Raw genomic sequence first — 120,707 nt, 5'->3', positions numbered from 1 at the left:
CTGAATAAAGGGAAAAAGGCCTTTCTTGAACATTGGGTGAGACAATCTTACTAATTTGCTTGAGAACCAGTTCGGATTTAAGTATAACCTTTGTATGACTGAAGCTTTTAGTGATAGGTCTAATGCTTTAATATTTAATAATTTCTGTCCTCCGAATTCACATTCATTATATAAATATGCTCTTTTAATTTTGTCTGGCTTGCCGTTCCAAATAAAATTTAATATTTTTTTCTCATATAATAAAAAAAAACTGTTCGCTAGGCGTAGGCAAGACCATAAGCAAATAGGTAAACTGGGATAATACTAAAGAGTTAATCAGGGTGATTTTTCCACAAATTGACAGGTATTTTCCTTTCCATGGTAGTAAGATCTTATCTATTTTTGCTATCTTTCTATTAAAATTTATTGAAGTGAGATCATTTATTTCCTTTGGGATATGTATTCCGAGTATATCCACATCACCATCAGACCATTTTATTGGTAAACTACATGGTAATGTAAAAATTGTATTTTTTAGTGATCCAATACGTAATATAGTACATTTGTCATAATTTGGTTGTAATCCAGAGAGGTTAGAAAATGTATCTAGATCCTCTATGAGGCTGTGGAGGGATTCTAGTTGTGGATTTAAAAGAAAACATGAATCATCAGCGTACAATGACACCTTTGTTTTTAAGGCCTGTATTTCTAATCCTCTGATATTATTATTGGATCTGATTTTAATAGCTAACATCTCGATGGCCACAATAAATAGATATGCCGATAGTGGACAACCTTGTTTCACTCCTCTTGACAGTTTAAAACTTTCTGAGAAATAGCCATTATTTACTATTTTACACCTAGGGTTACTATACATGATTTTGACCCATTTTATAAGAGATTCTCCAAAATTGAAATGCTCCAGGCATTTATATATAAACCCCAGTCGAACTTTATCAAATGCCTTTTCGAAGTCTGCTATGAATAGTGTCTTTTATACTGATAACAAGTTCAAACAGGTGCCATTAATACAGGTAACGAGTGGAGGACAGAGGAGCCTCTTAAAGAAGAAGTTACAGGTCTGTGAGAGCCAGAAATCTTGCTTGTTTGTAGGTGACCAAATACTTATTTCCACCATAATTTGCAAATAATTTCATAAAAAATCCTACAATGTGATTTTCTGGATTTTTTTTCTCATTTTGTCTGTCATAGTTGACGTGTACCTATGATGAAAATTACAGGCCTCTCTCATCTTTTTAAGTGGGAGAACTTGCACAATTGGTGGCTGACTAAATACTTTTTTCCCCCACTGTATTACATCATTTATGCAGCAGCATACAATACATTTTTGGACTCACCATGTTGTGCTGTGCCCACTTGAACAGGAAGGTGGTGCGACAGTCCTTCATGGGCAAATTTTGTCATCAAACTTTGTCATCAATCTGGCATTCTCTGCATTTATGGTGCTTTCAAGATAACTGGGAACAATGGAGAGAAATAAAACAGGTAGAATCATGATGATGTCAGTGATCTTCAGGTCGGAACTCTAAAAAGAGGCCCGTGTTTCCGACTTGCAATTCCGAGTTGGATGACCATTCAAAATGTATTTTCCCAGTCGGAGATAGTTTTGTTCCGAGTTCCCAGTTGTCGTGAACTCACTGAAGTCAGATTTCCCAGTTCCGAGGTTCCAGTTGTTTTGAGCAGGGCAGAAGTCATGCTGGATTGACAAAATGGCCAATGTTGAATGTTTATCCTTTTAAGCTTGGAAAAGAGACCCTTAAACCCAGACTTGGGACCACACACCCACTCCACAGAATATCAGGCTAATGATTGCTTTGCAATGTTTGCAGTTAGCCACTGATTCCTTCCAAACCACTCATTGTTGAATTTGTTATTTCCAACTTGTTGTGTAATGTTTATGTCCAATGACGATGAGCAAAAAATCAAATCAAATCAAATGTATTTGTCACATGCACCGAAAACAACAGGTGTAGACCTTACTGTGAAATGCTTACTTACAAGCCCTTAACCAACAATGCAGTTTTAAGAAAATAGAGTTAAGAAAATCTTTACTAAATAAACTAAAGTAAAAAATATATACAGGGGGTACCGGTACTGAGTCAATGTGCGGGGGTACAGGTTAGTCAAGGTAATTTGTACATGTAGGTAGGGGTAAAGTGACTATGCATAGATAATAAACAGCGAGTAGCAGCTTGCAAATAGTCCGGGTGGCCATTTGATTAATTGTACAGCAGTCTTATGGCTTGGAGGTAGAAGCTGTTAAGGAGCCTTTTGGACCTAGACTTGGCGCTCCGGTACCGCTTGCCGTGCGGTAGCAGAGGGAACAGTCTATGACTTGGGTAACTGGAGTCTTTGACAATTTTCTGGGCCTCCTCTGACACCACCTAGTATATAGGTCCTGGATGGCAGGAAGCTAGGCCCCAGTGATGTACTGGGCTGTACGCACTACCCTCTGTAGGGCCTTGCGGTCGGATGCTGAACAGTTACCATACCAGGCGGTGATGCAACCGGTCAGGATGATAATTAAAAACAGCTAAACGTTAGCATTAGTGCTAACAAGACATTCCACATTGCACTATGGCCCTCAGCAAGTATGGATTTTGAAGACAGTAAATTCAATCTGTACATTCCTTTATGTATGCACCTGCCAATTTAAACTCTGCCACTGACCGACTGCATTATATAGCCTAGAAGATATCTATCGAGATACTGTATCTGTCTCTCCCATATTGTACATCAATCCACTGTACATTTTACATTTGTTTATTCATAATTTTTACTATGTTTTTGCTTATAGCTGTATTCATTCACTTTAGAGGATCTGGGGACCCATGCCAAATCTTTTCAGTCTCCTGAGGGGGAAAAGGCGTTGTCGTGCCCTCATCACGACTGTCTTGGTGTGTTTGGACCATGATAGTTTGTTGGTGATGTGGACACCAAGGAACTTGAAACTCTCAACCCGCTCCATTACAGCCCCGTCAATGTGAATGGGGGCGTGTTCGGCCCTCCTTTTCCTGTAGTCCATGATCATCTCCTTTGTCTTGCTCACGTTGAAGGAGAGGTTGTTGTCCTGGCACCACACTGCCAGGTCTCTGACCTCATCCCTATAGGCTGTCTCATCGTTGTCGGTGATCAGGCCTACGATCGTTGTGTCGTCAACAAACTTAATGATGGTGTTGGAGTCGTGCTTGGCCACGCAGTCGTGGGTGAACAGGGAGTACAGGAGGGGACTGAGCACGCACCCCTGAGGGGCCCCCATGTTGAGGATCAGCGTGGCAGATGTGTTGTTGCCTACCCTTACCACCTGGGGGCGGCCCGTCAGGAAGTCCAGGATCCAGTTGCAGAGGGAGGTGTTCAGTCCCAGGGTCCTTAGCTTAGTGATGAGCTTTGTGGGCACTATGGTGTTGAACGCTGAGCTGTAGTCAATGAACAGCATTCTCACATAGGTGTTCCTTTTATCCTGGTGGGAAAGGTCAGGAGTGGGTGTAGGGTTTCCGGGATGATGGTGTTGATGTGAGCCATGACCAGCATTTCAAATCACTTCATGGCTACCGACGTGAGTGCTACAGGGCGGTAGTCATTTAGGCAGGTTACCTTCGCTTTCTTGGGCACAGGGACTATGGTGGTCTGCTTGAAACATGTAGGTATTACAGACTCGGTCAGGGAGAGGTTGAAAATGTCAGTGAAGACACTTGCAACTTGGTCCGAGCATGCTCTGAGTACACGTCCTGGTAATCCGACTGGCTACGCGGCCTTGTGAATGTTGACCTGTTTAAAGGTTTTGCTCACATCGGCTACGGAGAGCGTGATTACACAGTCATCCGGACCATCTGGTGCTCTCATGCATGCTTCAGTGTTGGTTTGCCTCGAAGCGGGCATAAAAGGCATTTAGCCCATATGGTATGCTCGCGTCATTGGGCAGCTCGCGGCTGGGTTTCCCTTTGTAGTCCGTAAAGGTTTGCAAGCCCTGCCACATCTGACGAGCATCAGAGCCACTGTAGTAGGATTAAATCTTAGTCATGTATTGACGCTTTGCCTGTTTGATGGTTCGTCTGAGGGCATAGTGGGATTTCTTATAATCGTCCGGATTAGTGTCCCGCTCCTTGAAAGCGGCAGCTCTAGCCTTTAGCTCGGTGCGGATGTTGCCTGTAATCCATGGCTTGGTTGGAAATGTACGTACAGTCACTGTGAGGACGACTTCATCGACGCACTTATTGATGAAGCCGGTGACTGAGGTGGAATACTCCTCAGTGCCATTGGATGAATCCCGGAACATATTCCAGTCTGTGCTAGCAGTCCTGTAGCGTAGCATCCACGTCATCTGACCACTTCCGTATTGAGCGAGTCACTGGTACTTCCTGCTTTAGTTTTTGCTTGTAAGCAGGAATCAGGAGGATATAATTATTGTCAGAATTTCCAAATGGAGGGAGAGGGAGAGCTTTGTAAGCGTCTCTGTGTGTGGAGTAAAGGTGGTCTAGAGTTTTTCTTCCTCTGCTTGCACATGTGACATGCTGGTAGAAATGAGGTCAAACGGATTTAAGTTTGCCTGCATTAAGGTCCCGGCCACTAGGAGCGCCACTTCTGGATGAGCATTTTCTTGTTTGCTTATGGCCTTATACAGCTCGTTGAGTGCGGTCTTAGTGCCAGCGTCGGTTTGTGGTTGTAAACAGACGGCCATGAAAAATATAGATGAAAACTCTCTTGGTAGATAGTGTGGTCTACAGCTTATCATGAGGTACTCTACCTCAGGCGAGCAAAACCTTGAAACCACCTTAATATTAGACATTGCACACCAGCTGTTATTGACAAATAGACACACACCCCCACCCCTCGTCTTACTGGACGTAGCTGTTCTGTCCTGACAATTAACAGGAAAACCCAGCCAACTGTATATTATCCGTGTCGTCGTTCAGCCACGACTCTGTGAAACATAACATATTACAGTTTTTAATGTCCCGTTGGTAGGATAGTCTCAAACGGAGCTCATCCAGTTTATTCTCCAGTGATTGCAAGTTGGCCAATAGACGGATGGTAGAGGCGGGTTACCCACTCGCCGACAAATTCTCACAAGGCACCCTGATCTCCGCCCCCTCTATTTCCTTCTTTTCTTCATGCGAATTACAGGAATTTGGGCCTTGTCTGGGAGCAACATTATATCCTTCGCGTCTGACTCATTAAAGACAAAAATCTTTGTCCAGTTCGAGGTGAGTAATCGCTGTTCTGAAATCCAGAAGCTATTTTCGGTCATAAGTGACGGTAGCATCAACATTATGTACAAAATAAGTTACAAACAATGCAAAAAAAACACACAAAATAGCACAATTGTTTAGGAGCTCGTAAAACGGCAGCCATCCCCTCGGTGCCGTTCTTTTATCTCAGATACGTTTTATCTATAATTTCTCTTTATTATTTATCTTCATATGACAAGGATTGAAAAGGATTTGCCAGTAGATTTTCGACTTGATTCATGATGATGACTGCTAGCTTGCTAGCTAAGATTTTGAAAGTACGATGTTGACATGATTAGTCCAATCAAAGCTACTGTAGATATGTGATTTGACGTAATTTTATCTGTGGCCAATGACCTTGAGCCTTCTTGGATGGGCACTTCTAATGTAACTCTATGGCAGCACCCAAGGAGCTTGAATTTTCGAGCTCAAACCTTAGATTTTGCGGTGACGTAGTGTCCCCATGAGTGACAGAACACTAAGCCAATCACAGCGCAACTAGAGAACATTAACAACCCCTACACATTTTCCGCTGGCTGCCCCACCACCACAGAAAGCACTGAGGTACGCTGAAACACCTGCATTTTGGAGCTGCCTTACTCAAGAAAGCAAAAAAGAGACCATGTATTTTTATTTTATTTTACATTGTTTGCAAACTGATATGTGACACATTAATGCCAAAATAACATGCATAATGTTATTATTATATTTTTTTAGCTCAACAGGTGGGGCTCAAAACAGGTGGGGCTCTGCCTCACCTGCCCTGAATGATGGGTCGCCACTGCATGTAAGAATGAACTATAGCCATTGAATTCTACCATGCTTTAAATGGAAATAATGCACGCTTTAGAATGCCCTTCAAGCCAATGAGAAACATGTATTGAACAATGCCATGGTATAAAATATTTTAAAGTGACTTTTTTATTTTTCTCTCTGGCTGGCAGTTACCGGTACGTTATTGGCACATTTAAATAGTTGAATACAAAATTATGGTAAATGAGGATGGCAATGAGACAAAGCATGAAGTCATTTATTTCCGATAGGTATTCGATTTATTGTGCTATTATTGTTATTTTCTCATTTACAAAAAAGTGCACTAAAATACATTCCAGTTAACATTCCAAGTACTGAACCCATTGTAAACACCTGATGCTTTACAAATAATTTACAGTGTAAAATCTCTTCATATCAAGTCTGCTCTAGAAATCTGAACTAAACTGGATATAAAGTAGTAATACATCTTGCATAATCTGTGTGTTTTACCTGACTGGGGCTTAGTGATTATGGCAGCTGTTGGAGAGAGAGAGAACTCAATGTTGTACTAACAAACTAAATAATGATACACTATATATACAAAAGTATGTGGACAACCCTTCAAATTAGTGGATTCGGCTACTTCAGCCACACCCGTTGCTGACAGGTGTATAAAATTGAGCACACAGCCATGCAATCTCCATAGACAAACATTGGCAGTAGGATGGACTTACTGAAGAGCTCAGTGACTTTCAACATGGCACCGTCATAGGATGCCACCTTTCCAACAAGTCAGTTCATCATATTTCTGCCCTGCTAGAGCTGCTCCGGTCAACTGTAAGTACTGTGGAAACATGTAGGCCACACAAGCTCACACCATGTGCTGAAGCACACCTCTGGAAGCAACGTCAGCACAATAACTGTTTGTCGGGAGCTTCATGAAACGAGCAGGTGTCCACATACCTTTGGTCATGTAGTGTATCTTAATCCTAAATCATTTTATCTGGTTATTGGCATAACATATGTTCCTTGAGTAATTTGTGGTATCTATCTATCTATCTATCTATCTATCTAGTACAATACAGTATCTATCTATCAAGCTATGCTAATTAAAATGTATGTTCATTTCAAAAGAAATACAACAAATCACAAGTTTTGTTTTACAGTAAGAGTCAAGGGCCTGGCCATGTGAAGAACAAATAGTGGTTAAAGAACTCTGTTTGGGGCAGAGAAATTCAGTGGCAGTACAGTACAGTACAGTTTTTGTCAGGTTACCAGCATGTTTAGTTTTAAGTGTGGTAGAAAAAAAAGAAAAAACATGTTTAGAAACAAACATTAGAAAAGTGCAGCAAGCATTTTGTGAGCAGTTTTACTTCCAAGTAACAATATAAATTGGAGTTTGGGTCATTTAGTCAGCTGTGAACATTAGAGTTGTGTGTATTTATAGTATGACATATAATCAGTAGTGTAAAAGGCAATGGCAAGAGTTAAACATAAACTAAGCAAAAACACAGAGTGACCCACAACTATCAACTACAACCTATCTATCAATCAGTAGTATACAATCAGAACATATCTATCTTGTTGGCTGCTGCTGGCTAAGGAGATGAATTTCCAAAGGAATCAAGTCAAAGGCTCTGGAGTCTATGTTCAGATAGTTCTGAAAATGTTCACAAATCTGAGGAAGTCATGTCATGAGGCAAATTAACAACTGGCATGAAGCAGAATATGGAAGACCACAGTGCTTTTTCTAATTCTCATAAGGAACACACAAAGCGTTAAGCGTTCCAAAATACATTAATAGATAATATTAATATTAGCTAATAAGGTACACATTTCTCCCTATAAGGCACAGTGATACACAGTCAGGTCAAAACCAAAATACTGCCATGTTGAAAAGTTACAGAAAAGGCGCAAATAGTTCCTTAGGGCATATGAAGTCCGTTTCAAAACGTGATACTGTTGGCATTAGCTTGTTGTACTTGACGACTTAGTAGAAAAATAGAAGAAAAGCATTTGCAATTCCACTTAGCAGTAAAGAAATGGATATGAGTCTCAGGTGACCAAAGACCAGAGAAGGGGCTCCACTAAAAGGAACGGACCATGTCATCATACAGTGACAGAATATACAAAAAGAAAAAGACTTCAGAAGGCAAAAAGAGTTTAAGACTTCCCAGAGAGAGTGTTGGAAGATGTGTCAGGCCATTCTTCGATCGGACTGATCTCAATAGGGTCGAACTGGGGGAAGACCACGAAACACAGCCTCTGTGCCACGTAGGTCGCTGACTCTGTGAGAAAACAGGGCCCACATTTAGCATCACAACAAAGTGTCTGACCAGACCACTAAAGTAGGATTCCTTTTAAATGCCATGTATCTGGGTCTACTGAAATAAATAATGGTTTGATACTTGTCATATACAGTATATAGGGTTTAGGGAGGTTGGATACTATTAAATACATGTGGTTGAATTTAAATTCAGAAATGCAGATATTTTTTGGGCAAAGAGAGTTTATTAAGACAAACATGTATTTGCAGGTTTGAAGAGGAGGACACCCACCGATGAAGTCATAGATACACTTTGGCTTGGCTTTCCAGTGCACCCCCAGGAAGTAGACTGGTACACCAGTGAGCATGATGACCAGCCCGACACCACACACCACTGGCTCAGAATACAGACTGAAGCCCAGCAACAGGGCCCAGAACATCAGGTAGGTGATAGGGACAAGCAGGTTTACCTGATCAGGGATGAGAACAGATTCGTTTTTATAATGGAGAGAGTGTCACGTGCCGCTCATCTTTCAATGAATCACCTGGTGAGGAGGACAGAGGAAAGACCTGCTTCTACTCTGAAGTTTTCAACAGTAGATGAGAACAGGATCACTGTATTGCTGTAGTTTGCTCTTATTTGTCAATTACTGTGTCAATCATTTATCTCTAATGCAAACTAGCACAAACTGACATCCTCCTATATAAAAACAGTTCTACACTTTACAGAAATGTCAGAGAGGGGGACATGATTGAACCATGCCTGGAGTAATAATACCTTAATTGGTCTGTATAGTTTGGGCTTCTTCCATCGGTAGTAGAGCAGGCCTGCGATGGTGACTCCATAGGAGAGGTAGTTGATGAAGGACACATAGTTGATCAGGTTGTGCGTCTCTCCTATACACAGGATTACAATGGTGGCAGTACACTGCAAGACAAAGAGAGATCGAGAGAGAGATCGAGAGAGAGAGAGAGAGAGAGAGAGAGAGAGAGAGAGAGAGAGAGAGAGACAGAGACAGAGACAGAGACAGAGACAGAGACAGAGACAGAGACAGAGACGAGAGGTGAGGACAACTGTTAAGTACCTGATTGAGGTATAGAACACAGAGCAAGCCTACCGCAGACAGTGGTTAAGGGCTGTAACAGCTGCATTGAGTTGGCCACTGAGTGTGTACTAGAAATAGTAGAATAGAATAGTAGAATATACGTTTTAGTTTCTTACACAGCAGAGGAGAGCTGGGATAGGGGTGCAGTTCTTAAAGTGGATCATAGCCAGCAAGCTGGGTAGATGTCCCTCTCTGGCCCCAGAGAAACACAATCTAGAAAGACACATAAAAACATAGACGGTGTATAGACCCATGTACAATCATTTAACTAACTTAATAAACATTCATGCACCTCCGTTTCCAGGGATGTGCCTCAATCCAAAGGCAGCATTCTTGTGGATTGAGACACAGCCTAGAGGACATTTTTCCCAGGGTTGACCCCTCAACTCTATTCCACATCAGGTAACTGATGCAAGCAGTAAGTAGAATCAGAATTTAAAATAAAATAAAAATACACCTTATGGAACAGCGAGGACTGTGAAGCAACACAAACATAGACACATGCCACTCCAGTCACCCAAGTCATAGACTGTTCTCTCTGCTACTGCACGGCAAGCGGTACTGGAGCGCCAAGTCTAGGTCCAAAAGGCTCCTTGAAAAAGAAAAGGAGAGCCGCACACTCTAGGAGCTCAGATGCAATAATTTAATAACCTTATAACCAAAGTTTCGACAGACAAGCTGTCTTCATCAGGCTCCTTAACAGCTTCTACCGCCAAGCCATAAGACTGCTGAACAATTAATGAAATGGCCACCCGGATTATTTACATTGACCCCCCCCCGCACATTGACTCGGTACCGGTACCCCCTGTATATAGCCTCGTTATTGTGTTACTTTTTATTACATTTTTTACTTTAGTTTATTTAGTAAAGATTTTCTTAACTCTACTTCTTGAACTGCATTGTTGGTTAAGGACTTGTAAGTAAGCATTTCACGGTAAGGTCTACACCTTATTTGTCATGCATAATAACATTTGATTTGATTTGATTTGCATACACACGCGATAACATACACACTATACACACACGTACACATGGATTTTGTGTTGTAGATATGTGGTAGTGGAGTAGGGGCCTGAGGGCACACACTTAGTGTGTTGTGAAATCTGTTATGAATATATTGTAATTTTTGTTATTTGTATAACAGCCTTAATTTTGCTGGACCCCAGGAAGAGTACCTGCTCCCTTTACAGCAGCTAATGGGGATCCATAATAAATACAAATACCTTGAGGAGGTGAAGAGGTAGCCGTTGATGCCTCCGAACGTGGACAAGGCTACAGAGATGGGCATAATGACAGAGAACATCCCCAGGAGCTTCTCTCCAAATGTCTGCAGCAGAACAAGTTTTACATTTAGGACAAAAAACAAGCCTTGGATAACTCGATGTATAGCAAGTATTTTTCATAAATTATTAAAGGGCATCTCTATGTGAACATGTTGAACATTCAGTAAGTCAATACATCAAATAATGACACTATTAAAGGACAGTACTCCAGGCAGTTTTTGTCATGTCTCAAAGCAAAGTGAACAGCGTTACTCACGACGGCCACAGCGTTGGATGAGAGCAGCTCCTCGGGTGACATGGCGGAGAAGTAGGCGATGTTGGTGAGCGTGTACACAAAGGTCACCAATGGGATGGAGATGTAAATGGCACGAGGTAGGTTCCTGATGAGGTCATCCACAAAGTACATAAACTACTGATGAGGTAATCCACATGGTACAAAAACTACTGATGAGTTCATCCACAAGGTACATAAACTACTGATGAGGTAATCCACATGGTACAAAAACTACTGACGAGGTCATCCACAAGGTACATAAACTACTGATGAGGTAATCCACATGGTACAAAAACTACTGACGAGGTCATCCACAAGGTACATAAACTACTGATGAGGTCATCCACATGGTACAAAAACTACTGATGAGTTCATCCACAAGTTACATAAACTACTGATGAGGTAATCCACACGGTACAAAAACTACTGATGAGGACATCCACAAGGTACACAAACTACTGATGAGGTAATCCACATGTCCAAAAACTACTGATGAGGTCATCCACGAGGTACACAAACTACTGATGAGGTATTCCACACAGTATACAAACCATGCAATCAACACACAGTCTCATAAATCATGCATTGTTGGGGAAATAAGAAGGCAGCTGATGTGAAATACACACTATATATACAAAAGTATGTGGACAAATTAGTGGATTCGGCTAGTTCAGCCACACCCGTTTCTACCCTGCTAGAGCTGCCCCAGTCAACTGTAAATGCTGTTAGGAGCAACAACGGCTCAGCTGCAAAGTGGTAGGCCACACAAGCTCACAGAACGGGACTGCCGAGTGCTGAAGCGTATAGCACGTAAAAATCATCTGTCCTCAGTTGTAACACTCGCTACCGAGTTCCAAACTGCTTCTGGAAGCAACGTCAGCACAATAAATGTTCGTCCATGGCCGAGCAGCCGCAAACAAGCCTAAGATCACCATACGCAATGCCAAACATCGGCTGGAGTGGTGTAAAGCTCGCCGCCATTGGACTTTCTTCCATCTTTACTAACGACATGCCACTTTGAGTAAAGCCAGTGTGTCTATGTATGCGGATGACTCAACACTATACACGTCAGCTACTACAGCAACTGAAATAACTGCAACACTTAACAAAGAGTTGCAGTCAGTTTTGGAATGGGTGGCAAGGAATAAGTTAGTCCTGAATATTTCCAAAACTAAAAGCATTGTATTTGGGTCAAATCATTCACTGAACCCTAAACCTCAACTACATCTCGTAATGAATAATGTGGAAATTGAGCAAGTTGAGGAGACTAAACTGCTTGGAGTAACCCTGGATTGTAGACTATCATGGTCAAAGCAAATTGATACAACAGTAGCTAAGATGGGGAGAAGTATGTCCATAATTAAGCGCTGCTCTGCCTTCTTAACAACACTATCAACAAGGCAGGTCCTACAGGCCCTAGTTTTGTCGCACCTAGACTAGTGTGGTAGAGTAGTGTAGTCAGGTGCCACAGGGAGGGACTTGGGAAAATTGCAGTTAGCTCAGAACAGGGCAGCACGGCTGGCCCTTAAAAGTACACGGAGAGCTAACATTAATGACATTCACGTCAGTCTCTCCTGGCTCAGAGTGGAAGAGAGATTGACTTCATCACTGCTTGTTTTTGTAAGAGGTGTTGACAAGCTGAATGTACTGAGCTGTCTGTTTAAACTACTATCACACAGCTCGGAAACCCATGCATACCCCACAAGTCATGCCACCAGAGGTCTCTTCACAGTCCCCAAGTCCAGAACAGACTATGGGAGGCACACAGTACTACATAGAGCCATGACTACATGGAACTCTATTCCACATCAGGTAACTGATGCAAGCAGTAGAATCAGATTTTTAAAAAACAGGTAAAAATACACCTTATGGAACAACGGGGACTATGAAGAGACACACTCAAGGGTATAGACACATGCATACGCACACATTGTGATATTGTTGTATGGTGGTATTAAACATTTTGTATTGTAGATAGGTAGTGGTGTAATAATGTCATATGATGTACTGTTTTATATTTTGTTTTATATGTAATGTAAGTGCTTTAATATGTTTGGACCCCAGGAAGAGTAGCTGCTGCCTTGGCTTTCCTGTTTCGGCATGACAATGCCCCAGTGCACAAAGCAAGGTCCATACAGAAATGGTTTGTCGGGGTCGGTGTGGAAGAACTTGACTGGTCTGCACAGAGCCCTGACCTCAACCCCATCAAACACCTTTCGGATGAATTGGAATGCCGACTGCGAGCCAGGCATAATCGCCCAACATCAGTGCCCGAGCTCACTAATGCTCTTGTGGCTGAATGGAAGCAAGTCCCAGCAACAATGTTCCAACATCTAGTGGAAAGCCTTCCCAGAAGAGTGGAGGCTGTTATAGGCCCAACTCCATATTAATGCCCATGATTTTGGAATGAGATGTTCGACGAGCAGGTGTCCACATACTTTTGGTAATGTAGTGTACTTTACATTGTGTATATAAAAAAATCTAACTCTTTATATAAACATTTTTTTGCACTATATCACTTACATTTCTTATCAATATTTTCATTGATATACCACCACAAGATCACAACATACAACTGTGCATCACTCTACAATGCTTGCTTTCATGCCGGACTGGTTATACAGTACACAGCATTGGATGGATAATTGCAAATAGAATAGAATAGAATGCAAAGTAAAATAATGTTTGGTGAACCAGAAGCTCACCGTCGTGGTTCAACCACTTCTTCTGTGACATAGTTCAGGAAGTTCCATCCACTGAAGGCAAAAGAGGCCTGGAGGAAAGCCAGAGCGATCTGCCCAACTGAGGGCATCCTGCTGAACTCAAAAGCCACCTGAGGCGTCAGTCCCTCATAGTTACCTGAAGGGGTACAAATGCACCATCAATGTCTTGGGGGGATGTTTTAGGGAAATAGCATGATGGCCTCTTTGATCAATAAAAACGTGTAAATATCACAAACGTGCTAGGTCCTATTGGTTTGTTGAAGGTGCTATTAACCTTCGGCACCTGGATCATGTTCAGTAGGCACATAATGGAAGAAAGCAGTCCGAAACTGGGAGTTATTATCTGAATTTGCTAAATAAGAAACCCTAATTTTCGTTTTCAGTCGCAAAATGTCTTGCTACAGTGTGTGCTAATGAAAATTATTCTAGAGAGAAGGTGAGTGTGTTTTTCTCACCCTTGCAGATCTGCACCAGGCCGACCACTATGATGAGACCCAGGGCTGCCAGCTTCCCCACCGTGAAAACATCCTGGATCCTGGTTGCCAGACGCACACTGGAGCAGTTCACCCAGGTCAGGAACACTGCAGACACACACACACACACACACACACACACAATACTTTAAGCGTTTCTTTGAGAAAACAAAATACTATTTAAACCCTATTTAAATAAGGTAGCCTAAGCAAGTTATTTACAATGATTTGTCAGAAGTGATGTTTGCCCTCACATAGGGGAGCTCTTGCCCAATCGGAATGTGGCATTAGGGATGCCAGCCAAGCCGTGAGGTGCACAGTAATGTGACATGTTCTCTTATCCAGTCAGTCAGGGCTCACGCCTGGGCACATGGTGTTGGTAGTGTGGCAGTGGCCTGGCAGTTTCCATGGCAGGCCGGAATGTGGGAAATGGTAAGGCAAAGGGGTGGGCACATTGTTTCACCTCATCCATCACTGTCATTGGCTTGCCTCTCTCTCTCTCATGGTGGCCTGGCTCTCACAGACAAAGGGGAGCTGTCAAGGCCACCAAAACAAACTGCTTCCGATGCAACAGAACAAAACCCAGAAAGGACAGGTGGGCAGGTCCCTGAAGAGGCTGAGAGAAAGCTCACGTTTTCTCCAGATCATTGGCATCCAGTTCCCCAACAAACAAGTGTGAGGGATCAGTGGAAGTACAGTGCAGGTACTCCTAAGCTTGGTGCCAAGTAATTAGTAATACTAACATGTCCACATGGTCAATAGATTGAGGGATGCAACCCAGTAAAAAGCAACACACAAATCACAGGTGACAAAATTGGCTCTAACTTCAACAAATGGGACACTGTACTTGACATTGAAACGGAGGCCTAGGTTCAATCAGATCAAGCGTTAACCAGCAAAAGCAGACACCTGCATAGCGGTTGCGATCATTGTCATGAAGCCACACCCAACCCGCTCGCGTTAGAAGTTCAGAACGAGAAAGTGTATATAGAAATTATTATTAAACTAAATAATGAGGATTTCTATCATCCTAATGGAGGTGTAGATTACATCGCACATTCAAGTGTACGAACTTGTAAACAAGGCTGGATGGGATTTCTGTTAATGTGACTCCGTGCAGCCAATGGCAATGTCCGCTTTAGGTATAATGCCAGGAGCCGCTTGTGGATTTGACAGCTCTAATGCAGTTCCACCTCCGACTGCCAAAACAACTGCTATGCCGATGTCTGCTAAAGCTGATCTGATTGAATAGAGCCCTAAGTACAAGTTCCCTCAGGTTTACAAAACTGGCTGCAGTGATGTCATTCTGATGTCTTTATGGCATGACGGTCAGCTTGGTTGTAAAATGATGTTTTTAGATGTCTTTTAAGCGACCAGAAAAATAAGTCTATAACCAGATAGAAATCAAATATTCTGGAAAAAGAACTGAAAACTAATTAAGAACCAGAAAATGAGGTCACCCTGACATCCCATGGCATATTTTGCCCACAAGGATGGTTTGTCCATTGGGATGTTTTTATACATCCTTCAGAAACGGTACACTTCATCAGTCTTTGTTTCCCTAACTTTACTGCCCACTCCTTCCTCCGGTCTCTCCCTTCCATTTTCTATTTGACACACCATGCATTTTTTTTATATTCCTGTCTCCAACTGTGAAAGGCTTCGAGGCAATGGTTATGTAAGAGATATTTTACTCTGTTGTACCAGAAACTTCCCATAAAAAACATTAGCAACAGTCATTAAAATTGTTAAAAGTTTAAAAGAACAATTTTAATAAATGCAACAATTGGACAATGGATGAAGATACTACTCCAAACATTTAGAATTGTTATAATCCGATACTGACTGAATTATAGCACATAAACATTTTACTGGTGTCACGATAGTCAGGGTAAGGAGTAGACCAAGGCGCAGCGTGATGAACAAACATGACTTTAATTAGTTAAAGCACGAAACAAAACAAGAAACGACTCGTGACGTCCACGGTATCAATGACCGAACACGGAACAAAAACCCACAACCACAAAGGGAAAACATACAGTTTAAATATGGCTCCCAATCAGAGACAACCAGCCAACAGCTGACACTCGTTGCCTCTGATTGGGAGTCACTCAGGCAAACATAGAATACAACAAACTAGAATGAACACCAACATAGAAATACACACATAGAAATGAACACACCCTGGCTCAACATAATGAGTCCCAGAGCCAGGGTGTGACAGTACCCCCCCCTAAAGGCGCGGACTGCGACCGCGCCTCAACTAAACAAACCAGGGGAGGGCTGGGCGGGCATACCTCCTCGGCGGCGGTTCTGGCTCCGGCCTTGACCACCACCCTCCAATACACCCCCCATAGTACCCCTGGTCCAGTCTGGCACCGCCGGCTGGAGCAGGACTGGACTTAACAGGAGCGATCCTTACCAGGCTGTCGACTCGCACCCCTGGCTTGGTGCGTGGAGGAGGAACGGGCCTTACCAGGCTGACGACGCGCACCCCTGGCTTGATGCGTGGAGGAGGAACGGGCCTTACCAGGCTGACTTCTCGCACCCCTGGCTTAGTGCGAGTGGCAGGAACAGGCCGGACCGGGCTGGCGACGCGCACCGTAGGTTTGGTGCGAGTGGCATGAACAGGCCGGGTCGGGCTGGCGACGCGCACCGTAGACTTGGTGCGGGTGGCAGGAACAGGCCGGGTCGGGCTGGCGACGCGCACCGTAGACTTGGTGCGGGTGGCAGGAACAGGCCGGACCGGGCTGTCGACGCACACCGTAGGCTTGGTGCGTGGAGCAGGGACAGGCCGGACTGGGCTGGCGACGCACACCGTAGGCTTGGTGCGGGTGGCAGGAACAGGCCGGACCGGGCTGTCGACGCACACCGTAGGCTTGGTGTGTGGAGCAGGGACAGGCCGGACTGGGCTGGCGACGCACACCGTAGGCTTGGTGCGTGGAGCAGGGACAGGCCGGACTGGGCTGGCGACGCACACCGTAGGCTTGGTGCGGGTGGCAGGAACAGGCCGGGCTGGGCTGTCGACGCACACCGTAGGCTTGGTGCGTGGAGCAGGGACAGGCCGGACTGGGCTGGCGACGCACACCGTAGGCTTGGTGCGTGGAGCAGGGACAGGCCGGGCTGGGCTGGCGACGCACACCGTAGGCTTGGTGCGTGGAGCAGGGACAGGCCGGGCTGGGCTGGCGACGCACACCGTAGGCTTGGTGCGTGGAGCAGGGACAGGCCGAACCGGGCTGTGGAGACGGATAGGAGGCCTGGAGTGAAGAGCGGCCACCACCCGTCCTGGCTGAATGCCTACCCTCACACACTCTGTGTGAGGCATCCGCACAGGACGTACAGGGCGGTGAACCCCTGGCCTGGTGGCCTTCTGGATCCGCCCCCTTTTCTCCTCCGTCAGCCCCGTCGTCCATGCCGTGTGCCCCCCCCTAAAAATTTTCTGGGGTTGCCTCACGACCGTCCGACGACGACCCTGATCACGCCGTTGCTCCTCTCTCCGTCGCCTCTCCACTGTCTCACTCCATGGCCGGCGATCCATCCCGGCCAGGATTTCCCCCCAAGTCCAGGACCCTTTACCGTCCAATATCTCCTCCCATGTCCAGGCTGCCTGCTCCTGGACACGCTGCTCCTCTTTCGCCAGGACCTTTCCCGGCGCTTCCTCCCATGTCCACCCCAAGGGCTGCCCCTGGACACGCTGCTTGGTCGTTGCATGGTGGGTTTTTCTGTCACAATCGTCAGGGTAAGGAGTAGACCAAGGCGCAGCGTGATGAACAAACATGACTTTAATTAGTTAAAGCACGAAACAAAACAAGAAACGACTCGTGACGTCCACGGTATCAATGACCGAACACGGAACAAAAACCCACAACCACAAAGGGAAAACATACAGTTTAAATATGGCTCCCAATCAGAGACAACCAGCCAACAGCTGACACTCGTTGCCTCTGATTGGGAGTCACTCAGGCAAACATAGAATACAACAAACTAGAATGAACACCAACATAGAAATACACACATAGAAATGAACACACCCTGGCTCAACATAATGAGTCCCAGAGCCAGGGTGTGACAACTGGCACAGAAAAATAATGAATTCAGGTATTCAACTTATTGTAACATTTTACTTATTTCTTCTGACAATGCAGTCATATATACATTTTCTTATTGTATCAGGTATTTAAAAAAAATATTTTGTGTTAAAATAAATACAATTATATGTGCGTAATTTGAATAAATACACTGCATATAGTAAAACATTAACATAAAGGGGTGGAACAGGGCAGCAACCACCAAACACTTGCTCTGTCTACCATACCTGCACTCACCTGTGTGGTCTAGACTGCCTTATTAATTGTTGTTGTTGTCACGTCCTTGCATATTTCAACAAGTGTGTCAATAGCAGGATATCCTCGGATTAACAATCAACACCCTTGGCTCTAAATTACACCTATTTTAACATCCTTTACATTGTTTGGGAGATCAGACATAATATCACTAATCAGAGTGCCCATTTTCGGAAGTTGCTTTCATTTCAGTGCATCTAATTTGTAAACATTTCAACTGTATTAAATTACTTTTTTCAATTCCACAAAAAATGAACACCATCAAATTAAAGTTATCTTTCTTCTCCTTCTAGTGATGGAAGTGGCCAGACGGTGCGTTAAATCCCAGACGAAGCTTTAGCGTTCTTATAGATTCAAAGGAAAGACAATGCATTCCATTGAGCCCATTTCAGCCATCACCGGGGTGTGTTCGACAGGTCATTTGACAGGTCGTAACGTTAACGGGAAAAAATGACAGGCGCAAGCAAGAGTATGAAAGAGTCGCAGGAGTAAAATGAAAGCAATCAATCCAGCGCGATTTAAGTGACAAGTGGATTTTGCACCCCTCTAACACAGGAAAAAGATGGCTGAAAAATACAGATTCTCAGGTGGGCGGGGCATGCACGTTGCAAAAAAAATATTTAGCACACACACACACTCATGCACGCACTCACACACACATATGCACGCACACAGTAGATCTTTTTGGGGTTACCTTAATTTCCTTTACATAAGTGAGTTCAGGCACAGGAACACGGTACTTACATAGACAGACTGTTGACAGCAAGCGTGTGGCCAAGTAGGGAGGGACACAGTCGGGGAAGACAGGCTGTAGGACATAGTTAGAGAAGGTGAGGGCGATGACAGCCAGGGTAGTGGGGTACATGATGAGCACCGCACTCCACAGGAGGAGGAACCTGGGATGGGAGAGAAACAGTCAAATATGTCATTGCTTTGATCCAACTTTGTGTTTTTTATTAGCTATTTTTTATTTATTTTTATCGCATAAACTGAACAGTCAATTGAATATTCAACCAACCCTTCTGACCCCCAATACCAAGCAAATCCAACCTTGTGTTGTTTCATAATAAGCTTACACACTATACACATTGGATGAGTGGTACCTACCCAACAAGGCCTCCGAATATTTCTGTGACGTAGGAGTAGTCCCCCCCTGACTTGGGGATGGTGACCCCCAGCTCAGCATAGCAGAGAGAGCCCAGGGCAGCTATGCAGCCCCCTAGTACCCACACAATCAGTGCTAGACCCACTGAACCCGAATGCTCTAGAACCCCCTTAGGAGATATGAAGATTCCAGAACCAATTATGTTCCCTGTGGAGAGGGAGAAGGTATTACTAAAATACACACACACACACACACACACACACACACACACACACACACACACACACACACACACACACAAAGCAAGCAATGGAATATACTTGACAAAAATAACCTCTCTGATGATCATTACAAGTTAACACATCAGAAATAGAACAATCATACTGTTGATGTGAGGGAACAGAGCTTTGGGCAGCAGATCAAACAGTCACATAGTAGGAAGTGCTCCCATTTAACCCAAGAGGCTTCAACATCAACCACACGCATTGTTGAAGTAATACAATGATCTGGGTTCCAATATGGCTGTATCAGAAATGGCACCCTGTTGAAAAGTAGTGGCATTATGGAATAGGGTGTAATTTCAGATGCAGATCAAGTGTATCCCGACCAACACATTCAGGGTAGTAGCACAGCAGAAGGCAGCCAAGTGGCACAGACCTCAATTACATAACTGGACATAAATTATTTACTCTTAACTGTCGAGCTCAGTCAAGAGTCGCCTGCGAGAATTAAATTCAACTCATTTATTTCATTATTTCTAGACTGTACCGGCTTTCCCTTTGGTTTGTGACCCTGTCAGAAATGCTAAGACTGGGAGTAAAGCCTGGTCTCATAGAATAGACGTAACATAGTGAAAGTAAATGCAGGACACTAAAATGAGTATGATATTCTACGTTTGGTATGTACATAAGACAGAAGGTTACTTAAGGGAAAAACTAAAGGAGGGTGGTTGGCCGGGTGTATAATGCGAACATCTAGCAACCCAAAGGTTGCATGGTCGAATCTCATCTCGGACAACTTTAGCATTTTAGCTAATTAGCAACTTTGCAACTACTTACTACTTTTAGCTACTTTGCAACTACTTAGCATGTAAGCTAACCCTTCCCCTAACCTTAAACCTAACCTTAACCCCTAGCTTAGTTAACATTAACCACCTAGCTAACGTTAGTGTTAGCCACCAAGCCAATGTTAGCCACAACAGATTGAAATTCGTAACATTTCATATGTTTTGCAAATTCGTAACATATTGTACGAATTGCAATTCATAACATATCATACAAATTGTAATTTGTAACATTTCATACAAAATGGATAAGGGATGGATTGAAATGAACAGAATGGGTACCCGGAGGGTCATGCTTTTTCAATTTCAGTCAAGGTGAGGGTTTAGTCTTTTTTTTTATCTAGTCCAGGGGAGGGTCATGTCATTTGTAATGGATGAAATTTCAATATTTCAATTAATGGCTTATTAGGCTACATATCGATGTGTGCCCGATGCCGCCTCATCTCTGATTCTCAGCTGGGCGCGCATAAATAGCCTTCAAGTGCGCCTAAAGACTATTTAGTGTGGTCTCAATCAAATTATCCATAGACTATAGGCTATAGGCTACAAAGTGCATGCTCGGAGAAGCACGGAGCAAAGTTATATTTCTAAGATAGCTGCTGGGACGGTGTAAATAAAACTAGGCTGCATTACACACGGCAATGGATATTCCAACCTTGAGCCCCGCCCGCTCTGCTCTTGCTTATCAAAAACGTTTTTGTGTGATGCCTAACCAATGGCTGTGCTGTGTAGGCCTACAGTGGCAGTTCAGGAGGAGAGTCAAAGGCTTCTTCCGATTTTTGTTGTTGTTGATTAGGCCTAGTCCAAATAATTAACTATCTTGTGTGCGGACTAGCCTATAGCCTATGGTCGACTTTGATAGCTTGCTACTACTATAATTGATTTAATTAAAAACAATATGTTTATTGCCCATGATGTATTTATCAGAGTTATTACCGCAAGGCGCTACAGATGGTAGTGCATAAGGCCCAGTACATCACTAGGGCAAGCGTCCTGCCATCCAGGACCTCTATACCAGGCAGTGTCAGAAGAAGGACCTATAAATTGGACTCCATCCACCCAAATCTTAGACTGTTCTCTATGCTACTGCACGGTAAGCGATACCAGAGCGCCAAGTCTAGGTCCAAAAGGCTCCTGAACAGCTTCAACCCCCAATCCATAAGACTGCTAAACAGTTAACCAAATGGCTACCCGGACTATTTGCATTGACCCCCTTTTTTACACCTCTACTCCTCGCTGTTTGTTATCTATGCATAGTCACTTTACCCCTACCTACATGTTTATATTACCTCAATTACCTCGACTAACCTGTACCCCCACACATTGACTCAGTACTGGTACCCCATCTATATAGCCTTATTATTGTTATTTTATTGTGTTACTTGTTTAGTATTTGTATTATTTTTTTATTTTATTTTTCATATATATACAGTGGGGGAAAAAAGTATTTAGTCAGCCACCAATTGTGCAAGTTCTCCCACTTAAAAAGATGAGCGAGGCCTGTAATTTTCATCATAGGTACACGTCAACTATGACAGACAAAATGAGAGAAAACAATCCAGAAAATCACATTGTAGGATTTTTAATGAATTTATTTGCAAATTATGGTGGAAAATAAGTATTTGGTCAATAACAAAAGTTTCTCAATACTTTGTTATATACCCTTTGTTGGCAATGACACAGGTCAAACATTTTCTGTAAGTCTTCACAAGGTTTTCACACACTGTTGCTGGTATTTTGGCCCACTCCTCCATGCAGATCTCCTCTAGAGCAGTGATGTTTTGGGGCTGTCGCTGGGCAACACAGACTTTCAACTCCCTCCAAAGATTTTCTATGGGGTTGAGATCTGGAGACTGGCTAGGCCACTCCAGGACCTTGAAATGCTTCTTACGAAGCCACTCCTTCGTTGCCCGGGCGGTGTGTTTGGGATCATTGTCATGCTGAAAGACCCAGCCACGTTTCATCTTCAATGCCCTTGCTGATGGAAGGAGGTTTTCACTCAAAATCTCACGATACATGGCCCCATTCATTCTTTCCTTTACACGGATCAGTCGTCCTGGTCCCTTTGCAGAAAAACAGCCCCAAAGCATGATGTTTCCACCCCCATGCTTCACAGTAGGTATGGTGTTCTTTGGATGCAACTCAGCATTCTTTGTCCTCCAAACACGACGAGTTGAGTTTTTACCAAAAAGTTCTATTTTGGTTTCATATGACATTCTCCCAATCCTCTTCTGGATCATCCAAATGCACTCTAGCAAACTTCAGACGGGCCTGGACATGTACTGGCTTAAGCAGGGGGACACGTCTGGCACTGCAGGATTTGAGTCCCTGGCGGCGTAGTGTGTTACTGATAGTAGGCTTTGTTACTTTGGTCCCAGCTCTCTGCAGGTCATTCACTAGGTCCCCCCGTGTGGTTCTGGGATTTTTGCTCACCATTCTTGTGATCATTTTGACCCCACGGGGTGAGATCTTGCGTGGAGCCCCAGATCGAAGGAGATTATCAGTGGTCTTGTATGTCTTCCATTTCCTAATAATTGCTCCCACAGTTGATTTCTTCAAACCAAGCTGCTTACCTATTGCAGATTCAGTCTTCCCAGCCTGGTGCAGGTCTACAATTTTGTTTCTGGTGTCCTTTGACAGCTCTTTGGTCTTGGCCATAGTGGAGTTTGGAGTGTGACTGTTTGAGGTTGTGGACAGGTGTCTTTTATACTGATAACAAGTTCAAACAGGTGCCATTAATACAGGTAACGAGTGGAGGACAGAGGAGCCTCTTAAAGAAGAAGTTACAGGTCTGTGAGAGCCAGAAATCTTGCTTGTTTGTAGGTGACCAAATACTTATTTTCCACCATAATTTGCAAATAAATTCATTAAAAATCCTACAATGTGATTTTCTGGATTTTCTTTCTCAATTTGTCTGTCATAGTTGACGTGTACCTATGATGAAAATTACAGGCCTCTCTCCTCTTTTTAATTGGGAGAACTTGCACAATTGGTGGCTGACTAAATACTTTGATACACTGCCGATTTTGCAGGTTTTCCTACTTACAAAGCATGTAGAGATCTGTAATTGTTATCATAGGTACACTTCAACTGTGAGAGACGGAATCTAAAACAAAAATCCAGAAAATCACATTGTATGATTTTTAAGTAATTAATTTGCATTTTATTGCATGACATAAGTATTTGATACTTCAGAAAAGCAGAACTTAATATTTGGTACAGAAACCTTTGTTTGCAATTACAGAGATCATACGTTTCCTGTAGGTCTTGACAAGGTTTGCACACACTGCAGCAGGGATTTTGGCCCACTCCTCCATACAGACCTTCTCCAGATCCTTCAGGTTTCGGGGCTGTCGCTGGGCAATACAGACTTTCAGCTCCCTCCAAAGATTTTCTATTGGGTTCAGGTCTGGAGACTGGCTAGGCCACTCCAGGACCTTGAGATGCTTCTTACGGAGCCACTCCTTAGTTGCCCTGGCTGTGTGTTTCGGGTCGTTGTCATGCTGGAAGACCCAGCCACGACCCATCTTCAATGCTCTTACTGAGGGAAAGAGGTTGTTGGCCAAGATCTCGCAATACATGGCCCCATCCATCCTCCCCTCAATACAGTGCAGTCGTCCTGTCCCCTTTGCAGAAAAGCATCCCCAAAGAATGATGTTTCCACCTCCATGCTTCACGGTTGGGATGGTGTTCTTGGGGTTGTACTCATCCTTCTTCTTCCTCCAAACACGGCGAGTGGAGTTTAGACCAAAAAGCTCTATTTTTGTCTCATCAGACCACATGACCTTCTCCCATTCCTCCTCTGGATCATCCAGATGGTCATTGGCAAACTTCAGACGGGCCTGGACATGCGCTGGCTTGAGCAGGGGGACCTTGCGTGCGCTGCAGGATTTTAATCCATGACGGCGTAGTGTGTTACTAATGGTTTTCTTTGAGACTGTGGTCCCAGCTCTCTTCAGGTCATTGACCAGGTCCTGCCGTGTAGTTCTGGGCTGATCCCTCACCTTCCTCATGATCATTGATGCCCCACGAGGTGAGATCTTGCATGGAGCCCCAGACCGAGGGTGATTGACCGTCATCTTGAACTTCTTCCATTTTCTAATAATTGCGCCAACAGTTGTTGCCTTCTCACCAAGCTGCTTGCCTGTAGCCCATCCCAGCCTTGTGCAGGTCTACAATTTTATCCCTGATGTCCTTACACAGCTCTCTGGTCTTGGCCATTGTGGAGAGGTTGGAGTCTGTTTGATTGAGTGTGTGGACAGGTGTCTTTTATACAGGTAACGAGTTCAAACAGGTGCAGTTAATACAGGTAATGAGTGGAGAACAGGAGGGCTTCTTAAAGAAAAACTAACAGGTCTGTGAGAGCCGGAATTCTTACTGGTTGGTAGGTGATCAAATACTTATGTCATGCAATAAAATGCAAATTAATTACTTAAAAATCATACAATGTGATTTTCTGGATTTTGTAAGTAGGAAAACCTGCAAAATCGGCAGTGTATCAAATACTTTTCTCCCCACTGTATATATTAATATATTCGTACTTACTGTTTTTAAAACTCTGCATTGTTGGTTAAGGGCTTGTTAGTAAGCATTTCACGGTAAGGTCTACACCTGCTGTATTCTTCGCATGTGACAAATAACATATTGACCTCACAATAAGGAAGATTCAAGTAACTTATATTGTGGTGCTGAAACTTGAAGCAGCAGCCGCGGCACAATCAGTCGGAAATGGAGAGCTCATGGTGCTGAAAGTAGGCAAATTCGAGTAGGCATAATTAATTTAAACCGTCTTTATTTTAATTAGACTTTACTAACAACAATAGGGCTTTGTGTTGGAGCCTATTTCTTCCTTTTTACGAAATAAGAGGTAGGCCTACCTGTTTGACAGACGAAATTAGGCTATAGGTTGCTATATCCATAGATTTGTCGGTCAATTCATCCACTCACCATGCACTCTTTAAATAGCCTACTTCCGTGTAAGTGAAGGGCTGCTAAGTTAAAACCAAGACTCGAATTGAGGGGGTATACCATATGCTGCATTTAGACGAGGGACGCAAAAAACGGGACATAGCGGGACAAGACAAAGAAATATGGTGACTGCAAAAGCAAGCCTGCACGACCGTATGCGTTGCTATGGGGATTTCAGTACACAAACAGTGCAAATCAACATCTGGTAGAAAACAACGCTACTGAAAACGGCAAAAGTTGAAATATTTGTCCCATCTACCGTGGCGGCTGAAGGCATTCACCGCCAGACTCAACGGCATTTACTGACCTACTCTCATCAAAAACAATGACATCCGGTTTGCCATCTACCTCCTGCCATCTAAACGCAGCAATAGGGTTACATTTTATTAAAGAAAATGGCAAAAAGTATAGGCCTAGCCCTTGTTAGCTTTTGAAGAAAATAAAAACAGATCCGATTATATAAAGTGACATAACAGCGCTTTGGTCCATGATGCTTTATGCTAGACACAAGCTGTAAAATACCCAGGAAAGACGTGACTTCGATGAATATGGGGATATCATTGTTCAGTTTGTTTGACATTCATAGGCTGAGCTACAACCTTCTATAGCCGAGGAGACAAAACAATAACTTTGCTTGGGAAATACAGTGCATTAGGAAAGTATTCAGACCCGTTTTTCCACATTTTGTTACGTTACAGCCTTATTCTAAAATTGATTAAATTAATGTTTTTCCTCATCAATCTACACACAATACCCCATAATGACAAAGCAAAAACAGGGTTTAAGAAATGTTAGCAAATGTATTAAAAATAAAAAACAGAAATACCTTATTTACATAAGTATTCAGACCCTTTGCTATGAGACTCGAAATTGAGCTCAGGTGCATCCTGTTTCCATTGATCATCCTTGAGATGTTTTTACAACTTGATTGGCGTCCACCTGTGGTAAATTTAATTGATTGGACATGATTTGGAAAGGCACACAACTGTCTATATAAGGTCCCACAGTTGACAGTGCATGTCTGAGCAAAAACCAAGCCATGAGGTCGAAGGAATTGTCTGTAGAGCTCCGAGACAGGATTGTGTCGAGGCACAGATCCGGGAAAGGATATCAAAATATTTCTGCAGCATTGAAGGTCCCCAAGAACACAGTGGCCTCCATCATTGTTAAATGGAAGAAGTTTGGAACCACCAAGACTCTTCCTAGAGCTGGCTGCCCGGCCAAACTGAGCAATCGGGGGAGAAGGGCCTTGGTCAGGGAGGTGACCAAGAACCCGATGGTCACTCTGATAAAGCTCCAGAGTTCCTCTGTGGAGATGGGGGAACCTTCCAGAAGGACAACCATCTCTGCAGCACTCCACCAATCAGGCCTTTATGGTAGAGTGGCCAGACGGAAGCCAATCCTCAGTAAAAGGCACATGACAGCTCACTTGGAGTTTGCCAAAAGGCACCTAAAGGACTCAGACCATGAGAAACAAGATTCTCTGGTATGATGAAATCAAGATTGAACTATTTTGCTTGAATGCCAAGCGTCACGCCTGGAGGAAACCTGTGACCATCCCTACGGTGAAGCATGGTGGTAGCAGCATCCTGCTGTGGGGATGTTTTTCAGCGGCAGGTTCTGGGAGACTAGTCAGGATCGTGGGAGAGATGAACGGAGCAAAGTACAGAGAGATCCTTGATAAAAACCTGCTCCAGAGTGCTCAGGACCTCAGACTGGGGCGAAGGTTCACCTTCCAACAGGACAACAACCCTAAGCACACAACCAAGACAACGCAGGAGTGGCTTCAGAACAAGTCTGAATGTCCTTGAGTGGCCCAGGTAGAGCCCGAACTTGAACCCGATCGAACATCTCTGGAGAGACCTGAAAATAGCTGTTCAGTGACGCTCCCCATTCAACCTGACAGAGCTTGAGAGGATCTGCAAAGATTAATGGGAGAAACTCCCCAAATACAGGTGTTCCAAGCTTGTAGCATCATACCCAAGAAGACTCTAGGCTGTAATCGCAAAGGTGCTTCAACAAAGTACTGAGTAAAGGGTCTGAATACTTATGTAAATGTCATATTTCCGTTTTTTATTATGAATTAATTTGCAAAAAAATCTAAAAACCTGTTTTTGCTTCGTCATTATGGGGTATTGTGTGTAGATTGATGAGGGGGAAAAAAACAATTTAATCCAGTTTAGAATAAAGCTGTAACGTAACAAAATGTGGAAAAAGTCAAGAGGTCTGAATACTTTCCGAATGCACTGTAATCTAATTCTGTCAATATCAATTGAATAAGCTAGCCACTTTCTGTACAATAGAACATGTTTACACCCAGACAGCTTTTTGGGAAACACTTGTGACCTTCTCTCTCATTGGGTTAAGCCACAGAAGAAGAGTAGTCAGCAGTTAAAGCTTACATTTTTCTGCATTGGTAGGGCTACTCTGTCTGGGGTGGAAAGGTCGGCCTAACTTTTGAAAGTACCATGCTCAGATTCCTAATGACGTCTCAGATGTAGTTATTTGCAAACAGGGACAGTTTAGTTGCAAACAAGACACACTGATTTGGCCTTGGAGAAATATGATAAGATTAACACATAGGCCTATCTCTCTGTCCATTTTTTGCCTGTAATTTCAATAATTTGTGTGGTATTAAAAAATATTCTGCTAATATGTAAAATTACGTAGAATTGCATGACATTTTTATAAAAGGCAATTTTTTCTCTGACCTGCACATACGACGACAGATTCATGCAATCCTTTTACTATAAAGGAGATCTCTCTACCCCTACTCTTGTCCACGGTGGTCTGTGAATCAAAATTATTGCGTTGCTATGTAATGCTTACAGGACAAAGAACAGTTTCTAAAAATCCATATCTAAGGCTCTGGTCTGTCCAAGAAGTGAGGGTAAACATGTTCTCTGCTATCCACTTTGTTTTAATTATTATTTTGGGGATAGGGGAGGGTCACTAGTTTTTTTTTCAAGGGTTCAGGATTTAGGTTAAATATGTTTTGCTGAAGGGAGGGCCGTCCATTTTCATTTCAGAGAGGTCCGATTTTCTCCATGTAACCCTTATTATAAATAACGTTCACTCCGTAATGGACATCCACAAATTAATACATACCATACCAAACTTAACATATCATACTAATTGAAATGGGTCGGTTTTACATTTACTATGTTACGTCTACCCCTGAGTCCAGGTTGGGGAGTAAGATGTATAACTTTGAAACAACAGGGTGGATGCTAGCATGGACTTCCTGGTCTGGATTGCTCAACTTCAATTGCTCAATCACAGTTGATAGTCTGTACTCAGTCTCTCTTCCACACACACAAGGAGACAGGAGACTGATTCAAAGGGATTTTTCACTTTTTGCTCCTGTTTGAGGTCTTAATTCAGGACTGATCTTGATCAAAAACTGCACTAATGTAACTAACCAAAAGCCACAAGAGTAGGTCGGAGAGTAAATGTAATTGAAAAACATCAATGTCAGTAGAAATGGCATAAAGAGCATAGGCCTATTATTATTAATAATCATTTTACAGTAACTCTGAAACTCTTTTTAACAGTCAAGTCAGAACATATGTAATAAATGCAACAGCGCATATTGAAAGCTTCAGGATTTTCATCAGCAGGTTGGGGGCCCCTGACTATCAAAACCATGCATCTTCCAGACTGTATAGTGGCATTTACCCTACTGTAGGTGTAACTTGGGCCTATATCTTCATTTGCACCCTTCAACAAGTGAATTAGATTTATTAAAGCGGCCCCTGCCATTTCCTCTGCTTCAGCAGACAATTTTCTTCTGCTTGACAACCAATGTCCTACTAATTCATATATTTTGGCTACGTAAGCATTGAGGTAGACATTTAATGCACATCTATTTCTCATGTAGTCGCACTCGCGTCATATAGGACCATCTTCTTATCATGACAGGTGAGAAGATGGGCCTATTTCTAACCATTACAAATATAGGATACTGACTTTAATGACACATAATCCATAATTGGAAAACTAATTTTCAATTCAGCAAGGGCAAATTGTCTGTAAATGGCAAACTTACATCAAAGTTATTTTATTAAATAAAGCAATGACCAAACACCCCCATGTAATAGATTCTAAAATGCAATACACTTTTACCAACCTTACCTATGATTATTGTACAGGCGCTTAAAAGTCCTATTTCTTTTTTCAGAGTCACTCTATCAGGGATTTCGTCACGTTTGTTGTTCCCATCTTTCAAGATCTTCAGTGCAGCTGACGGCTCTTGCCGTGAGCAGATACTTATTTTCCGCTTTTCTCCATCCATGTCTGCGACCACATCAAAGGCTTTCTCGAATTCCTCACTTGAACTCACACACCGTATTGATGCACACTGAAAAGGGTGCGCATGCGCAACAATCCGTCGCTGTCCAGCGTAGAATGCTAACTACCCCACTCTCGTGCCATCAACTACTTGAGCGTCGCTGGACTTTTTCACTAAACCTCACTCGGAGATCCCATCGAACTTCGAAGTCCATCTTTTTACCAAATGTTCTGTTTCCATACCGACGGTAATAGCTGAGGCTTGCGTGCATCAGAGTTTGGTGCACCCTCCTACTTGAGTAAACCCCCATCTTGAACACAACTGTGTCTGCATAATCTCGACTGCTCAGTGTTCAGGCCCCCATTTCAGAGTACACTTAATCTTCTCAAATATTATTGATAGAGAATTTTAAGGTATTTCATCTTGTGAATTGTAACCAGACTGTCAAATAAAAACAAAAACATGTTAAATACATTTATAAAATAGTGACCACAGTAAACATAAGTGAACTCCATTATGGAATATACTAAATTATTGACCAGCTAATCAATATTTCAAAGGGGGTGAAAGAGCAAATGCAAGGATTAATTGAACTATCTTCGATCCATCAAAGCTACATTTATCAAGCATGCACACCATGTACTGTAGGCCTATATCTACTACAATACATGGGACAATTGATCTCACTACATATTCGTCGCCAAACCCACTGGCTCCAGGTCATCTTTAATCACTGCTAGGCAAATCTCTGCCTTATCTTAGCTCATTGGTCACCATAGCAACACCCACCCATAGTATGCGCTCCAGCAGGTATATCTCACTGGTCATCCCCAAAGCCAACACCTCCTTTGGCCGCCATTCCTTCCAGTTCTCTGCTGCTAATGACTGGAACGAACTGCAAAAATCTCTGAAGCTGGAGACTCTTATCTCCCTCACTAACTTTAAGCATCAGTTGTCAGAGCAGCTTACCGATCACTGCAGCTGTACACAGCCCATCTGTAATTAGCCCACCCAACTACCTCATCCCCATATTGTTATTTATTTTGCTCATTTGCACCCTAGTATTTCTATTTGCACATCTATCACTCCAGTGTTAATACTAAATTGTAATTATTTTGCACTATGGCCTATTTATTGCCTTACCTCCATAACTTACTACATTCGCACACACTGTATATATATTTTCTGTTGTATTTTTGACTTTATGTTTTGTTTTACCCCATATGTAACTCTGTGTTGTTGTTGTCTTTATCGCACTGCTTTGCTTTATCTTGGCCAGGTCGTAATTGTAAATGTGAACTTGTTCTCAACTGGCTTACCTGGTTAAATAAAGGTGATGTGACGAGGTGGTGTTGAAGGAGTCAGGCGCAGGAGAGTAATCACAGAATAACAGGCTTTAATCTGCAAAATACAGGTTTTACGCAGAAATTCGTCAAACACACTCCAGGGCACAAAACAGGCACACTGGAAAATACAAGGCACACAGGAAAACTGCTGTCGATACAAAATACACAAGCTCCACCGAGCTTCACTAACCTCCACAACAAACAATCACCCACATAGACAAGGAAGCAGAGGGAACACTTATACAATGACTAATGAGGGAATAAGGACCAGGTGTGTGTGATTGAAGACAAATGGAGTGATGATAAATGGATCGGCAGTAGTTAGTAAGCCGGTGACGCCGAACGCCGAAACCTGCCCGAAATAGGAGGGGAGGCAGCCTCGGCGGAAGTCGTGACAGTACCCCCCCCCCCCCCACTTGACGCGCGGCTCCAGCAGCGCCCCGGCCTCGGGGACGGCCAGGAGGATGCGGAGCAGGGCGAGCCGGATGGCGACGGTGGAAATCCCGTAACATGGAGGGATCGAGGATATCCCTCACCGGGACCTAGCACCGTTCCTCCGGACCGTACCCCTCCCACTCCACGAGGTACTGAAGGCCCCCAACCCGACGCCTCGAATCCAGGATGGAACGGACAGAGTACGCCGGGGCCCCCCTCAATGTCCAGAGGAGGTGGAGGGACCTCCCGCACCTCAGACTCCTGGAGTGGACCAGCTACCACCGGCCTGAGGAGAGACACATGAAACGAGGGGTTAATACGGTAATCAGGGGGAAGTAATAACTTATAAGTGACCACGTTGACTCTCCTCAGGACTTTGAACGGCCCCACAAACCGCGGGCTCAGCTTCCAGCAGGGAAGATAGGGGAAGATCAGTTAGAAAATCAACACTTAGGTGAGACCATGGTCGTTGTGGAACTGGTAAAGGTTGTAACTTACCAGCTGGGAGGTGCCTAGGTGCCTTACTCTGGGCGCACACTGAGCAGGAGGAGACATACACCCTCACGTCCATAGCCAAGGTAGGCCACCAGTATTTTCCAGTCAGACAGCACACTGTACGACCGATACCTGGGTGACGTGTGTGCCCAGTAGATCAGACGATCACGGATAAGAGCAGGCACGTACTGTAGCCCATCTGGACACTGAGGTGGAGAGGGATCCGTGCGTAATGCCTGCTCTATATCCGCGTCCATCGCCCATACTACTGGCGCCACAATGCAGGAGGCCGGCAGTATGGGGGTGTTGTCGCTGGGCCTCTCCTCTGTGTCATACAGCCGGGACAGTGCGTCTGCCTTCACGTTCTTCGTACCCGGGATGTATGATAGAGTGAAATCAAACCGGGTGAAAAATAGGGCCCACCTGGCCTGGCGAGGATTCAGCCTCCTCGCTGCCCGGATGGACTCCAGGTTACGGTGGTCCGTCCAGACGAGGAAAGGGTGTTTTGCCCCCTCAAGCCAATGCCTCCACATGGTCAAGGCTCGGACAACAGCCAACAGCTCACGATCACCAACGCTGTAGTTCTGCTCTGCCGGGCTGAGCTTCTTCGAGAAGAATGCACAGGGGCGGAGCTTGGGTGGCGTGCCCGAGCATTGAGACAGGACAGCTCCTATCCCAACCTCGGACGCATCCACCTCCACTACAAACGGTAGTGATGAATTGGGGTGGGCCAGTACTGGGGCTGAGGTGAACAGACCCCACAGTTTGCTGAAGGCCAGGTCAGCCTCAGCAGACCAGCGGAGCCGGGACGGCCCACCCTTCAACAGGGAGGTAATGGGAGCTGCGACCTTGCCAAAGCCCCGGATAAACCTCAGATAGTAGTTGGCAAAGCCAAGGAAGCGCTGCACCTCCTTAACCGTGGTTGGAGTTGGTCAATTACGCACGGCTGAAATGCGATCTCCCTCCATCTCCACACCTGAGGTGGAAATGCGGTATCCAAGGAAGGAGACGGACTGCTGGAAAAACATACACTTCTCTACCTTAGCATAAAGGTCATTTTCCAACAGTCGGGCCAGCACCTTGCGTACCAGGGACACATGCTCGGCGTGCGTAGCGGAATACACCAGGATGTCATCGATGTAGACCACTACACCGCGACCAAGCATGTCCCGAAACACCTCGTTCACAAAGGACTGGAAAACTGAGGGAGCATTCATCAAACCATAGGGCATCACCAGGTATTCATAATGCCCCGTGGTTGTGCTGAATGCTGTCTTCCACTTATCTCCCTCTCGGATACGCACCAGGTTGTACGCACTCCTGAGATCTAATTTGGTGAAGAAGCACGCCCCATGCATTGATTTAATCACTGAAAGAATGAGAGGGAGAGGATAACTAAATCTTATTATCTCCCTGTTCAGTAGTCGATAATCAATGCACGGGCGCAGACCTCCGTCCTTCTTCTTCTCAAAGAAGAAACTCGAGGAGGCGGGTGAAGTGGAGGGACGTATATACCCCTGGCGCAGGGACTCAGTGACATATGTTTCCATAGTCACCGTTTCAGCCTGTGACAGGGGGTATATACAGTGAGGGGAAAAAGTATTTGATCCCCTGCTGATTTTGTACGTTTGCCCATTGACAAAGACATGATCAGTCTATAATTTTAATGGTAGGTTTATTTGAACAGTGAGAGACAGAATAACAACAACAAAAATCCAGAAAAACGCATGTCAAAAATGTTATAAATTGATTTTTTCATTTTAATGAGGGAAATAAGTATTTGACCCCCTCTCAATCAGAAAGATTTCTGGCTCCCAGGTGTCTTTTATACAGGTAACGAGCTGAGATTAGGAGCACACTCTTAAAGGGAGTGCTCCTAATCTCAGTTTGTTACCTGTATAAAAGACACCTGTCCACAGAAGCAATCAATCAGATTCCAAACTCTCCACCATGGCCAAGAACAAAGAGCTCTCCAAGGATGTCAGGGACAAGATTTTAGACCTACACAAGGCTGGAATGGGCTACAAGACCATCGCCAAGCAGCTTGGTGAGAAGGTGACAACAGTTGGTGTGATTATTCGCAAATGGAAGAAACACAAAAGACCTGTCAATCTCCCTCGGCCTGGGGCTCCATGCAAGATCTCACCTCGTGGAGTTGCAATGATCATGAGAACGGTGAGGAATCAGCCCAGAACTAAAGAAGCACATTAAGGTCCTGGAGTGGCCTAGCCAGTCTCCAGACCTTAATCCCATAGAAAATCTGTGGAGGGAGCTGAAGGTTCGAGTTGCCAAACGTCAGCCTCGAAACCTTAATGATGTGGAGTAGATCTGCAAAGAGGAGTGGGTCAAAATCCCTCCTGAGATGTGTGCAAACCTGGTGGCCAACTACAAGAATCGTCTGACCTCTGTGATATCCAACAAGGGTTTTGCCACCAAGTACTAAGTCATGTTTTGCAGAGGGGTCAAATACTTATTTCCCTCATTAAAATGCAAATCAATTTATAACATTTTTGACATGCGTTTTTCTGGATTTTTTGTTGTTGTTATTCTGTCTCTCACTGTTCAAATAAACCTACCATTAAAATTATAGACTGATAATTTCTTTGTCAGTGGGCAAACATACAAAATCAGCAGGGGATCAAATACTTTTTTCCCTGAATGTAAGTGTATGTAAACTCTACCCGGAGGTTTATCGCACAATCCCCCGCCCGATGAGGTGGTAACTTAGTCGCCTGCGTTTTAGAGAACGCTTGCGCCAGATCGAGGTATTCAGGGGGAATGCGCACAGTGGAGGTACTGTCTGGACTTTCCACCGTGGTTGCACCAACCTGTGACCACCCTGTGTAAACCCTCTGCGGCCATGAGAAGGTGGGGTTGTGGAGTGCTAGCCAAGGGATACCTAATACCACAGGGAAAGCAGGAGACTCAATAATGGAAAAAGTAACCTGGTGCAGTAACTTCCTTAACCAACCCGGACCCTAATGGTTGACTATCAAGTGCTCTGATGGGGTGTGGAATGGATAGGGGTATCAATGGAATGCCTATACGGTGTGCGAATGCCCTGTCCATAAAGTTCCCAGCTGCGTCTGAATCGACAAGGTGGTGTTGAAGGAGTCAGGCGCAGGAGAGTAAATCACAGAATAACAGGCTTTAATCCGCAAAATCCAGGTTTGCGCAGAAATGCGTCAAACACACTTCAGGGCACAAAACAGGCGCACTGGAAAATACAAGGCACACGGGAAAACTCCCGTCGATACAAAATACACGCGCTCCACCGAGCTTCACTAACCTACACAACAAACAATCACCCACACAGACAAGGAAGCAGAGGGAACACTTATACAATGACTAATGAGGGAATAAGGACCAGGTGTGTGTGATTGAAGATGGAGTGATGATAAATGGATTGGCAGTAGTTAGTAAGCCGGTGACGCCGAACGCCGAAACCTACCCGAACAAGGAGGGGAGGCAGCCTCGGCGGAAGTCGTGACAGGTTAAATAAAATAAAATAAAAAAACTGACTCCAAAGAAAAGTAGCCTAATCAATTTCAACAAAATTACTATTTTCAATTGTGGAAAAATTATAGTGTAAATAGATTACAAAACATGTGGATGACAGGGATTTCCCCAAAACAAAACAAAAAAACAAAAAACAATTTCATATCATGTACCTGCTTGTAAATAATTTACTTGTGAACTTAACATATTTTGGCAAATATTTTCTCAGTGTACATTTCATGTCGGATACACTCCCATTCACACAACTCTGCCCCTCTGTTTCCTCTTGTATCTAAAATTAGCCCCAGTCATGTTATATTGATGCAACTCTGAACAGCCTCCTGGTGAGAGAGACCACATTTGAACTGTTCGGAAGAAGAAACCCAAAGAGAGGTGGACTTGCTCCTCTGCTCCAACAGCGCATGCATCCCAAAGAGGGTCTCTGAAGGACCCTAGTGGAATTTAGGAAGTCAAGTTGAGCGGTCGTACCGGGTCTTTTCTCCGCCTCTCTCACTAACACCACAGACTGGCACAATAAATGGCCTGGATTCAGCTGATCCTGTTCGAAGGCCAATAAAACGGCCAGCTGCTTTGTGTGCAGGGAGGGAGGAAAGATGAACACTGCCAGCAGTTTGCTGCGACGCTTAAAGGAGGAAGCCGAGCAGAAAACCAATACATCACAGGAGCCACACTGGGTAACTGAGGAAATGTGGACAGAGGGAAGGAGTGAGAGAAAGAAAGAGAGAGGTCTTCTTTAACTGACTGCTGTTTAACTGTTTTTAAAAATGTAGGTTCCAGTTTTTAAGAATGGATATGAGCTGAGGTAGCAGTTAATTAATTCAGTCAATTCGTGCTTTGGCCAGCATGTAAATGTTATTTCCTGTTGGATTGGGATGGAATGGAGTGTCACAGAGGGAAGTCACTGGCCAAGGAAACCTCCATACAGCCAGCCCAGGTCACATGGTCAGACTGGTATAAAAGGCAGTCCTGACTGTGGATTGAGAAAGAAGGCCTTCCATAGCCTGGCCAAGAAAGTGCTCCTTCATTGAGACAAAATGCTTTAGTGCAAATGGATTGGATTGAACTAAGCCAGGGGATCTGTGGTTTCTGTTTGAGCTCCAAGAAGGTTCCCCTGTAAACTCTGACATGGATTGGAAAAGGGTTGTCATATAGTATTTCCATTGGCACCCACTATCAGTTCAAGTAAAACAGTCCTTGGTTAAGGTTGTATTATTCCAATGGAAGTTTATGAATTGTTCTGGATGAGGAAAAGGCATCTTACTCCATCTAGTGGTCAGTCACACACACACCAAAACATTCTGTTTGTATAAACAAGGCGTGTTACATTCCATAGAGATGTGAAAAAAATATACATTACATTACATTTCCAACTAGGGAGTCTTTAGCTTTACAGCATTGTGTCAGGTTCACTTGTGCCCCCTCCTTACACACTTGAACATATACAAGTAAGGATTTGTCAATGAGCTGTGACGTGCTGTCAGAGTCAGACTAATGGGTTGTGGAAGAAGTTGCGTATGTGCTGAGCCAAGGCGTGGCCCACGATGGGCTCCAGTTCATGGGTCCCTGCGTTGCACAGCTGGTGGATAATGGAGTAGTGCTGGAGCAGGGCCATGGCTTTGACCTTCCCTACCCCAGGGATCTGCTGAACCAGGGACATGACCAGGGGGTCCAGCAGCCGAGACACACTCCTCCTGCGGAACAGGTTGTCTTTACTCGCTCCGTGAACCTGCAGAGGAGACGACAAAATTCATCAGTCAATCGGCATGCACAGTTAGACTATTGAGGTTGATCTGACTGTATGTCAGATTGAGTTTAACACATATTTGTGGAATCAGGATCATCTTTGCAAATTGACAATGCTAGACGAAACGCTTCACTCATTTTCTCTTGTGTGTGAAAGTCTAACTTACTATCCGTGTGAGTAGCTGGGAGGCTTCCAGCTGGCTGGCAGCAGGTAGCAGTTTGAGACCGAGCTTACACACCACAAACTTCTGCATGGCTGGAAAGTACTGTTCACTGAGCCGGGTGTTCTCCACCACCACGATGTCCTGAAGGCTGCTGTTGGCCTTACACAGATAAGATTAAAACATCACCAATGGAGAAACAGAAGATGTACACTACCGGTCAAACGTTTTAGAACACCTACTCATTCAAGGGTTTTTCTTTATTTTTACTATTTTCTAAATTGTAGAATAATAGTGAAGACATCAAAACAATGAAATAACACATATGGAATCATGTAGTAACCAAAAACGTGTTAAACAAATCAAGATATATTTTATATTTGAGATTCTTCAAATAGCCACCCTTTGCCTTGATGACAGCTTTGAACACTCTTGGCATTCTCTCAACCAGCTTCATGAGGTAGTCTCCTGGAATGCATTTCAATTAACAGGTGTGCCTTCTTAAAAGTTAATTTGTGGAATTTCTTTCCTTCTTAATGAGTTTGAGCCAATCAGTTGTGTTGTGACAAGGTAGGGGGGATACATACAGTGAGGGAAAAAAGTATTTGATCCCCTGCTGATTTTGTACGTTTGCCCACTGACAAAGAAATGATCAGTCTATAATTTTAATGGTAGGTTTATTTGAACAGTGAGAGACAGAATAACAACAACAAAATCCAGAAAAACGCATGTCAAAAATGTTATAAATTGATTTGCATTTTAATGAGGGAAATAAGTATTTGACCCCCTCTCAATCAGAAAGATTTCTGGCTCCCAGGTGTCTTTTATACAGGTAACGAGCTGAGATTAGGAGCACACTCTTAAAGGGAGTGCTCCTAATCTCAGCTTGTTACCTGTATAAAAGACACCTGTCCGCAGAAGCAATCAATCAATCAGATTTCCAAACTCTCCACCATGGCCAAGACCAAAGAGCTCTCCAAGGATGTCAGGGACAAGATTGTAGACCTACACAAGGCTGGAATGGGCTACAAGACCATCGCCAAGCAGCTTGATGAGAAGGTGACAACAGTTGGTGCGATTATTCGCAAATGGAAGAAACACAAAATAACTGTCAATCTCCCTCGGCCTGGGGCTCCATGCAAGATCTCACCTCGTGGAGTTGCAATGATCATGAGAACGGTGAGGAATCAGCCCAGAACTACACAGGAGGATCTTGTCAATGATCTCAAGGCAGCTGGGACCATAGTCACCAAGAAAACAATTGGTAACACACTACGCCGTGAAGGACTGAAATCCTGCAGCGCCCGCAAGGTCCCCCTGCTCAAGAAAGCACATATACAGGCCCGTCTGAAGTTTGCCAATGAACATCTGAATGATTCAAAGGAGAACTGGATGAAAGTGTTGTCGTCAGATGAGACCAAAATCGAGCTCTTTGACATCAACTCAACTCGCCGTGTTTGGAGGAGGAGGAATGCTGCCTATGACCCCAAGAACACCATCCCCAACGTCAAACATGGAGGTGGAAACATTATGCTTTCGGTGTGTTTTTCTGCTAAGGGGACAGGACAACTTCACCGCATCAAAGGGACGATGGACGGGGCCATGTACCGTCAAATCTTGGGTGAGAACCTCCTTCCCTCAGCCAGGGCATTGAAAATGGGTCGTGGATGGGTATTACAGCATGACAATGACCCAAAACACACGGCCAAGGCAACAAAGGAGTGGCTCAAGAAGAAGCATATTAAGGTCCTGGAGTGGCCTAGCCAGTCTCCAGACCTTAATCCCATAGAAAATCTGTGGAGGGAGCTGAAGGTTTGAGTTGCCAAACGTCAGCCTCGAAACCTTAATGACTTGTAGAAGATTTGTAAAGAGGAGTGGAACAAAATCCCTCCTGAGATGTGTACAAACCTGGTGGCAAACTACAAGAAACGTCTGACCTCTGTGATTGCCAACAAGGGTTTTGCCACCAAGTACTAAGTCATGTTTTGCAGAGGGGTCAAATACTTATTTCCCTCATTAAAATGCAAATCAATTCATAACATTTTTGACATGCATTTTTCTGGATTTTTTGTTTGTTATTCTGTCTCTCACTGTTCAAATAAACCTACCATTAAAATTATAGACTGATCATGTCTTTGTCAGTGGGCAAACGTACAAAATCAGCAGGGGATCAAATACCTTTTCCCCTCACTGTAAGATAGCCCTATTTGGTAAAAGACCAAGTCCATATTATGGCAAGAACAGCTCAAATAAGCAAAGAGAAACGACAGTCCACCATTACTTAAAAACATGAAGGTCAGTCAATACGGAACATTTCAAGAACTTTGAAAGTTTCTTCAAGTGCAGTCGCAAAAACCATCAAGCGCTATGATGAAACTGGCTCTCATGAGGACCGCCACAGGAAAGGAAAACCCAGAGTTACCTCTGCTGCAGAGGATAAGTTCATTAGAGTTACCAGCCTCAGAAATTGCAGCCCAAATAAATGCTTCACAGAGTTCAAGTAACAGACACATCTCAACATCAACTGTTCAGAGGAGACTGTGAATCAGGCCTTCATGGTCGAATTGCTGTAAAGAAACCACTACTTAAGGACACCAATAATATGAAGAGACTTGCTTGGGCCAAGAAACACGAGCAAGGGACATTAGACCGGTGGAAATGTGTCCTTTGGTCTGGAGTCCAAATTGGAGATTTCTGGTTCCAACCGCCGTGTCTTTGTGAGACGCGGTGTGGGTGAACGGATGATCTCCGCATGTATATTTCCCACCATAAAGCATGGAGGAGGAGGTGTTATGTTGTGGGGGTGCTTTGCTGGTGACACTGTCTGTGATTTATTTAGAATTCAAGGCACACTTAACCAGCATGGCTACCACAGCATTCTGCAGCGAAACGCCATTCCATCTGGTTTGGACATAGTGGGACTATCATTTGTTTTTCAACAGGACAATGACCCAACACACCTCCAGGCTGTGTAAGGGCTATTTTACCAAGAAGGAGAGTGATGGAGTGCTGCATCACATTTACATTTTACATTTTAGTCATTTAGCAGATGCTCTTATCCAGAGCGACTTACAGTTAGTGAGTGCATACATTTTCATACTGGCCCCCCGTGGGAAACAAACCCACAACCCTGGCGTTGCAAGCGCCATGCTCTACCAACTGAGCTACAGGGGACTGCATCAGATGACCTGGCCTCCACAATCACCCAACCTCAACCAAATTGAGATGGTTTGGGATGAGTCAGACCGCAGAGTGAAGGAAAAGGCACCTCTGTACCTTCGGGCTCTGATCAGTCCCTACACCCAAACGAGGGCATTGCGTTCATCCACCTCTGGCCTGCTGGCTCCCCTTCCTCTGCGGAAGCATAGTTCCCGCTCAGCCCAGTCAAAACTGTTCGCTGCTCTGGCACCCCAATGGTGGAACAAGCTCCCTCACGACGCCAGGACAGCGGAGTCACTCACCACCTTCCGGAGACATTTGAAACCCCACCTCTTTAAGGAATACCTGGGATAGGATAAAGCAATCCTTCTACCCCCCCCCCCCCCCACACACACAGCGGAGTCGCTCACCACCCTCCGGAGACATTTGAAACCCCACCTCTTTAAGGAATACCTGGGATAGGATAAAGTAATCCTTCTACCCCCCCCCCCCCCCCCCCACAGCGGAGTCACTCACCACCTTCCGGAGACATTTGAAACCCCACCTCTTTAAGGAATACCTGGGATAGGATAAAGTAATCCTTCTACCCACCCCCCCCCCCCCCCAAAAAAAAATTGTAAAGTGGTTATCCCACTGGCTATAGGGTGAATGCATCAATTTGTGAGTCGCTCTGGACTAGAGCGTCTGCTAAATGACGTAAATGTGCCCTTGAGCAAGGCACTTAACCCTAATTGCTCCTGTAAGTCGCTCTGGATAAGAGCGTCTGCTAAATGACTTAAATGTAAATGTAAATGTAAATGAAAAGCAGCCAACAAGTGCTCAGCATATGTGGGAACTCCTTCAAGACTGTTGGAAAAGCAAGAGTGAGAGAATGCCAAGAGTGTGCAAAGCTGTCAGCATGGCAAAGGGTGGCTATTTGAAGAATCTCAAATATAAAATATATTTTGATTTGTTTAACACTTTTTTGGTTACTACATGATTCCATATGTGTTTTTCATAGTTTTGATGTCTTCACTATTATTCTACAATGTAGAAAATAGCAAAAATAAAGAAAAACCCTTGAATGAGTAGGTGTTCTAAAACTTTTGACCAGTAGTGTACTTTGTATCCATCATTAACTCAAGTGTTTCCTTTATTTTGGCAGTTACCTGTAGCAGCATAATCAAGTCGTAGTGGTTTAATGGTGTAGTGCCAAACACCAAAAGAAGACTTATATTTCTAAACCGAACAAGGTTTCTTTTGTAGTTGTTACCAACCACATTGTCAGTTTCAAAGACATACAGGATGCATCTCTTGTTAAATGGATGAATGTCCACCACACCAAGTTCTCCCTCAAATATGTTTTTCACACTTCCAGTTCCTGGAATCAAGATTTCAACAACACCACATTCAAAATTAACAGACTGGAAGAGAACGGTTGTCACTGGTTACCCCAGCCACAAAGACATAATTATAGCTAAACCCTGCCCATTTCTACACTTCATAAAATCTGATTTTAAACCTAACCTTAACCACACTGCCAACCTTATGCTTAACCTTAAATTAAGTTGACTTTGTGTCTGTGCTATCTAGTGAAAACCAAAGAGAACTGTCTTGCTGCTGTTTCCATTATTCTAATAAACCTGGGTCAATGGAAACCTGCCTACTGGCTGTCCGCCGGTAGTATCGATTGTTTGTTCCTACCGGTAGTATTGATTGCTTGTTTGTTTGTCTAAACGTGTAAATGCTTGCGTAACACAAGTAGAGGAATAAAATAAAATACACATGAATGGAGCTATATAAAGGGAGTACCAGTACCAGATCAATGTGCAGAGGTATGAGGTATTTGAGGTAGATACTGTATATACATGAAGGCAGGGTAAAGTGACTAGGCATCAGGGTAGATAATAAGAGTAAAATAAAGAACAGAGTAGCAACATCAAATGATGAGTGTACACGTGTGTGTGTGTGTGAGTGTGCGTGTTTTTACTGTTTGCTAAACAGTAGCAGAGTGAACAGTCAATGGCTTGGGTGGCTAGAGTCTTTGGCAATTTTTCGGGCCTTCCTCTGACACTGCCAGATATAGATGTCCTGGATGGCAGGGAGCTCGGCCCCAGTGATGTACTGGGCTGTCCGCACCACCCTCTGTAGCGCTTTGCGGTCAAGGGCGGTGCATTTGCCATACCAAGCAGTGATGCAGCCAGTCAAGATGCTCTCGATGGTGCAGCTGTATAACTTTTTGAGGATCCAAGGGCCCATGCTAGCTTGCTTCCAAATGTTCTATTCCTTCCTTTCTGGTCCAATAACTTATATCTGCAGACTGCGGTTACTACATGACACGATCACTACATGCATGAAATCACCTTTCAGGATTCTTAAATTCAACACGTTTTGTCCAATATCTCAAGATAGGGTGGTCATATTGTTATTGCATTTTCAGGGCTGATGTAGGACAAAGAGATGATTCAAATAAGAAAAAATATGAAATTAGAATTATTAGGCAAATGTGGCACGTAATATGCAAATGGCACAATACAGAATACATAATTACAGTAACTTAAGATCAATTATTTAAGGTAGAGTGGTCATATTATTAACAAATATTCATGCTTTATGCAAAACTGAGATTGTAACAATTTGAAACAATTTATGAAATTAGGATGGAACCTTTTATACTACTTTATGCAAATGAGATACATTATGTGCTAATTATTATGTACATAATTATTTTAATACAGCATGTTAAGCCCATTCATTTAAAGTATGGTGGTCATATTGTTAACATACACTAAGTGTACAAAACATGGACACCTGCTCTTTCCATGACATAGACTGACCAGGTGAATCCAGGTGAAAGCTATGATCCCTTATTGATCACTTGTTAAATCCACTTCAATCAGTGTAGATGAAGGGGAGGAGACAGGTTAAAGAAGGGTTTTGAAGCCTTGAGACAATTTAGACATGGATTGTGCATGTGTGCCATTCAGAGGGTGAACGGGCAAGATCAAATATTTAAGTGCCTTTGAACGGGGTATAGTAGTAGGTGCCAGGTCAATCAATCAAATTCAATCAAATGTATTTATAAATCCCTTTTTACATCAGCAGGTGTCACAAAGTGCTTATACAGAATCCCAGCCTAAAACCCCAAACACCAAGCAATGCAGATGTAGAAGCACGGTGGCTAAGAAAAACTCCCTAGAAAGGCAGGAACCTAGGAAGAAACCTAGAGAGGAACCAGGCTCTAAGGGGTGGCCAGTCCTCTTCTGGCTGTGCCAGGTGGAGATTATAAGACTACATGGCCATTAAGGCCAGATTGTTCTTCAAGATTTTCAAACGTTCATAGATGACCAGCAGGGTCAGATAATAATCACAGTGGTTGTAGAGGGTACAACAGGTTAGCACCTCAGGAGTAAATGTCAGTTGTCTTTTCATAGCCGAGCATTCAGAGGTCGAGACAGCAGGTGCGGTAGAGAGAGAGAGAGAGAGGGAGGGAGTGAGAGTGAGAGTCGAAAACAGCAGGTCCGGGACAAGGTAGCATGTCTGGTGAACAGGTCAGGGTTCCATAGCCGCAGGCAGAACACTTGAAACTGGAGCATTGCACGACCAGGTGGACTGGGGACAGCCAGGAGTCATCAGGCCAGGTAGTCCTGAGGCATGGTCCTAGGGCTCAGGTCCTCCGGGAGGGAAGGGAGAGAGTGAGAGGGAGAGAGAGAGAGAATTAGAGGGAGTATACTTCAATTCACACAGGGCACCAGATAAGACAGGAGAATTACACCAGATACAGTGAGGGAAAAAAGTATTTGATCCCCTGGTGATTTTGTACGTTTGCCCACTGACAAAGACATGATCAGTCTATAATTTTAATGGTAGGTTTATTTGAACAGTGAAATACAGAATAACAACAGAAAAATCCAGAAAAACGCAAACATTTTGAAGTATTGAAACCAAACCACATGGATTTCAATGAAAAGTATTTCAATAAACATGGTGAATGTAAGAAGCGAACATAATTTCAAATAGGCTACATGTCATTTTAAACAGCAGGAGCCAGGCAGGGAGCCTAAGAAGGAACGAAAATGAATTATTTAGGCTATATTATTTCAATTAATTCAAGGCTATAGCCTACAAAGAAATACATTGTGAAGCATTTGTGAGTGCGACACACTAGGCTGGTAGGGACATAAAGCAAGCAGCATTTAAACAACACTTTGTTGTTATTAAATCATTAGCTTCAGGCTCATGCGATGATGCCTGGAGAGCAGGCCAGCGGAGAATATCCTCTCCACACTTGCAGAGCCACTGGGGATGCTAAACACCCTTTTGGCCTCTCTTGCCAGGCTGGGCAGAGATTTAAAAATATATATATATATGTTTGATTTTGGCCAAATAGGCCTGGCATATTCCCACGTTCAAGGAGCTGATTTTATATATATATACAGTTGAAGTCTGAAGTTTACATACACCTTAGCCAAATACATTTAAACTCAGTTTTTCACAATTCTTGACATTTAATCCTAGTAAAAATTCCCTGTCTTAGGTCAGTTAGGATCACCACTTTATGTGAAATGTCAGAATAATAGTAGAGAGTGATTTATTTCAGCTTTTATTTCTTTCATCACATTCCCAGTGGGTCAGACATTTACATACACTCAATTAGTATTTGGTAGCATTGCCTTTAAATTGTTTAACTTGGGTCAAACGTTTCGGGTAGCCTTCCACAAGCTTCCCACAATAAGTTGGGTGAATTGTGGCCCATTCCTCCTGACAGAGCTGGTGTAACTGAGTCAGGTTTGTAGGCCTCCTTGCTCGCACACGCTTTTTCAGTTCTGCCCACATATTTTCTATAGGATTGAGGTCAGGGCTTTGTGATGGCCCCTCCAATACCTTGACTTTGTTGTCCTTAAGCCATTTTGCCACAACTTTGGAAGTATGCTTGGGGTCATTGTCCATTTGGAAGACCCATTTGCGACCAAGCGTTAACTTTCTGTCTGATGTCTTGAGATGTTGCTTCAATATATCCACATAATTTTCCTTCCTCATGATGCCATCTATTTTGTGAAGTGCACCAGTCCTTCCTGCAGTAAAGCACCCCCACAGCATGATGCTGCCACCCCGTGCTTCACGGTTGGGATGGTGTTCTTCGGCTTGCAAGCGTCCCCCCTTTTTCCTCCAAACATAACGATGGTCATTATGGCCAAACAGTTCTATTTTTGTTTCATCAGACCAGAGGACATTTCTCCAAAAAGTACGATCTTTGTCCCCATGTGCAGTTGCAAACCGTAGTCTGGCTTTTTTATGGCGGTTTTGGAGCTGTGGCTTCTTCCTTGCTGAGCGGACTTTCAGGTTATGTCGATATAGGACTCGTTTTACTGTGGATATAGATACTTTTGTACCTGTTTCCTCCAGAATCTTCACAAGGTCCTTTGCTGTTGTTCTGGGATTGATTTGCACTTTTCACACCAAAGTACGTTCATCTCTAGGAGACAGACGCGTCTCCTTCCTGAGCGGTATGATGGCTGCGTGGTCCCATGGTGTTTATACTTGCGTACTATTGAACGTGGTACCTTCAGGCGTTTGGAAATTGCTCCCAAGGATGAACCAGACTTGTGGAGGTCTACAATTATTTTTCTGAGGTCTTGACTGATTTCTTTTGATTTTCCAATGATGTCAAGCAAAGAGGCACTGAGTTTGAAGGTAGGCCTTGAAATACATCCACAGGTACACCTCCAATTGACTCAAATGATGTAAATTTGCCTATCAGAAGCTTCTATAGCCATGACATCATTTTCTAGAATTTTCCAAGCTGTTTAAAGGCACAGTCAACTTAGTGTATGTAAACTTCTGACCCACTGGAATTGCGATACAGTGAATTATAAGTGCAATTATCTGTCTGTAAACAATTGTTGGAAAAATGACTTGTGTCATGCACAAAGTGGATGTCCTAACCGACTTGTCAAAACTATAGTTTGTTAACAAGAAATGTGTGGAGTGGAGGAGTTTTAATGACTCCAACCAAAGTGTATATAAACTTCCGACTTCAACTGTATATATATACATATATTTGATTTTGGCCAAATAGACCTGGCATATTCCCACGTTCAAGGAGCTTTCCGTTTTGATTGGAATAATTTCCATGAACGTGGGAATATGCCAGGCCTATTGGTCCAAAATCAATTATGGCCTATTGTATAGATAATAGAACGAAAATGAACGAAACGTTTGAGATCTGATTTTTAGTTTATAAATACTTTGCTACAATGACACACTTAGTTATCTACTGTCGTAGTAAATATGACCCATTTTAATGTTAGGAGCTTGTTTTCAATCAATGCTGTTCCTATGCAAGAACAATGGACAGAGCCAATATCTTCTCAAGGACAACACCCACGCCACAGGCCACAATCTGGTTGCTCCCCACGAGTCTTTCCTTTGAGAACATACACACATTCACACACACATCTCCATGCATACGCACACTCATCCTCATGCCTCACGAGTTACGCACACACACAAACTGCACTTCTTTCTACTGGTCGGGTGCCAAGGGCAGAGGACTCTTCCGTGCACCAAAGGGGCTTCTACTCTGGACAGAGCAGACCCGCCTCCTACGCCTCGGGAACCAATCAAGGGACTAGAAGAAGGACCCCTTCCTTTGTGTTACATTGTATAAAGTAATGCTGTAAACTCTGTTTTTTATCCCTTTTCAACTGTCTCCATAAGAGGCAACTGAATGGGTCCATGCATGTAGCTTGAGCAGTACCAGCTATCTCTGTTGTTTAATAAACTGCCTTTTGCTTAAGCATATTCCTCTCTGTCTAGCGTCGTTGGTTTGTACTTCCTCTCCTTATGGTTCCACCAACACTACCCACCTCGTTCCTTTCTTTTAGCATGTGCACGTAGTAATAAGTACACCATCATACTTTTGGGATAAATGTCTTTAGTTATGGATGTTTCCTGTAGCCAGCGTGTAACAACTTCCATTTCCCGCGCGTAGATCAATGGCATCCGGTCTATAACTTAACAGTTTAGCACCATACCAGCAGGTGGTATCCAAGCCTTACACATAACGGACAGTACATCACCGCACTCCCTTTCTTGCTCCTCATCATTGTTAGTCACCTTGATTTAGCACCTGTGTGTTTGATCAGTTTCTTTATGAAAATATTTCGCGAACTCCATGACAGTAGCTAAAGCAAGGGGCTATTAGCAGCACACAAGTAGACTACAAATGCATGCTGGGGTGGGCTTGCCCTGAGCTCGTGAAGTGAGCGCTACTGGAGCTGGCTAGAAGGACAACGCTCCAGCCTTTGGGAATCTCGCTCTTCAGTCAAATTGGGCACGCTTCGGCTGCAGCTCTGCTCACATGCTCTGCCTTGGACTGAAGCGCAGAAGATTATCAGCCCATGGAGAGAAGCACTAGATTGAACTTCACTCAACTTTCTATAGTTATTTTGTTCATATCCTTTGCTAGTTAGTGAGTTATTAGCCCAGATATTGATAATTTGTAGTCAGCAATAGGGGAGTGATTGCTTCCTACAAGAGCACAACACGTGTACATTCCTAGACATCTTTGAAAAAAGCATGTCAGGTAAAGAGCTGTTTTTTGTCTTAAAGGGGCAGTGTTGTATTTTCAGTCTTGAATAAGCTAAGTAGCCAATAGGCAGAGGGTAGCATAATTTATCTGATTCTCTGTAATAATGGTATGGGAATAATAATGCATTTTATTTTGTAAAGTGGTTTCTTGCATCAAACAACACAACAACATTTTCAGTCGCCTCCTTGTCTTAAGGACAAGTGGATAAACAGGTTAATGTCAAGCCCTGCATGTTTTTTCCCCCAAAGGTCTCATGGATTGTAGGCCTACATTGAACACCACACATTGGCTGCTGCTGTAGGCTGAATGATAGAACAGCTGTTTCCATCTTAAAATGTAATGGGATGCATTTTCTCCATTGTTTTTGATGCTAGGCCACTCTGGTAGACCTAATTAAGTATATTGAAAAGCACTTTTCTGTGTTGGAATGGTGTGGAGGTACTCCAAAAACAGAATGGTGTGGGCGTATACCGGTCATTAAAAATATTCAGGTGAGTAGACCGCTGATTGGCCAGCTCTTCCTCCTCTAGACCACTGATTGGCCAGCTCATCCTCCTCAGGAGTATGACATCATACTTTATGAGGAAAAAGCAAGCATGTTTGAAATGGTCTGTTTGATATTCAAGTTTGAGGTGGGAGAATATGGACTTTTAAACGTGATATTTCCACTAGACATTTACTTTAAATTATTCCCTATTTCTTCTAAAATAAAGTGAAATTGAAATAAATAAAAAAAGTTTAGTCTCCACCCATTGTTATTGGATTGTCAACATTGCAGAACCATTTTTTTGGGGGAAACTTAAGTTTACAATGTTAACTAGAAAAGTACATTTCCTGAAGAAAATGTTATGTGCTTGCTAACTTGTTTTAAAGTATTTATGGTTTTGAAACGTTTTGAAAATCTTAATGCTGTTTTAATGTTTGTAGCTGAAATTGTTAAATAGCAGTAGGATTTAAAATGTCTACCACTGTGTTCTTATTTTTGACACTGAATCCATGAAGTTTTATGATCAGTTATGCTAATTACAACTGTTTATAGTTTATAAAGTTTTTAAGGATGTGAAGTTAGGATAGCCTGGAGATGAGAAAGTTGGTTTCGTGTCTCTAACTCGAATGGTTCAAGGGTTATGGTTGCTGAGTTATTTTATGCTAATTTAGGCTAATGTTTCTATATTTTTATAGTTGATAAAAGTTGTTAATAATTTTATGTTGGGATAGCCTGAACATGTGAACATTGGTTTTGTGTCTCTAGCTTGAACGATTTAAGGTTACTGTTGGTGAGAATAATTTATGCAAATGTCTATAGTTAAAGGTGTTAGAAGTTTTGAGAATTGGAAGTTGTGAACATGTGAAAGATGGTTTGGTGTCTCTAGCTTGAACGAATGGCGCCGGAGGGGATGGCTGCCGTTATACGGGCTCCCACACTGCCCTTTCGCACCTGGACAAAAGAAACACCTATGTGAGAATGCTTTTCGTTGACTACAGCTCACCGTTCAACACCATAGTGCCCTCAAAGCTCATCACTAAGCTATGGGCCCTAGGACTAAACACCTCCCTCTGCAACTGGATCCTGGACTTCCTGACGGGCCGCCCCAAGTGGTAAGGGTAAGCAACAACACATCTGCCACGCTGATCCTCAACATGGGGGCCTCTCAGGGGTGCGTGCTTAGTCCCCTCCTGCACTCCCTTATCACCCATAACTGCGTGGCCACGCACAACTCCAACACCATGATTAAGTTTGCCGACGACACAACCGTGGTAGGCCTGATCACCGACAACGATGAAACAGCCTATAGGGAGGAGGTCTGAGAACTGGCAGTGTGGTACCAGGACAACAACCTCTCCGTCAACGTGAACGAGACAAAGGAGCTAATCGTGGACTACAGGAAAAGGAGGGCCGAGCACGTCCCCATTCACATCGACAGGGCTGTAGTGAAGCGGGTCGAGAGCTTCAAGTTCCTTGGTGTCCACATCACTAACAAACTATCATGGTCCAAACACACCAAGGCAGTCGTGAAGAGGGCACGACCATGCCTATTCCCCCTCAGGAGACTGAAAATATTTGGCATGGGTCCTCAGATCCTCAAAAGGTTCTACAGCTGCACCATCGAGAGCATCTTGACTGGTTGCATCACCGCTTGGTATGGGAACTGTTCCGCATCCGACCGCAAGGCGCTACAGAAGTTAGTGCATACGGCCCAGTACATCACTGGGGCCAAGCTTTATGCCATCCAGAACTATACCAGGCGATGTCAGAGGAAGGCCCTAAAAATTCTCCAGCCACCCAAGTCATAGACTTCTCTCTGCTACCGCACGGCAAGCGGTACTGGAGTGCCAAGTCTAGGTCCAAAAGGCTCCTTAACAGCTTCTACCCCCAAGCAAAAAGACTGCTAAACAGTTAGTCAAAAGGCTTCCCTTACTATTTGCAAATGGCTACCCCTTTTTTACGCTGCTTCTACTCGCTGTTTATTGTCAATGCATAGTCACTTTACCCCTACCTACATGTACATATTACCTCAATTACCTCGACTAACCTGTACCCCTGCACATTGACTCAGTGCCGGTACCCCCTGTATATAGCCTTATTATTGTTATTTTATTGTCTTACTTTTTTTACTTTAGTTTATTACATTTGTTATGATTTATTTACCAAATATTTTCTTACCTTAAATAAAACTGCATTGTTGGTTAAGGGTTTGTAAGTAAGCCTTTCACGGTAAGGTCTACGCCTGTTGTATTCGGCGCATGTGATTTGAGTTACTGTTGGTGAGTTATTTTATGCAAATGTATATATATTTATATTTAATAAAGATTTGAAAGAATTTGAAGTTGGGATAGCCTGAATGTTTTAAAGTTGGTCTTGTAGCTTAATTGGCCGAGGAAAAGGTCCATTTTGAAAAGCTACCTCTGTATTCCTATGGTTCTCATTTAAACCCATGTTAATTTATGGACATTTCAAATAGTTATAGTTAATAAAATATACATAGTATCAAAAATCAATTTGGAAGTTGGTATCTTGTTAATAGCTTAAATCGTTTAAGCTCTAGAGTTGGCGGAATAAATAGAATAATAGTCTTATTATTATGTAAGGGGAAAAAAAGAAATCTAGAGTAGTGCTTTGCCTTCAGCAAACACACCTAATTTAAGAAGATAAATAAAATGGCATGGAAAATAAATTGGCACCCAGGAGCTAATGCTGCGTTCCTAACCAAGTGGGAAGGTGGTATTTACCACATACGACTGGGAAAATTCCACTTGAACACCCCTCCAACTGGTAATTACTAGTGGGAAACTTGTCCATCATCCCTGAGCTCCGACTTCTCCCACATGCTGACCTCTGACGTCACCTACTAAGGAAATGACCTTAATAACAACATTGTCGGCAGTTAAATGCAACAACAAAACCTTATTTATAAAAAGCAATCTATTCACAGGAGGGGAGAATGGCTCATAATAATGGCCAGAATGGAGCAAATGGAATGGCATCAAACACCTGGAAACCATGTGTTTGATGTATTTGATTCTATTCCACCTATTCCGTTAAAGTCATTACCACGAGCCCGTCCTCCTCAGTTAAGGTGCCACCAACCTCCTGTGAATATATTAATATGGTTTTGGAATGCTATAGTTTGTTGCCAAGCATGATTGCTGTACTTTTAGTTTATGGTTGACGCAGCTTGTTGGCCATTAGCCAATCGGTGTTTCTCAATGAGTTCAAAGCATGTGAATGAATCCAACTGGTATACGATTTCACAACTGGTAATTACCACCTTCCCACTTGGTTAGGAACGCAGCATAATACTTGCGTAAACAGCCTTTGGCGAAGATAACTGCCAAAAAAAAACGGCTTTTTGTAGCCATCAATGAGCTTGCTGCACCGTTCTGATGGCAATTTGGCCCACTATTCAGCTGCAAACTGCTCCAATTTGTCAATGTTTGATTAATTAATCTCTGGCCACTCCAGAACAGTCCAGTGTCTATTCTTGAACCATTCCTGGGTGCTTTTTGATGTGTTTGGGTTGTTGTCCTGCTGGAAGACCGAGACCTAGTTTTTGGGCACTGGGTTGAAAATTGCACTCTAAACACCTTGATAATCTGCTGATTTCATGACACGTTCAAGGGTCCCAGTGTTAGAGGCAGCAAAGCAACCCCACAGCATTATCAAACTTCCCCCATGTTTGATTGTAGGGAGGGTGTTATTTTCTTTTCTTTTAATGCTTCATTTGGTTGTTAGTAAAGATAGGAAGACCCCACTGCTGATGAGACACGAAAGCCCCATTGAACTTTGCAAAACCCCACCTAAACAAAATGGGGAAATGTTCTGTGGACCAGTTAAACAAAATGAGAGCAATTTTGGCAATACAGATCAGTGCTATGTTTACCGATGACCAAATTAAGCGTTATCCCTTTAAAGGAGAAACAAATTTGGGAAGAAAGAAGACTTGAGGAGAACTAGACCCCAGTGCATATTTAGTTGTCATTTTTTGTGGCCTACATGTTTCTTGTGCTAAGTTAAAATCATTGTTTAACCAGTTTAATGTTGTTTTATTGTCTCAAAGCCCCTGTAACGCTCTGGTGTTTGGTGGAAAATAAAGGTATTTATTTTTCTTGAAGCACTCTTTATCACACTTAAATATAGATCACTTTGTTCTGTAACAATAACTTCTGGATCTACCAAACAAACTCAACATTTCAAGCCATTACAATAGGCAGTGGTAGGATGGGGGGGCGGTGACATTTGGACCTCAGTGGGTCCTGGCTCCACCACAGAGGCCTTTCACTGTAATCATGATTTTGCTGATTTAAACCCTGTTTCATGTTAGATTATGTAATACAAGTCACTTTCCCTTTTGAACATAAACAAGTGATGGATGGATTGAAAAAGGTTCAAAGATCACTGATTGCACACTGACATTGCAACATTTGCATGTGGCAAACCACTGTTGACAATATTATTCTGCAAATTTATGGTGATCCAAATAGTTTTCTCAGGGCAGTCATATATTATTTTAGGACCACATGTTGACTTGCCGTATACTGTAATTTCACTTCATACACTGCACGGTGGTGTTACCCTTTCCTCTGATGTTTTCACGAGCACTCAGCCCTGAGCGACTTGTTGGGACTTGGCTTGCTGCACCTGATTGGTTGACCAAACCACATTTGTGAAAAGTTTTCCTCGTCATCAAGTTAGAGAGACCGGTAGTGCTGACAGCCAGACAGGCATCAGATGGTAGACTTTCTTCTGTTTACGGCTAGGCTTTTGAAGAAGTGTAATTTGCAATGCGATTCCGGAGTGTTTAGCAGATAAAGAGGTACGTTAGATGGACATAGCTATATTGTGTTTGTATGAATGTCCATCCAAGCCGACGTCGCTGTTGTTGTGATAGCAAACGTTAGCTAGCTAAAAGATAAGTAGCTAGCTAACGTACTAGGCAATGTAACCACAAGAGGAAACAAAAATATTTGGCATTGAAACCTCTACCAATGTAGATGGTGCAATACATTTGCTATATATATATATATATATATATATATATATATTTATTTGCTGGGAATGGTCAATGTCGAATTGGCAGAACCGTGACTTGGTTGCTACGACGTTGAGTGAAGTGTTCCTCTCGATCTGGGCAGCTGTTATGGATTTTAATGCTATTTTGCTTGCGTCCACTTTCAAAGCAAGCATTTGTTTGAATTGATATGACTTTGTCACTTACAGGTTATCACACGAAATTGCCACCACATTTCACAATCTATCGGCAATCTAGGGTAATTTTGCAATCTTGTTTAGCCATTACCTGGAAGTTCTCAACATGTGGCACTATAGTACCCCTGGGGTAACTGACCTATGGTGTTGACTAGATGGGATATAGTTTTTGTCAGATTTGACTTTTCGTAGCAGGTTAGAATTTAATCTAGCAGGTTAGGAGAATTAGGTTAAGGTTAGGAAAAGGGTTAGGGTTAGTTAAAATGCACCAAACAAAACGACTTGACGTCAATTTAACAAAAGCTGTATTCTTTCTAGCCATGACCGGCCTATTTACAGTGAGGTCTTGGGAAGACTAATAAGAACATAGGCCTAGTGATCAATTGCACATGAGTGGGTGCTTGAGGCAGAGCAACATGTGATTTGGGCTACTGTACATCCAAAATGGTTGAGACAGAGATGGAAGTTCCCCCAAGAATGCAGAAAAAATATGTAGGGGCTGTCGTGCTGTGTAGAATTAACTTGGCAATAGAGACTGACGTACCGAATATACTTGAATATCAAACCAAAGTATGGTAAAATAATAGAGCTCACAGGCACAATTAAAACTGCGAGACAGCTCATTAGCATAACAGGGACCTTCAACATTGAGAGTCTGATACTATTGGGGAGTTATGGACAATTGTGTTAAAGATTAATAGCTCCATATACTACAGGGCCTATATAATAGACCAGTTTCATTTAATAGTATTGGCCAAGGAGTCTATAGCCTATGTGTCAAAGATCACCAGTCTGTCTTGAGAATTCCTAGACCATGAGGTCAGTCCTGTAATCTCTGTTACCCAGAAGTAAAATTATCTCACAAAAGTTTGTCACTTCCTGTTTTACTTCTTGGGGGAATGCCATAGAGCTCGCCAGCTTGTAGTCCTAATAACCGGAAATGAGTTATCTCTGGTTCGTTCAGCCATTCCTATTGGGAAAGCAAGGCAGTTAACCCTCAACAACAACTGCTCCCCGGGCACAGATGACGTAGTTTAAGGCAGCCCCCCGCACCTCTCTGATTCAGAGGGGTTAGGTTAATTTTTATTTATTTATTTATTTTATTTCACCTTTATTTAACCAGGTAAGCCAGTTGAGAACAAGTTCTCATTTACAACTGTGACCTGGCCAAGATAAAGCAAAGCAGTGCGATAAAAAAACAACAACACAGAGTTACATATGCGGTAAACAAAACATAAAGTCAAAAATACAACAGAAAATATATATATACAGTGTGTGCAAATGTAGCAAGTTATGGAGGTAAGGCAATACATAGGCCATAGTGCAAAATAATTACAATTTAGTATTAACACTGGAATGATAGATGTGCAAGAGATGATGTGCAAATAGAGATACTGGGATGCAAATGAGCAAAATAAATAACAATATGGGGATGAGGTAGTTGGGTGGGCTAATTTCAGATGGGCTGTGTACAGGTGCAGTGAACGGTAAGCTGCTCTGACAACTGATGCTTAAAGTTAGTGAGGGAGATAAGAGTCTCCAGCTTCAGAGATTATTGCAGTTCGTTCCAGTCATTGGCAGCAGAGAACTGGAAGGAGTGGCGGCCAAAGGAGGTGTTGGCTTTGGGGATGACCAGTGAGATATACCTGCTGGAGCGCATACTACGGGTGGGTGTTGCTATGGTGACCAATGAGCTAAGATAAGGCAGGGATTTGCCTAGCAGTGATTTATAGATGACCTGGAGCCAGTGGGTTTGGCGACGAATATGTAGTGAGGACCAGCCAACAAGAGCGTACAGGTCACAGTGGTGGGTAGTATATGGGGCTTTGGTGACAAAACGGATGGCACTGTGATAGACTACATCCAATTTGCTGAGTAGAGTGTTGGAGGCTATTTTGTAAATGACATCGCCGAAGTCAAGGATCGGTAGGATAGGCAGTTTAACGAGGGCATGTTTGGCAGCATGAGTGAAGGAGGCTTTGTTGCGAAATAGGAAGCCGATTCTAGATTTAACTTTGGATTGGAGATGCGTAATGTGAGTCTGGAAGGATAGTTTACAGTCTAACCAGACACCTAGGTATTTGTAGTTGTCCACATACTCTAGGTCAGATCCGCCGAGAGTAGTGATTCTAGTCAGGTGGGCGGGTGCCAGCAGCGTTCGATTGAAGAGCATGCATTTAGTTTTACTAGTGTTTAAGAGCAGTTGGAGGCTACGGAAGGAGTGTTGTATGGCATTGAAGCTCGTTTGGAGGTTTGTTAACACAGTGTCCAATGAAGGGCCAAATTTATACAAAATGGTGTCGTCTGCGTAGAGGTGGATCTGAGAGTCACCAGCAGCAAGAGCGACATCATTGATATACACAGAGAAAAGAGTCGGCCCGAGAATTGAACCCTGTGGCACCCCCATAGAGACTGCCATAGGTCCAGACAACAGGCCCTCCGATTTGACACATTGAACTCTATCTGAGAAGTAGTTGGTGAACCAGGCGAGGCAGTCATTTGAGAAACCAAGGCTATTTAGTCTGCCAATAAGAATGCGGTGGTTGACAGAGTCGAAAGCCTTGGCCAGGTCGATGAAGACGGCTGCACAGTACTGTCTATTATCGATCGCGGTTATAATATCGTTTAGGACCTTGAGCGTGGCTGAGGTGCACCCATGACCAGCTCGGAAACCGGATTGCATAGCGGAGAAGGTACGGTGAGATTCGAAATGGTCGGTGATCTGTTTGTTAACTTGGCTTTCAAAAACGTTCAAAAGGCAGGGCAGGATGGATATAGGTTTGTAACAGTTTGGATCTAGAGTGTCACCCCCTTTGAAGAGGGGGATGACCGCGGCAGCTTTCCAATCTCTGGGGATCTCAGACATTACGAAAGAGAGGTTGAACAGGCTAATAATAGGTCCAGATTGTCTAGCCCGGGGGAGGGGAGGGCATGGGCAAGTTGCAGCGGAGGGTGCAGAGCTGGTGGCCGGGGTAGTGGTAGCCAGGTGGAAAGCATGGCCAGCCGTAGCAAAATGCTTGTTGAAATTCTCGATTATTGTAGATTTATCGGTGGTGATAGTGTTTCCTAGCCTCAGTGCAGTGGGCAGCTGGGAGGAGGTGCTCTTATTCTCCATGGACTATACAGTGTCCCAAATTTTTTTGGAGTTAGTGCTACAGGATGCAAATTTATGTTTGAAAAAGCTAGCCTTTACTTTCCTAACTGCTTGTGTATATTGGTTCCGAACTGAAAAGTTGCATATCGCGGGGGCTATTCGATGCTAATGCAGTACGCCACAGGATGTTTTTGTGCTGGTCAAGGGCAGTCAAGTCTGAGGAGAACCAGGGGCTATATCTGTTCTTAGTTCTGAATTTTTTGAATGGGGCATGCTTATTTAAGATTGAGAGGAAAGCACTTTTAAAGAACAACCAGGCATCCTCTACTGACGGAATGAGATCGATATCCATCCAGGATACCTGGGCCAGGTCAATGCGGAAGACACATTTCGGTTGAATGTATTCAGTTGTGCAACTGACTAGGTATCTCCCTTTCCCCAAAAAGCAATGTTTTTTTGTTTTCATGAATTTTTACGATACATACAATTTGGACTTTGTGGCTGTGGAATCTAGTGGAAATGGTTTATCATCCGCACCCGGGCTTGAAAATCACCTCACCAGTTCAAGCACTGCATTCGTCCAATCCTGATTTGTCCAAATAATAATCGACGAAAACCCAAAACCAGGAACTGTTGCTGCTCGTAATTACATAATTCTATGTGAGCCTTGACAGATTCTCGCCATTTCATCTGTCCATGAGAGATGATCAGTAGTGCAACTTGCCCTTATCATGACTCAAATTCAATTGCATTACAGTAGTTATTCCACGTCCCTTTTTGCCGGGTGAGGGAAATGCACAGACGTTGCCCAAACACTGTTTAAACGCAAATATGCCTCGCTTGCATATACAAAAGATACACTTACTGTATGCTGTTTTGCGAAGGTGCACCTGGCTGTATTTTGAGAAGCACTTGCGATCCAGCCGGAAATGTTGATTGGAAGTGTTCAATGGAAATGCGAGCGCATGGTGTGTCGTTGTGAAAACGGCCTGGTGGAACTTTGCTAAACTGTGTACAGTAAGTGTATCCTTTTGTATTTTAAAGATTATTTCTCGCTTATATGAAAGTTAAGTTCCAAGGGTTTCCAAAACCGTATCGCTAGCGAGGATTAACCCTATCAGTCCCGAGGACCCAGCAAAAATCGGCTTTTCAGTTATCTGACTTTCATTTATCTGCATGTCCAGCCCTTATATTTAGCCTCACAATGAAGTGTTTTACCATTTATTTTCAGGACAACCAGGGCTACAAGTAGAACACAAAACAAGTTGACCAACAGTTGCAGTCATGAGTTTTATTGACTAATGTCAATAAATAAAAAGGCAAGCTAAAAAGAAAAAGTAAGTAGATAAATTGTTTGCTCACTGGGAAATTAATATTGAACTAATCACTGACAACTGTTTGGAGTTTGTGTCGGCAACTATGTGAACTTATTACAGCATCATAGACTATGTCTTGGGATTTCCTGTTATCTTCTATGTAGAAGAACCCCTTACATTCTAACAACTCTTGTGTAGCTTGTGAGTGTCATAGAGCGAAATATCTCAGCTTTTCATAAATAGCTTTTAATAGTTTGTAGCTCAAACCATTCAGACTACAGACGTTTCTTGTAAAAGTCCCGGCCCCAGGCCCCTTAAGGATCTGCCCTTGTCTCACAAACACTGCTCAGCCCCCGTTTTTCACACAGACTAATGGTTGGTATCTACAGATGAGGAAGAAATAGACTAATCCAATGGTACAAGCCAGAAGTCTTTAGCTCAAACACACTGTTTAAAAGGGGTTGGAATTCCAAAACGTGCAGGCATAACGGTGGGACTTATTGGGTTAATAACATTTCTAAACGGTAAAACAGAGCCTACCATCAACTGAGAACCCAAGAGGGGGAATGCCCCCTTGGGTTCTCGAGAGCTATAGTGCAACATACTGACAAGCCTATGCAGTGTTTGACATTCAATACGTCGTCAGGGTATTTAAAAGCCTTTGATGAGCACAATTAAGATGGTGATCCATGAAATCTGATTTGTGGGCACATAAAACTATATCCAGTTTTGGTATGTTATCCGTGGGATACCGAAGTAGTGATCAAAACTCTAAATTACATTATATCAATTGCAGTGATTTTATTATCAAGCACGACATAGGCCTACTCTGCAATGTCATCAAATGACTCAAGTAGTGTATGATATGTTGTATTGGTCAGTTGAGGAAGTCTCATTTGTGCTTGTGCTTTGCCTGGGGTAAACTACTTTCCATGGAAACAACAGGAAGGATGTTATAGATGGTGATGTTGGTTGTATTGAGGAATTAAAACGAGAGTCTCACTCTGCAAACATTGCCATGGCTTTGGCAGAGGAAAGTGCAATTGCATCGGTAAGTTTGAATTGCAATGATTGTTCCTGCTCGTCCTGGAGTCTATTTATCAGTATGTTCAGAGAGGAAGAGAGGGGCCCAACTCGGCGGAAAATCTGTCTCCCACCAGCAGTTGCCGTTTTTTTTCGTTGTTTCGCCCACCAAGCAAGGAGTTTTTGTATGGAGTGTCGAATTTGTTCAACAAAAAAAGGAATTTGCTTGTTAAGGTTTATTTGATCTAATAGAAGTTTCGTAATGCTTAAGTTGTTACGAGAGTACTGATATAAGTAGGACTGAAGATAACCTTTTGTCATCAATGTAAGATTGATGTACAGCTGGGGTGTCAAACTCATTCCATGGAGGGCCAAGTGTGTGCTGGTTTTTGTTATTTCCTATCAATGTGTGTCCAATTAAAACCTAGACAACCAATTAAGGGGAGTTCCTAACTAATCGATGACCTTTAATTGATCAATCAAGTACAAGGGAGGAGCGAAAACCTGCAGACACTCAGCCCACCGTGGATTGAGTTTGACAGGTGATGGCCTATACAGTGTGACCAAACAGGATGAAAGGCCAGATGGAGAATACTTTATTTTCCATTATCTTGAAGAGAACAGACATGTGTATTTATGCTCACAAAGGCCAGATCCCATCACCAACCCACCCATCTTATTCATCCATCAATGAAATGCCTGCCTTTGCTTTCCTGAAGTGGAATATGTGCTGTAAGCCGTGCTGTGAAGGAATGTTTCCCCCAACCAGGCCTGTTCAGAACCAGCAGACCGGTCACATGGTTAGATAGCACATTCTTCAGGGTTTCAGGCCAGCAGGCAGCATCCATCTGATACCAAGGAGGCAGCAGCACAGCGAGATGAGGGTGGAGGTGGAGTGGTGCTGCTGCCTTCACACTGAGACAGTTACTGCTTCACTATGAAGCCAAGTCAGACTCCAAAGAGGCTGGTTTAGATGAGCCCTATTCCCAGCTGCTGCTGTGAAGATCCCCCACCCATGGCATTATCATTCCTAGGATTCGTAAAGATGATGTTGATGTCAGTGTTTCAAGTCCTGTTTACGAGGCGCAAACAAGTGAGTAGCCTGATGAACTGATCTTAGATGAGACTTGAATGGATTTCATACTCTTTTGTTCCCGATTTTGGGGATGATGCTCACATGTTTTTATGCGGTTCCAATGGATTGATTGGAATCTTACATCAGAAGAACATGTGACGCCACAGTGCCATATTATCTGGCTAAATCTCATATTTACAAGCATTTCGCTACACCCGCGATAACATCTGCTAAATATGTGTATGCGATCAATAACATTTTATTTTAGATAATAGTTTTGATTCAAAAGGAGATGAGGCTAACATCTAAACATTTACAGGAGAACATTTTTAACTTGACTCAAGAAGCAGAGATGTAGAGCCCCATACTCAACTGGCGGACCGGATCCGGATCCAGAACGGGGTCAAATACCAAATGTTGTTATTTTATTTTTAATTTTTCTAATTTACTCGGTCGGGCTTCGACCCCTGGTATCATATAAATACACATAAGCCAATGAAGAATGCCTAGAATTGCAGGAAATTAGCTTTAAAACAGCAACAACAAAAAACTCTACCCCATGCAAAATGTGTAGATTTGTGGGAAATTGGCTTTAAAACTGCAACATTTTCTCTCCGCCAACAAGAGGGGTGTGAACAGTTTGAGGTCGCATGGGTTGCGAAGTGGGGGTTTGTTACTATGCCGATAAATTACATTATCCATTCGGACCTTTGCCACCTAGGAAATTTGTGTGACCGGACCTTCTCAAATAATACTTGAGTACCCCTGATGTAGAGCATCACACAATAGACAAAAGACAGTGCACACAAAATAGACCTACATACAATTTGTTGTTTATGCACAACCATGTCCAAGTGTCCTCTACAAATCTACCATCTGCACTCTTAGCACTAATAGCTGGGACACAGCCGAGACCAACCAGACAAGACAATCTCCGCTGTCCTATTCAACCAGTAAGTTATACTAACACACCTCACTATTATCAACCTGTTCATTAGATCATTCCTGTGTGTCTTTGTGGGCGACTGACTGCTTCATTGAAATGTAATGTTTGTGACAAGGTCTCACAAACGTGTCATACAGATGCAGAATCTCACGCCCGGCCTTGGGGATCATGCAATTATGTGGTGAACCAGCTTTGGTAATTTAATTTTGGAAGACGTTAAGAAGCTTAGCTGAGAGGCAGCTGGCTGGGGTGAGAAGGAGAGAGGGACGTGAAAAGTGACCCTGGAGAGAGACAAGCAATCTTCCTGTTGTTCCTGCTGTGTTTTAAAATGCTTCAGGAAAGAGGAGAGCGAGCTTCTGGACCTAGCTGCTTCTGTCTCTGCTTGTTTGTCCTCTTCAAGTAAAGTAGGCCTAAGCCTTGTCCGAGCCAGAGAAGCCCATAGGGCAGGAGCCTATCTCCTGTTTCTGTAGCGTGAGGCAGCTTGATGTACAAGTAGGCTACACCCCACCCACCCAACCCGGGTTCAAGACTGTGACTAAAACACTTGCATTTGTGACCATTTGACTTGGCAGTACGACACCAACTTTTAATTGGTCGCTAGAGGCCAGTGAAAAAATGTTAGCTGGTCACGTTAGTTTCTGGTTCACAATTATTTTTTTAATGATTATTATTATCAAGATTTATTCAAACAGCAATGGGTATGCAACAATGGGTATGCAAACCAGGTATTCAAAAAGTTTGGTTGAATCTTGTTTGAATCTTCGGGTTTGAATGAAGGTCTACCTGGCAGAATGAAATCATGATGATTTGTAGCAATCGCGGGGCATTTGTTTAGCAAACTATGTCATCACATGTAGCCTACACTCTACATTGTACAGTACAAACAACGGTCTCTTGCCAAACACAACGGTATCTTGCTAGGCGCGCAATTGACTTAAAGGGCAACTACAGACCTCAAAAGTGGTCTCCTGATGTGGTTTAAGAATTGTTGTGGACTTAGAGCAGCATTTTCTATAAACAAGTGTGATTTTCAGTAAAAACCTGAACTCGGGACCTATTACTGACTGTTCAAATCGCTAAGAATAACACCCTTTTTGAAATTGCACAAAAGGTTGTAATTTTTTTTATCCAAACAATCAATGTAAATATCATATTGTGAAGTTAAAATGTCATTATTTGTGCATTGAGGGTAAGTCATTATAGGCAAATTAAAGGTAACATCCACTTTCCCGGGCCTGTATTCTTTTTAATGCGGGCCAGTAGCTTTCAGTTGGCACTGGACTGGTGTGCCACTTGCAAATTTACCTGAATGTCAAGTCCTGCAAGGGCATGCTATTTTAAAAGATGGCTAGTCATTATTAGTCTGGCTCTGTATGGATTGCAGGTACATAATGGGACACAGGTCAGGTTATTAAACATTTGTGCAACCAAATCATGTGCTGGTGCCATCAACACTAGTCTGTCCTCTTGGCAGACACTATTGATATTGAAACCCGTCTTAGCCAACCAGCCATTTAGTCCTAACCTACTTCATGTCAACAACTCTAATATGTGACCGACTGGCTCCATTCGGTCTTATGTAGCGAAATTTGAAATTGTGTTTTTTTACATTGGATAAAAGTAGACTCAGAGCTAAAAAATGGTATATCATACACTACAGTTCAGGAACAATGGGAAAGTAATTCTGCTTTGAAAGTTGATAAACTTGTAACCTCTCTTTTGAGAAAATGGCCCTTGAATGTTTTGGTAAACCTACTGGAGAGCTCTTCTTTATCCACACCCATTCAGCATTGTTCACACCCTCTTACGCCTTAGCCCCACCCATCTCTTTAAGGATTCACATGTGAGGCCATGTACTAAACAACCAAAGATTTCGAGACTAAAGGCTGGTTTATACTATGTCTATCAACAGTTGTCGCAGTGACATCATGAACATTCTATTGTCGTCCAACATCAAACTTGGCGTTGTCGTTATTAAAAAGTATAAACACAAACTACAGGCTGCATGAAATCAGCAGCCTGGTGGTCCAAAATAGCATAACTAGTGTATTTTAACACCAATAAACCCACCCGTTTGAAAATGAATTTAGTATATGTCAATCTAGCAAACCAGGCAATTAAAAGCAACTTTCTAAACAATGTTTTGGTTCGTTTCTAGCTTGTTAGCTAGCTACTAATATGATATAATATAAATGTTAAGTTAGCTGGCTAGCCAGTTAAAATAATGACCATATCATATAGCTGACAACGTCTTCACTTTAGCTCATTTGTCTTTATTATTACAGGAAAATAAACTCACAACCAGATCATTATTTACAAGTTAATGGCGAGCCAATTACAGAAAATAGCTTACAGTTGTGAGTGTGACTAAATAAAAGCACGGCATTCTACCAGAGAATTTTAGAACTTGGACACTGTCTTGTTGGCCTAACGTTATATCCTAATTTGACTTTGGTGCAGGTCATGCTCTTCACATTACCGTCTCTGGTAAACACATACTATATCAAATAAAATCAAAGTTTATTTGTCACATGCACAGGATACAGAAGGTGTAGTGAAATGGAGTCTTTTAGCTAGCTAAACAATGAACCATAATCCCAACTCATAACATTACTACCCTGCTTGAATCTGCAGGTAGCTAACCAACCAGGTTCAATGTTAGCTAGCTAACATTAGGCTATAACTAACAATGCAAATGGCTCTGAGATACGAATAATATTACTACACAGATCATACATGTAACGTTAGCTAGCCAGCCAGCCAGCTAACGTTAGCAAGCTAGCTAACAGTACGGTTTAACTTGAAATGAAAACGACTTTCTGACAAAATTAGAAACTTATAATATCTGAAAGTGTAGCTAGCTAGACTATCTTACCCGTATACATGGATGGACGCTTCTCCCTCTCTCTCACGGATGCCATGGTTGCCCTTAGTTTGAAGATGTAATCCGGAGACAGGTGTTTTATACAACATCCTTCTGTGTGTTCTCTTTTCGACTACCTCTGCATATTTGCAATCAAACGCAAGAATTTTCTCCATCTCCTTAGCTATCATACTCTAATTCCACCGGGCATTCCACTGATTTCAAAATTCGGTCCTCCAGAAAGTGGAGAGCAACACTTATGCAGTTCTACTACGTGATATATTTTTTAAAAAGCTGCGTTAGAAAGGATTACCTACACATACTGACAAGCTCATGTTATAGACCTAAGCGTGCTACATGGCAGACCAATCCGAACTCATCTATTGGCATGTCCAGCCGATCCATTATCTCAGCCAATCAAATCAAATAAATAAAAAAAGTAATATGTGCCGAATACAACCTTACCATGAAATGCTTACTTACAAGCCCTTAACCAACAATGCAGTTCAAGAAATAGAGTTAAGAAAATATTTGCTAAATAAACTAAAGTAAAAAATATATATAATCATGGCTAGCAGGAAGGTTCCTGTCTTTTCCTGTCTTTTTCCGTGGCTAAACCAATTAGGCTCGAAATTTAACAATTGTGTTTGTATTTACAAATGGCATATAAGTTATTGTTATTAAAGCACATGAAAGTTCACATGTTTCAGAAGGCATTTCTGCCAAATAACGCATTTCCTGAAACGAGTCCTATATGGTCACTGTCCAGGGCTGAATCTCTGTTCCTTATGGAGCAACATGAAAGCATGTTTTGTCAGCTGAATTTCCTGGTATGGAATCCTTCCCTTCCACCACATATTTACTGTAAACTGTCCTCTCTTCCTCCCAGGAGCCAGAGATCCAGTTCCCTATGGCTCTGTATGATGAGAACCTCCAGAAGAACCCTTTTTATCTGGCGTTGGAGAAGCAGCGACCCGACCTGTGCAGCAGAGTGGCAGAGCTCCATGGCATTGTGAGTGACTGACAGCTATGGCTGTGGGCCCATATAGAGCTCCGCTCAGCCCTTTACATTGTGTATGTATTAGGGACCAAGCTCAGCAGAACAAATTAGCATGTTCAGGCAAGCAGCGGCGATGCGGCAGGCGGGTTGGAGCCCCACCAATATCTAGGAAATGTGCATGCAATTCTGATATTTCATGTCACAACAATATATCACATCAGTTAGCAAACAATTTAATTTAATTTTAAAAAATTGCTTGATCTAATAAAGCATATGTGGTTGCTTTCCCATCTCCAAAATGCAGCTGTTTCAGCCTCGCTCAGTGCTTTCTGTGGTGGAGGGGCAGACAGAATAATAATTACAGAGCGTAGATGTCGTTGATCTTCTCTCGTTGCACGTGATTGGCTCAGCACCAGCTGGGAGAGCTAGCCAACAAAAGCCCATCTTCGGTGCTTCATTGATTTACAGTAGAAGTGCCCAAGAAGGCTCATTGTCATTGGCCACAGATAAATCAAGGTCTTATGTCCGGTAACTTTGATTGGACTGATGTGTCAACTTCACAGCTAGCTAGTTGTTTTCAATGCACTGTTACCACGTCTTCAAGCTATGTAGTTTAGCTAGCTAAAACATGTCGACTAGCTTAGCTTTCTCCTAGCAAATAATTGTCAAACTTCTCGGTGCTCATTAGTAGGGTTGGATGGTATACCGTATCCTGGGAATTTCAAAATACCCTCAGTATGATTTTCCAATACAGTTTTTTAGTGTTTTTTTTAATATATTAGAATATTAGTACATTTCTATAGGCTATGCAATTGTGTGAGAAAACAGAGTTTTGATGGCCTCTATTAAAAAGAGGAGGATCCCATCAACTTTCTATAAGCGAGGCCTACTATATTATTTCTCAACTTTCCTAAAATTAAGCACATTTCTTCTCTTTACGACAGGAGTATAGCCTACCTGGCTGGCATGAAAATGAACCACGGGAAAAGTGTCCTACATTCGCTATTTAAGTGCATAGATTACATGTATTTTTTCGCCCTGCCCCTGTTTCGAGACAGGTGCATGATAATGGTCCATTCTAAATCAAAACAAATGTATGTAAATACAAGATTAAATAGTATAATGAATAGTCTAATGGGTGACAATATTAGTCTATCACTTGTGAATTATATACAGTGCCTTCGGAAAGTATTCAGACCCCTTGACTTTTTCCACATTTTGTTACGTTACAGCCTTATTCTAAAATTGATTAAATAGTTTTTTCCCCTCACACAATACCCCATAATGACAAAGCAAAAACAGGTTTTTAGAAATGTTTGCTAATTTATCAAAATTAAAAACTGAAATATCACATTTACATAAGTATACAGACCCTTTACTCAGTACTTTGTTGAAGCACTTTTGGCAGCGATTACAGCCTCAAGTCTTGTTGGGTATGACACTACAAGCTTGGCACACCTGTATTTGGGGAGATTCTCCCATTCTTCTCTGCAGTTCCTCTCAAGCTCTGTCAGGTTGGATGGGGAGCGTTAATGCACAGCTATTTTCAGGTCTCTCCAGAGATGTTCAAATGGGTTCAAGTCCGGGCTCTGGCTGAGCCACTCAAGGATATTCAGAGACTTGTCCCGAAGCCACTCCTGCGTTGTCTTGGCTGTGTGCTTAGGGTCATTGTCCTGTTGGAAGGTGAACCTTCGCCCAAGTCTGAGGTCCTGAGCGCTCTGGAGCAGGTTTTCATCAAGGATCTCTCTGTACTTTGCTCCGTTCATCTTTCCCTCGATCCTGACTAGTCTCCCAGAACCTGCCACTGAAAAACATCCCCACAGCATGCTGCTGCCACCACCATGCTTCACTGTAGGGATGGTCACAGGTTTCCTCCAGATGTGACGCTTGGCATTCAGGCCAAAGAGTTCAATCTTGGTTTCTTTAGACCAGAGAATCTTGTTTCTCATGGTCTGAGAGTCTTTAGGTGCCTTTTGGCAAACTCCAAGCGGTCTGTCATGTGCCTTTTACTGAGGAGTGGCTTCCGTCTGGCCACTCTACCATAAAGGCTTGATTGGTGGAGTACTGCAGAGATGGTTGTCCTTCTGGAAGGTTCTCCCATCTCCACAGAGGAACTCTGGAGATCTGTCAGTGTGACCATCGGGTTCTTGGTCACCTCCCTGACCAAGGCCCTTCTCCCCCGATTGCTCAGTTTGGAAGAGTCTTGGGGGTTTCAAACTTCTTCAATTTAAGAATGATGAAGGCCACTGTGTTCTTGGGGACTTTCAGTGCTGCAGAAATATTTTGGTACCCTTCCCCAGATCTGTGCCTCGACACAATCCTGTCTCAGAGCTCTACGGACAATTCCTTCGACCTCGTGGCTTGGTTTTTGCTCTGACATGCAGTCAACTGTGGGACCTTATATAGACAGGTGTGTACCTTTCCAAATCATATCCAATCAATTGAATTTACTACAGGTGAACTCCAATCAAGTTGTAGAAACATCTCAAGGGTGATCAATGGAAACAGGATGTACCTGAGCTCAATTTCAAGGCTCATATTTATTGTATTTTTATTTATTGCAAAAACATCTAAAAACCTGTTTTCGCTTTGTCATTATGGGGTATTGTGTGTAGATTGAAAAAAATAATATTTAATCAATTTTAGAATAAGGCTGTAACGTAACAAAGTGGAAAAAGTCAAGGAGTCTGAATACTTTCCGAATGCACTGTATATGGCACACTGTATATGAAACTGGTATACTTTTTATTTATCACAAATTTCTTTAACCAATTGTGGTCTTTAATGCAGAACCCGACAGACAAGTTCCTTACTTTCTCCCCCTTACACTTGCCTCTTCCATTTTTCGGTAATGCAGACATTTCCAGATATTTTTGTTAGCTGCATTTCAAAATGGTCGGAGAAGAACAACATTTTCAGGGCAATTCAAGCATAGCCAATATGCAGTGATAATGTATTGGGCATATAGCCTACTACAAACCTCCTTGCTACAGAACTGTTTTTAATAGGTTCATGTTGCATAGTTGAAAAATATATGGAAAATGGAAATCAAAACTGGATGGTGTTCAGAGATGGATGGGAGGGGTTGAGTGGAGCTGAAGGATGGGACTAAAAACAAACAAAATATAACTATTGCAAAATATACTGTGTCCGTAAAATGTATATAGTATGTATAAGCTGGAAGTAGAAGCCTAAGTGTTGTTGTCCATTAGTTTACTCCAATTAGGGAAGGGATGGAAGGGTTAGGGGAAAATAATCAAAGAAAATATATTTGTAAAAAATACATATAATTTATGTATATTTACAAAAAAAATAATAGAGGATTGCAAATGATGCAGAGAATTACATTGATGGAAGCCACAATCTATCTGCAATATTAACGCTGATCCATCTCCTCCCCATTGAAAAAATACACTTTGCCTTCCCGGCACTATGACTGCTGAATCAAGTGCACCTACCGCCAACAGCACGAAATGAATAAAGAAAATTGGAGCTCAAGGCTTTATCGTTGTTGTTTTTTTACAGAGATGTTTGGTGATCGACTAGGAATGCCTTGGAGATCAACCAGTCGATCACAATCGACGGGTTGGTGACCACTGGCCTAGGCCTATACGTTCTCTCCCAGACTCATGGATAGAACGTTTTGAGCGTAGCATAAGGTAACCAGTCCATCCATTATGCATAATAATATAGTACACACTCAAAGGCGATTACTAGAATTTGTTTAATTTTGGAGTATAGGCTAGACTAATTATGTACCGAAGACATCATGTTTTTCTACCATGCGTAATATAAGGTAGTCACCATCGAGAGCATCCTGACTGGTTGCATCACCGCCTGGTATGGCAACTGCTTGGCCTCCGACCGCAAGGCACTACAGAGGGTAGTGCGTACGGCCCAGTACATCACTGGGGCCAAGCTTCCTGCCATCCAGGACCTCTAACCAGGCGGTGTCAGAGGAAGGCCCTAAAAATTATCAAAGACTCCAGCCACCCTAGGCATAGACTGTTCTCTCTGCTACCGCACGGCAAGCGGTACCGGAGCGCCAAGTCTAGGTCCAAAAGGCTTCTTAACAGCTTCTACCCCCAAGCCATAAGACTCCTGAACAGCTAATCATGGCTACCCGGACTATTTGCATTTCCACCCCACCCCATCCCCATCTTACGCTGCTGCTACTCTGCTTATTATTTATGCATAGTCACTTTAACTCTACCCACATGTACATATTACCTGAATTACCTCAACTAACCGGTGCCCCCACACATTGACTCTGTACCGGTACCCCCTGTATATAGCCTCCCTACTGTTATCTTATTTTACTGCTGCTCTTTAATTATTTGCTATTTTTTACTTATCCATTTTTTACTTAACACTTTTATTTATTTTCTTAACTGCATTGTTGGTTAAGGGCTTGTAAGTAAGCATTTCACTGTAATGTCTACACCTGTTGTATTCGGCGCATGTGGCAAATAAAATTTGATTTTGATATTTATTGTATAACGGCACAATCATTATTTTAATTCAGGTTTTTTTTTTCGGGATAGGGCTCATATATAGACCTATGCATAAGCTCTAATATGCGAAGTAAAAACAGCCACAACCTTCCCAAATTTCCCCGATAGCCATGTGCAAGGGGAGAAAAAAGGACCAAGCTGCATTTTTCAGTCAAACGTAGGTTAAAATGAATGTAATTTTCACTAGACTGTAATAACCTTATAATATTTTACCAGTCGGTCAACAATCATAGGCCTGTTAAAACTAGGCTACATCAGCAAAATAGTGTGGTGACTTTGAGAGAGCTTTGAGTTGATTTAAATTGCAACAAATACAACATGAAACCCTTAGATTCATGTGTATATTTCTCCATTTACAGTGTTATAATCATGTCCGATTTTTTTTCCACTGGTATTAAATGCTTTAAAATAGAGAAGGAAAGAGTTGGTAATGGGTGTTGGATTGCATGTGGGCTCTGGGCAGTAGGCCATATCATAAAGAAATCAAGGCTACTTTCTGGGGCAAAGTAGCAATGACACAGTAAGATCAGATGCTTTTTATTTAGGAAACTTTACCAAAGAAACCATTGAAAAATCCATTCTCAAAGTCACGAGAAACATGTTTTTTTTAACCTTGATGATGATCATATTACTGTGCCCCAGGTTTTGGTGCCGTGCCGTGGAAGTCTAACCCTTGGGGCGAACACAGTAGCCCAGTTTGAAACCTACGTTTTACAGCCCTCTGGAGAGGGATATCAGACTGTAGATGGGAAGGTAAGGTCCATCAGACCAGTACCACGTCATCTGGAAACGCTACAGTCTCTAAAGTATTTGCCATCTCTTGATTCTACAGTTATTACACTAGTATACAATTTCTCAGTGTAACATTGTCCTCTATTCCTCTATTTTAACATGGTAAGATGTGTGTTGAATCATTGGTGCACTACACCAAAACATCAGGCTAGTTCATATTCTCTGGCCTAGCTGTATCGCTTTGGTTGATTCTACTCTGCTATAACGGAGGATATTGAGTCTGCTCCTCTTCTTCCTCTATGATAGGAGCTGACCATCCAGGACAGCCAGGTGAGACTGGGCGCAGGGTTCCAGGCCCCAGCCAACGTGCCCATCCTGTTTGAGGAGACCTTTTACAATGAGAAGGAGCAAAGCTACAGCGTCCTCTGTATCGCCAGGCCCATCGACACAGACCAAAGCCCAGGTACTGCTCTCATCCAGAAGCCATAAAAGTTTAGTTAAGTGGGTATGCGATTTAGTTGATGTTGAACCAGATACAAACGCCTACAGCCGCCATCTCACTCTCACCTTCTTCTCTCACCTTTCTTCCCTCCCTCCCTACCTCACTCTCTTCCTCTCTCAGTGGAGGTGACCCCCAGCCCGGCCCTGTACTGTCTGAAGAATGTGGATGATGTCAGGGAGTTTCTGGGCCGCCATGTGGAGAAACTGGACAAGTTCATAAGCAGCTTCTGCCACTCCTTTAAAGAGCATGAAAGGAAGGGACTGCGACACCACATTGTAAGCACCATGCCTAATCCTGATGGACACTACTAGCTCACTGCTAACTAGCTAGCAATTTCACAACCCACCTAACTAACGGTAGAGTGAAGCAATTTCCACGCTTGATAACATACACTGGGTGTACAAAACAAAAGGAACACCTGCTCTTTCCATGACATAGACTGACCAGGTGAAAGCTATGATCTCTTATTGATGTCACCTGTATATCCACTTCAATCAGTTGTATATGAAGGGGAGGAGACAGGTTAAAGAAGGATTTGCCTTGAGACAATTGAGACATGGATTGTGTATGTGTGCCGTTCAGAGGGGGAATAGGCGAGACAAAATATTAAAGTGCCTTTGAACGGGGTATGGTAGTAGGTGCCAACGCTGCTGGTTTTTCACACTCAACAGTTTCCCATGTGTATCAAGAATGGTCCACCACACAAAAGACATCCAGCCAACTTGACACAACTATGGGAAGCATTGGAGTCAATGTGGGCCAGCATCCCTGTGGAACGCTTTCGACACCTTGTAGAATCCAAGCCCCAACGAATTGAGGCTGTTCTGAGGGCAAAAGGGGCTACTCAATATTAGGAAGGTGTTCCTAATGTTTTGTACACTGTGTATACTGGAATACATAGCTAGGACACTAATTTATAATGTAATATATACTATTAATATACATTGTACTGTATAAGACAAAGTAACATAGTCAGAGCCAACATTATTGGCATCCTGGCAGATTCAGTCAGGTTTTTGGCTAAAATGTCCTCGTACTGGGTAAAGTTCATGATGCTGTTGACCTTAACAAGGGCCACAGGACCAGTGGAAGGTAAATAGCCCCTTAACATCAAAGATCCACCACCATATTTTACAGTAGGTATGGGGTTATTTTCTGTATATGCATCTTTATTTCGATGCAAAACACCACTGGTGTGCATGAACAAAGAGCTCTATTTTCATGTCTTCCAACAAATGTAGACGCCTGGAGTTTGCTTAACGGCATTGACACTTGGATTGGAACCGGTGCTATGGTCAGATATGAAAATAGAGCTCTTTGGCCAAGCACACCAGTGGTGGGTTTTGCATCCTGGGGCCCTTGTTAAGGTCAACAGCATCATGTACTTTACCCAGTACCAGGATCCTCGCAAGGTAAGATATTGAAAACAAGGGTGCCAATAATTTAGACCCCTATTTTTTGGGGGAGAAAAAACATATTACATGTTAAACGAAATTGCTTTCTCTGACCAATTGTGCTAGAATAAAATTATATAATTGTTAAAAAATTGGGAGCATACAATATAGCTCAGTATTTTTATTTATTTTATACAGTCTTTTTTACTCAGCTTTATCAATTTTAATGTTTTACTTTTTTATTTAACCTTTATTTAACTCAATGGTGCCAATAATTTTGGACCGGACTGTATGCGATATATAATATGACTTCTGCTGTGACCACTGCTCTAACCTGTGACTGTCCTCTCCCCTCAGGACTCAGTGAATGCCCTTTATACTAAATGTCTTCAGTGCCTGTTGAGAGACTCAAGCCTGGTAAGTACTGTATGAACATGACTGCTTGATTGCGGTGTTGCCAACTATTTTTCACGGAAAGTAGCTGTTGGTTGCTCCATTTCTCGCTAAATGTCACTAGATGACGTCATGATGTAATAGGGATGACATAACGTTATTTTGCACATGCGCATAAAACAAATATTATGCTTATGCTGTCCCTCAATCTCTCACGCAATGCGAAATTCTCCAAAGCAAACTAAATAGAATGTTTGAAGGAGAACAAACAGGAACCAATTAAATGTTACAGAAAAACTAAGGTAGATAACTTTTGTAGATTTTGTATTTGTATTTATGCCTTGGAGAGCTGTGTTATCATTTAACAATAAGGAACGATTTAATAAATTCACTTCACTCGCTGGAGTAGCGGAGAGAGGACCGAGAGGCTAGATGGAGAGAGGACCGAGGGGCTAGATGGAGAGAGGACCGAGGGGCTAGATGGAGAGAGGACCGAGGGGCTAGATGGAGAGCGGACCGAGGGGTTAGATGGAGAGAGGACCCGAGAGGCTAGATGGAGAGAGGACCGAGGGGCTAGATGGAGAGAGGACCGAGGGGCTAGATGGAGAGAGGACAGAGGGGCTAGATGGAGAGCGGACCGAGGGGTTAGATGGAGAGAGGACCCGAGAGGCTAGATGGAGAGAGGACCGAGGGGCTAGATGGAGAGAGGACCGAGGGGCTAGATGGAGAGAGGACCGAGGGGCTAGATGGAGAGCGGACCGAGGGGTTAGATGGAGAGAGGACCCGAGAGGCTAGATGGAGAGAGGACCGAGGGGCTAGATGGAGAGAGGACCGAGGGGCTAGATGGAGAGAGGACCGAGGGGCTAGATGGATAGAGGACCCGAGAGGCTAGATGGATAGAGGACCCGAGAGGCTAGATGGAGAGAGGACCGAGGGGCTAGATGGAGAGAGGACCGAGGGGCTAGATGGAGAGAGGACCAAGGGGCTAGATGGAGAGAGGACCGAGGGGCTAGATGGAGAGAGGACAGAGGGGCTAGATGGAGAGAGGGCCGAGGGGCTAGATGGAGAGAGGGCCGAGGGGCTAGATGGAGAGAGGACCAAGGGGCTAGATGGAGAGAGGACCGAGGGGCTAGATGGAGAGAGGACCGAGGGGCTAGATGGAGAGAGGACCCAAGAGGCTAGATGGAGAGAGGACCGAGGGGCTAGATGGAGAGAGGACCGAGGGGCTAGATGGAGAGAGGACAGAGGGGCTAGATGGAGAGAGGACAGAGGGGCTAGATGGAGAGAGGACCAAGGGGCTAGATGGAGAGAGGACCGAGGGGCTAGATGGAGAGAGGACCCGAGAGGCTAGATGGAGAGAGGACCCGAGAGGCTAGATGGAGAGAGGACCGAGGGGCTAGATGGAGAGAGGCGGGGGAGGGAGCGAAGAGAGGTGGGGGAAGGGCACACACATGCAGAAGCCGGTAGAGAGGGAGCAGTGCTCAGAGCAGCACAGCTAGGCTCAGCCGAGCGGGCACACACACACAAATAGGGAAGTTGCTAAATCAACCAAAAGTTGCTGGGACAGCCTTAAAAAGTTGCTATACTCTTTTACCAATATCTCTGGAGGGGTCTGAAAACTCGCTAAATCTAGTGACAAAGTCGCTAAGTTGGCAACACTGCCTGATTATCTACATATCATGGGTCATGTTCAGTAGGTCACACTGTAGCAATGTTTTTAAAATGTTTCGTATTGGACAAGTTCAGGTTGGTTTTCCATTTCTACGTGCCTACTGGACCACGACCCAGTTGTCATTCCTGAGATATGAACCAGATTGGTTATACCTCCTGTCTTTCAGAAAGTGCTGGCCAAACAGGAGCTCCAGATGACTCTCCTTAAACAAGCGGTGGAAGTAAGAGAGAGTTCTCTCTATTGTATTGTGTTGTATTGAACATTTGAAAACAATTTATTTTAGGTGTTTTTTCATTCTGGTCATCCGTACAGCTCTACGGAGTTGTGTGATGCTATAATGCTTAATGTAATTTTATGAAATGTTGTCAGTATACATATTTTCTATTTTATCTTTCAGATGTATATACATCATGGTATCCATGATTTAATCTTTAACTTTGTGGGAACTCTTGAAGCCAGCCAGGTCTGTACAGTATTTGATATTACTGTCAGTATTTTATAGCCCCAGAATCCCCATGCAGGAAAGGTTAATATCCATGTTTATTATCACTGTTCCAACAGGATTCTGCCTTCAACAAAACCACCAGAGGTCTGCAGGATCTGCAGCAGAAAGACTTGGGGGTCAAATCTGAATTTAGGTTGGTTGCTTTTGTGTTTGCAGTCCAAAGTAATGATAAACACACATCACATTATACATGCTGGATGAGAAACTTTGCAAGTCTCCATACAACACAAACGAAAAGGGCCACACCACCATATTGCTCATATACCACTTCTAATACTAACTGATCTTCATCATATCAAATAGGTCTGATATGAGAGAACCTGTTCCGTTGTGTCTATAGAGTATAGGAGTATGTTTGCCTGTCTCATCCAGTATCAATATCCCCTAGCCATTCACTACTATAACCTGTAGTGTGTCCCTGTCTCCTAATATAGTATCAATATTAACTTACCCAGTTGTATTTCCCTATTACCAAATACAGTATAAATATCCCCCGGGCCAAGAGAGAGCTGAGCCAGTTGAACCACTGCACCTCTCCTCTACACAAGCTGCTCTGCCTCAGAAAGGTGGGACTCACCATCATGCAGTCCCCCAGCAGCTCAGGTATACCGTGTGTCTGTCTGTCTGTCTTGTGTCTGTCCGCATTTCATGTCACATTGGCAGAAGTTTACACAGTGTTCTGTCACATTATTATTTTTATTTTTTTTGCATTTTAGTCGTTTAGCAGACGCTCTTATCCAGAGCGACTTACAGTTAGTGAGTGCATACATTTTCATAAACAGCACAATTGATACTGAAATGCAAATGTGCCTTAAAATGGATTCTGGCCCATTTGTTATGGTACCATAGATGCGGTAAAGAGATCAATGGAACTCAACCAAAACAATGGAAATGCCATGGAAATGCGAGGGGGAATGATCACGAATCTCCTCATTGCCCCCCAGCAAAATTAGCCTACTTTTAGGCTATTGTTTGTGTATTTCACACTATGTTGAGGTAAAAATCGGAGTATAATGTTTGTATGGATGTCAACCCCAACACAATGTCATGTTATTGTCACCAATTAACTGCATTACAGTTAAAAATGACTGACTACATTTTTACATTTTAATCACTTGGCAGACTCTCTTATCCATAGCGACTTACAGTTAGTGAGTGCATAAATTTTTCATACTGGCCCCCCGTGGGAAACGAACCCACAACCATGGCGTTGCAATCGCTATGCTCTACCAACTGAGCTACAGGGGACTACCAATACCACTACTGATTTCTCCATGCTAGCTATGCTACCAGCTTATACGAACGGGAGTTTGCATTTAGGAGTCACTTCTTCGCAACCTGAAAAGCGACTACTTCTAAATGTTATGCAGCGAAACAGCCAATTATATCCAAAGCGGCCTGTTACAATACATAAATCATGACGAATTGGCACTTTGTTAGACAGATGTGTTGATTGTGTGCCAATCCGGCGTCCTAGTTCTATCCCCCACGGTCTGTGTTCCATTGACCTCTTTACCACATCTATGCAAATCTGTAAGGTCATGCTTCGGCCTCTGAGTGAAATATAATTTTTGCTTTCATCCAGAAAGTTACAGGTGTGCACAAGTGCTGATTTACCAATGTTTTATGATGACATTAAGTTACTAGAAGTAGTTTACAAGGCTGGTCATTATAACCGCTCAGGTCAGAGTGTGTAGGAAAGTTGACTGAACTCTGCACAGTCCCACATAATGTCCTCCATTACTCAATTTTCTGTTCACTCCCTGCCTGGTAATATAATTAACTCTGTACATACGCACAATATCCTGACTGTTGGGGCCTAATGCGTTTGTCCAGTTTATTTTGGAAATCCAACCTTGTTAACCACATAACAACCCTTACCCTGTCTCTGTGGAGTGGTGTGATCCACTCGTAATTTCTGTTGGCCAAATTTACCAATTTAAAGCCTAAACAACACGGAAAGAGGCAGATTGTCTCAGAGGTTAGCCAGACTTTGTGGGCGTTTCACAGGTAAAGCAACTCTGTAAAGCAATGTTTGTAGGATGAAGCTGTTTAATATATTAAAGAGCCTTATCTATCTAGTCTACTGTATGCCCCTGCTGTAAACCTCATTCACAAACTTGTTACAGTTACAGAAGGAACCACCGTAATTGAATTCTTCCTTTCATTTCCCTTTTTTCCTTAACATGCAGTGAGCATAGAGGCTTTATGTGCAGACGATCTTCTCTCTGGGATTCTGTACTTAGTGGTGAAGACGGAAATCCCCAATTGGTGAGGAAGACCTACTAATACCACTGACCATGAAATGACTTGATTTACTAGTTGAATTAATTATGAATGACTAAAGTGACCTAGTAATTAAACCTAGTCATTAATTGATTCATTAACTATTAAGTTATTAAAAGCCAGTGTTAACAAGTGTTTAACTAACAAGCATGCTCTTCCAGGATGGCCAACCTGAGCTACATCAAGAACTTCAATTTCTGTAACTCCACCAAGGACGAGCTGAGCTACTGCCTGACGTCGTTCGAGGCCGCCGTCGAGTTCATCAGCCAGGGCAACCTCATCCTGAGCCAGGGACGAGTGGTGAGCACAGCAAAGTACAGTAGTACTCACACAGGGTGGATCCTTTCTTACCTTACACTACACTGAGTGTACAAAACATTAATATTGATTTGCACCCTCCCCTTTTCCCTCAGAACAGCCTCAATTGGTCGGGGCATAGACTCTACAAAGTGTCAAAAGTGTTCCACAGGGATGCTGGTTCATGTTGACTCCAATGCTTCCCACAGTTGTGTCAAGTTGGCTGGATGTCCTTTGGGTGTTGGACCATTATTGATACACACGGGAAACTGTTGAGTGTGAAAAACCCAGCAGCATTAGAGTACTTGACACAAACTGGTGTGCCTGGCACCTACTACCATACCCTGTTCAAAGGCATTTGAATATTTTGGCTTGCCAATCCACCCTTTTGAATGGCACACATACACAATCCATGTCTCAATTGTCTCAAGGCTTAAACATCCTTCTTTAACCTGTATCCTCCCCATCATCTACACTGATTGAAGTGGATTTAACAAGTGACATCAATAAGGGATGATAGCTTTCACCTGGATTCACCTGGTCAGTCTGTCATGGAAAGAGCAGGTGTTCTTAATGTTTTGTTCACTGTGTACCTGGGCCCTGGCCAGCTTGACTTGGCTCAATATTGTGAAAATGGCTTTATACACCACAAACACATTAAACTTTGTTGTAGCTGATATCCTATCCAAGCACACTGTTGACTTAGATAGATACACCACTTTATCACTGCAATACCTGTCATAACAGGCCACAATAGTGAGCGAACTTGACCGAAATTACCGAAAATTGGTGCAGAGTAAGTGACTGTGTCTGTGGTTTGCAGGGCTCAGGGGAACCGAACGACAAAGTGCGTTTCACACAGAAAATAAACCTGCTCTGCCAGAATGATGCTACCCCCATCAACTGTCTGTTTGAGGTGAGAACATGACCATAACGTTTTTGGGGGGAGGAAAGCTTTACTCTTTGTTGGGGAGTAATGAACTACATGTAGTTCAACTAGTAATTAAACTGCATTTTGAAGTAGCTTGGTGGTAGTTGAACTAAATTCAAATCTGGGTAGTGTTTTCAGTAGTTAATAACTTTTTTTGCCATGTAGCAGTGTAGCTAACTGCTGGAACTACACACTAGGGCATCAGACCTGCCTAATTCTCACTTGAAACAGTTTTTGTGTTTAATAGGCTAAATTACACATTTTGTTAACACCTGACCCCAGAGTGATATGTTCTTGCAATTTGTAGTCTATGACATTTCAGATTTAGATATGATAATTTTTCCCGAAGTAGCTTGGATGTAGTGAACTACTTTTTCAAAGTAGCTTTAGATAAGTACACTTTTTTTTCTTCTTAAGGGTAGCTTTAGTGTAGCTTAACTTCTTCTAGTGTGAAGTAATTGGTAGCTTGGTAAACTATTTCAGAATAGCTTCCCCAACACTGGCTATTTTTTATTTAATTTAATTTAACCAGGCAAGTCAAATTAAGAACAAATTCTTATTTACAATGACGGCCTACCCCGGCCAAAACCCGGACGACGCTGGGCCAATTGTGCGCCGCCCTATGGGACTCCCAATCACGGCCGGTTGTGATACAGCTTGGAATCGAACCAGGGTCTGTAGTGACGCCTCTAGCACTGAGATGCAGTGCCTTAGACCACTGCGCCACTTGGGAGCCCAATACTGGGCATCATGGTCCATTGGATAGATGGATACCTTAATCCATTTAACAATTTCATTTGTTCATATGAAAACATTGTTTAACCAACTTTTTTCTGATATAAAAATAAATAAATAGTCTGTATATTGATATTTTTCTTTTTTTAACTGATGGTGCGTGTGTGTGTGTGTCCTGCAGCACATAGCCAATGGTAACGAAGCAGAGGTCAAGCGTGTGTTGAGTGAAAACGAAAGTGATGAGGACGGGGTCAAGATGTGTCACCCCCTTTGCTCCTGTGATCATTGTGAGCTCCGGGTCTCAGGGTGAGCACACACACGCACGCATACCACACACAGGTTTGTTATGACGGGGAGGCAGGTAGCCTAGCGATTAGAGCATTGTACCTGAGCCGGCAAGATGAAGAAATCTGCCGTTCTGCACTTGAGCAAGGCAGTTAAACCCCACAACAACTGCTCCCTGGGCGTCAATGACGTGGACATCGATTAAGGCAGCCCCCCGCACCTCTCTGATTCAGAGGAATGCGGTATACATTTTTCGGTTGAATGCATTCAGTTGTGCAACTGACTAGATATCCCCTTTCCCCCACCCATCAGGTACAGTGGGGAAAAAAAGTATTTAGTCAGCCACCAATTGTGCATGTTCTCCCACTTAAAAAGATGAGGCCTGTAATTTTCATCATAGGTACACGTCAACTATGACAGACAAAATGAGAAATTTTTTCTCCAGAAAATCACATTGTAGGATTTTTTATGAATTTATTTGCAAATTATAGTGGAAAATAAGTATTTGGTCAATAACAAAAGTTTCTCAATACTTTGTTATATACCCTTTGTTGGCAATGACACAGGTCAAACGTTTTCTGTAAGTCTTCACAAGGTTTTCACACACTGTTGCTGGTATTTTGGCCCATTCCTCCTTGCAGATCTCCTCTAGAGCAGTGATGTTTTGGGGCTGTCGCTGGGCAACACGGACTTTCAACTCCCTCCAAAGATTTTCTATGGGGTTGAGATCTGGAGACTGGCTATGCCACTCCAGGACCTTGAAATGCTTCTTACGAAGCCACTCCTTCATTGCCCGGGCGGTGTGTTTGGGATCATTGTCATGCTGAAAGACCCAACCACGTTTCATCTTCAATGCCCTTGCTGATGGAAGGAGGTTTTCACTCAAAATCTCACGATACATGGCCCCATTCATTCTTTCCTTTACACGGATCAGTCGTCCTGGTCCATTTGCAGAAAAACTGCCCCAAAGCATGATGTTTCCACCCCTATGCTTCACAGTAGGTATGGTGTTCTTTGGATGCAACTCAGCATTCTTTGTCCTCCAAACACGACGAGTTGAGTTTTTACCAAAAAGTTATATTTTGGTTTCATCTGACCATATGACATTCTCCCAATCCTCTTCTGGATCATCCAAATGCACTCTAGCAAACTTCAGACGGGCCTGGACATGTACTGGCTTAAGCAGGGGGTCACGTCTGGCACTGCAGGATTTGAGTCCCTGGCGGCGTAGTGTGTTACTGATGGTAGGCTTTGTTACTTTGGTCCCAGCTCTCTGCAAGTAATTCACTAGGTCCCCCCGTGTGGTTCTGGGATTTTTGCTCACCGTTCTTGTGATCATTTTGACCCCACGGGGTGAGATCTTGCGTGGAGCCCCAGATCGAGGGAGATTATCAGTGGTCTTGTATGTCTTCCATTTCTTAATAATTGCTCCCACAGTTGATTTCTTCAAACCAAGCTGCTTACCTATTGCAGATTCAGTCTTCCCAGCCTGGTGCAGGTCTACAATTTTGTTTCTGGTGTCCTTTGACAGCTCTTTGGTCTTGGCCATATCGGAGTTTGGAGTGTGACTGTTTGAGGTTGTGGACAGGTGTCTTTTATACTGATAACAAGTTCAAACAGGTGCCATTAATACAGGTAACGAGTGGAGGACAGAGGAGCCTCTTAAAGAAGAAGTTACAGGTCTGTGAGAGCCAGAAATCTTGCTTGTTTGTAGGTGACCAAATACTTATTTTCCACCATAATTTGCAAATAAATTCATTAAAAATCCTGCAATGTGATTTTCTGGATTTTTTTCTCTCAATTTGTCTGTCATAGTTTACGTGTACCTATGATGAAAATTACAGGCCTCTCTCATCTTTTTAAGTGGGAGAACTTGCACAATTGGTGGCTGACTAAATACTTTTTTCCCCCACTGTAAGTCTGACACTTCAGTTGTCTGATTCTCTGTGTCACTCACTCCTTCTAGTGGAATCATATTCTCTTTCTGTGTTATTGTCATTACATGCAGTGAATAGAAACAGAACATTTGATTATTCTCCAACTTTGTAATTCCCCTTGAAGTTTCATTTCCCCTTTCTCTGTTACTGTGTCTGCTCTTGCAGAAGACTGAATGACCCGTCCATTGTAACTCCCTTCTCTCGAGACGATAGAGGATACACACCACTTCATGTCGCTGCTATCTGTGGTAAGTGGTGCTAATAAGTGCCTGAGGGTGGCCTATTGATCAACACAGCTTACTTGGGACCACACATACAGTGAGGGAAAAAAGTATTTGATCCCCTGGTGATTTTGTACGTTTGCCCACTGACAAAGACATGATCAGTCTATAATTTTAATGGTAGGTTTATTTTAACAGTGAGAGACAGAATAACAACAAAAAAATCCAGAAAAACGCATGTCAAAAATGTTATGATTTGATTTGCATTTTAATGGGGGAAATAAGTATTTGACCCCTCTGCAAAACATGACTTAGTACTTGGTGGCAAAACCTTTGTTGGCAATCACAGAGGTCAGACGTTTCTTGTAGTTGGCCACCAGGTTTGCACACATCTCAGGAGGGATTTTGTTCCACTCCTCTTTGCAGATCTTCTCCAAGTCATTAAGGTTTCGAGGCTTCGAGGCTGACGTTTGGCAACTCGAACCTTCAGCTCCCTCCACAGATTTTCTATGGGATTAAGGTCTGGAGACTGGCTAGGCCACTCCAGGACCTTAATGTGCCTCTTCTTGAGCCACTCCTTTGTTGCTTGCTTTGGGCGTGTGTTTTGGGTCATTGTCATGCTGGAATACCCATCCACGACCCTTTTTCAATGCCCTGGCTGAGGGAAGGAGGTTCTCACCCAAGATTTGCATGGCCCCGTCCATCGTCCCTTTGATGCGGTGAAGTTGTCCTGTCCCCTTAGCAGAAAAAACACCCCCAAGGCATAATGTTTCCACCTCCATGTTTGACGGTGGGGATGGTGTTCTTGGGGTCATAGGCAGCATTCCTCCTCCTCCAAACACGGCGAGTTGAGTTGATGCCAAAGAGCTCGATTTTGGTCTGATCTGACCACAACACTTTCACCCAGTTCTCCTCTGAATCATTCAGATGTTAATTGACAAACTTCAGACGGCCCTGTATATGTGCTTTCTTGAGCAGGGGGACCTTGCGGACGCTGCAGGATTTCAGTCCTTCACGGCGTAGTGTGTTACCAATTGTTTTCTTGGTGACTATGGTTCCAGCTGCCTTGAGATCATTGACAAGATCCTCCCGTATAGTTCTTGGCTGATTCCTCACCGTTCTCATGATCATTGCAACTCCACGAGGTGAGATCTTTTATGGAGCCCCAGGCCGAGGGAGATTGACAGTTCTTTTGTGTTTCTTCCATTTGCGAATAATCGCACCAACTGTTGTCACCTTCTCACCAAGCTGCTTGGCGATGGTCTTGTAGCCCATTCCAGCCTTGTGTATGTCAACAAACTTGTCCCTGACATCCTTGGAGAGCTCTTTGGTCTTGGCCATGGTGGAGAGTTTGGAATCTGATTGATTGATTGCTTCTGTGGACAGGTGTCTTTTATACAGGTAACAAGCTGAGATTAGGAGCACTCACTTTTAAGAGTGTGCTCCTAATCTTAGCTCGTTACCTGTAAAAGACACCTGGGAGCCAGAAATCTTTCTGATTGAGAGGGGGTCAAATACTTATTTCCCTCATTAAAATGCAAATCAATGTAAAAAAAAAAAAATGACATGTGTTTTTCTGGATTTTTTTGTTGTTATTCTGTCTCTCACTGTTCAAATAAACCTACCATTAAAATGATAAACTGATCATTTCTTTGTCAGTGGGCAAACGTACAAAATCAGCAGGGGATCAAATACTTTTTTCCCTCACTGTAGACCCTAAAGGCAGGGGATGGAATCCCCGATCCGCCACTTTCTGTACTTTTCATCCCCTTCAATCTGTCTCCCGCTCTCATTTCCCACTGTCTAAATAAAGTTAAAAGCCTGTCTTTGCCATGGTAGGTCAGTCCCTGTTGATCGACCTGTTGGTGTCTAAGGGAGCTCTGGTGAACGCCACAGACTACCTCGCATTCTCACCCCTGCACCTCTCCTGTCAGAAGGGCTACCAGGGAGTCACGGTGAGACAGGACGCTAGCAGGACAGTTATAGCCTGGTTCCAGATCTTTTTGTGCTAAACAGATCTTGAACCAGGCTAAAATGAACTACACTATATCACAGAAACTATATACAAAAAAGATACTTCTGTTACACAAACTGTTCAATCTCTCTGACATATTTTTCTCTCACTCTCTCTCCCACCCAGCTGCTGCTCTTGCACTATAAGGCGAACACAGACGCCCAGGACAACAATGGCAACACTCCTCTGCACCTGGCCTGTATGTACGGACATGAAGATGTAAGTCAGTCTGGGGAGCCACTCTCCATTTTAAATCTGTCTTTAAAGGCACAGTCTGTAATTTCAACAGCCTTGACTCTGCCACTTTGTTTGGTAATCTCAGGGATAGAGCTGAGGAAATACAACCAGTGACAGTACATGGGATAGCAGTTAAAGTATCTGTATCACAGGAGGCTGCTGAGGGGAGGATGGCTCATAATAATGACTGGGATGGAGTTAATTGAATGATATCATGTGTTTGAGTTCGATGCCATTCCATATTATCCATTCCAGCCATTACTATGAGCCCGTCTTCCCCAATTAAGGTGCCACCAACTTCCTGTGATCTGTATTGATAATGTAGGGGGAGAATGAACGTATTTACCTGCCTTGTTTACTATATATCGATAGTTAATAACTTGCAATACTGTGCTTCTGAGAAAGGATGGTTCTCCCTTTCTGCTCACTGCAGCTGGTCTGGGCGTATCGTCAAGGACATGGGGAGACTCAGAGATAACTTGCCACTCGAGATAGAGATAAACTTGAGAAACAGATAGACCTGTATTGTTTCAATTTCTCTTTGCTTCTGAGTAACCAGGTCACACGGCATAAGACAAAGAGGCTCTGAGAAGTGACCGCAGTGTCTCAGCCCATCCTGTTTCTTCTCATATCTTCCAAGGGCACAGCTGTGGGGAGATAGAAGAGAACGGAGGCTAGCTTGGTAGAGAACGCAGTAACGGAACTGCCGTTGTCACTTGTTTGTGCCTATAACCTCACACACCCAATACACCTGGCCACAAGAAGAAAACAAGATAGCTTATGATGCCCTGATCTTCCAGGGAGGGGTGAAACCTGCCATGACTAAGCATTTCTAGGTCTTCTATATAAGGCCCTTTATTCTCTGTATGATTTTAAGCCTCGGTCTCACGCTCAAGAGTGTGGGGTCGACCAGCTTCCTTATTGCAATTTATATAATAAAGTATTGATTGTTTGAAGAATTAACAAAGTCTCTCCTTATTGGTTAGAATTTCCACAACAATACTGCTGTAAATAAGTACAGGTATATGGAGGATGATGATGACAGCCTGTACTGACAGTGTCTCTCTATGGTAGTTCAGAGTTGTTGTTTTTTTGTCTGACAGTGTTATCCCATCCGTGTCTCAGTGTGTTAAGGCTCTGGTGTACTACGACCTGCACACGTGCTGTCTGAACATCCAGAACGACAAGGGGGACACCCCCCTGCACATCGCGGCCCGTTGGGGCTACGAGGGCATCATCCAGGTTCTACTGGAGAACGGAGCCAGCACCACCATATACAACAAGGCCAAAGACTCTCCACTACAGTGTGCCCTGAACTCTAAGGTGAGGAGTGAAGACCCCTGCTCTGCTAAAAGCACCTAATACAGTGGGGGAAAAAATTATTTAGTCAGCCACCAATTGTGCAAGTTCTCCCACTTAAAAAGATGAGAGAGGCCTGTAATTTTCATCATAGGTACACGTCAACTATGACAGACAAAATGAGAAAAAAAAATACAGAAAATCACATTGTAGGATTTTTAATGAATTTATTTTCAAATTATGGTGGAAAATAAGTATTTGGTCAATAACAAAAGTTTCTCAATACTTTGTTATATACCCTTTGTTGGCAATGACACAGGTCAAACATTTTCTGTAAGTCTTCACAAGGTTTTCACACACTGTTGCTGGTATTTTGGCCCATTCCTCCATGCAGATCTCCTCTAGTGCAGTGATGTTTTGGGGCTGTCGCTGGGCAACACGGACTTTCAACTCCCTCCAAAGATTTTCTATGGGGTTGAGATCTGGAGACTGGCTAGGCCACTCCAGGACCTTGAAATGCTTCTTACGAAGCCACTCCTTCGTTGCCCGGGCGGTGTGTTTGAGATCATTGTCATGCTGAAAGACCCAGCCACGTTTCATCTTCAATGCCCTTGCTGATGGAAGGAGGTTTTCACTCAAAATCTCACGATACATGGCCTCATTCTTTCCTTTACACGGATCAGTCGTCCTGGTCCCTTTGCAGAAAAACAGCCCCAAAGCATGATGTTTCCACCCCCATGCTTCACAGTAGGTATGGTGTTCTTTGGATGCAACTCAGCATTCTTTGTCCTCCAAACACGACGAGTTGAGTTTTTACCAAAAAGTTCTATTTTGGTTTCATCTGACCATATGACATTCTCCCAATCCTCTTCTGGATCATCCAAATGCACTCTAGCAAACTTCAGACGGGCCTGGACATGTACTGGCTTAAGCAGGGGGACACGTCTGGCACTGCAGGATTTGAGTCCCTGGCGGCGTAGTGTGTTACTGATGGTAGGCTTTGTTACTTTGGTCCCAGCTCTCTGCAGGTCATTCACTAGGTCCCCCTGTGTGGTTCTGGGATTTTTGCTCACCGTTCTTGTGATCATTTTGACCCCACGGGGTGAGATCTTGTGTGGAGCCCCAGATCGAGGGAGATTATCAGTGGTCTTGTATGTCTTCCATTTCCTAATAATTGCTCCCACAGTTGATTTCTTCAAACCAAGCTGCTTACCTATTGCAGATTCAGTCTTCCCAGCCTGGTGCAGGTCTACAATTTTGTTTCTGGTGTCCTTTGACAGCTCTTTGGTCTTGGCCATAGTGGAGTTTGGAGTGTGACTGTTTGAGGTTGTGGACAGGTGTCTTTTATACTGATAACAAGTTCAAACAGGTGCCATTAATACAGGTAACGAGTGGAGGACAGAGGAGCCTCTTAAAGAAGAAGTTGCAGGTCTGTGAGAGCCAGAAATCTTGCTTGTTTGTAGGTGACCAAATACTTATTTTCCACCATAATTTGCAAATAAATTCATAAAAAATCCTACAATGTGATTTTCTGGATTTTTTTCTCTCAATTTGTCTGTCATAGTTGACGTGTACCTATGATGAAAATTACAGGCCTCTCTCATCTTTTTAAGTGGGAGAACTTGCACAATTGGTGGCTGACTAAATACTTTTTTTCCCCACTGTATATGCCATTTAGCACACCATTTTATCTAAAGCGACTTAGTCAGTCATGTGTGCAAACATCAAATGTGCAAATTAAGTATGTGTTTGTTACAGCAAGCAAGTACAGTGCATTCGGAACGTTTTCAGACCTCTTGACTTTTTCCACATTTTGTTACGTTACAGACTTATTCTAAAATTGATTAAATGCAAAAAAAATCATCATCAATATACACACAATACCCCATAATGACAAAGCGAAAAATGTTTTTTTGAATTTTTTGTATTCAGACCCTTTGCTATGAGACTCGAAATTGAGCTCAGGTGCATCTCAACCCCATAGAATTCAATTGATTGGACATGATTTGGAAAGGCACACACCTGTCTACATAAGGTCCCATAGTTGACAGTGCATGTCAGAGCATAAATCAAGCCATGAGGTCAAGGGAATTGTCCGTAGAGCTCCGAGACAGGATTGTGTCGTGGCACAGATCTGGGGAAGGGTACCAAAACAAGGTCCACAAGAACACAGTGGCCTCCATCATTCTTAAATGCAATAAATTTGGAACCACCAAGTCTCTTCCTAGAGCTGGCCACCCGGCCAAACTGAGCAATTGGGGGAGAAGGGCCTTGGTCTGGGAAGTGACCAAGAACCTGATGGTCACTCTGACAGAGCTCCAGAGTTCCTCTGTGGAGATGGAAGAACATTCCAGAAGGACAACCATCTCTGCTGCACTCCACCAATCAGGCCTTTATGGTAGAGTGGCCAGACGGAAGCCACTCCTCAGTAAAAGGCACATGACAGCCTGCTTGGAGTTTGCCAAAAGGCACCTAAAGGACTCTCAGACCATGAGAAACAAGATTCTCTCGTCTGATGAAACCAAGATTGAACTCTTTTGCTTGAATGCCAAGCGTCACGTCTGGAGGAAACCTGGCACCATCCCTACGGTGAAGCATGGTGGTGGCAGCATCATGCTGTGGTGATATTTTTCAGTGGCAGGGACTGGGATACTAGTCAGGATCGAGGGAAAGATGAACTGCGCAAAGTACAGAGAGATCATTGATGAAAACCTGCTCCAGAGTGCTCAGGACCTCAGACTAGGGTGAAGGTTCACCTTCCAACAGGACAACGACCCTAATCACACAGCCAAGACAACGCAGGAGTGGCTTCGGGACAAGTCTCTGAATGTCCTTGAGTGGCCCAGCCAGAGCCCGGTCTTGAACCCGATCTAACATCTCTGGAGAGACCTGACAATAGCTGTGCAGCGACGCTCCCCATCCAACCTGACAGAGCTTGAGAGGATCTGCAGAGAAGAATGGGAGAAACTCCCCAAATACAGGTGTGCCAAGCTTGTAGCGTCATACCCAAGAAGACTCAAGGCCGTAATCGCTGCCAAAGGTGCTTCAACAAAGTACTGAGTAAAGGGTCTGAATACTTATGTAAATGTGATATTTCTGTTTTTAATTTTTAATATTTTCGACAAACCTGTTTTCGCTTTGTCATTATGGGGTATTGTGGGTAGATTGATGAGGGAAAAACATGATTTAATAAATTTGATAATAAGGCTGTAACGTAACAAAGTGGAAAAAGTCAAGGGGTCTGAATACTTTCCGAATGCACTGTATGTACGTACATAATAGTGTGTGTGTGTACCAATGTCTGTGTTGCAGATTTTGACGCTGTTGGAGTTGACACAATATGGTTCTCACAGAAGAGATAGCAATGATGTAAGTCAAATGTCATCACATAGGAAGTGACAGAGTAGAGTTGACTCAATAATGGAACTACATCATTTCATTAGATAAACTGATGGTTCTGACCAGCCAACCTGTTAAAATACCGTTAACCAGAATCCTGTAGGTGGACTGTCCTAAGTATTCCAAGGATATCTCTTTACTTGCTCTGCTAGAAGCAGCCTGGACCCAGTTTCCCAAAAGCATCTTAAGGCTAAGTTCATTGTTAGAATCTTCGTAGGAGCATTGTTAAATCGCAGAGCTGTTTCCTAAAACCGTTGTTGGTGAAGTTTCACTTGAAAACGCTAGTTGTTTACCGACTACCTCAAACCACTCCAAGAACAGCTAAGTGCGTCGTTAGATGCTTTTTTGCCCTTCCGCGTCACTTTATACACAGAAAATCTCTGCTAAACATAGAATCAAGATGTTTCTGTCTCTCTGTAACCGCTGATAACTTCAGAACGAAGTTAAAAGTTGCTAATGTCTTTGCAATTGTTACAAACAAGTGAATAATAAAAAGATGCTTCAAATAAAAACAGTGATCACTGCATTAAAATAAAAATACAGTATAGGCTACATAGGCCTATGTATTTGAATGATATTGAACTCAATTTCATGTTCAATCAATTGAGTTCTATTTGGTTATTGTAGGCTACTATCTTAAATTGCCTCAATATATTTAATGTTGTGTAACAACGTGCGCAATGATGTGCCAAATCTGTGATTTAGTGCATTATTATGGGGTAAGCATTAGAATAAGCCGCCTCAATATTTGCAGACAAATAATATACACTGCTCAAAAAATTTAAGGGAACACTAAAATAACACATCCTAGATCTGAATGATTGAAATAATCTTATTAAATACTTTTTTCTTTACATAGTTGAATGTGCTGACAACAAAATCACACAAAAATTATCAATGGAAATCAAATGTATCAACCCATGGAGGTCTGGATTTGGAGTCACTCAAAATTAAAGTGGAAAACCACACTACAGGCTGATCCAACTTTTGATGTAATGTCCTTAAAACAAGTCAAAATGAGGCTCAGTAGTGTGTGTGGCCTCCACGTGCCTGTATGACCTCCCTACAACGCCTGGGCATGCTCCTGATGAGGTGGCGGATGGTCTCCTGAGGGATCTCCTCCCAGACCTGGACTAAAGCATCTGCCAACTCCTGGACAGTGTGTGGTGCAACATGGCGTTGGTGGATGGAGCGAGACATGATGTCCCAGATGTGCTCAATTGGATTCAGGTCTGGGGAACGGGCGGGCCAGTCCATAGCATCAATGCCTTCCTCTTGCAGGAACTGCTGACACACTCCAGCCACATGAGGTCTAGCATTGTCTTGCATTAGGAGGAACCCAGGGCCAACCGCACCAGCATATGGTCTCACAAGGGGTCTGAGGATCTCATCTCGGTACCTAATGGCAGTCAGGCTACCTCTGGCGAGCACATGGAGGGCTGTGCGGCCCCCCAAAGAAATGCCACCCCACACCATGACTGACCCACCGCCAAACCGGTCATGCTGGAGGATGTTGCAGGCAGCAGAACGTTCTCCACGGCGTCTCCAGACTCTGTCACGTCTGTCACGTGCTCAGTGTGAACCTGCTTTCATCTGTGAAGAGCACAGGGCGCCATTGGCGAATTTGCCAATCTTGGTGTTCTCTGGCAAATGCCAAACGTCCTGCACGGTGTTGGGCTGTAAGCACAACCCCCACCTGTGGACGTCGGGCCCTCATACCACCCTCATGGAGTCTGTTTCTGACCGTTTGAGCAGACACATGCACATTTGTGGCCTGCTGGAGGTCATTTTGCAGGGCTCTGGCAGTGCTCCTCCTTGCACAAAGGCAGAGGTAGCGGTCCTGCTGCTGGGTTGTTGCCCTCCTATGGCCTCCTCCACGTCTCCTGATGTATTGGCCTGTCTCCTGGTAGCGCCTCCATGCTCTGGACACTACGCTGACAGACACAGCAAAACTTCTTGCCACAGCTCGCATTGATGTGCCATCCTGGATGAGCTGCACTACCTGAGCCACTTGTGTGGGTTGTAGACTCCGTTTCATGCTACCACTAGAGTGAAAGAACCGCCAGCATTCAAAAGTGACCAAAACATCAGCCAGGAAGCATAGGAACTGAGAAGTGGTCTGTGGTCACCACCTGCAGAACCACTCCTTTATTGGGGGTGTCTTGCTAATTGCCTATAATTTCCACCTGTTGTCTATTCCATTTGCACACCAGCATGTGACATTTATTGTCAATCAGTGTTGCTTCCTAAGTGGACAGTTTGATTTCACAGAAGTGTGATTGACTTGGAGTTACATTGTGTTGTTTAAGTGTTCCCTTAATTTTTTTGAGCAGTGTATATCTAGGAGCTGATCCGTCGGTCAGAATTGTGCAATAATTTTAATGAGATTTGAGTGTAGAAAGCTGATCCGAGAGCAACGCTGCCTTTCTTTCGATCCTATCAGTATCGACACATGCTCCAATTAAGCACTTAGTGAACATTCTCTCTACGTGGTGTTTTGGGAAACGCATGTGACATCTTCGGCCGTTATAGGAACGATGCATCGTTAAAACACTCGTAAGCTTAAGTTCCATCGCTATCGGGAAACCGGGTCCTGATTTTGTTTGTGGTATGGTCAGCTGATTGACGGGGCGCTCTCTCGCCCCCTGCTGTCCCTTCCAGTCCCCTAACCACTCTCCCCAGGCCTCTGACTGCAGCAGCCGCCGTTCCTCTGTCTCCAGCACCACCTCCCAGAGCTCTGAGGCCAGGCCCGACTACGACAGGGTCCGCCACAAAGAGGTGAGCAGAGCACTCAGGACCCCTGGCCTAGGCAGGGTTGACCCTGACAATGCCTAAGAGGAGTACCATCCTCTTAATTCAATTATTGAACGTTAGGGCAAAATTTAGATTTCTGCCTAAAATGACATATCCAAAAGTAATATTTTCATGAGATGGCCATAAACAATAACTGGTAATGCTGCATAGTTTTAGAAAGGTCTGGGACTCACCTTTCTGGTAAGTGGTTATAGATTGCTTAGGTGTACTCACTTTTGATGACACAAGTTCAAGAACATAGTACAAATATGAGAAATCATACGATTTTTTCCCTATTCAACAAAAGTGGGGCAATAGGGCTTAAAATGACTGAAATGCTTTCTAAATATAGTAACAATCAAATTATAAACGACTTACTATAAGATTTCACATTTTCTTATAACTGTAAAATAAATATGATCATACTTAGTGACAGTACAATATTGGCACCTTTTCATATAACCGACAACTTTTCTGCCAAACGTACTCTGAGCGAAGCAGACACCATTCAAATGTGTGCAGACTTGTTACAAATTCTGCTTTAAGCACGAAGAGATTTTGTGCATCTCTGACGAAGAGAAGATGTTCTTATTTCAATTCTTTGAAATTATTTTGTGTTTTTCCCTGTTGAGGGCTATAAATCCATCTGTTGAATCCGCTAGACTCTCCCGTTTCACATGCAGCTACGATGGTCACAGGTACAGGAAATCGTTCCTTTGTCTGGATAGGACAGAAAATGTAACGTGTCGCTCCCTATGCAAATATGTCTGGGAACCTCACAGCTGCGCTTGCAATAGCGCATATGGATCGAGACAACCACCACTTTTAGGGAGTGTAAAGCAATGAATGTTGCGTCGGTCACAGAGTGCACTGTACACAGAAATATCTGTCAGAACCAGTCCAGAACCGCTAAATAGGGGACTTAACATTTAGGGAAAAGGAATAGGGAAGGAAGTGAAATTATATGTAGTATTTTTATATATATTGAGTGACGCTAATATTTGGAGCTTTCACACAAAGTTTTTGTGGGATGACTATCTGTAATTTGTAATCCATGTTGGCAGTTTGTAAAGGCCCTGCGTTTACTGTCTTGTGTTCTAATAGGCTGCCTCTCTCTGTTTCTCTCTGTTTGACTGACAGGTGGAGAAGTTGCTGCGTGCGGCAGCTGATGGAGACATAGAGATGGTGCGGTACCTGTTGGAGTGGTTGGACGAGGAGCCAGAGGAGGAGGATGCAGGGCTGCCCTCCTGGACTAAACTGTGCCACCCACTGTGCCAGTGTCCACACTGTGGGCCATCACAGAAGGTCAGACAACATCGCTACTGCAGGCTCCATGCTCCATAGCCCGACAAACATACTTACCAAAACTTGTACAGTGAGCAAACAAACAGCAATCTTCACACAGGGCCTTAGACTGAATTTTGTTCCTGCAGAGCTGTCCAGCTAACTTGATGATGTCTGTGCCTTTTATGTCTGTATTGGTGTGTGTGTGTGTGTGTGTGTGTGTGTGTGTGTGTGTGTGTGTGTGTGTGTGTGTGTGTGTGTCTGGATGTGTGCGTTTGCCTCCAGAAGTTGGTGTGCCTGCAGGCCAGTGGTCTGGGTGTGAACAGCAGTAGTGTGGATGGCTTCACTCCCCTCCACGTGGCGGCGCTCCATGGTCACACGGCGCTGGTATCCCTGCTCAGCCGCCACGGGGCCAACGTCAACGCACGCAACAGCCAGAGCGCCACTCCACTGCACCTGGCCAGCCAGAACAGCCACTTACAGGTGGGCACACAGTACTATACTTTAGCTGCGTTTGATTGAGCTTCCCTGGCTCATCAGAAACCATGGAATAGTCCCAACCCCCCGTCCATCTAGGGACTCCAGGCAGACTCGCCCAAAAGCTTGAATTGTTTGAAACACACAGGTCTGCTGCAGATTGACTCTTTTCATCCTCGCTCATACCTCGTTCTTCAGCCTCAGACAATCTCTCATTGGTTTTATGTACATGTGTTCAGGTAGTGACATCACTGCTGGAGTGCAATGCCAAGCTGAATAAGAAGGATCGCTATGGCAACACCCCTCTGATCCACGCCTGCCTCAGAGGTCACCTGGATACAGCCACCATCCTGCTGCAGGTGAACAGAACACTGACACTGCTTCCCCCTAGTGATCAAACAGGCCAACACCATCACACTGGAGAAATAAACGGCCAAGTAAGGTCTTTATAGCTGTCAGCAGTGGTATAAAGTACTTTAGTAAAAATACTTTAAAGTACTACTTAAGTAGTTTCTTTGGGTATCTGTACTTTACTTTACTATTTATATTTGAGACTACTAGTCAGACTACAAATAATTTACTTTTTACTCCATACATTTTCCCTGACACCCAAAAGTACTCGTTAAATTTTGAATGCTTAGCAGGACAGGAAAATAGTCAAATTCACACAATTATCAAGAGAACATCCCTGGTCGCCCCTACTGCCTCTGATCTGGCAGACTCACTAAACACGCATGCTTCCTTTGTAAATTATGTCTGAGTGTTGGAGTGTTCCCCTGGCTTTCTGTAAATTAAGAAAACAAGAACATGGCGCCGTCTGGTTTGCTTAATATATGGAATTTGAAATGATTTGTACTTTTACTTTTGATACCTAAGTATATTTTTGCAATTACTTTTACTTATGATACTGAAGTATATTTAAAACCAAATACTTTTAGACTTTTACTCAAGTAGTATTTTACTGGATGACTTTCACTTTTACTTGAGTCATTTTTTATTAAGGTATCTTTTACTTTTACTCAAGTATGACAATTGGGTACTTTTTCCACCACTGGCTGTCAGTGACCAAGAAATTGAAAAAATGATAGCAGAGCAATCACATGACAAAGACCATGTTGCTCTAAACGTTGTAAACCATACCACCTAAGCTTCATTAAAAGGCCACCTATTGTGAGTAGCAAAACAATGTGTGATCAGACGTTTCTATATTGTCTTCCTCCAGAGCAACGCCTCAGTGAACCTGTCCAACAACCAGGGGAACACGGCCCTGCACGAGGCTGTGAAAGGGGGTCACCTGACCCTGGTGGAGCTGTTACTGCAGGCTGGAGCCTTGGTCCACATGAGGAACAAGAGACAGAGGACAGCACTGGACTGTGCCATGGAGACCAGGGGAAAAGTGAGAATCTAACGGCCACTGAGGGGTTAGATCAGGGACAAGGTGACCACTTGTTAAACAGAATTGTAAACAGAGTTGCACAAGATGTACAGTATGTGCAACTTTATTTGTTTTTCTTAGATTTGCTAACTTTCTGTTAGTCAGCACCTCACCAACTATTTTGGGTATGGGTCTACATATAATTTTTTTCAGTAGCAGATCTAATCGAACAACCATAGAGCTGGGGAAAAATGAATTCATTATGAAATGGGTTTTTGTTTTGTTTTTCCACTTTCAGAACACTGAAATCCTGAGGACTCTTCAGAAGGCATCTGGACTCTCCCACAACGCTGAACCAATCAAACTGCTCTCTGTGCCCAAGGGGGCTCCGGGTAAGAGAGTCAGTATTGACAGCAGCCACTGTTTTTCCTTGACCACCTACCTGCTAGAGCATGAAGGTACAGAGATCTATTACAAGTAACACACAGTGAAAAGTCTTCTCACCAACTTTGTCACCTAATAATTCAAACTATGGCAATAGTAGTAGCTTCGTCTTTTTGGGGACCAATCTACTACTACTGCCATATTTTGAATTATTGGGGTTTGTTTTCCAACACCCAATAATTCAAACTATGTTCCACTGTCCATACCATCATACCACTTAGAATGCATGCCCATGGTATGCTGGTGTGGATATGGAACAGTTCTTCTTACTTCTTTCTCCCAATCCCAGCACACTCATTTGTCCAGCGGCTAAAGCATCAGCAGGATAATGCCAGTGGAAGACGTCAGAAGCTGGCCCAGTCAATAAACTGGTCAGTACCATGGAAAATATTGTGTGCCCCCTTGTGGAATATGTATGCTGTCCTTCATAGTGAAGTTGATGTCAATATCAATCTGACTGCAGTTTGCAAAAAGATCAGTTGAGACAATGTGGAGTTTGTTTGTTTAGTTAGATGTTCCTAAGTACACAAAGTCAACAAAGCCGATCCAGAACAACTTTTGTCATGGTTTACTCATAAGTTTTAATAAACATACATTTTAAGGAACTGTTATGTTTCAGTGCAATTCCTCTGAGCTTGTGGATATTGTTTGATGTTTTTTTCAGGGTTCAGCAAATCAAGAAAGGTCTTCCCAGGGACACCAGTGTGCCTTCCATCAACTCCCCCACTCCTGAGAGGAGGAAGCTGAGGCGGGGGGAGACCCTGGAGAGCAGTGGGCCGTTCAGCATCAGCTCCAGCCCAGAGGGAAGCCCCCAGCCTGGGGGCCAAAGGGACAGAGAAAGGGCCCTGAGCTGCAGTCACACCGTGGACACAGAGCACCCCCCGTCTCCTCAGTGGGGCCGGGACCGGAGACACACAGGAGAGGCCAAGGTTGAGGACACACACATAGCCAAAGACCCTTCACACACAGACACTCCAGGTGAACCCTTGCATACATACGCACCTGACATTCACACACCTGACGTGTCAAATACATACACACCTGACATCCCATCAAATACACACACAGCAGACGACCCCTCAAATACACAACAAACACCCGGCAGCGACCCATCACACACACACACACCCGAGGATCCATCACACACACCTAGCCAAGTCAATGGAGACAAAGACAGAAACAGAGAGGAAAAATATGTCCACACCACATCACACACAGAAGTAAAGTCTAAGAGGAACTGTCCAGAGACTGAGAGCCCACCCAAAGACATGGAAGACCTGGTAGAAGACCTGGTAGAAGACCTGGTAGAAGAAATAGAGATACTCTGAGGAGCAGAGGCTGAGGCGGACCCCAGTCAGGGAAGAACTTGCACAGTGTGGGTTAACCAGAGAAGAGTGTGGCCTACTTTTAGTTAGTTGACCTGACTGTTATTGAAAGCACTTTTTCTCCTTGCCTTCACAAAAAAGGGATGCAAAACATGTTAATTCAACTTCATGCGAGTGTCATTCAGTTTTAGTTTATTTTAGTTTTGTTGCTCACCCTTATAATATAGATAGTAGATAGATAGATAGAACATTATAACAGTGGATAGTGACATTATAGCATATCCGGACGGTTTTAGTTTTGTCAACTTTTTAAAAAATGATAATCTGAATATATATGCTCATATTACATCTGGACGTTTTTATTTGACCATGTAAAATCAGGGCTCTGTTTTTATTTTTAACAATTTAGTTTAACTTGATTACAGTTCTCAGGTTTGGATGTCATTTTTAATTTAATTTACTGAGTTAGTTATTCCCTGTAGAAAACCATCAATTGTAATTTCTAACCTATCTATAACAGAAAATGTACCTCCTGGTGTGTGGCAATTGAATGACAATGCACAGTGAGGCCACACTTGTATCACAGTGAATGTCAAACACTTAGAATAGTTATCTTGGTTGCTTTGTAGGTAGAGAGAGAACCATAACAATGTATACACATACATCTATATACAGTAGCTCAATCCAGTGACTCCACAAATAGATAGTACTGTAGTTAAATACTGCATTTGAGAATATAATAACACAATTGCCATAGTTCATTTGTTTATCATCACCTTTACTGTATTCTGAATCTGATATTTATCCTGTAGAAAACAATATAATGCAACAAAAGAAAAGTGTTTATTTAGCATTGAACTGATAATTCAATTTCACCTCTATGGCAGTTGATCCCAATCCTGCAAAGCAAAGCCATATAGGACCCAACAGATTCTATGGGGAGTTTGCACTTTACAAGTACCATTTGTTTTCTATCAGCAACACTCTGAAATCTCTGTAGTTTTGAATTGACATTTATTGAAATTATCATAATCCAGCACATACAGTACATTGAACACAGAAAAATGACTAGCATCAGCATACGGATGTATTTTTATTTCAAGGTTACTGTTTTGGTATATACAGTAGTAGTTGTCCACTCCAATCTCAATGTTGATTATTTTCGTACTAAAGTATTTTATTAAATGTTTTAATATTAGATGCAGTGAACGTGCCTTATTTAATTTATGTCAAAATCACCTGTAATAAAACTATGATCAAGAGTAATTTGTTTAGACTATTGTGTTCTTTGCAGGAGTTGGCTTATTGTTGGATTTTTTTCAAATATTGTGCTTTATGATATGCTAGGTAAGTTGTTAATGTTATGATTTTTCTACTGTTAAAATATTGTTTCAAAGACAAACTCCAGCTATTTGTGAACTTTTCTTGTTGAAAAACAATATCCCATGCATAAATATAGTAATGTACATACACTTAAGGGTAAAACAAAAGGTTTTTTTTTTTTTACACTATGGAGGCCATTCAAGGAGTTGGTCTGATGGTGCCCTTTGTCATCGGCCTCCCCCTTGCTTGAGAATCAATAGAGGAGCAATACAGAACAAAAGAGGAAGGTGAAAACACAGAATCCTACTCATTACTCCACGTACCTAATTACGTCACTTTTGTTTTGATCCGACTTTGCTGTGGGCTTTGAACGGGGCACCTGGCTCACGCCCGGGAGGCAGCCCGGTTCCAAAACAAATACAATCTACTTTCACCCCGGTGCAAAACACGCCTACCCGGCTGCCTGGGTCAGATTCATCGAATCCCCTCACTGACTTCCATTGGAACAGAAAGAATTAGGGAGTGGGATGTCTCGCTTCGTTTTCCGTCTCTGTTTAAAGGACCCCACTATTTCGACATAATTCCTGTTGTAGAGCGGAAATGCTTGTTTAGGTTCCACATCGGAAGAATGATGCAGGCTACATATTCACGAATTGAGGGTGGGAAGGAACATCAATGATTTCCACGTGGAGCGGACAAACCTCAACAAATGGGGCACTGACAGCTGTTAGTGTAGCTAGCTAGCTGTCTTGCTAACATTATCTAGTTCGCTAATGTTATGTTGTTGCTGTTTTGTTTTTTACTACACCATATTCAAACGATTAGCCAGCTGGCAAGGCTATGGCTGGTTCTGGAGCTGGATTTGTCATAAGCATTTAGTGAAAACTTTGCCACAGATGGAAGCTAGTATCTTTGACTTCACAATCTGTTTTTATCTCCAAGTTTAGGCATCTTCCATAAATTGCGGCTGCGAATCCGCCATAGAAATAGTAATGAGATGTACACTACCAGTCAAAGGTTTTAGAACATGTACTCATTACAGGGTTTTTCTTTATTTTTACTATTTTCTACATTGTAGAATAATAGTGAAGACATCAAAACTATGAAAAACACATGGAATCATGTAGTAACCCAAAAAGTGTTAAACAAATCAAAATATATTTTATATTTGAGATTCTTCAAATAGCCACCCTGTGCCTTGATGACAGCTTTGTACACTCTTGGCATTCTCTCAACCAGACTAAAGAGGAGTGCTTTTCCAACAGTCTTGAAGGAGTTCCCACATATGCTGAGCACTTGTTGGCTGCTTTTCCTTCACTCTGCGGTCCAACTCATCCCAAACCCTCTCAATTGGGTTGAGGTTGCAGCAATCCATCACTCTCCTTCTTGGTCAAATAGCCCTTACACAGCCTGGAGGTGTGTTTTGGGTCATTGTCCTGTTGAAAAACAAATGATAGTCCCACTAAGCACAAACCAGATGGGATGGCGTATCGCTGCAGAATTCTGTGGTAGCCAAGCTGGTTAAGTGTGCCTTGAATTCTAAATAAATCACAGACCGTGTCACCAGCAAAGGACCATCACACCTCCTCCTCCATGCTTCACGGTGGGAACCACACATGCAGAGATTATCCAGTCACCTACTCTGCGTCTCTCAAAGACACGGCGGCTGGAACCAAAAATCTCACATTTGGACTCATCAGACCAAAGGACAGATTTCCACTGGTCTAATGTCCATTGCTTGTGTTTCTTGGCCCAAGCAAGTCTCTCCTTCTTATTGGTGTCCTTTAGTAGTGGTTTCTTTGCAGCAATTCGACCATGAAGGCAGATTCACGCAGTCACCTCTGAACAGTTGATATTGAGATGTGCCTGTTACTTGAACTCTGTGAAGCGTTTATTTGGGCTGCAATTTCTGAGGCTGGTAACTCTAATTATCTTATCCTCTGCAGCAGAGGTAACTCTGGGTCTTCCATTCCTGTGGTGGTCCTCATGAGAGCCAGTTTCATCATAGCACTTGATGGTTTTTGCGACTGCACTCGAAGAAACGTTCAAACTTCTTGAAATTTTCCGGATTGACTGACCTTCAGGTCCAAAATAATAAGGGACTGTCGTTTCTCTTTGCTTATTTGAGCTGTTTTTGCCATAATATGAACGTGGTCTTTTACCAAATAGGGCTATCTTCTGTATACCACCCCTACCTTGTCACAACACAACTGATTGGCTCAGTTGTGTTGTAAAAATTCGACAAATACACTTTTAACAAGGCACACATGTTAATTGAAATGCATTCCAGGTGATTACCTCATGAAGCTGGTTGAGAGAATGCCAAGAGTGTGTAAAGCTGTCAAGGCAATGGGTGGCTACTTTGAAGAATCTAAAATCTAAAATGTATTTTGATTTGTTTAACACTTTTTTGGTTACTACATGATGAAAAATATATATATATCCATATGTGTTATTTAATAGTTTTGATGTCTTCACTATTATTCTACAATGTAGAAAATAGTAAAAATAAAGAAAACCCCTTGAATGAATAGGTGTGTCCAAACTTTTGACTGGTACTGTATATATTTTATATATACAGACCAGCTAATAAATACGTGAAAAATGACAAATTATCACATTTTCGGTAAAAAAGCCGAAGCGCAAAAACATTTGTTTGCACCCTCTTTTAATTTGCGCCATGGCTCAGGTTGAAGAAAGGCTGTTCGTCTCAGCCAGAGATACAGTGCATTCGGAAAGTATTCAGACCCCTTGACTTTTTCCACATTTTGTTACGTTACAGCCTTATTCTTCAATGGATTCAATTGTTTCCCCCCTCTCATCAATCTACACACAATACCCCATAATGACAGAGCAAAAACAGGTATTTAGACATTTTTGCACATTTATGAAAAATAACAAATTGATATCACATTTACATAAGTATTCACACCCTTTACTCAGTACTTTGTTGAAGCACCTTTGGCAGCAATTACAGCCTCGAGTCTTCTTGGGTATGACGCTGCAAGTTTGGCGCACCTGTATTTGGGAAGTTTCTCCCATTCTTCTCTGCAGATCCTTTCAAGCTCTGTCAGGTTGGATGGGGAGTGTCTCTGCACAGCTATTTTCAGGTCTCTCCAGAGATGTTAGATCGGGTTCAAGTCCGGGCTTTGGCTGGGCCACTCAAGGACATTCAGAGACTTGTCCCGAAGCCACTCCTGCGTTGTCTTGGTTGTGTGCTTAAGGCTGTTGTCCTGTTGGAAGGTGAACCTTCGCCCCAGTCTGAGGTCCTGAGCGCTCTGGAGCAGGTTCTCTTCAAGGATCTCTCTGTACTTTGCTCCGTTCATCTTTCCCTCGATCCTGACTAGTCTCACAGCCCCTGCCGCTGATAAACATCCCCACAACATGATGCTGCCATCACCATGCTTCACCGTAGGGATGGTGCCAGGTTTCCTTCAGACATGACGCTTGGCATTCAGGCCAAGTTCAATCTTGGAAGAGTCTTGGTGGTTCCTAACTTCTTCCAATTAAGAATGATGGAGGCCACCGTGTTCTTGGGGACCTTCAAAGCTGCAGAAACGTTTGTACCCTTCCCCAGATCTGTGCCTCAACACAATCCTGTCTCGGAGCTCTACGGACAATTCCTTCGACCTCATGGCTTGGTTTTGACTCTGACATGCACTGTCAACTGTGAGACCTTATATAGACAGGTGTGTGCCTTTCCAAATCATGTCCAATCAAAATAATTTACCACAGATGGACTCCAATCAAGTCGTAGAAACATCTCAAAGATGATCAATGGAAAAAGGATGCACCTGAGCTCAATTTCGAGTCTCATAGCAAGGTGTCTGAATGCTTACAGTACCAGTCAAAAGTTTGGACACACCTACTCATTCAAGGGTTTTTCTTTATTTTTACTGTTTTCAACTTTTTAGAATAATAGTTAAGACATCAAAACTATGAAATTACACATATGGAATCACGTAGTAACCAAAAAAGTGTTAAACAAATCAAAACTACTCCATCACTCTCCTTCTTGGTAAAATAGCCCTTACACAGCCTGGAAGTGTGCTTGGTCATTGTCCTGTTGAAAAACAAATGATAATCCCACTATGCCCAAACCAGATGTGATGGCGTATTGCTAAAGAATGCTGTGGAAGCCATACTGGTTAAGTGTGCCTTGAATTCTAAATAAATCACAGACAGTGTCCCCAGCAAAGCACCCCCACACCATAACACCTCCTCCTCCATGCTTTACGGTGGGAAATACACATGCGGAGATCATCCGTTCACCCACACCGCGTCTTACAAAGACACAGCGGTTGGAAACAAAAATCTCCAAGTTGGACTCCAGACCAAAGGACAGATTTCCACTGGTCTAATGTCCATTGCTTGTGTTTCTTGGCCCAAGCAAGTCCTTCATGTCTTAAAGTAATGATGGACTGTCGTTTCGCTTTGGTTATTTGAGCTGTTCTTGCCATAATATGGACTTCGTCTTTTACCGAATAGGGCTATCATCTGTATACCCCCCGTATCTTGTCACAACACAACCGATTGACTCGAACGCATAAGAAGGAAAGAAATTCCACAAATTAACTTTTAAGAAGGCACACCTGTTAATTGAAATGCATTCCAGGTGACTACCTCATGAAGCTGGTTGAGAGAATGCCAAGAGTGTGCAAAGCTGTCATCAAGGCAAAGGGTGGCTATTTGAAGAATCTCAAATATAAAATATATTTTGATTTGTTTAACACTTTTTTGCTTACTACATGATTCCATATGTGTTATTTCATAGTTTTTATGTCTTCACTATTATTCTACAATGTAAAAAATAGTAAAAATAAAGGAAAACCCTGTAATGAGTAGGTGTGTCCTAACCTTTAACTGATAGTGTATGTAAATAAGGTATTTCAGTTTTTTTTTAATATATACATTTGCTCAAATGTCTAAATACCTGTTTTCGCTTTGTGATTATGGGGTATTGTGTGTAGATTGATGAGGATTTTTTATTTCTTAATCCATTTTAGAATAAGGCTGTAATTTAACAAAATATATAAAAAGTCAAGGGGTCTGAATACTTTCCGAATGCACTGTAGGTATATAATGATGAGATGGTCATATCCAATGATCTATATACTCTAGAGGACTAATAGGGGGCGCTGTGTTGAAGTCACCGTATCTTCATCTTCGGGCTCCCCCACCGTCATAAAAAAATATTTTGGAAGCTATAGAAATGCAGCAATTAATGTCTACATTCGTTTTTGCCATGTTTATTCTATTACAGACACCTTAATGCATACTTTTTTATTATATTATGTGAGCTAAACATAAAATAAATAATGAAAAAATATATACACACATTTTCCTTAAAGTATATATTTTTAGATTACTAATGCTACTGTCCCACTACAACAACAAAAATACTTAAATACATATAATTTTGTCCTTGAAATATTTAATTGAAATACTGTAGAATTCCATTCATTCCTATGGAGGACTGCTCCTAGGGAGTGCCAATATGGAGCGACTGGTGGCTTCAAAGCCTCACAATGGCCAATACAAAGCATCAGCAATCCAGGGTTTATATACATACATCACTGGTCATATCTCATGTCTAACAATTGGATTCGCTGTCCTGAGAGAGGAAGAGGAGGAGGGATGAAGCGAGATCACGTGGGACCATTCTAGCCAATGAGAAGGCAGTTATGGTGTGAACAGGCACAACTCCTATATAAAATAGTTTTTCTCAATGTTGCCGATATGCCACGTGTGTAGTACTTTCGTAACTTTCGTAACAATCGAAACATCACAAAACTTATATTCGATCAAATAGTAAATAAGTCATTACATTATTTGTTGACCAAATTCGACACTCTCTCATTGACCTCCATACAAAAACTCCTCACTTGGTGGGTGAAAAAACGAAAAATCGCCACCTGCTGGAGGAGACAGATTGTGGGCCGAGTTACCTCTCTCGCTTCGCCTCTTACTCTCTGGCTCAGCTCAGTCACGAAGAGGAAGAACTTTGCTTAATAAATAATGCCATGCAGGTGGGTGGTAACATTCAAATAAGACCCAGCCCTGAAAAGAAACGTAGTCTGAAAAGTATTTGCACTTCATCTCATAAGGAAACACAGCATTGACACAGATTTCCACGAATGTTCCACTTCGGATTTCCCACTTCTAGCCCAAATGCATCATACTTTGACTAAAACTATGACTTATCGTTGTGCAACATCATGGGTAAGCTCTGGGCATCGTCTTTCAGTTGAACAAAAGTGCATTTCCGCTGTTGTGGTAATTTTAAGGACGCTCGTTCTATTCATTTTAATTTGATGGTATCCACCACTAGACAACGGTGTTTACCCTACAATTCGTGTGGCCTTCCTCCACAGGCGATCCAATAGCGTGGCCCTAGGTCCCACCAGGAGTGGTAGTAGCAAGCAGAGACAACAGCTGAGCCTCTGTCTAAGAATGTTGCTTTCTGCTGTGGCACCAGGGAGTCCATATTGTGCTGACAGGTCATGTATGACACTGTCAACATGGCGCGAGTGTGGAGTGCCATGGTGTTCATGGTATTCAGGCAGACCCTGGGCGTTCTCTTTGCATGGTCCTGACTGAAACAGGCGAAGCGTACTCCATGGCCGTCTGCTTAGGCAATGTAGGGGAGGCAGGAGGTACACTACTTCAGGGCAGGTGCCATTACGATCTTCAGCCTCCCGGCTCGCAGCAGGGGACAGTTATGAGTGCAAGGTGTCTTCCACAGACTCATGGTCAGTCAATGTCAGTCCTTGTATCCTCTGTCTATGAGTGTGGTTTGAGTGTGGTTACAATTTCCCAGACCCATCTTTTAGCTTTATACCAAACCAAATTACAGGAAAGGCTTGATCAACACAAACTCAAGGCAATGGCAAAGATATTATATTTTATTGACTGGTTTATTGCTTTGCCTTTTCGTCTCTGCTTTAAGGTAATTCCCAAACAAGTGATGGTGGAAAAACAGGGATACAGTGAAACAGATGAACCTGACAGAATGCCACCAGCCAAACCCACGGAAGGCATGTCCTGCTGTGTGATATTCAACAGCGAGGGTCACCGGAGGTATGACTCTAAGCAAACAGCACCACCTGGAAACCACACACTCTATCACAGGCTCAATATGGCAACACTGGAGGAAAGTGTATAAAATATTGTGAAAGCTTTTCTAGGAAATTCTACCTGGTCTCATGTTATATCAGCCAAGCCCTTGTTGAAAAACGTCAAGCGTTGACATTTGTTAGACATTTTTTAGGAGAACATAAACAAATTAAAAACATTTGGGGCAGCGATATTGCATGGTACAAAATGCTGCTCGTCTGCAGTTACTTCACCTAGACCACATTCAGTGGGGAATGTAGTCAGTGGTTTTTGCTTGGGTGTCTCTGTGGCTGCTGCATATTTTTACTCGCACAAGAGGGCACTCCAGGCAAAGTTATGGCTACATTCATCTATTCTACACGTCTGCCTCAGTCTGCTGTGTCTACCCTCCTAAAAAGCTACTGGGTGTGCAGGCTTTCGTTCTGACCTTACTCTAACACACCTGATTCAGCTAATCAAGGTCCTGAGGTAAAAGGGATGGAAGTTGTTTTGCAGGAGGGTAGCCCCCTGCTGTGAACACCACATGAAGTTATATGTAAAATGAGGATGACACATGAGGTCATTATATGTAAAGCACTTTAAAACTTCGGGAAAAGTGCTATTGAAATGCAAGGCTTACAAATGGCTTGTTTATCTTATTTTCATATGAAAGGTACTGTATGTGGGGATGTGGGGAGAGACTGCTTGTTTTGAGGCAGAACATTACCTCAGCCCTCAGAGACCAGAGACTGGGCCGTTCACCCTGGTGTTCTGCCTCTGAAAGACCAACTCTGAGAACAGATGCTTCTATAGAGGTCCTGGAGCGAGGGAGAAGGAGAGGATAGGGGGAGAAGAAGGAGAGAAGAGGGAGAGGAGAGGAGAGGGAGAGAAGAGGAGGCAAGAGGGAGAGAAGATGGTGAAGGTACTGCATAGCAGGGGGTTAGGTGATATCAGATCCTAACATCTGTCAGTCTTAGGGGTTATCCCATGCAGAGTGGACCTCACACTGGTTGAGAGACATGCCCCAACAGTGTCTGATGTCTGGTGATGTTTAGCTTCGATGCCCAACACAGTTGGGAAAGAGAAACATATGGGCCCTAAAGTCAATCAAACAATTACTTCACTGCAAATGTTAACATTTTAGTTTATCTATTGAATGCAACTTTGGCCAATTTATACAGAGGAGCACTCTTAAATAATACATTCTGAGGTTATATCTTTGGTATGATCGAGTTCCCGCACAGATAGACTCTAGATTTTATGAAGCAGAACATTTTCTTTAAAGAAGTGGTCATGGGCCAATAGTTTGAATGGGTGATATGGACCAAGTTAGCAGTATTAACATATCATAGCCACTAGCCAGGCATAATAATACTAATCCATCAATTACGGCTTGATTATTTGATGATTTATAAACCTTTGTGTTTTGCTGTTATTTACCATATTTGAACTCCTTTTTTAGACATTGTGGTAGACTGGACTTGGCCCATCATGTGCTGCTAATTGTGTATCTGGGACCTAGAAGTAATTCTATAAAACTAAATGGGTATATATCCTGCACTATTAAAAAACGAAATGGTCATATTTTGCCATTGTGATAAATGTATCCATATACTATCAATTTGAGGTTCATACAAAGGTTTATAAATCATCAAATAATCAAGCCTTATTTGATGGATTAGTATTATTATGCCTGGCTAGTGGCTATGATATGTTAATACTGCTAACTTGGTCCATATCACCCATTCAAACTATTGGCCCATGACCACTTCTTTAAAGAAAATGTTCTGCTTCATAAAATCTAAAGAGTCTATCTGTGTGGTAACTCGATCATACCAAAGATATAACCTCAGAATGTATTATTTGAGAGCGGTCCTCTGTATAAATTGGCCAAAGTTGCATTCAATAGATAAACTAAAACGTTCAAGTTTAAAAGGATACCATTTATTCTTCTTATGGCCTTTGTGTAGCCTGAGTTTTTACTGAATCCAAGACCAGAGATTTGTATACAAATTCAAAAATTAAGTATCTTACTGAAAATGTAAATTGTCCAAAGGTTTTTTAAATAATCTATTAAAGGTTTGCATAAGATCATTGTGTGTCTTTGAGTTGATCATAGGCCTAGAACATCTCAGTAAATCTTTAAACATCCATAGCCAAATGTATTTATGATGTATTTATACACACTTTCTCTGTTAGTTATCAGCTTCAAAAAGGACTTGAATATCAAGAGGCTTTTGAGCAAAATATAGCCTATGCAGAAAGCCACAAAAAATCACTAACATAGAAAACATGTTATTGCTTTATATACTTTAGGGATTACATAGCCTTTTAAGTTATTGAGGGCCAGAGTTTAGTACACAGTGGTGCGTTTTTCTCACCCTTCTTTGCATGCTTTGTTACTGTTTGGCTCTTGCAATTCTATGATCAAGAGAAATCCCCTCCTTCAGGAGAACATAGATTCAAATTTACACACTTTTTAATTCCTTGAAGATGTCCTTGGAAAATGTAAGCTTCTTAAGTGTTGATATTTTAAAAACCCAGATATATGCCTGGTTACCATGGATTATTTTGTGGTGTGATCAAATGTCATTTCCTCTCAGCTCAACTTAAAAAATAATAATAATAACAGACTAGAGCATTTCTGATATATAGGGATTACATTTTCCACAGTTGCTTCAAGTAATGGCTACTAAAATCTAGACTACATGCAGAGGGAATTTCGAGAATTATGTATAGCCTACTTATTGCGATACAGGACATATTGCGTATTGGATTGGTGCTTTGATAATGCAGTCAATGCAATGATTAATCGTTTTTTTTAATCCAATAATTTCGCCGGCATTGGCAACTTTCTGTGTGGAGTTGTGTTCTTCACATGGCTGTGGTTATTTGAAAAGGCACACATGTCAACCATTACAGCCATGCAACACGAAATTAATCTTGTAAAAATAGGATATTTTTTGCGGAACGAACGACCAAAGTCAATAGAAATGACAAAGTAACACACTTTTCTTCGAAAAAAGACTACAATAAAACTTGTCTTCTTTAATTAATAATTATTCACCACGTGGTTTGACAAAGGAATCCACTTTTTTTCTCCAAAGATTAGACATTATCCTTTAAAAATACAAAATGTAATAATTGAATATTCACATTCCTAAATAATTGTTTGTTGCCTTTTTAGGGACTCCCAAGAACACTCATTTTCAATGTTCCATTTGCATCCCAAGAGGTATTTTCCCAACTGAAAATGTCGTTTATTTTCCCAGTTGGACAATAAATACACGTCTATATAGAGCCTATAGCTTACCAAATGGCACACAAGCTACTAGACATGTGTCATACCTTTCTTAATTTCAAATCTCAAGTCTTTACAAATATCTATCTGTGTTTGGCTCCTGGCTTGGCTGTCTCTTGACAGAGCCTCGGCTCTGTGTAACATAGTTTGATGTAATCCATTTAAATGTGTCGCTGACCCCACGTTGGATCCCGGGCTCTGCAGGTCTCCAAAAGTGCCATGATAGTTCGAGTAACCCTGGAAAAAGGGAGACGTATAATAGACATGTCTGGATAGGGCTGCGCTGTGAGGGAAAAGATTCTGAGGAGCGTCTCGCAATGGAGATGACATAGGCCTACGGCCCGGAATCTCTGTACGTAATTGTCCGGGCATGGTCTGAGAGGCATCACTACATCCTTTACATTTATCCGAAGAAGTTGCAATCTCCGCGAGCGACCACAGTTTAGGTTTCTGGGCCGGAAGGGCGGAGTGAATCACTGATGTGGCATTGCTGGAGTTGCCTGAGTCATTACGCCTCGGTGGAGGTGGACTTTCCGAGGCCGCGGAGTCTGAATCCCTCTCCGCTCCAAGGTCCGCGTTTTGGGGAGATGCTGCGGTGGTGGGCGGTGGCATCTCGGTCACTCTCCTGTTCCCGTGGTCCTTTATATCCGGATCAGTTAAGACAGGTTCCATGTCATTGCCGCTATTGTCCTCTTTGTATTTCTCACAGGGGATTCCCACTGGATTTGTATGCTGTCCAACTGCAAGAAGATAGAATAAATTAGACCAAAGCGTTCCAAGGATTAGGTCTAATCACCCTTTCAAGGTCTAATGAAAGCAACAACATGTTGTAAGTCTATGCAGTGAATTACATAAAAATAGGCCAATACTTTTTAAACCAATGAAATGCCTGAAATAAAACATATTTTAGGCCGACTGCAGCATGGAAACCTTAATGAAAAAAAGAGACTTTAACTTACCTGCTTCATTTTTCGACCCAATTTCTGCTGTGGGCTTGAGTGGCTCGTCGTCTTCGTCATTCTTCTCCAGGTCAATGTTGTCATCTTCTTCCTCATCCTCACTTCTATTCCTCGGGGTCCACGTCATTTTATTCTCTTTCTTCAACCGCCTTCTGGCGTTTGCGAACCAGGTGGACACTTGGGTAAGGGTCATCTTAGTAATGATGGCCAGCATGATCTTCTCACCCTTGGTTGGGTAGGGATTTTTACGGTGTTCATTGAGCCACGCTTTGAGAGTGGCAGTCGCATCCCTTGTAGCATTTTTCCTGTATGTAGGATCTCCATATGGATAGCCCAATGCTACACCAAACGGGTGATATTCTAAAGAGCCAGCGATGCCCGCTGAAGGATCATACGCGGAGCCCTAGAAAGTCAATAGAAAAACAATAGATACGAATTTATTTCAATAGTTTGATCTCACAAGACTGGAAAGCCTAAAGGAAGACATTGATAATTTCCAGACCTTCAATTTCCAATTGTATTGATCATATTTTCAGAGTTAAAAATGTATTTATATTATAGGCCTATGCATAAGCTATGCAACTTATGACAGATACAATATTGGACAATTTTAACAAAAAATTATATATTTTATTTTGTAAAGTTTTGCAAATAATTGTGACTAATCGTTGCATAAGCTCTTATTATAAATTACTTAAGCTTTTATACATGTTTTATTAAACCTCTATTAATTGTGCACTCATTGTATCAGAAGGCTATACTTCAACTTAGTTGTTCCAAAATCTGGATACAAATAGGCCTTTTCAAAGAAACGAATGGCGTTTTTTTTTACAATAATGATTCCGATATCAAACAGTGCATAATTGTTAAACTGTACAGTATTCACTCACCACAAATGAGTTCAGTGCCGCCCTCTGCTCTCCGCGATACTGGAGGTGGGAATTGAAGCCAGGGGATGAACCATTGAACGCCGGTGATCCCGCGTACGGCGCGAAGGCTGAACCTGAAGACGACCGGCCCAGGTCCTCTGTCCTTGGTCCTCCTAAAATCACACTGGAACTGAACGGGGGACAGGAATGGAGAGCCAGAGACACCGACGGTTGGAAGAGAAAGCCTTGAGGATAGGCCATGGTGAGTGACTTCCTAAAGTCAACCACTTATGGCCACTTGTGCGCTTTCGACCCTAGATGCACACTAAAGAAAAGCGCATGAAAACTCACATCTGAAAACAGTTCCTTTCCCTCAATGTTCGCATTTGAAAAATAACTAATCCATTCAATAACATTGCGAACTGTTGCGTTGGTTGGTTTGTTGTTGTTTACTACATCAATTTGGCTGCATGTAGCATTCCAGCGGAACGCTTTGTCGATGCCCAACCTGCCAGGCTCTGGAAATGGGAGAGTCAGCGGAGGAATAGGCAACCTCATTCCATGATTGTCAGCTCCACCCCCGCGCGCGCGCGCGCGTGCACACACACACACACACACACACACACACACACACACACACACACACACACACACACACACACACACACACACACACACACACACACACACACACACACACACGTTACGCTTTAATTGAGATCGAATTAGACTATTATCAAATCATTAGGCTAGTATTGTGAAGGCTATCTGTACCCTAACACATAAAATGATATCAATCTATATAATTTAAACCCAATTATAGATTATCTTATTATCAACTGCACTCCTCGTTAACCGAGAGGGATCGCTGTCTGCACTGCTGACAGGGTCCCTAACCTGAAAACTGGTATCTTCAGTTGTAACAATTGCAGATATATAGGCTATATCACAATTGCATATATCTAAATATTTTATTTACCAGAGAAATAAACTGAAAAACACTCAAGTAAAAGCAGATATCCTAATGAAAAACAAAGGAATAATTGTACATGCTTACCATTGGTTTAATTTAATTGTTTGTTGTGGTTTCAAATAAGAAGTTATTTGCATTGGCAGTAGATGCTTGTGAATAATACTTCTTGCCCCTGAATACAGTTGCCAACAATAAAGCCTATCAGGCATAGAAGAAATAGTCGCATGGACAGACAGACTACTTGCCGGGAACTGTCCAAGTGCTGAATGTTGGCACTGTAGGTAGTGACGTCACATTTTCAAGCTCAGGAACGTCTCAGTAGACGATTAGGCCGATCTACGATCTGTGAGTTGCGTGATGTGCTGAAAGCTGGCTAGAAAACAGAAATGAGATAATCCTCATACTCTACAGATCGTTTCTGCTATCAGTTGCACAGGTATGCTTCTCGCTGTCGCCAATAGGCCCATGAATAGGCTGCACATCGACATCAATGGAGTCCGATATATCGTTTTACGACCCATCATCAGAAGAAACAGGAAGTGACAGTATTTCTCTGGACCATAGCCTACACCTGGCATTTTTTTCAAACAAGAGCAGATAGGTGAGTAGCCTAGTCCTGTCCTAATTCACCTTTTGGCTATTGAGTGCTGAGGAATGGTTTGCCAAAGGGGAAAAAATACGTTTTTCACCTCAGGTAGCCATACAAGTAACATACAATTTAATAAATATTTGTAATTATATTTGCCTAAAAGCATAGCTTAAACAAGTTTAGATATGGCCCATGCTTACTGTAAGCTTCTATTGTAAACTTCTATTGTAAACACAACCCTGAACTGCTCTGCTTAGTCTGGCCTTAGACCTGTGTGCATGGATAGAGATAATCTTATTTGTTGTTACTATAATTAGAGTGGGTAGCTTAAGACATCACTTTCACACTGGCCCATGGTGTGTGGTCAGTCTCTGTCATTGTCTTATGAGAAAAAGCAACAGCAGTACATCTTGATATGTTTCTGGTTTTCTTTAGATGACAGCCACACCAACCTACCAGGTTCTCCCTTTCTTATTGGTCTATTAACTAATGTCACCAGGCAGGCCAAAACTCCATCCCACCAAATTTCAGGCGGTCTTTTCAATCAGCTCTTACACCATTAAGGGCATTATCATAATTTCACAGTATTATTCCAACCTCATAGTGTTGAAATATATACAAAACACAGGGGGGAAAATCACGTTTTTGACTACACTGAGCCTTTAAGATACAAATGCTGTGTTGATATTCTGAAATTAATCTGTTCTCCCATTCATTTATCTGTGACAGATAGCAGTAATAAATTGAATTTACAACATTTCAAATACAGTATTTAAAAAAACAACAGCAACATGATTTACAGTAGACTTTTAATACACCTGGGAAAGAGATTGGGATAATATTCCCGTTTCAATGACACTCAAAATTACCAGAGCGAGCCTGAAGAAAGAGTACCTTTCATTTGAAAATAAGCCAATAACCTGAATCACTAAACCAATTTTGATTGAGTATATGAAGCCTGAACAATGTGAAAACACTTCTCCTTAAGGAGTCTCTCTAAGCACATCATAAGCATAACCACACTCCTTATTGGTGCAATTGATGGTGTGTGTGTGTGCTTGTGCGCAGGGGGAAATGATGCGGTTGTTGGGAATGATCGTTTGTGGATCATATGCAGTTTCTCAGTTTATAGACTACAGATAGGTTGGGTAGATTAGAGATGGCATTTTCATGCCTTTAAGCATCCCTCACTAATGCACTGTACTGATAGGTTACAGTTGGGGAGGGGCAACATAATGTAGGCTTGCATCTTATAAGCACTGTTGGTAGGTGTGGAATGGATGAGAATCATATTAGTTAGAGGCCATTAATGCATGTGGTGTGCTGGTGATCTATTTCTAAACAGCAGCTCTATGATATGACAAGACATCTACACCGGTGTTTAAGGAATGCCTGGAAGGTCGTCAAGGACTCCAGTCTCCCGAGCGACGGACTGTTCACTCTTTTACCATCTGGCAAGCAGTATCGGAGCATCAGGTCTTGGACCAACAGACTCCGAGACAGCTTCTACCACCAGGCCATCAGACTGTTGAACAGCTAACCCTAGCTGTCTCCCTGCACAGACCTGCACCTTAGTGACTATTTGCACCTTAGAGACTTTCTGCACCTTAGACTATTTGCACTTACTCTCCATTCATCCAACCTGTACACAAAAGCACACACACACACATAACCACCCATAAAAACACACACACACGCACAAGCACACACATGCACATGCACACAGACTCACACACATACACACATAAACACACACATTCAACACTGCTGCTCTAGTATATACTATTTATTCTACTGCGTGACCAAGACACTACTCACTTTATATTTGTTAATACAGTCATACTTAACATTGCACCTTCATTATCTATACTGTATATCTGGTCTCATTCTGGACTCTGATATTAATATTGAGGGTTAGAATGTGTTCAGAGCTGACAGACAAGGTAGTGGTGGTGGAGTGGCCATTCTTATTAAAAATAATGTATTTGTCTCTTTACAGAAATCAATTTCCTTTGCCCAAAACCTTTAGCTACTATCTTTAAGCTTTGTCTGGGGAAGATGTATCCATAACTGTTATAGGGGTCTACCGTCCTCCCTCGGCTAACATTTGTGCACTAGAGAAGTTAACTAGTTTGTTGTCTTCTTTTATTAAATCAGAAGTTATTATCCTGGGTGACCTACATTATGATTGGGAATGCAGGCTTCAGACAATCTAAAAGACATGTGTAATGATCTAAACCTAACCCAGCTGGTGACTAAGCCTACACGGCCCAACCCTAAAGATCCTTAAAAGTCAACTCTTATTAACCTTATTTTAACAAATACACCAGAAAAATATGTTTCTACTGGTGTCTTTGCCCAAGACATTAGTGACCATTGCCTAGTTGTTTGTGTTAGAGATGTGAGAATACAAAAATCTAAGCCTCAAGTCATCACAAAGAGGAACTTTAAAAACTTCAGTGAACATACTCTTTACATTATCTTTATTTTAGTGACCTTGATTGTATTTAAGCTATCCCTGAACCTGATTTAGCTTTGAGCATTTTTGCAGATGTCTTCAATACTATTGTGGATAATCATGCTCCCTTCCAAAAATGAAGGGTTAAAGGTAGATCTATGCCTGGTACACTTCGGAATTATCAGAAGTCATTAATTATAGAGATGATGCTTGGGTCAAGGCCAGGAACACAGGCTTAGGCCCGGACTGGCAAGCTTTGAAGCCACTGAGGAATCATTGTGTAAGACAAATCAGAAAGGCTAAATCTGATTATTACGTAACCGCTCTTTCGGATTGTAATGGGAACCTGGCTAAATTCAGGAAAACTGTCAAATCCCTGAAGGGTTCTACTTCCTCCTCTCTGCCACAACAAATTAATTCAGACACTGGCCTCATTACAGGAAGAAATGCCATCATTGATGCATTTAATCACCATTTTACTTCAGCGTGCTATCTCTGAAACAACTTCTAAGCCTATTCACAATGATATTGGGCTGGATGCTGATAGGGGAACCTTGCTGAACGAGCAGAGAAATGACAGTCAAAGCTTTTGTTTTAGGCTATTTACAGAAAAATAAGTCCTGGATGCTTTGCTAACAATAGACAACAAGAAATCCACAGGGGCTGACCAATTGGATCCCAGTCTGCTTAAGTGTGCAGCTCCCATCATTGTTGGCTCAATAACCCACATTTTTTATTTAACCTTGTTATCAGGAAATATTTAAAAAGTATGGTAATCAGCTTGTGCTGCCACTCCATAAGGGCGGGGATAGTAGAGATCTTAATAATTATCACCCCATTTCAAGGCCTCCTTGTTTAGCTAAGATTCATGAGTCCTTGGTAAATGTACAACTTCGCCCATTTTTTCTCTGAGAAATGTAATTTGAATGTAAACCAATCAGGGTTTAGGCCTGGGCATAGCACTATTACAGCAACCACTTTAGTTGTTAATGATCTTGTCAATGCTTTATACACTCAAATGAAATGTGCTGCTTTGTTTGTGGACCTGTCACAAGCTTTTGATAATGTTGATCATGCTATTTTATTGAATAAGTTGTCCTCGATAGGCCTGAGGTCTGAAGCCTGTTCATGGTTTCATGATTATCTTAGTGACAGAACTCAGGCCATCGTGATTGATGGGCTTAAGTCTGAATTTCTTGAAGTACATACAGTGAGGGAAAAAAGTATTAGAGGGAGTATACTTAAGTTCACACAGGGCACCAGATAAGACAGGATAATTACACCAGATACAGTGAGGGGGAAAAAGTATTTGATCCCCTGCTGATTTTGTACATTTGCACACTGACAAAGACATGATCAGTCTATAATTTTAATGGTAGGTTTATTTTAACAGTGAGAGACAGAATAACAACAAAAAAATCCAGAAAAACGCATGTCAAAAATATTATAAATTGATTTGCATTTTAATGAGGGAAATAAGTATTTGACCCCTCTGCAAAACATGACTTAGTACTTGGTGGAAAAACCCTTATTGGCAATCACAGAGGTCAGATGTTTCTTGTAGTTGGCCACCAGGTTTGCACACATCTCAGGAGGGATTTTGTCCCACTCCTCTTTGCAGATCTTCTCCAAGTCATTAAGGTTTCAAGGCTGACATTTGGCAACTCGAACCTTCAGCCCCCTCCATAGATTTTCAATGGGATTAAGGTCTGGAGACTGGCTAGGCCACTCCAGGACCTTAATGTGCTTCTTCTTGAGCCACTCCTTTGTTGCCTTGGCCGTGTGTTTTGGGTCATTGTCATGCTGGAATACCCATCCACGACCCATTTTCAATGCCCTGGCTGAGGGAAGGAGGTTCTCACCCAAGATTTGACGGTACATGGCCCCGTCCATCGTCGCTTTGATGCGGTGAAGTTGTCCTGTCCCCTTAGCAGAAAAACACCCCCAAAGCATAATGTTTCCACCTCCATGTTTGACGGTGGGGATGGTGTTCTTGGGGTCATAAGCAGCATTCCTCCTCCTCCAAACACGGCGAGTTGAGTTGATGCCAAAGAGCTCGATTTTGGTCTCATATGACCACAACACTTTCACCCAGTTCTCCCAGTTGGCAAACTTCAGACGGCCCTGTATATGTGCTTTCTTGAGCAGGGGGACCTTGCGGGCGCTGCAGGATTTCAGTCCTTCACGGCATAGTGTGTTCCCAATTGTTTTCTTGGTGACTATGGTCCCAGCTGCCTTGAGATCATTGACAAGATCCTCCCGTGTAGTTCTGGGCTGATTCCTCACCATTCTCATGATCATTGCAACTCCACGAGGTGAGATCTTGCATGGAGCCCCAGGCCGAGGGAGATTGACAGTGCTTTTGTGTTTCTTCCATTTGCGAATAATCGCAGCAACTGTTGTCACCTTCTCACCAAGCTGCTCGGCGATGGTCTTGTAGCCCATTCCAGCCTTGTGTAGGTCTACAATCTTGCCCCTGACATCCTTGGAGAGCTCTTTGGTCTTGGCCATGGTGGAGAGTTTGGAATCTGATTGATTGATTGCTTCTGTGGACAGGTGTCTTTTATACAGGTAACAAATTGAGATTAGGAGCACTCCCTTTATGAGTGTGCTCCTAATCTCAGCTTGTTACCTGTATAAAAGACACCTGGGAGCCAGAAATCTTTTTGATTGAGAGGGGGTCAAATACTTATTTCCCTCATTAAAATGCAAATAAATTTATAACATTTTTGACATGCGTTTTTTCTGGATTTTGTTGTTGTTATTCGGTCTCTCACTGTTCAAATAAACCTACCATTAAAATTATAGACTGATAATTTCTTTGTTAGTGGGCAAACGTACAAAATCAGCAGGGGATCAAATACTTTTTTCCCTCACTGTAAAGGTAACCCAAGGGGGTTGATTTTGGGACCTGTTCTCTTCACTATTTATATAAACACCTTTGGTCAATCTGTTAAAACGTGTAAACTTAATCTATATGTGGATGATACTATTATGTACGGTGCATTCGGAAAGTATTCAGACCCCTTGACTTTTTCAAAATGTTGTTACGTTACAGCCTTATTATAAAACGGATTAAATAAAAATAGTTCCTAATCAATCTACACACAATACCCCAATAATGACAAAGTGAAAACAGGTCTTTAGACATTTTTGCACATTTATGAAAAACTAAACAGAAGTACCTTAATAAGTATTCAGACCCTTTGCTATGAGACTTGAAATTGAGCTCAAGTGCATCCTGTTCCCATTGATCATCCTTGAGATGTTTCTACAACTTGATTGGAGTCCACCTGTAGTAAATTCAATTGATTTGGCATGATTTGGAAAGGCACACACCTGTCTATATAAGGTCCCACAGTTGGCAGTGCAAAAACCAAGCCATGCAGTCGAAGGAATTGTCCGTAGAGCTCTGAGACAAGATTGTGTCAAGGCACAGATCTGGGGAAGGGTACCAAAAAATGTGTGCAGCATTGAAGGACCCCAAGAACACAGTGGCCTCCATCATTCTTAAATGGAAAAAGTTTGGAAACACCAAGACTCTTCCTACACCAACCCAATCGAACATCTCTGGAGAGACCTGAAAATAGCTGTGCAGCGACGCTCCCCGTCCAACCTGACAGAGCTTGAGAGGATCTGCAGAAAAGAATGGGAGAAACGCCCCAAATACAGGTGTGCCAAGCTTGTCGCGTCATACCCAAGAAGGCGCGAGGCTGTAATTGCTGCCAAAGGTGCTTCAACATAGTACTGAGTAAAGGCTCTGACTACTTATGATGTAAATGTAATATTTCAGTTTTTGATATTTAATAAATGTACAAAAAGTTATAAAAACCTGTTTTTCTTTGTCATTATCGGGTATCGTGTGTAGATTGATGAGGGGGAAAAAACAATTTAATCCATTTTAGAATAAGGCTGTAACGTAACAAAATGTGGAAAAAGTCAAGGGGTCTGAATATTTTCAGAATGCACTGTATATATACAGTACCAGTCAAAAGTTTGGACACACCTACTAATTCAAGGGTTTTTCTTTATTTTTAGTATTTTCTACATTGTAGAATAATAGTGAAGACATCAAAACTATGAAATAACACATGGAATCATGTAGTAACCAAAAAAGTGTTAAACAAATGAAAATATATTTTAGATTTAGATTCTTCGAAGTAGCCACCCTTTGCCTTGATGACAGCTTTGCACACTCTTGGCCCTTAAGTTGATTACTTTTTGCAAATCCAATCAGTTTTTCATATTGTGTCAAATATGGGTATATTGAGTATATTTATGCTGTTTATTTATGTCTTTCCTGTTGAAAAAAAGGTTAAATAAAAAAAAGATATATGAATGAATGAAAAACATTGTTGGTGTCAAATCGCCAGTTGGCAACCCATCCCTTATGGGATTAATTGACACATAAACAAACATTACAATAATTCACTGTGATCATTCAGTGATCATTCTTCTTCCAGTGTTCTCTGCAGTGCGCATTGCATAAAGAGTGAAAAAATATATACTTTTGTTTACATATCAGGCTATTACTGTGCATACTACCCACTGGGCAAAAACTGGTTGAATCAACGTTGTTTCCAAGTAATTTCAACCAAAAATATCAATATGATCATGTTGACTCAACGTAAAAAACTGATTGGATTCAACTTAAGGGCATTTTCGTATTTCTTTCACCTGAAATCAAATTACATGGTGACATATTTTGTTTATTTAACGTTGAATTCACGTTAGTTGAAAACTCAACCAAATGTAAATTAAAACTAGACGTTGAACTGATGTCTATGCCCAGTGGATACCTCTTGTATTACTTATAATTATTATTGATTATAAACTCAGCAAAAAAAGAAACGTCCTCTCACTGTCAACTGCGTTTATTTTCAGTAAACTTAACATGTGTAAATATTTGTATGAACATAACAAGATTCAACAACTGAGACATAAACTGAACAAGTTCCACAGACATGAATAATTGAAATTGAATAATGTGTCCCTGAACAAAGGGGGGTCAAAATCAAAAGTAACAGTCAGTATCTGGTGTGGCCACCAGCTGCATTAAGTACTGCAGTGCATCTCCTCCTCATGGACTGCACCAGATTTGCCAGTTCTTGCTGTGAGATGTTACCCCACTCTTCCACCAAGGCACCTGCAAGTTCCCGGACATTTCTGGGGGGAATGGCCCTAACCCTCACCCTCCGATCCAACAGGTCCCAGACGTGCTCAATGGGATTGAGATCCGGGCTCTTCGCTGGCCATGGCAGAACACTGACATTCCTGTCTTGCAGTAAATCACGCACAGAACGAGCAGTATGGCTGGTGGCATTGTCATGCTGGAGGGTCATGTCAGGATGAGCCTGCAGGAAGGGTACCACATGAGGGAGGAGGATGTCTTCCCTGTAACGCACAGCGTTGAGATTGCCTGCAATGACAACATGCTCAGTCCGATGATGCTGTGACACACTGCCCCAGACCATGACGGACCCTCCACCTCCAAATCAATCCCGCTCCAGAGTACAGGCCTCGGTGTAACGCTCATTCCTTCGACGATAAACGCAAATCCGACCATCACCCCCAGTGAGACAAAACCGCGACTCATCAGTGAAGAGCACCTTTTGCCAGTCCTGTCTGGTCCAGCGATGGTGGGTTTGTGCCCATAGGCGACGTTGTTGCCGGTGATGTCTGGTGAGGACCTGCCTTACAACAGGCCTACAAGCCCTCAGTCCAGCCTCTCTCAGCCTATTGCAGACAGTCTGCCACTGCGAGGATGATCAGCTGTCCGTCCTGTCTCCCTGTAGTGCTGTCTTAGGCGTCTCACAGTACAGACATCGTAATTTATTGCCCTGGCCACATCTGCAGACCTCATGCCTCCTTGCAGCATGCCTAAGGCACGTTCACGCAGATGAGCAGGGACCCTGGGCATCTTTCTTTTGGTGTTTTTCAGAGTCACTAAAAAGGCCTCTTTAGTGTCCTAGTTTTCATAACTGTGACCTTAATTGCCTACCGTCTGTAAGCTGTTAGTGTCTTAACGACCGTTCCACAGGTGCATGTTCATTAATTGTTTATGGTTCATTGAACAAGCATGGGAAAGTTATTTGAATTTTTACAAATTATCTTTGAAAGACAGGGTCCTGAAAAAGGGACGTTTCTTTTTATGCTGAGTTTAGTACTGCAATGTTGAGGGAACTAGCACACAAGCATTTCACTGCACCTTTTATACCTGCTTTAAATTGTGTACGTGATGAATCAAATTTGATTTGATGATACCGTATGATATGATAGCCTTATGTATTTATTCTGTTGTTTTCTATCTGGTAGCTTGACACCAGCTAGTGACCCAACATGTGTTTGTTTGTATGACCATTTTAATTACCTGGACACGCTATAGAATTAAAATGTAATTTATTTTAAGCCTTAAAGGTATGTAAACAACTCATGAGGACAAAGTTGAAGATTCACATTTGTAATTCATCATCTAATTCCTCCACAGTCTCTGTGGTACTGATTCTTTTGTAAAGATAATTCTGCAGATGAAAGAAAAATCTAATTTCCCCCCATTCTTTACAAATTAGCTTAGCCTGGAGGGCAAATGACAAGAGGTTACTTGTAAGACAGTGTGTTTAATTAATTTGAAAAATACATTCCTTCTAAAAATAGTTGTTGAAGTATCAAATGTAATCCTTGTTAGCTGCACTCAACCATAATTACTACCCTTGGGATTTTTATATTAAAGGTCCAATGCAGCCGTATTTATTTCAATA

General features: G+C 42.7%; 4 protein-coding genes across 4 annotated transcripts; 1 reads left to right on the top strand and 3 right to left on the bottom strand.

The window, feature by feature from the left end:
* Positions 1-8,144: 8,144 nt before the first annotated feature.
* Positions 8,145-29,882, bottom strand: LOC311137132 (asc-type amino acid transporter 1-like; the record flags this gene model as incomplete). Its single annotated transcript, XM_084171474.1, has 11 exons — positions 29,720-29,882; positions 19,557-19,761; positions 19,194-19,345; positions 14,089-14,214; positions 13,616-13,769; positions 10,893-11,016; positions 10,577-10,680; positions 9,470-9,566; positions 9,026-9,175; positions 8,540-8,717; positions 8,145-8,269 (listed from the first exon to the last, which is right to left on the bottom strand). Exons 1-11 carry the CDS (start codon positions 29,877-29,879, stop codon positions 8,145-8,147), a joined length of 1,575 nt encoding a protein of 524 aa, XP_084027600.1. The 5' UTR covers positions 29,880-29,882.
* Positions 29,883-37,154: 7,272 nt separating this feature from the next.
* Positions 37,155-47,778, bottom strand: LOC311136743 (Fanconi anemia core complex-associated protein 24-like; the record flags this gene model as incomplete). The annotated part of the gene is made up of 4 exons (XM_084171012.1): positions 37,155-37,397; positions 37,582-37,737; positions 41,949-42,094; positions 47,751-47,778. 4 exons carry the CDS (start codon positions 47,776-47,778, stop codon positions 37,155-37,157), a joined length of 573 nt encoding a protein of 190 aa, XP_084027138.1.
* A 5,749-nt stretch (positions 47,779-53,527) lies between these two features.
* LOC311137717 (ankyrin repeat domain-containing protein 27-like) lies at positions 53,528-97,648 on the top strand. The gene is made up of 28 exons (XM_084172271.1): positions 53,528-53,622; positions 61,411-61,475; positions 65,221-65,343; positions 70,488-70,598; positions 70,884-71,040; positions 71,200-71,354; positions 72,831-72,890; positions 74,705-74,758; positions 74,936-75,001; positions 75,100-75,176; positions 75,525-75,646; positions 77,236-77,314; positions 77,491-77,629; positions 78,450-78,542; positions 79,474-79,598; positions 81,680-81,762; positions 83,575-83,690; positions 83,876-83,968; positions 85,112-85,309; positions 88,598-88,654; positions 91,346-91,462; positions 92,618-92,782; positions 93,047-93,244; positions 93,478-93,597; positions 94,461-94,634; positions 94,912-95,071; positions 95,347-95,428; positions 95,722-97,648. The coding sequence occupies exons 3-28, from the start codon at positions 65,242-65,244 to the stop codon at positions 96,383-96,385; spliced, it is 3,567 nt and encodes a 1,188-aa protein (XP_084028397.1). The 5' UTR covers positions 53,528-53,622; positions 61,411-61,475; positions 65,221-65,241; the 3' UTR covers positions 96,386-97,648.
* Positions 97,649-108,131: 10,483 nt separating this feature from the next.
* Positions 108,132-110,190, bottom strand: LOC311136881 (Iroquois homeobox protein 5a-like; the record flags this gene model as incomplete). Its single annotated transcript, XM_084171194.1, has 3 exons — positions 108,132-108,841; positions 109,061-109,463; positions 109,951-110,190. The coding sequence occupies 3 exons, from the start codon at positions 110,188-110,190 to the stop codon at positions 108,132-108,134; spliced, it is 1,353 nt and encodes a 450-aa protein (XP_084027320.1).
* Between the last annotated feature and the right edge of the window lie 10,517 nt (positions 110,191-120,707).

The sequence above is a fragment of the Coregonus lavaretus genome, assembly GCF_964263955.1.
Source record: "Coregonus lavaretus genome assembly, chromosome: 11".
Classification (NCBI taxonomy): domain Eukaryota; kingdom Metazoa; phylum Chordata; class Actinopteri; order Salmoniformes; family Salmonidae; genus Coregonus; species Coregonus lavaretus.
Note: the sequence above shows the minus strand (reverse complement) of the source record. Positions and strands in the feature narration are given on the sequence as shown.

Coding starts and splice junctions, on each gene's coding strand:
- LOC311137717 (XM_084172271.1), top strand. CDS start 65,242: ATGGCTCTGTATGATGAGAACCTCCAGAAGAACCCTTTTTATCTGGCG. Junction 71,041..71,199: donor CGACACAGACCAAAGCCCAG/GTACTGCTCTCA, acceptor TTCCTCTCTCAG/TGGAGGTGACCCCCAGCCCG. Junction 75,177..75,524: donor GGGGTCAAATCTGAATTTAG/GTTGGTTGCTTT, acceptor TACCAAATACAG/TATAAATATCCCCCGGGCCA.